Source organism: Drosophila navojoa, chromosome 4 (assembly GCF_054131105.1).
Source record: "Drosophila navojoa isolate 15081-1374.11 chromosome 4, UAZ_NAV_1.0, whole genome shotgun sequence".
Lineage (NCBI taxonomy): Eukaryota > Metazoa > Arthropoda > Insecta > Diptera > Drosophilidae > Drosophila > Drosophila navojoa.
Window position 1 is genome coordinate 8,414,096 of NC_142892.1, and position 121,896 is coordinate 8,535,991.

The 121,896-nt window shown below is 43.3% G+C and overlaps 7 protein-coding genes across 21 annotated transcripts; 2 read left to right on the plus strand and 5 right to left on the minus strand.

Annotated features, from left to right (window-relative positions):
* Window positions 1-1,178: 1,178 nt before the first annotated feature.
* dpr6 (defective proboscis extension response 6) lies at window positions 1,179-92,665 on the minus strand. Of its 2 annotated transcripts, none has more exons than XM_089258940.1 (7): window positions 91,532-92,665; window positions 63,604-64,077; window positions 35,423-35,643; window positions 32,062-32,272; window positions 31,272-31,399; window positions 27,556-27,724; window positions 1,179-3,793 (listed from the first exon to the last, which is right to left on the minus strand). In XM_089258940.1, exons 2-7 carry the CDS (start codon window positions 63,680-63,682, stop codon window positions 3,393-3,395), a joined length of 1,209 nt encoding a protein of 402 aa, XP_089115066.1. In that variant the 5' UTR covers window positions 63,683-64,077; window positions 91,532-92,665; the 3' UTR covers window positions 1,179-3,392. The 2 variants fall into 2 exon arrangements, with proteins under 2 accessions (XP_089115066.1, XP_017956270.3); XM_018100781.3 differs by having other exon boundaries at window positions 2,738-3,775; window positions 91,532-92,663.
* A 368-nt stretch (window positions 92,666-93,033) lies between these two features.
* vnc (GNAT family N-acetyltransferase vnc) lies at window positions 93,034-93,785 on the minus strand. Its single transcript, XM_018100791.2, has one exon. It carries the CDS (start codon window positions 93,783-93,785, stop codon window positions 93,195-93,197), a length of 591 nt encoding a protein of 196 aa, XP_017956280.1. The 3' UTR covers window positions 93,034-93,194.
* On the minus strand, window positions 93,547-94,208 carry LOC108651261 (uncharacterized). The gene is made up of 2 exons (XM_018100795.3): window positions 94,070-94,208; window positions 93,547-93,990 (listed from the first exon to the last, which is right to left on the minus strand). Exons 1-2 carry the CDS (start codon window positions 94,146-94,148, stop codon window positions 93,848-93,850), a joined length of 222 nt encoding a protein of 73 aa, XP_017956284.1. The 5' UTR covers window positions 94,149-94,208; the 3' UTR covers window positions 93,547-93,847.
* A 527-nt stretch (window positions 94,209-94,735) lies between these two features.
* Window positions 94,736-95,607, plus strand: LOC108651253 (uncharacterized). The gene has a single exon (XM_018100784.3). It carries the CDS (start codon window positions 94,736-94,738, stop codon window positions 95,540-95,542), a length of 807 nt encoding a protein of 268 aa, XP_017956273.1. The 3' UTR covers window positions 95,543-95,607.
* Dronc (Death regulator Nedd2-like caspase) lies at window positions 95,568-97,610 on the minus strand. The gene is made up of 2 exons (XM_018100775.3): window positions 96,706-97,610; window positions 95,568-96,648 (listed from the first exon to the last, which is right to left on the minus strand). Exons 1-2 carry the CDS (start codon window positions 97,177-97,179, stop codon window positions 95,770-95,772), a joined length of 1,353 nt encoding a protein of 450 aa, XP_017956264.1. The 5' UTR covers window positions 97,180-97,610; the 3' UTR covers window positions 95,568-95,769.
* A 260-nt stretch (window positions 97,611-97,870) lies between these two features.
* Window positions 97,871-98,818, plus strand: LOC108651256 (uncharacterized). Its single transcript, XM_089260260.1, has 4 exons — window positions 97,871-98,129; window positions 98,193-98,407; window positions 98,461-98,550; window positions 98,604-98,818. Exons 1-4 carry the CDS (start codon window positions 97,949-97,951, stop codon window positions 98,742-98,744), a joined length of 627 nt encoding a protein of 208 aa, XP_089116386.1. The 5' UTR covers window positions 97,871-97,948; the 3' UTR covers window positions 98,745-98,818.
* A 701-nt stretch (window positions 98,819-99,519) lies between these two features.
* bma (SCY1-like protein bma) lies at window positions 99,520-121,259 on the minus strand. Of its 14 annotated transcripts, none has more exons than XR_016196829.1 (20): window positions 120,262-121,259; window positions 120,021-120,146; window positions 119,373-119,471; window positions 117,948-118,100; window positions 117,728-117,848; window positions 117,533-117,628; window positions 117,297-117,442; window positions 116,705-116,835; window positions 114,637-114,751; window positions 114,073-114,218; window positions 112,633-112,786; window positions 111,944-112,120; window positions 111,817-111,889; window positions 110,885-111,021; window positions 110,579-110,792; window positions 108,518-108,771; window positions 107,573-107,632; window positions 105,613-105,630; window positions 103,493-104,923; window positions 99,520-101,148 (listed from the first exon to the last, which is right to left on the minus strand). XR_016196829.1 is itself a non-coding variant. In XM_018100759.3 (20 exons), exons 1-20 carry the CDS (start codon window positions 120,442-120,444, stop codon window positions 101,122-101,124), a joined length of 2,610 nt encoding a protein of 869 aa, XP_017956248.1. In that variant the 5' UTR covers window positions 120,445-121,259; the 3' UTR covers window positions 99,520-101,121. The 14 variants fall into 14 exon arrangements, 6 of the variants coding, with proteins under 6 accessions (XP_017956248.1, XP_017956251.1, XP_017956250.1 ...); XR_016196827.1 differs by having other exon boundaries at window positions 103,493-104,953; XM_018100759.3 differs by having other exon boundaries at window positions 104,774-104,953.
* Window positions 121,260-121,896: the final 637 nt, after the last annotated feature.

Below are 121,896 nucleotides of genomic sequence, written 5' to 3' on the forward strand. Positions count from 1 at the left end.
TTTTTTCCATTTCCATTTCTGTTTGTCGCATGCTGGCACCATCTTTCTCTCTCTGTCTCTCTCTGTAAAGTGTGTGTGTTAATTAATGAGGCTTTTCAGTATGGTATGCGTGTTTTGTTGCAGCCTCTGTCAAAGTTCGCTGTGAATGGAATTACCAGATACTCTTTGCCACATTGGCCCACAATAGCTGCGTAATCAGCTTTAACAGACGCTGTCGTTAAGCAGTGTTAAAGCAGTGCAAACGGATATTGAGCTTATGGCAAGCAGTGCGCAGCGCATTTCCTTTTGTATACTCAGCCAAAGCAGGAATATATATTCCTGCTAAACAGTTAGTTGGTTCACTTAAGCTGGGTGATTTTCAAAATTGAAATTCAATGCGGTCTTGCTCAAATCTTATAAAATAATTTTAACATGTAAATACAGTGAGATTTGATTCAGAAAATTAAGACCTGAAAGAGCATGTAATATTTCGATGTGCCAATATTGATGCCTTAGTTTTCCCAGCCCCCGTTTAAGCCGTTTCGATTTATGCGCTGACCCAGTTTTAAAAAGTGCCCATCTGCCACGTTCGTGCCCCAGTGCCTGGGCAAGGACTCTGCCCATGGCAGCCAGGCTGCCTGACTGCCTGACTGCCTGCCTGCCTGTTGATGTTGCTGTCTATAATCCAGAGATTACATGTGACACACGCATACGTTGCAGCTTATTTTTCATTTCTTTGGCTGTCGTCGAGAACAGGTGGAGGTGCGGGCAGGACAGGCAGGAGTGGCGCAACACAGTTTGCATACACTATAATTGAACAGCTCGTTGCAAAAGAAACGCACGACTTGTTTGCAAAAGCATCCGCTTCATAAGTTATCAAAACACGTAAACTCAGATTTCTCTTCTTTTTTCTTTTCTTTTTTTAAATAAAAAAATGTTTAATTGTTCTTCGTTTTGCACTGTTTAATGTACATAGTTGATGTTGTTGCTGCTGTTGTTGCTATTCTTGTTGCTACAGTGGCACGTGCCACACGCACAGCAGTTTACAATTTCTGTTTTATTTTATCTCCTCTTTTGCAATTCTTTTCTTTTTATTTTGTTCACTCTGCTGACAGCATTTACATATGGCTTTTGTTATTGTTTCTATGAATTCCGTTATTGTTGTAATATGCTCTGCTAAGTCTTCTTATATTATGTCAATGCTTACGCGTGTGCACAGTTGTTTATGCTTATGTTTATGTGTTTGTTGATGCTTATGTTTATGCTTTTGTTATTGATTTCGACTGCCCAGTTATAAATGTTACTATGCTCTATGGCATGCTATTATAATACACACTTTGATCAATTGTTTTTACGTTGGTTTGTTTATTTATCAATTTACTCGTATTCGAATGCAACAGTTAAAAGTATATTATGGTGTATATATACTCGTATATTTATGTATAGTTAGCTTCCATTCACACAATTCAATTGCTTTATTCAGATGCATAATTTTTTGGCTTAAATCTAATAATAATTTAAGTATAGGTAGTTTATATAGCTTATTTTGGGATTACATTCTCACACACGCTCACTCACACACTCGCACACGCGCTCGAAAGTTTCACTAATTAACTTTAATGTACAGGAATTTGTTTTGTCTGATGACCTACAATATAACTGGAATTAATGCCATAATCGTAGCATTTGGGCTAGCGTACAATTATACTATATATATATGTATATATATGTATACTCTATGTGTATATGTATAATTTATTAACATTTTACAGTATGTTTAGACGAGTTTCAATGCTTACAATTGCTGGGAAAAGGAAGAGTTTTTGATTATTTTTATTAATTTGGAAAACTGAAAATTCTTAATCGTATTTCATGCTTGCAATTAGGCAGACATGTTTTGTAATTATTACGTTTATATTATATGCATATGTAGAGTGTACTAACATTAATTTTTACAGCTTATACTGATTGGAATGCAACTAATTGCTTTCATTATTAAGACAATTACTCTGGCGCTTGGCTGCACTGCACAAACAGCAACAATATTGATAACCAATTATAATGAGGCTTTAGATTGAATTTCATTATAATTTCATTGTTGTCCAATATGAATTACAGCGTGCAGCTATTGCCACATTCGCATCCGTATCCGCATCCAGAGGCACAGCTACATCTGTATATCTGCAGCCTGAGCGACATTCAAACAACTTTTAATTACATTACCAATTTTTGATTGCATTGTAGCCAATAATTGAGCCATTTGTAGTGTTTGCACTGAACAAATAGTTCAACATTTTTTCTATGGCCTGTTTTATTTTTTCATTTGTGATTTAGCAATCGGCATTGTCAAATGGAAATGCAAACGTCAAGTGACTTTAAATTAAATTAATTTATTTGAATTTGCATACGCACAGAACATAAAATCAAATTGCCACACAAAAATACAAATATTTTATGTACACATTTATTGAGCAAATATAATTAAAAAATGTAATTCCGTGAGAAATGCAATAATAAGAAATTAAAGCCATAATTTTTTATATTTTTGCGGTAACAGTATTTAATTAATGTGAAAAATAGGCCTCAGTGCAAATATTTAATAACACATTTATGCAGCGCGCATACACTTGAAGAAGCCTCAGAGGGGCAGGGAGGGAGAATGTTTGCCAAATATTTCAGGTTTTTTTTTTGCCACACTCGAATTGCAAAATAATTGTCATTTATTGAATTGAAAAACTGATTTTTCTTTTTTTTTCCACACAAACAAAGAATCACATTTGAGCTGGCATTGCCAATATGAACGCAAATATTTGCATATCATGATATAGCAATTAATTTAAATATTTTATGGCAATTCAATCTGAGTGGTGCAGTTTTTTCTCCATCCGCTCCTGTCATCTTCTTCTGGTATTTGCTGCTGTGGCTGCTGCGTTTTTTATCTAATTATTTAATGCACCTCGCTCTGGCTTCGGGCTCATGTGTTTGTTTAAAGAGCCATTTGCGAAAAATCTCTGTATTTATGTTCGCATTAATTTATATTTGTATTCATATTTATTTGTATTTACTTTAATTTATCTCATACTTTCGTTTTGTTTGTAATGTGATACATTTGATGTTGCAATTACGTTAATAAGTTTGCTATTTGCTATTTGCTATTTACACGCTGCTTAAACTATACAAAATACACATTAAATGTTAGTCCATTCGCCTAGGGTGCCGGGAAAGTTGCGACTTGCTAGTTTAGAACTGGCAAACGGGACTGGGCTTGCTTAACTAAGCCAATATTTAGCTAGCCGTGGCAGTCAGACACACATTCGCGTACACATACAGAGCTAGAGTTACACTTACATACATAGACACACTAACGCATTCGGATGCGTTGTTTAGTTTCCACATTCGATGCCGCTCTGCGATCATCTGTGACAGTAGCGTTTGGTTTCGATGTGGGCGTGGGCGTGGGCGTGGCATGACTGATAATCGTTACTACTATTGCTGCTGCTGTTGCTGTTGCTTCTGCTGTTACTGTGGCTAATAGCAGCTGTTGCCCCATGGCCAGCAGCAGTCCGTGTCGCTGCTGCTCCTGCTGTAGTCGTTGCTCCTGCTGTTCTGCGTCTGTCACTTTCACTGGCCGCGAGCGTGACGCCGTCTCTGTTGCAGGCGGCTGGTGCGGCAAGTGTGGCACAATGCTGCTGCTGCCGCTGACTGTAGCCGAGCACGAGGCCCAGCAGCATGACAATTGTCAGCCAATTGTACTGGCAACCGGATGAGCCAGTTTGCATTGCCTCCGGATGTTCACCTGAAATTATGGCCCGAACTAATTTCAACTTTATTGCATTGTCTTTAGCTTAGATATTAAATTTGTACTTCAACAATAAGCGACTGTATAAGGATGTGTCTATGCGTGTGTGTGTGTGTGTGTGTGTGTGTGTGTGTGTGCAGCAAGTTTGACTGCAAGTCAAGTAGTTGTTGCTGTTTGTCTCTTTATTTGTTGCGCTCTGTTTAGCTCTAGCACATATATGTGTTTATTTGTTTGTGACTGTCTGTGCGTGTGTGTGTGCAGCACACATAAATATTTAATTAATGTGCAGCGCCTGTTTGCGTTGGCCTGGCCATAGTTGGCCCCAAAAGTGCCGGTATTTGATTTGACGTCAGCTCTGCTCTGCTCTGCTGTAGATATTTAAATGCAAATGACGGCACAGCACAAAATAATTAGCTAAACTGGGAGTTGCGAGCTGAGAGTTGGCAAATTGAATCCAATTAAATGCGCTCAACTTTAAGTTTTTTCCCCAAAACCATGTAATATCTGCCGCGCCCTTAAGTATGCAACATAATATAATTAATTGCCGTTATTAAGTGGAGTGTTAACACAGACACACACACACACATGCACACTCGATGCGTGTGATGCACGCGATATGTGCTGGCATGCTCTTGTAATAAAACAGTTGCTCGCGGCAGCCAACGCCTTGGCTGTGCTCCGCCTCACACGCTACCACACATACACACACACACACACACACACATACACGCACACACACATATGCACGTCGCGTGCCCTTGTAATTGATTGAGTTCAATTTTTCAAGCAATTAACTTGTGCACTTGAAACTCAATACAACGTGCAAACAAACATCGGAAGCGCCCTCAGCTCTCAGCTCACAGCTCACAGCTTGGCTTGGCTCAGTCGTGACGATGACGTAACACGCGTTGTATGCGTAATGCCGCAGCTGCTGCGCGTTACGTGAGTCGATCGTGTTAGCTGCAGACGTTTAGCTTGATTGAATTTAATAAATTTAATAAGCTTTAAGCTGTTGTTTCTTCCCCATCTTCGAGCTGTTTTGACCTCCGTGTTGACAAAATGGCATTCGTCATCTGCTGTGTGTTGCTTAAAGCGTGATTTGCGTCACGGCCGTATTTCTTTGCAGATCTCCACGCCTCGCCACGCCTTCCCCTTCCCCACCAGCTGGCTATGGGCCTCAATTTGAAAGCATGCTTTGTTGTTATTCTTTTCGGAGCTGCGCCGCAGCAGCAGCTGCTTAATAAATATCTGGCCGCAGTGTTGAAAATAAACATATTACGCATACGCAATGTGAGCAGAGCCTGCGGCTAGGAAAGGCGTGAAGATTGGTGGACCGTGGGCTGGTGTGTGGGCAAATGTAACAATGTATTTGTTGACAGGACAGGAATTATTAATAACGTACGTGGCGCACATAATTCATCATCAGAGCAGACACAAGGCCACTGAATCCGGATTGCCCTCAACTGTGCATAGCTAAAATATCTTTGGGCTGCGGCTATGAAAACACAAGTCACAAGCCGGCTAAAGCAAATAAAAGCGCATAAAGTGCTGAGCAGGAGAGATGCTTGAGCGGGAGCGAGATAGACAGACAGACGGAGAGACGGACAGAGAGATAGAGCGACGTAGAGTGTGAGATAAAAAAATAAAGTAAAAGTAAAATATGCAAAATTAGCGCTGATGGATTTTCAGGAAGGAAGCCAGGGCATGTAGAGGCGGCAGGAAGTAGCTAAGCAAGTAGCTCCAGACACAGACATAGACCGAAGCGCAGACAAAAGCACGCACACACCGCAAAGGAGGAAGGCCGCAAGGCGACTAAGGACGCAGGACATGGCTGTTGGAGCAGCAGTAGCAGCAACAACAGCAACAGCAGCAGCAGAAGCAGCAGCATCCAACAGTTGCTGCCTGGCTGCAATGCACGTTAGTTTTTGAGTGTTTTTATGAGGAGCTTTGCATACTTTGGCAGTATTTTTACATTTTATAGCGCGTTTTGTTTGTGCAGTCGCCGGATGAAGACGAGTAATGTTTGACGGCTGAGAGAGCGCTCTTTAAGTGCAGCTCAAGTGTGACACAAAGCGCCGATTTGGCCTGATTTGGCTTAAGTGGGCATTCAATTAGCATATATATACAAAAAAATATATATATATATATATAATCGCACTCATTGTTAAGTCCCACTCTAGCTACGCTCTTCTTTCAATGTGTCGATTTTCAATTCCTTTTCACGCTTATAATTGTAAAAACATTACACAGTTCATTAACGCTCCTCTTTCGTGCTTCATCGCACTCTTATTGTTAAATAATTACCATTATCAAGTGCAAGCAAGTGCGAAATAGCAAAAATGTTGATTGCCATTAAATTGTGATTTGACACAAATTTCCCCAGAGCTTTTCCTTGGCTGGCGGCACCGCCCCTCAACCTCCGCTTCCGCTGCTTGCCGTGTTGTGACTCGTAAATTAAGTCAAATACGAGCAAAATGGTCAGTGAAGCGATGTGATGCCCTTTAACACGATTAACACTGGTCAACACAAGTGCTAAACCAGAAAAACTGAATGGCTAATCATTGAACCAGAAGAGCTGTAGGTCTACAGGGTTCGCTTTATAAATGGAGCTCTACAACATTTTAAATAATTTCAATTTGATTTCATATTTCAATCAATATGTTTTATCTGTCTCCTATACCCAAGGGTCGGAAGTGCTTCCATTTGCGTTTGATTTCCTCATTTCGATCATTGTGATTGCCCGCTGTTTTTTCTCTCAGTGTAAACCCTTTTTGCAGTCAGCTTGTGTTTAGTGTGACGGGGCTCCCTGGGCGCTCTATTGTTTAACTTTGCGTGCTTTTCAATTATGCATTAAACTACCGCTTATATTACAGTTGCCGTAAAAACTATTTGCAGCTGCTGCCGCTGCTGCTGCTGCTGCTGCTGCTGCTACCTACTCGTGCAGCTCCTGCTTGCCGCTGTTTGACACTGTGCACATCCGGCTTGAGCTTGATAAGCATTTTACCACTTTTATCGCTGCACATGCAATACCCAAAGGGGGCGGCGGGCCGAGCTCTCGCTGGGCGGGCCGCGAGCTGCCATCCGCTGAGGTGCATAGAGCTCGAAGCTGGACGCTTTTTATTTTCTACTTTGCTGTGAGTTTATAAATAAAATGTGCATATGCGACACTCGCGCACGCAATGGCAGAGCCGTGGCAGAGCGGCGCGGCGGGGCAGGGCACGGCGGAGCACGGAAAATACCAGCGCGCGAACAAAAACCGGAAACCATGCATCGCAGTCGGCAGCGTCCTTCTCAAGTTGCCCGCTCCTGTCTGCAGTCGCGTTCACATTCACATTCACGTTCACGTCCACGCTCACATCCTTGTCCACGTCCTGTTATTGTTTTTGCCACACACACACACGCACACACACACACATACAATTACGTCGCGGTTGGCAAAGTTGCGGCTGGCATTTCGGGCTTGTTTTTCATTCTGCGCTGACATTTACTTCGCTGTCATTAATTTTAAGCTGCATGCTTCTGGCTCTGCCCAAAACAGCGCGCACTTCGACCGCCTCCCAGCCATTTGGCATGCAACAACTTTTTGCGAATGTGCATTAAAATCTACCTATAAAGACTCTACAAATACCTCATACATCTCGTATAGTTTGACTTTTGCCAATGAGTTGTAAAAACCAAAGATAACTTTAGCTCCTCATGAATTCGAATCTTCAAGCTTTCACAACCTTTGTATCTCACTTCTTTCATATTCTTCTTTTCGTGCTTGCAGCGTCGCCTCCCCCGCCTGAAGCTTAATTGAGGCTTAAACTTTAAATGCTTCTATCTTTGTAACTTTCTTGGTTTAAAAGTCGGCCTAAGCTTAAAACAAAGTTGAGCTTCTTCATGCTTAAAGCTGCTTGGCTTGTCCTTGTCTTGGCTGTCGCTCGCTTTTCATCAAATGCAATTGAAAACTTTTTGATTTTCATTTAATTTTAATTTTTTTTTCCCGTTTATTTCTGTTGGATTTTGTTTTGATTTTATTTTCGGCACACAAACTATTTGCCAAGTTTTGCATTTAATGCGCAAATACGCATTATGCCTCTCTTCTTATCCAACTAGCTATCTAACTGTCTGTCTGTCTGTCTGTTTGTCTGTCTCTCTGCCTGCCTGACTGCCTGCCTGTCTCTCTGTTTGTTTCTCTGTCTCTCTGTCGCACTGTCTGACTGTTTGCTCGTGTTTCTGTGTCCTCGGCTATCGCTGCCTCAGTGCCCTACAGTTCTCTAACAATATTGTCGTTGCTCGTTTGTAGCTAAATTTCGTTTTGTTGCAAAACTTTTAGCCCTGCCTGAAATAATAATTGAATGTCACTTGAACGACAAGTTGGGCCCCAATCCAGGCCCCCCAACCAGGCCCAGCCTCCGTCTGGACCGAGCCCCCTGTGTTTAAGCCCCTGTTCGAAAAGTACCAACAATTTTGTCAAAGTGACAAAATGCCGTTTCGAGCTAAAAAATTGAAACTTGCTTTTGCATGGCTTAGCCAACTTTCTAGCAATGTATGTGTGTGTATGTGAGTGTGTGGCTGCTGCTTCTGCTGCTGTCGCATTTTATCAGCGGTTTTGCTGGCTTTTGCCAAGGCTTACAAGAATCTGTGCCGAAAATTTGAATTGAATTCTGAGCAGCTCAAGAGGAATTTTTAATTGAGAGCCACGACTGTAAGCAAGTCTTAGCACTTCGGTGGGCTATGGGCAGACCGCAAAAATAGTTTCGTTTCTGTTTTTTCTCTCCTCTTTGTGGAACAGCTCAAAACCGGAATGCCGAAGACCAGTTACAGCCACATTTTAAGTCCCCGAAAGTAAGTCAAATAAATCACGAATGAATTAAGTGAGGTTATGTTCGTGTTGCTCTAGCTTGCCTATGTGCTATCTCTGTCCATTGTTGCCTATGTGTGTGTATCTATATAACCCCATTCATCTGTACTCTGTTTGCCTTTAGCGCGCTCCATTCTCGCTCCCAGTTTTTCTCATCTTTTTCCTGCCTTTTGATAAACTTGAGACGTGCGGCGACTGAGCTCGTTTAATGTGTGTGGCTAATGTGTGGCATGTGGTGTGTCTCTCTCTCTCTCTCTCTCTCTATCTCTATCTCTGTGGCTTACTGTTTGTATAAGTCAAACCCACACTGAGATTCAGTGTGAACGACAGAGAGCGCTGAGCGGCTCCTCAGCTCAGTCATTGCGGTCAAGGCGCCTTTGACGTTGTTCTGACTTCAATTTGAATGCTTTATTTGCACGTGTTGACGTTGTATGCCCTCTCATTCAACACTAGGGATTAGCTGGCCGACAAGGCCTTGCTGCTCATTCAAGCACAAAGACTTGCCAAATGGGGATTACCAAACAAATTGCGCAGCTAATGTGACGCACTCGGCAAGCAAATTATTTCGCCAAACGAACGAAGGGCGAAAATCGAAAAAGTGTTGCATACTTTTCCGGGCCGGGCTAACAAATGTAAAGTTTCCATTATATGTATAAAGAAATTAATTGACGCCCACACAATTTCGAGAAAAGTGCTTGTCCTTGCCGTCGATTGCTGACAGACGTGTACCATTGATGCACATACTTGGATTTTCTAGCGCATGTCCTTGGCAACGCCTTCGATGGCAAAAGTTTGTCTGTGGCGTCCGACTGTGCTTGCTTGGCTCCAGATGTGTGTGTGTGTCAGTGTGTGTGTGTGTTGACCTATCAGTTTACGTGCCATTTAGCACTCAATTAAATTCGTACGGCACAAACACACAAACATACACACACACAGAAGCAACACATTTAAGTAAATGTGCGCTCATCAGTAAGGAATAAAGTAGAAGAAGCAACAAGGAGCAATCAGCCAGCCAGCAAAGTGCGGACAGAAGTTGCTTTATTCGAGAACCAGTTGCTGCTCCTGCTGCTTGTTGCTATTAATCAAAGCACTAAGCATTTGCCGAAAGCAATTTATTTCGTTATCGAACGGATTTGCTCACCCACAGCCAAAGAATTATGCAAGAAGGGACAAGCCGGACACTCAACTTTTATTTGATACGTCAGCATGAGACTTGGAATATTGGAATATGTTAATAGAAGCATAATTTAAAGTTGGCGTTATTCATACATTTATCGATCCACTCAACTCAAATATTATATTTAAATTAACTGCGCTGCCAGCTGCCGCCTGGCTGACTCGCCTGACTGGCCTGCCTGCCAGCTGCAAAGATTTCAGATTCGGCCAGCAAATAAATGAGTTTTCGTACGGATTTCAATTAGTTTTGCTGGCCTGGCAAGTGCTCAAAGGGTTGCGCCAACACTCTCCACATTTTTCTGCTGATTTATCTAACGAATTTTATCGAAGCACCGCAGATGCGCACTCACTGGCTTCCAAATCGTTGGCTCGCTAAGCCAAATCCTTTTTATTTTACACCAGAATATCACTCATACGCAGTGAGCGGTGCGAGCACCTCGAATTACATTTTTTGATGTCTGACGCCTGATTAAACAGCCGCACAGTGCTCGACAAGATTATATTACTCCGACCAGACGTAACGCTCTGCCAATCGAGCCGATGCTGTTCGGCTTTTCCCATTACGTGGCCGGGCAATTGAATTAGGATTATGTTGCCTGGCCTATGTCAAGCTGATTGATTGACTGATTGACCCACTGAGTGCCTAAATGATTGCCAAATTAGGCAAAAGTGCACTTAGCGTCCACTCAGTTTTCAACTGGAGCAGCCGCAGCCGCAGCCGCAGTCCTAAAGCCGAACATTAAAAAAGCCAAATTATATTACTTTCAGTTACAAATAGTTTTTGCCTTCACAAAAGTTGCAGGCAATTAAAGTCTGGTTGGAATATTTGGGACAATACTCTGTCAGCAAGTTTTATTAGTTGAGTGGGAAAAGTGCTATATAAAATATTACTTATTGCTCCACTTTTCAATCGGCAAAGCTTTCAATAAGAAATAAATTGGGCCTTGAGATGAATTCAAAATATGAAAATAGGAAAAAAATTTCAGTTATATACAAAAAAGTTAAATACAAAAGAGCTAAGACTTTAGCCCAATTTCATTATGTTTTTAACAATTCTGTGAATCTAGAATGTAATTAAATGAATATAACAAAATATAAACAAAAACTTTTAGATTGGCGTTCAGAGCAAAGTATTTTGTGGATAAAAATCTCAATATTTTCACATCAGGAAAAGTTGCTGGCTTAAAGAGCAACTATTTTGCAAACATTTATAACTATTTAATGTGCCAGCGCCTTGGGATGCGGCTGCCCGTTCAAAATGTTAGTTAAAGTTTATGCTGTCAATGTGCTAAACATTGCAACCAAAAACGTTGACAATTTTTGGGGCCAAGAACTTTGGCACAGCCATAACAATATGTTGTGGGTGTCTATATATAGACATGTGTGAGTGTGTGTGGCAAAGTTACGAAACAGAGCCTTTTGTGAAACAAGCTGCAGTTTTACCTGCTGCAGCTGCCTCAAGTGGTCCATAAGTAGTGCTGTACGCTTCGTGTCTGCCTAGCTCTATCTATTTAGCCCGAGTGTGAGAGCGCGTTTAGTTACAGCATTTTGTGGTTAGTAAAACATTGCTTCAGCACCAGCTCAGCTTACACAGACACACCCACACGCATGCACGGAGCCAACTAACCGGCACAAGTTGCATTCTGGGTCAGCTTTTGCTCTTGCGGACCGTTGGCCGTTGGGGCGCTGCTCGAGGTGGCCAATGGCAGGCAGCGTGTAAGTGGCAGACATGCAGGAATTGGAGGAGCCGGGAAAGGGGAAGGGGAAGGGGCAGACGACAGGCGACAGTGTACAGGCTACAGGCTTGTCTAACAGTGAAACGTGCAGTATACATATGCCATTGCAGGCGCCATTGCGGAGCACCTCAAATATTATTACCGGCATTTTCACAGATATTGTCGTGTGCATGAAATGAGACTCGACACTCGGCAGCTACCTTTCAGCTCCGCCCACTCTGGCCACTGGCATGTTAACTGAACATGTATTAAAGCCAACTTCAAGCGAAATGCTGTTAAAAAGTTTGCAGCGCAGCAAATAAAAATCTGAGAGTAGCGCCCAAGCAACTTTAATCCAATTTCAAGTAACCGACTCGCAAAATGAGTTTGCCGCACTTGAATAACGGCAGCGAGGGGGGGGGGGGGGGGGGGGGGGGCGGCCGAACGGGGATGCAGTAACAAATAAAATAAGGGCGAAACAGAAAAGAGTTGTGCGGTTAAAGCGCTTGTAAAGCGATGACATATTTTCGCGCAGTTCTTGTTGTGGCATTAAAAATGCAGCAACATAATAAAATATCACGTATACGCAGCAAAGTACGGCAAAAATGTTGAAATACAATTACGAGCAAGCCAACCAACATGGATACATGTGTGTGTGTGTGTCTGGGTGTGCGTATTGCATGCCACATAAAGAAACATGAGTATTTTTTATTTAATTTTACTGCAATTGCAGTTGTTGTTGTTGTTGTTGTTGTTGCAGCTGCTTTGTTCTGTTTGCAGCGCACTTGAAAGTTGTGCGGCGCATGCAGCCGAGCGCTTAATTTGCAACATTTCTTTTGTTACAAGCAGCAGGCGCAACAACATGTCGCCACCACGCCTCTTCGGGCGGCCCCCAACCACAGCTCGCACATTGTAAATAAGATGTAATAATTTTAAAAACCATCAACAGAACCAAACAAAAACCAAGCTCGAGGAGCTCGAAGTAGACACAAAAAAGAAAAGGAAAAAAAGAAGCCAGCTAGCTGGGTGGTTAGGTGGGCTGGCAGCCCTAACTTGTTGTATGCGCTCGGCTTGCATAAATGTCTGGGTACAACAAAAACCTATTAAGCTGCCTGTGACAGCCAGCTTAAATGGGGGCTGCGGAGGCGTGGGTGTGTCTCCGGCTGGAGGAACTTGTACCCATCATCATTGGCACAAAAAGCGCAACGTCGCATGTTGCAATTGACAGCAGCAAGACGTAGCAGCAGCTGCAGCTGCATGCAACACAAAAGCAACCAGACAAGCGAAATAATGCACACACACTAACACACACACATACACCCACTCACACACACACACACACACACACACAGTGAGATGCTTGCCTAAGGCTTCTGGCAGCTGCTGTTGCTTCTTACGCTCTTGGCCAAAAAACCATTTTGTAATTAAGTGCTGCCGGCAAAGTGTTGCCCCTTCTATATATATATCTATATATATGTGAGTGTGTGAGTGTCTAGTTATTGGTGGCATGTAATGAGCGTAAACTACGCGCTGCCCAGCTAGCAGCTAGCAGCTAGCAGCTAGCAGCTTCCGGGTAGTGCAGTCAGCTTTCCTCATTGGGGCGTGGTCGTGTTGATGGCCCTCAGCCATGTTAGCGCATTTGTTTGTTTACTCAAGTTTGGCCAAAACGTGCGATTTTATGCTGCAGCTGCAATAATTTTTTGCAACTTTAAATTAGAAATTCCTCGAACAGCAACTGCAACAGCAATAGCAACAGAAACAGCAACAGAGAGTAAAAAATAACTTGATATAAGATAGAAAAAGCACGCACTCGTATCATTACGTGTAGAGTAATATCCAAGAGAGCTTAGCGTTTAATTATAAAAGTTTTCTCTAACATTTTCAAAGTTCTTTGAATTTATTTGAGGCAATGGATCCACGCAGCATCGGGCAATATTTTCCGAGCTCATTTTTGTTGGAATTGGCATTGAGCAATAGGTAAATCGATATACGAAATAACAATTTGATACGAAAAGCCAGTTGGAAGAAAACAACAGAGCCGTAAAGTGAAAGAAAAATAAAGAAAAAGAGAGTGGGGCGAGCATTGCATTTGCGTTGCATTTATCAACAGCAATTTCAACTGCAATCAACCAAACGACATTTATGCGAAATGGAGTACAATTCAAGGCGGCAGCAGCAGGAAGAGAGCCATCGGACAGATGAGGACGACAGATGATGCTGCATATATGAAGTTTTGATATGGACAGTGCACGTTATGCTCATATCTGGACGAGGCATCAGTTGCGAGCTCTAGACAATCAACATGGCTTCTCACAGTCGGTGCAGCTGTGATAACTTTTAACTTTGCAATTGCAGCCAAATCGATGCACCATTTGGCATTTGCAATTTCCAAAATAAAGTAACAAGCCATGCAATGCTTTTGTGCTTCACATTCAAGATTTCTTGTGGCCAGTCCTAAAAGTGCTTGCAAATTTAATTTTGCAATAGATTGTAAGCTCAAATTGGTTTTGCTGCGAAACAAAAATATTTAGCTATTGTTTGTGGCTGATGAATGTCTTTAGAGCTATTGAAGCAGAGCTTTGTGGCTTGATCCTAATGCAACATGTAAACTCAGTGCGAACCTTTACAGCTGTGGACTTTCTTGCTACGAATCGTATAGCAACTGATCTTGTTTTTTGTTTTATCTGAAATGTAAAAGGTGTGGAGCCAATCATGAAGTAGATTCAAGATCAACTGTAGCTCGATTCCTTCACTCCTATTTTCGATTACTATAACAAATAAAATTTGGCAATCGAACTAAAATTTATACATACACATGAAACATTCTTTACGTTTTAAAAAAGAGCTAAATTAAATTTAAAAATTTAAAAAAAAAAAAAGAAAAAGCGGGTCAAAGCTTCTAGCAAATTACTGTGAGATATTGGCAAGTAACTTTCTACAGAAACTTTTCGTTTTTTAAGCCAACTGCAAGGGCTTATGGCACAAGCAGGCACACACCTAGATACACACACACACACACACACACACTCACCCATACCCATACACCCACACACATTTAGATAAACGATGTAAAAAGTAGCAGCGCGTTTTTTAGTCAGCGCGAAACGTTTATTTTCAATTTGCTACCGTATTATATTCACACACACACAGACACACACGCTCAGTGAGAGAGAAAGAATGAGACAGAGAGCAAAGCTATTGCTGGGCTAAGGCTAAGCCGTTGTTTTTAGTCTTTGGCTATATTTTAAGGTTATGCTGTAGCCGCCTCGGGCGGAGGCAGATGGTCGTGTCCCTTCGGGTGTTTGGGCCAAATGTTAAGCAGCTTAGCAAAGCGCTGCCAGGCGACATAAATTAAAATGGCCAACGGTTTTTTGCTGCATATGCAATCTCCTACATATTCACACACACACACATACACACTTACCAAAAGGTAACACCTACATTTTTGGCCATTTTGCTTGTTTCTCGTTTTGTTCATTTGCGTGGCAAACAAATCGCTCGAGCGGCAACAAATTGAGTTTCTTTATGATGTCCCATTTGCCGTGTGCAGGTGTGCGGATCACTTTTTATATGTGTGCCTGGGTGTGTGTGTGTGCGTGTGTGTGTGCTGGCTTTTGGGACAGTTTGTGAAATGATTTTTCATCTTGCCTTTTGGCCCGATGCTGCTGCCGCTGTTGCTGGCGTTGCCATCTGTTTTAGCCCGGTCGAGCAACCCGCCAAGCCGCTGGCAACTAATTTCTTCTATCAATCACAATTAATTATGGCCGAGTGTGTGTGTGTGTGTGTGTGTGTGTAGATGTTGCTTTTAAATGATGTACAGGCTGGCACTTTTTCTTATTAAATTAGGCATGCAAAGGTGCACAGCGGGCAGCGGCAGCGGCTGCGGCTGTGGCGGCAGCAACAGCGACGACTACGACGACGGCGACGGCAACAGTGCCGCCGGGCGCAATTTGTAATTTCACGGTGGCAGCAACTGCAATTGTTGTTGTTGCTGTTGCTGTTGCTGCTGCATGTTTTGCTGCTTAAGCAACACTTGAGAATTAATCGCCGAGCAGGCAAGCAGCAGCAGCGGCACAGCCGGAGAAAAAATTTCCTTGAAAAATAGTTGTAACTAGGGGTAGCGCGAAAAAAAAGAAGAAACAGCGGCAGCAGCAGCAGCCCCAGCGTGTAATGAAGTGAAAATTGTCCTTAAGCATCAATTTGCAGCAGCAACAGCCGAAGCAGCAGCAGCAGTAGCAACTGCCTCGCTGAGGTCCTTCGCGCTGCTGCTGCTGCGACTGCCGTTGCCGTTGCCGTTGCGTTCTTATAATTTGATGCTTGGCGATGCGCGATAAATATAATTTGTTGCACGTCATGTGTATTAACTTCTTGCAGACACTGTCTGCGCATCACTGCCAGCCTCGAAGAATGTCAACGAGGCGTGGTCACGCCTCTGGGACACAGCTGCGTATCCATTATGTAGCTATTTACACACGCCCAGGCATGCCCAATGGGTTGCGTGTGTGTGTGTGCTGACCACCACGCCCACAATTTGTAATTAAAATTGCATAGCAAAATTGATTATGTGTAAGAATAAGTATGTGTGTGTGTGTGTGTAAACAATGTTAGTTTTTGTAATTCCCAGTGCGGCGGCAAAGTGCGGCAAGTGGAAATTTTTAATTAAAAGCAAATGCTTTTAAGTTTAAGTAAATTTTTTTAGTGTGGCACGCAGCAGTAGCAGCTATAGCTGCAGCAATAACAGTAGCCGTTGCTTTAAATGGCAGCTCGACTCTTAGCGTGCAGCTTTTATCTACAGTTGGTGGGGCAACCTTCAATTAGCCAGCTGACCGTCAAATCTAGTTTTCACTTTTCAATGGGCCCATGGCCGAGTGGCGTGGCGAGTGCACAAATTCGGGTTTCTCTGCTTTAAAAGGCTCTCTCGGCAACTGACGTTGAAATAAATTCATTTTGCAGCTCGGTGTCCGATATCCAGTCAAAAAAGTAAGATTGCAGGCATCGACGTCCAGCCCCAACGCTCGTCCCGACAGACACAACAAAGTGTTAACAAATACACAGCTTAGTAAGCAAAAACATAAACATTTGTTTATCCAACAATACGTCACGTAAAACAATGAACTATGACCCGCCTACTCCCTAACAAAAAAATGAACTGAACAAAAACTGAGCGAAAGCGCAGCTAAAAAACATTTTGCGATTTTCCATGTTTCAATTTTGAATATGCTCGCGGAAGTTGTTGTTGTTGTTGTTGTTTGGTTGTTGTTTTGGGATTGTGACTACACAACGATAGGGAAAATTGCTGAAAACGGTTGTGCTAGGGTAAAAATGGAAAAAAATTGCAGGAGTAATGGGGACAGGGGTCCCTGGGGTTTTTAATAGACAGCGTACAAACAACAAGTAGGGTCTGGGTTAACTAAATGAAAGGCATTTTCCTGTTTTTGTTTTGTGAATCAACCAACAAATTGGCGTCAAAATTGATTAAAGCCAAACAACACAGCGCAAAGTTAAGTGTGAACATAAAAATGAAACAAAAATACCTAAAAATATCCGTTAAAAAATCATTGTAATACAACCATTTATTTAGAGCGACGTTACACAATCTACGGCGAGATAAGCGCTGTCTTAGCCTCTGTTTACCAAGTGAAATAAATGGAAATTGCGATGATGATACATAGAGTGTGAAAGTGGGCATATCAGGGGTGTACCGAGAATAACTAGAAGATATATTGAATATACATATATGATATAGTGGAAAGGAATCTAGTTGATACACTCATCAGCATTAGGCAATGCCACATGAGCGTAATTTGTAACGCAATGCATAAGCTCTAGTGCATATGCATAATTACGTATACGTAATATTTAGCCAAAGCCTAATTGATTTGGTAGTCCGATTGGTGGTAATAAAATAACAGTTACCCATGCGATAACGCATACTAAATAAGCAATATGTGAATTTATGCGCTGTTGTTGTTGTTGCTGTTGTTGTGGCGCCGCCAACTGCAGCGAAATGGACGCTTGAGAGGGTCGTAATTGAATTGCGACAGCTAAATTGGTGTTTAATTAATAAACGAAATGCAATTTTTGGCAATAACAGCACTCAAAACAGACACACAAGGGCCAAGTCTGCCAGACAAATTACCATTTAGCACACACACACACACACACACATGTCGACTGACAGAAAGAGATAGAGACAGAGAGATAGTGAGAGAGAAGTCTGTAGTTGGCACATGTCAAAATGGCAAATTCTCTAACGGACTCTCGCTCCGCTTGAAATAATCAAAATGTCCAAGAAGTGAATATGTCACCTAGGGTGAATCGTCTCCACGAAACGCCACACAGCAGGTGGGCAACAGAGGCAGAGGAGGACATAAGCTGCTGGCCCCAGGCCAAAGGCAAGGTGACATACGCAAATATTAAACAAACACAGAAAAAGAAGCTGCACAGGAATTTCAAAGAGATCAAGGAGAGTTTATATCAATTATCACACAAAAATTCTAAATATCCAAGAGAAATGAAGATTTCTTTTCTTTATTAAATCAAAGAATATTTCGTGCATCAATTAGGTTTGAACAGGAAATGTTTGGTAAATAATTTCGATTATTTCTTCGAGTGTATCCCTGGGGCTAGGTTTATGTTGTGTAATGTCATGAATTTGTAAAGAAATGTTGTGTGCTTAGTTTTGCATCTTAGTTATAGAGTATAAAAATCCTTTTCTTTTGGCAGAGCACTGAGAGAATGACAAATGGGCAAACGCATCTTTACTTTGTAGTTACACACACACACACACACACACATACACACACCCTTCGTAATGCTACTCAATTTGTAATACGTAGCAAGGGCTAACGCATAAACATAGCTGCTGGCAGCTAGAGATTGAAGCCATTGAGTCGAAGCTGTCATTTGGAGGCGAACGGAAATGCCTGTGCAAACGGAAGTCGAATTGCTCGACTAGCCCGGACACGGTTAGGGCAACCAGTCTCCCGGTCGCCCACAGTCACCCGGCATGCGGCATGCGGCATGTGCTAGGTGGTACGTTGGGCTTTGGCCTTTGGCCATGCCAGTGACATTTACTATACACTTCAGCTCACTTGATGCTTGACTGAATGATTGATACGCTTTATTCGCATTCACAGTAAGCGACAAAAAAGAGAAAACGAAACATAACGGAAAAAAATGCTTGATTTTCAAATCACATTCGTGAATATCTCCCACGGGTACGACGACTGGCTGCCGCGCTGCCGCGCCACGGCATTGACTGACATTAATGCTAAAGCCAACATTATGCCACTGAATGCCATGTAACCAACACCAACAACCGACATCAGTCGCAATCACGCTCGCCCTCGCGTCGCCGCAGTCCAGATACCACAGTTGTTGCTTTTGCCACATGTCAAGTGACAAATTTGGAAATGACAAAATGCTCGTTGGCGACGGACTCCGGCCCGTGCAGAGTGGACGTGGCCTGCGCGATCTATCGCATTGGCGAGCAAACCCAACCGAACCGAACCGAAGATAATTGAATTTTTTGGCATTTTAGTGTGCTGGCTGATGCTATGAGTTGTCATAATTGAGTTTCACTGTATGCCGCGCCTCGCCGCACCGCACCGCATCGCAGTGGTGCAACTGGAATGCGAGTGCATAGAAATGAAGGTGAGCCGCTGCTTAATGCTGCCAATACTGAAAATGCAGAGGCATCGGGCTACGCCCGGGCTCTGGCATCCACAGTTTGCGAGACAAAAATTGCAAAAATGAAATTTTTAATTAAATTTTGAATATCCGCTTTGGCCGTACCGGAATGAGTTCACCTGTGTGTATATTTTTGAATCGTGTTGTTCTCAGTTATCAGCTTGGGGTCAAATGGCTGTGACACATGAACTGCGGCATGGGCGACACACCCACAGACACACACGCCTACCCACACACATTTGTATATGTAACACACTCGTAAGTGCGCACTGTTGGGGGTATATTAAGAGCAGATTTCAATTGAAAATTCAAACTTATAGAGAGAGCTGATTGTAGCAAGTGGAGCAAATGGAGACTGGGCAAGGTAGAGGCAGAATGGGAGAGGGAGAATGGCAGAGAGCGAGGGTGGGCTGTGTGCCAGTGTGCCGGAGAGCTGCTTTACAGCTTATATCCTTTGAGATTAGCTAGGGCAAATTGCAAGCGCTCTGTTTCGCTTTGCTTTGCTTTACTTTACTTTCTTGTTGTTGTTGGCAGCGCAGTGACCTACTGGCTCTCGATTAGTTTGTTCGCCCGTCACGCTGGCTCCAGTCAGCTGCGAGCGTGTTTGAGCTCTCCTGGCAACTGCAACGCTTTAATGGCCGAACTGAACGGCCCACTTGATTAGAGTGAAATATATATTTGAATAATTTAAACTTATGAATGGCAACTTAGCCAACGCACGCACGGATTCCTATAATCCATTTTAATGAACCACTTCGAAAGTAATCCGTGATAGTGGTGCATAATATACGGATTATAATAATTAGGCAGTCGACCGTAAATATATTTTGCCTCACACACACACGCCTACATATACTGATGTATATACACCTGTGTCCATTTATAGAGTGGATAAATTTTATATTGTATCTGGCTGCACATAATAAATCTGTGCAAATTTGATATATTGAACGTCTTTAGAGAGCGATTAACATAAATAATTAGATTCGAGTCAAGTCTCACAGCGGACAGACTGTTTTTAGTTAAACAGCAAACTGCCTTTGTTCGACCTAAAAACATGAGCACACACAGCCAGCCACACCCACACATATATATATACACACACACACTCACATTCATACGCTAGCTGGCAAGAACAATACGTTTTTCCATGAAATTAGCTTTTGGCATAAATCTTTTGTAAATATACGAGCCTGGTCGGCGGTGCGGGCCGTTCGGCCGGAGCTCTGGCTCTGCAAATGCGTCGTCCAGCAGCTAGTTGGCCAGGCTAAGGTCAGTGCTGGCTGTGGCCAGGTGTATACATGTCCCTGCCTGGCCATAGAGCTGCTTGTTTGTAGTTTAAGTAGCCGTAGTTTATCCATTCCCATACGTATGTGGATACGTGTGTGTGTGTGTGGCTGTGCCTCTCTGTATGTTGGGCAGTTGCACTGCTAGAAACTGCCCCGGGGCCAAAATTAATCTCACAAAAAGTGCCAAAGTAAAAAGCCAAAGGAGCCAACCACAACACATACAAACAAGGTATGTGTTTAATAAGCAGTGTGTGTGTGTCAACCAAACACACTCTGCCTTTGTGTGTGTGCTGAAGTAATTTATCAGTAAATTAAGCAATTTATTTTATTTATTCCATTACGTAAATCATGCAATTTGTGCTCGATTCCGTCATAGACCGAAAAAATGTGCCAACGGCAGCGATTTCTGGTCAGGATTTACATGCCATTTGCCACAGTCCATGAACCACCCATCACCCATCACCCATCGCCCACTCGGTTGTATTAGCCAAGTTGTTTTTACCTACCCAGCTACACGCTTTGCCAATTTTATTAAAATCACTTCATACAGAAGCTGGCGCTGAAAGAGGCTCGGCTGCTGTGAAGGCTGGCTGCCAGGAGGTGTTGGTTGCCCCATTGAGGCACGCAGTGCGGCCATAAAAGCAAACATAATGAGTGCCACGCCCCGACCCACTACACCACCCACACTACACGCACGCTTCACACAAGTTGCCTGCAAAATGTATGAATCTAATAAACAAAAGCCGTATATTATTAGCTGCGGATTTATGCCAGTGTGTGCGTGAGGGTATGCGTGTGTCTGTGTGTGTGTGTGCAAGCGTGCGTGTGCTATGAAGGAGTTGGTTAGACTAGCTGCGGCTTTCAGTGGCTCGTTGAACACGGCCCGAATTAAGTTAGACAGCAATCTCCCAGGATTGACTTCATATGAACAGCGGGAGGAAGCGGCGGTGGCCTAGGCAGCTTGACTGTGGCATAGGCGCTCACGGCTATGTTATCATAACTTGTGGCCAAAGTTTTTAGCCAGAGCTTCTGCAGTGCATGATACACTCAAAGAAAACATGATAGCATGCTAAGATAGTATTTACTGTTTACAATAAGTTGGCAGAAGGGAAGCAGAGTCTAAGTTTGGATATGCAAAGCGTAATATGATTAAATTTAAAGCCATAAGCCAGCTCTGCTTTATAATTATCCATATTATTCCAGGAATTCGTGTTTCTTAGCCTCTTTTCCTCAAGTAATTCAATTTCAATTGATTGCTTTAAATTCCTGCATATTTAACCCACGCTTCAACTTAGCTTCCGCCACTGGAATAATCCCCCACTTTTGGGCTCAAGCCTCAGCTCCTTCATTGTAGGTCCATTTGTCGTAATTAATTAATAACTCAACGGGATTTTAAAATACACTGTATGCCATCGTATTTCGCTCGCCATTCGAAATTCCAATGCAGCAATGTAATTAAAATGGATTTCCTCACATTCCACAGTCCACACACTCCTTTGGCTCGGTTCTTATCCCAGTCCCAGAGCCAATTTGCTCAGCTATCAGGTGGCGCACATCTGAATTAAAGTGCAGCTGCTCTCGGGCAGTGTATTTCTTATTTGGCGTCTATCAACACGGAGGCATCTGAGTCATTTAAATATACACGCACACAACGCAATGCGACTCTGATGCTTTGATGCTGATGCTGGAGCTAAGTGCTGAACGAAGTTTAGTTGTCTCTAGATCAGCTAGCTGGAACATGCCGTTATTTGGCCCAGGAGATGTAGCCACGTGAGCTGACACTGGGGCACACACAGGAAGTGTTGAATTTGTACGTGTGTGTGTGTGCGTGCGTGTGTTTATTACCTGTGCATGCATGTATGCCAACTGGAAGTTGTAGTGTAAATACTAATGGAGCCAAAGTTACGTTTGCTGCAGATAAAAGGATGTTGGCCAGTTGGCTCCCAACCGGAGTGGAGCGGAACGGGCCTGAGCTCACACAACGACATTTGTACACGTACACACGATTAGATAGAACGACAACATAGTCGTAGTCGAAGTCGTAGTCGTAGTCATAGTGGCAATCCTTAAGCGTCGCACAGGACATGCACCTTATTTTGGACTGCGACCTCCCCTCCCACACAGCCACTGGCCACTCACACGCTCACCCACACGCCCACACACACTGGGGCAAACAATGAAGCGAAATTTTTGCGCTCTGGCATCCTTAAGGCGAAATGTAATTTCCTGTGACAAAATACAAAGCTAATCCCCACACAGAGAGACACACACACACACACATACCGAGACAAGGTTGCAAGCGAAGCTAAAGTTGGCCAAAGGATTTGTGTGTTTGGCCGTGTGGCTCAAGTGTAGCAGCCAGTGACTTCGATACGTGCAGCGAGCCATGAGAGCTGGACTGACTGCTGTACTCCTCCTGCTGATGCTGCTCCTCCTGCTGAGGCTGCTGCTGCTTGCCGTGAGTCCGTTGTCTTAGTAGGCAGGTCAAGGCTTTGCGGCTCCGATGGCTCCTTGGCATTTGGCATTTGATGAGCGTGGCGAGCCCTTGGTCTTATTGCAGGTGCTGCAGTAGTAGCTGGAGTGGCTCTTAAGCCAGGACACAGGAAACGCTGTGCGACAACAAAAGCGCTACACAAATAGCCAAGGAATTTCAAACTGACAAAAATAAATCGAAAGTTGAACTTTTGTTGTTGCTGGCTGGGGCAGCGGCAGCGGCAGCGGCAGCAGCAGCTGGCAGGACATTTGTTCTGGGTCTGATTGCCATCGAATGTTATATGTATTCGGTCAGGGGCTTTCGTTTGATTTCTCAAGTGTAAACTACGCCCCGGCAAAGACTTTATGCCCTGTCACACAAATATCAATATGAAATCGAGCGAGGATCCCAGCTTACAAATAACCGCAACAGCTGCCACATGCGCCAAACTACTAAAATAGCAAGGACATTAATTGAATGGAGCACGCACTATGCCAACAGGCAGGAGCAGGCAGCAAAAATGCCGTGCTGCAAGTTTTCATTATGCTCAATTTGAAGCCAAATTGAAGAGCCGTCACAGCGATTTAAGCGAGTGAAAGCAAGCGCTAACTGAATTCAACAGTCGATTGCCCGCATACACCCTCACCTGTTGTTGTTTGCGAGCCAGACAGGTGGCCCGACCAACGCACAGTGGTTGGCAACTCCATTTAATCACGCAATTCAAACGGCATTGAAAAACTTTTTGTTTATTTTGCGCTTCATTAAAATGTCGATGTTGTTTTTTGTTTGCGGTTCCAGCTTTAGTTAAAGCCATTTTGGACTAGTTGTGAATCTATTTGCATAGCATTCGCCAAACAAACAACAAACGCAAATAAATCTCATATAATCACTAGAGAAAAGTTTTTGAATTATGCTTAAAAACCCATTAGAAATTAGGCGAACCACTTTATTTTAATGGAAAAAATGTTGCAGCTTGCGAATCCAGTCAAAATCAGATTAAGAACGATTCAATGAACACAAATTAAATATAGTAAGTAAATATGCTGGGAATTTTGAGCAAAAGGCAAAGAAATTGAATCAGAAAATATTTCGCAGGGCAGCCTTGCAACGGTTATTTAAAAATGCGCAAGAAACTCGGTTAAGCTTGATCGATAGTGAATAGAAATGCGCCTGTGTAGCACAGTGTAAGAAGCAACGAGAGACCTTTGCAGCTCACGAGCAGCATTTGAATTCAAACGGCAAAGCTCTACACGCAGATTGACTGCAAATGAAACAGCTGCAGGCTAACTTGGCTGAGCCAGACGGACATGAGAGAGAGAGAGAGAGATAGGTAGGGTGGTTAGCTAGAGAGAGAGAGATAGGTAGTGAGTGACGTAGATAGGTTGTCAGTTGGCCATTTCCATACTATTGATACGCTTGCATGCATTGGCTTTGTGTCAACGGTTCAATACGCTCCACTCCATGCGAACGCTACGCATAACTTTGTGGGTCAATAAGCGTGTAGCATGCCTCACGACTCCCAAAAATGCCATAACGTTCGCTGTCTGTTGGCCCCTTCAATCTATCTCTCTCTCTCTCTCTGTCTCTCCCCTCTGTTTTCCTATCTGTTGCAGTTTGTTATGCCAACTGCGTAGTGACATGAACGGCATGTGTGTATGCGTATGTGTTAGTCATGGCTAACAAGTTAGGCCACGTCCACGTTGCACGTTGGTCAAAGAGAAGGCTCCGTTTTGTTTGCCTGTCACAACTTGTGGGTTGCCCTTGTCGTGCCCCTTCTTCTGCCTTCCCCCATGTTGCTTCTGTTGTTGTTGTTGTTTTTGCTGCTGTCGCTACTGATGCCATTAACGCGTGAATTGTAGTGGCTGTCAGCAATCGCAGCCACATTGTTACCCAAAAATCCATACACCCACACGCACAAAGAGAGAGAGAGAGAGAGGTACAGAGAGAGAGAGAGAGAGTCATCCCCCACTACTGTGGACCAGCTTTTGAGGGTTAGCCAGATTTTGCTGTTGTTAGTCATCGACTTAGCCATGAAATGCCATTGGTTGTGGTGTCAATCAAGAGGACAGCAACAGCAGCAACAGAAGCAGCAACATCAACAGCAACAGCAACAAGAGATAACATCGCACGTTTGGCATACAAAATTTGCATATTTGAATAGAGTATTATTATTTTTTTTTTTATTAGAAAAGTCTTGGCTGGCTCTGCATATATTAATATGAAAATTAAATAAAAATCTTTAAATTACATTTTTCTATTTCATATCTGATGTAGCTGAACGCAAACTTAAAACTGTCTGAAGCTACACAGATATGACTGCAGACGGAATAATTTTAAAATTCTTCTAAAGGAAAATTGTAATGAAATATTTAGACATGAAATACATTTGGCTATCAAGATAGAAATTACATTTTCATTCAAGTTAATTCGAAATAAGCCTAATCCCAACCTTTAGCTGATAGCTCGGGCAGAGTATATTCATTTCCATGTACTGCGAGTGCATCGAGTATTTTTGTGTGGTATTTGCGATTGGAAGAGTGAAAAGTGTGGCCTGTGGGCCAGGTCGTTTGCACTGCCAGCCACTTCATTATTTTGTTACCGCCCAGCTGCACCTGCAGGCGAGTGGGCAGTGGCAGGAGCAGGACCAAAGGTGAGGGGTGTGGTATAAGTGTGACACTACGTATTTCTATGCATTCATGCATAATGGCTGGCAAACGTTTACAATAGCTGCAGCATGGATTTCCGCACGCTGCCATTTGCGGTCCATTTGCGGCCTGCGGCCAGCCAGGCTGAGGGCTGAAGGCGAGCTGGTCGGCTTTGGTCACCCAGGCGCCGTTAGCATGATTGAAAAACGTGCCAGCTGGGCAGACCGGGGCCGGGCCCGTTCTCATGGCATGGAGGGCATCGAGACTCTAACCTCAGGCCAAGCCCATTGCCAGCTGTGTGCACCGGCTTAAATTGCATGCCATTCTGTGTGCTGTCACTGGCATTGTATTGTTCTGTGGTTTTACTCGATGTTGTTGTTGTTGTTGCTGTTGCTGTTTGTATTTGTGTTGACGTTGCTGTTGTTGCTTTCCCTTCACAATTACGTAATTTATTTTAACTGTGTCAAATCCACGCCAATCGACAGCGATTATACTGGCAAATTGCAACAATTCCTTGCCAGCCATTCCAGGTCCCGATTGCAATTTGTTAACGTCGCTCGCATCCGCATACGATCTCGCCCCAAATGGCCACTACGCCATCAGCCCTGCCACTCACTTGGCTGGCCTGTGGCTGCTGCTCGTCTTCGTCTTCGTCTGTTCGCCATCGTCGTCGCCGTCGTCGTCCTCGCCAATTAACCGCACTGTGCTAATTAATTTGCTCATAATTGATGCGATTATGTGTTTCATTTGTGCCCAAAAACAAGCAACAACTGGCGCCTGGGGCAACATCTATATTGCTGCCCCACATCTTGGCTGCCTCGCTCTCTGCTGCTGTTGCTGCTGCTGCTCTTCTCTGGCCATTTATGCGCTGCAGTTCTTTGCGGCCAGTCCGGGTGGAAATCAAACGAATTGAACAGGCGTCTTGCACAATTTATAGATGTGCGGCGAGCTGGCCAGCTGGCTGCCACAAGATGTCGGAACTGTGCCAAATTGAAAGCGGAAGTCGTGTTTTGTGGCAGCACCACCACCAACAACAACAACAACAGCATTCGCATCCGCCCATTCTGCCTTAAGCTGATTTGTATCTATTGTCTTTGGCCGTTTCAATTGCCGCTTGCCGTCTGGCGGCTGGCGCGCTTAACGCTTGGCACGACTTGCCACTTAGCTCGCGGCAACGTCAATCACATGACAAGTGCATGCAACACCGTCGCACGCAATTGTGACTTCATAAAATGACCCACCGTTGCGGTTGCCGCTGTGCTGTCATGGATCTATATGCACCGTTGCCCATGGCCCTGGGCCCAAAAACATTGTGTGTCCATTGCGGCCCCCTCTCGTCCCGGCCCTACGCCTCTGCGCCATTGGAAATTGCGCACAAATTTGCTAAAATGCCAAAAACATCAGCGACAGAGGCATGCAGCATGACAACAGCTGCCTCGGCTGCTACTTCATGCCACTTCATGTAAAGTGTTTACCGCTTTCAATGCGGGCTTCTGAATACCCTCTAATCGAGTAACAAAAAGAAAAATGTTTAAATATGTAAAATATAATGATAACAGAGAGTCTGCAGCTGGGATAGTCTTGTCTTTAAGCCATTCGATAGTTTTCGCTAATAAGCCCCATCTTTGTGCAATCACTGTATCGCATATATGCCAAGGTAATCAATCACTTTGCAGCACTCACACAACGTTTATAGTCAGTCGCACACATCCCACACTGTGCCAGGCTTTGCTGTGCTGTTACGAGCGGCGCCTAGAAGCATGCAACACTTTTTTCTTGCACAGCGCACAGACAGTAGCTGCACGTACATACATTAGCGTTAAAATCTGTGTGAGTGCGTGCGTCTGTGTGTGTGTGTGGGCGGGTGTCGGTGCGTTGGTGTGTGTGAGCTGCACTCACAGCAGTCGTCGTTGTAGTCGGGCTATGTCGGTAGGTACTTACCATTTAGAACATGCACACGCACACTGGCAACATCTGCGTTGGAGGGGGAGCACGAGTATTTGCCGGAATCGGCCAGATCTGCATTCTGTATGAGCAGAAATGAGGTTGTCACATCGCCCTTTTCGGTAATTACCGACACGCCGCCTCTTGATGAATCATAATTAATGACCTGCAAATGGAAGAGCATTACGCCGAGAGGCCCGGTTAGTGAGTGAGTGTAGGCAGAGCAGAGCAGAGCAGGGCAGAGTGGGTGCTCCGCCCGCTCTGAGCAGTCAAACATAATGTGAGAACAATGGCTGAGGAGCAGCAAATGTACTTTTTTTTATGCTGATGGAGAGATGGGTGCTGGCAAATAATAATAAGCGAGTGCCGCTCACTTTGTTTTTTTTTCGAGAGTGTGTTTTTTAACGCGTATGCTTGAATTTCGCATTAAATTTTTGTTGTAATTTTCAAATGCGTGTGACAGCAGTGGGTGGCGGGGCAGCCGACTGTGTGTGTGTGTGGGGAGTGTAGCAACAGCTGCGCTTGACTGACATTACAAATCAGCGACATGTCAGTGAGTCTTGTTTACTGTTCAGTCATCTGCCCCCCTCTGCCCCCTACTTGCTGCTGTCGCCTATCAGATGAAAATGCGTTTAAAATTGCGATTTTAATTGGAATTTGATAACGGCGCGCATGATTAAAGTTGACTTAAAGGCTCTTTAGCTCCCAGGGGAGAGCGAGAGTGACGTGAGCAGACAGCAGACAGCAGACAGAGTGGGCGCCACTTATAGTTAGTTGGCTGCAAAAATTATGCTAATCAAGTGGGCGAGCGCCTGACTCGGGCTCATTTGGACTAAGAGCTCATTATGACGATGGCCTTTTGTGCGACCGATGGCAACCGCCATCAAAGTCAACTTCATTATCGATTAGGGCATAGGGGGTAAACAGCAGGGCAAGAGTCAAATGTCGACTGTCGTCTGTCGACTTCCAGCAGCCAAATCCAGATGCATGTTGAGTCGGCAAGTGGACCAGATGCTCAAAGCGCTGACAAAAACAAATACCAGAATAATTTACCAGTATCAATACCGATACACGGGGCAAGTTCAGAGAGCAAGGCCAGATTGAACAGAGATAGATAGAGAGAGAATTGACGGAAAAGAGCAGAGCAAGTAGCTGACATTAACACATCATGTCGCTGACAGCGACAAGAAAATGGAGCCAACAACAGAGCCAGAGGAAATGAGCAGCTGTAGTATATTAGCAGCGCTCCATTGGCTGACAGAGCGGGCTGGAGGGGCAGTGTGGCATTGTGGACGCGGGGGCGGCGGGCGCATAATTTGCTGTCTAATCTCAACTAATCGACGGCATTTGCAATAATATGAAAAATGAAAGAAAAGTTGGCGTCGCCGATAATGATGACGATAGGGAAACGTACATGCAGCTGTTTCTATGGCCACGGTTAAAGCATACGGCGTATGGCTGTAGGTATGAAACTGTGGATAGACACATAAAAAAAAATAAAAAAAACAATGACAATGCCCGAAACTTTGGCTTAACAACTTTTGCACAGGCAAGTAAAAAGTTTGCCTATCGGCGCGAATCGGGGCAGGGAGCAGATGAAGGGGCCGGGGAGGGTGGCAACTAACAAAAGTCTGGTTGCCATTATAGTCCATTGCTGTCGGCGCTATCAGCATAAATTTCGTATTTGTATTATAATGCCTGTGGTTGTAGTTGTTTTTTTGTTGCTGTTGCTGCTATTGTTCAGCGCAAATTGGTTAATGAAAGCGACGGCTTACCCTGACAGACATGCTGTCAGGCAGACAGACAGACAGACAGACAGACAGACGAGCTGACATACTGGTAAATGCCAAACGGCAACTGACACCGCCCTCCCCACTGTCCACGTGAATTGGAATAATATTTTGCTACAGAAGCGGCTGCATCAAAAATTTACAATTTTACTACCCCATTGGAGAGCTGCAGATGTTTGGAGCACACACACAACAGAACAGAGGCAAATAAAAGTAAAATACTAAAAATGCGCATATATCCGATTTATGTGGCACTTGGCAGCACAATAATCGAGCATAACAAAAAACCAAAGCAGTTAAATGTACATAAAAGTCTGTCCTGCTGTCGGAACAGCAGCTGCCAGTGCACTGGTGCCGAGGCTGACAGCCAGCTAATAGCTGGCTAAGTCCACTCAACAGTTCAGGAAACTTTCGCCGACCGCACACTTAAGCGCTCTGCATATTACAAGTGCTGACAGCGAGGGCCGCTCGAGAAGTTACAGCGTAAGCTGGACTTAAGCTTAGTTTTAATTACTCCATGACCATGTCATAATGCGCAGCCAACTTATGGCCGACCCTCGTTGCGGACGGACATATGCCAGAAGCCAATGCGGAAACGCCAGCGAAGCAAGGGAAGCGAGAGTCAGGCGAGCCAACACCGAGAGAGGAAATATGTAACACGTTAATTACAATTAGCGAGCGGATGTGCGCGAACGAAAAAAGTGTTGCATACATTTAAGCGCAGCGCCTGGCAGCGGCAAGTGCATCAACTAAGTTTATCCATCCATTAAACTAATTAACAGCAAATTTGCATGGATCGTAAATAATCCCTGTGCAGGCTGGGCGAGGACGCTCGACTTGGGCTAAGGTTGTGGCTGCACACACACACCCAACACACATGCCACACCACACACACACACACACTCACACACACTCACATTCTTGTAAGGCCACCTGCCAGAGGCACACAATTGTGGCGCGTGGCTCTGCAAGGATTTTAATTAGAAAATTCCAGAAGTACAAGTGCCAGCCAGAAGTGAGCAGCAGCAGAGGCGGGAGCAGCGGCAGAGGCAGCGGCAGCGGCAGCAGCAGCAACTGCAACAGCAGTTGGCAGCAGGATTTGTGCACTTTTTAACACGTTGCCAGCACAAGCGCCTTCTCTTTGCCTTTGGCCCAAGTCACATTTTCTCTTTTTATTTTTTTTACTCCATTTTTCGTCGCTGTTTCGCTTGGCATTTGCATTGCAATTAGCTGGGCACTATAACGACCACGTCTAGGACTCTCAATCCCTCTCTCTCACTCTCTCTCTGTCTCTCTCTTGCTGTGAGTGACCCTGCTCATGGAGCGCTTTAAGCGCTTTTAATGCCGCGCAATTAGCCAGGCTGTTTATGCTATTTAAATCGCTTGCAACTAACACAACTAATTGTCGGACAACAGGGCGAGGCGACCAAGGATAATGCAACCACCTGGATGAGCAGGCTGTTGTTTTCATGTTTTTCATGTTCAGCTGATATTCGCACTGCAGCGCCATTGACCCACTTTTTGTCCACTTGCCACATGCAACTGTGTTCATTTGCACATTGAAACCACTCGGAAAGTAAAATCAGCGACTGTCACTTTAAATTATGTCATCGGCAGGCAGTGCAGATGCGGTGAAGCGATAACTTTTCTGATTGAAGTTGCAGTGCAGCGATGCCATAGGGCTGAGGCGGGGCAGAAACAAATAATTTATCGGTGAAAATAAATTGTAATTCAATTCTAGCAAGTATGTAATTAAAAATGTGTCTCAGGCATATTTCATTTGTTTTAACAACTAGTTGAACTGTCAGCTAGGCTGACTGTCACATTGGCACATAAAACAGAAAATGATAAAAATAGAATAGGAGAAAAACAAAGAGAAGAAACCAAATTTTCGGTACAATTGTTACAATAAAGTTTAATTACCTCCTCGTGATGGTACCAGAATATGTAGGCCGGCGGCTCGGGGCTGAACTTCACAGTGCAAGTGAGATTTATGGTGCTGCCTTTATCAACATGAAGGTCAGGTCCGCCAAGTATGGTCGCCGTTGGCACTGTCAACAGGAAACACCAATGAAAAACAGCAGACGAGTCACCGAAAAAAATAAAAGTGGAAAGAGAAACGAGATGAGGCTGTGTGTAGAGAGGGGGGTGAGGGGCATAGGAAAAAGAAATGCTGTTAAAACGAGTCAGACACGGGCAAAGCTGACGGGCCGGCCGCATAGGTAGGAGGCTCGAGCTCTGCTAGCCTGGCTGACACTGTAGAATAATAAACTACAAGATAAAATGAAATTATTGTCGTATAAAAAGCAAGTCCTCGACGTTCCATCGCCTTGCCACTCGACATTGTGCCCATTCGCATCCTCATTCTCCGCCTCATCGTCGTGCTCATCCTTATGCTCGGCGTCGTCTTCGTCGCTGCGTCTTTGGGCCGTGCGTGTTGCTCACTCGTTTGCTGTATGTAATTTATTTGCTCAACAACTTTTTTGCTTGCCTTCATGGCGCGAGTGTCCTTTGGCTTTGTTATTTGCGACAAATGGTTGATTTTTTTATTTTATGAAGCCAAAGCGAGAGCCAGAGGCACCGCCGCCGTCCCTGTCGCTGTCCCTGTCGCCGCCAATGTCAATGCCTATGCTGAGCCGATGCTCGCCACACACAAGCGTAATCGTTGTCTTCACCTGCTCAGACTCATGCTCGCACTCGCATTCGTACTCACCGACAACATTTAGACGTACAAAATAACTGCGAACGGGCTGGGTTGATATCTGGCACTCGTACATGCCCGCATCTCGCTTCTGGGCCCATTTTATCTGCAGCGTCCAGTCGTCGGTGTCCTGATGATGTGTGGCCTGAAACCTCTGATCGGACGTGTACGTATAGGAGCCCACTGTCAATATGTGTATGTCCCGATGCCGTATCCAGGATACCTGCATGGAAAAAACGAAAAGCAAGCAAACAAAGATATTGCACGAAATGTCAATCAAATGAAGTACTCGATATCTCAGTGTGGGCAATCCGAGGGGGCAGGAAATGTTTTATGGTCGAAAAGAAACGAAAGCAAAGATAATCGAAACGGGGTGACTTATTTGATCAAGGGGAAATTTTAAATGGATATTGCCCAATGTTTCTCTGCCACTCTGCCATTTCTATAATCGACATACCCCATTCTAGCCGCCAGACAAAAGGCTGGGTATAACAGCCCCAAAATCTTTTTGTTTATGGCCAGAGGTAAAAAGCTGGCATTAAAAATGCAGCAATTGAAAAGCGAATTGCTGTCGCAGTGTAATCAAAATCGAGTGAAATGCGCAAGGGTTTCGCAGGGTTCTTCAATATCCTTTTCTTTTCGGACTGTGTGTGTGTGTGCATGTGTGTGCGTGTGTGAGCCGGATGGATGTCCTTCAGCGATTAATCAGCAGCCATGGCGTATTCTCTCATTGTTAATGGACGCGTATCTCATCCAAGTTGATGGCACACATGACGTATACGCAACGTGAGCTTGTTGTTGCTGCTGCTCCTGCTGCCGCCGTTGTTGTTTGGCTACGGCAAGTTTATGGCCGTGTCGTGGTCCTTGATGAATCTGGGCACGGGCATGCCGAGAGTGCGCTTGAAACAGTTGTTGCTTTTTTGGCTCTTTTGCTGCTGGTGAGTTTTGAGTTGTTTTTAGCTTTGGCTTAATTATAACAAACTTTTTAAGTACTTGCAGCGCTGAGTTACAACTTTGTAAGCTTAATGCTAAACAGCATTGCGCTCTATCTCTCTCTATCTCTCTCTCGCTCTCTCTCTATCTCTGTCTCTGTCGCTGCCTCTGTCTGACACTTGATATGCACAACTTATTAAGTCAAATGCAAATGCAAAATTATCGCAGTTGCCAGTTGCTGTGCTTCAAAAACTTACAAAATGTTGCCTGCAGTTCGCCCCGCACGCGGGGCGTGGCACATTTTGGTGCGTGCGTTTAATTATACGAAATGTTGTTGCACACTAAACAATGACAAGCCTCACACACACATCGAACAAGCCGGAGCCACTTGGCGGACTGTCGCTTCGGCAGCTTTGAGGGACGCATGTGGACCGCAATGAGTGTATAAAAGTGTGAAAAACATGTCGACAAGGGGCTGCCATTAAACAAACATTTTACGCAACAAATTAAAGTGTAATTAACAAGTGCACGCTGTGCTCCATCAGCAACAACAACAACAACAACAACAGCAGCAGCAGCAGCAGCAGCAACTGCAACAAAACACGCATCGCCTGACAATGTCCCAGTGCACGCAGCTCCCCTTTGCCTCAATGCCCAGTCTCTGGCATATTAGCAGCAACACACACACACAGACTTGTTACTCACCCCCCTTTAAGCACACACACACACCCATCAAATCTGCACCCAACATGTCCTGCTGAGCTCGTTTCGGTTTGTTGTTTGGTTTTCTCGGCTCGGACTGCGCCAAGTGCTGTTGACGCGTGTGGCGAGTGCAATTTTCACGAAATTGTTTAAATAATTTCGCGCTTAAATGCAATTGCAAGTGTTTTGTGGCAAGGGGGTGACAGTGGCAGCATGGCAGCGTGATGGCGTGAGTTCCGATGGGCGTGGCCAGCCAAAAAGGGCCAACCGCCCACAGCAGTTAGTCGCTGACGTGTGGCACCCTCCACTCGACGCTTTTGTGTGTTGCCAAGAAATTAAAAGTTGCTGCATGCTGCAACTACTTCTGGGTGCCACAAACTCCTGCTGCCGCTGCCCCTCCAGCTCCCTCGCCACTGCTACTACTCCTACTGCTGGCTGCTCTTGCCGTTGGCGCATTTATGTCAAGTGCTCGGTAGTTCAGCGCGTGTGCTCAAAGTTTGTTGGTTTTTGGCATTTGAAGCCCTGTTTGTTTGCCTTAGCGCCGCGTGCGACGCATTGTTTGTTAATGAGCGTTCGAATCTTTTCGGCAAGCACTTTTTGCCACCCAGCTCCCGGCTCTGCCTGGCCGCGCCACTGCCCCGCTGTGCACCCCGGGCAGCGGGCACGTGCCGCTCTTTGGGGGACTCCAATGATTAATCGCACTGCGCAACACTTTCGTTGCCTAATTATTCATAAACTTGTCTGTTACGCATATTAAAAAAGTTCAGAGAGAAGCGCCGATAAAAAATTGTCACGCACAGATGGCATCTCTGACAGTCAGACATTTCATTCCATTTAATAAGTTACACTTTACTCCAAATATGTATTCCGAAGGAGCAAACGAGGTACTAATTAATATTTTAAAGAAGGCCATTATCATATATCATCGTTATCATCATCAGAAACTAAGTTGAGACCATCAAGAGGCATATCTATTGAACAGCTCTAGCTAGTCCAGCTGAGAGATCCTTTAGCTTTCATAACTGTAACTTACAGTCTCACATATTTGTTGAGCAGTGTAGCTAGCAGTCTTAGTCGATCACAGGCAGCAGCAGGTTGCCTTGGGAGCTACGGCTTGGCAGGCTGTCTCTTAAATGGATGACATAACGTGGCAGGGCGCAATTAAAGCAGATAAACAAAGGAAACAATTGCAATAACAGTCTGCCGCTTACAGCAGAACTGAATGAAACAATTTCTAAATTTCTAAAAAGAAAACAACTTAATACGGACTTAGGACGCAGGACGCGACCTCTCCCACTCTAGGCTGCCATCAAGAAAAGGTCCTTTTGCGCAGCCCCACGCAGCTCGGCACGTCGCAGACAAAACAAAAATAAAAATATAAAAAAACAACAACAACAACAACAAAATGGGGTGGGCGTGTAACTAATTAAAAATTTCGCAGTCATGCTAGGGGAATTACATTTTGGCAACGCGTCTGTCGACCAGGTTGGCAAATCAACGAAGTCAACAATTACGAGCACAGCCAGAGCGAGCTGGGCGAAGCTGAGAATAACCAAACAGTTGGTGGGCGTGATAGCCGGCTGAATGGGCGTCAGCGACACACATCGCCCGGTTGGCGGGGCGGGTAATGTCAAAAAACTTTAAAGGCTGCAGCGGATCGTCACGAACAGGCGAAAAGTTTTAGCCATCTAGCTGCTGCTGCTGCTGCTGCTGCTAGCTGTTAGTTGTTGGCACTCACCGTTTTGTTGGCCAAATTGCGCACGCGGCAACTGAGATACGCGGATTTGCCCATGAGGGCGGTGACATTGCGGGGCGTCGAGGGATCAAAATACGGCTCCATCCATTTGGGATGCGTGTAGGCGGCAGTGGGAATCGTGGCCAGTCCTGACGGCGTCGTTGCCAGCTCATCCAACGAGTTGTAGCCCTCGATGGGTCCATGCACGCCGCCATTTGTCAAATCTGCAACGAGTTGCCAGGGCAAAATCAAATTCAATTAATATCTTGCATCGGCTAATTAGAAATTGATCAAATTTTACTTGTGTGCACACAGTTTATAGGTATTAAGAGCTATGCTGCGCAGCACTTTTAAATATGTAAACAAATATCACGCATACGCCCCGAAGCCTAGTTTTTAATAATTCATTTGACAGTTGGAATTTTTCCCATTTTTTTATGTCATATGCAAAGCTGATGTACAAAAATATTTATGGAAAGCCACATAAATGCACTTTTAACCAATTTTTTTGCGGGCTACACGAAGCATATTAGGTTAAAAACAAATTAAATGGAGAAAAAAATGAAAATATTTCGGAATTTGCCTTTAAGTTCATAAGCCAACAAGTTTTGGGAAATATCATATGTCTCCATTTACAGGAACTCTACTGTTTTTTCGTGCTATTTGCAAGTACGAGTGCGTTTTTGCGCCTTTCGTCAGAAAATATTAAAAACTCGTTGACAAAAGTGCAGAAAAGAGAGCAAAAAAATGTTGTGGCAGCAACTTTTCAGCGTGCGACATTTGCTAGCAGCGAGCGACAGTGAAAAATAAATAAGAAGCACGCATCAGGTGAAAATTCAGAAAAAAATCAAAATGTCACAGCCTCTGCATGGCCACACACTTTATATCTTGACAGCACTCGTCAGCCTCGTCAGGCTGCAGCTTGACTTTTGTCATCGGCTTAGAGAGTGCGACAGAGATAAAGTTTGTTCATTAAGCCAGCTGCCCGCCGACCGTCGGCCGTCGGCCGTCGGCCGTCGACCGTTGAGCGTGGTTGGACGGTGTACAAGTGGCCACAATGGCAGCCACTGGCAACTCTTTAGTTTCAATTTAGAAATGAACCACTGAGCCACTGAACCACTGAAAGGGCATCAGCGAATGCCGGGGCAAATGCATTTCAAAACCGCAAGCAGCTGCAAAAATGAACGCACTGGGAATGAAAATGGGATATGGCGCCCACCCTGGGCAGCGGCAGGAGAAGTCAGGGCAGGGGGCTGTTCGGCTGGCCCAGGCACGGCGAGTGAAGTGTTTGCGGTTGGCAAGTACAAGTGCACACACGCACACACACACATATACACACGCACAAGAAAAATGAAATTGTGTCACTGCTTACATCACGAGGCAGGCAAAAACCTCACACACACACACACACAGACACTCATGTAGGCAAACCGCAAGTGACTGCATGTGTGTGTCTATATGGAAGAGTCGAGCTCATGGTTATGCAAAATATTTGCACTCAAATCATATTTCAAGGATTAAAACTTGCATTCATTCGAAAGCTGTTTTTCCACATGCACGCCTTCACACACACACACACACACATACACGTACACACACGCGCACAGACTTACTTATACAGAGACATCTATGGCCGCTCTCAACTTCGGCTTCATTAAACAAAAGGTTTCCAGCATATGACGCGCATTTGTATGCATGTATTGCCGCCTCCATAGGCGTGGCATGCATACGATAGACGCTTAAGCTTAATACGCTTAATACCCATTGCACAGAAAATTGCACAAATTTTCTGTAAATATTGCATTCACTTTTAATAAAACTGCAGCTGAGCTTCTCATCTCTTCTTCTTTCTTTTTTTGCCGCCCATAAAAGTATGCTACATATTTTGCAAAATCTCCCAGACAAGCATGCAACAGCTTTAAAGCCAAGCCGTCGAGCTGTTGGGCAATATGCGCAGGCAAAAACAGAAGAAAAAAAAAATTCAATTGCCCCAGCTGAATGTGCTTCATTTCAGGCCTCTGTGAGGAAGTGTGTGTGTGTATGTGTGTGTGTGGAATGGCATTGAATGTGCTGTTTGGGAAGGGGTGATTGAGTGTTTGCTTAATCATTACGCAGGCTGTGCACGCCCACTGACTGGCTGATGGGCTGGTGGGCTTTTCATACAATGACTTTGCATACTTGCGTTTAATTTGAGAGGACAACGAACGCAACGGGAACGGACGCAACGACTGCGTGAAGCAATTAAGAAAACTTTTGTAATTTTCATGCCTCTATATTTTTGGCATATTTTGTCTACCCTGCTGAGTAGGAGGCATATTTATGTGTATGATAACGGCATCAGGTTTCGCAGCACTGCTCTGAAGATGCTCTTGAAGGCAATGCCCGAAGAAGATTCATTGACTTTGCATCAAAGGGTATTCCGAAGGCAGTCACTTAATTTGCCAGCCACAAGCAACTTGGGTAATTTTGTGGAATTTGATCCTGTTTCACTAAAATCATGCCTAATGTGTAACACTTTGAACCCGTAGCTCAATGAATTTGGTGCCTACTAATTGCCTGCTTATTGGGGGTGTTTTATGGCATTGAATTTGTAGTCAATTTCGGCACACTTCATTGCCTTTGATATCTTCTGTCTGCATCTGGATGTAGGTGTGCCCATGTGTTTGCCTGTGCGTGTGTGTGTGTGTATGGGTAATTAAAAATCAACATCAGGCGTCAATAGTTGAGCTGCTATTGGGCTCAGGCCGACTCCTCGCACCATTAATTTCCCACTAATGCAACATGACGAGCGCTATTCTGATTGGAATTGGCTTGTCCTGTCGAAGAATGGAGAATGGAAACTGGAGAATCGTGCGGGGATTGCCACTGCTACAGCTACAGCGCACGCTAGCATGAATAATGATGCCTTTTGACATTGTCTAAGTAGTTTTATGCGTGGCAACATGAGTCGACTGGAAATACCGCCAGTGAACAGAGCCAACTGCTCGCAGCTCTGCTCGATGGGCTGTCATTGAAGCTAAACTGGACGGCGCGCTGATTGCCACTCGAGTATGCATGTGGCACGCAGTCGGCACCTTGGCGTTGACGTCGACAGCGACAGCGACAGCGGCGTCGCCGTCGGTGGCTGGCACTGTTGGCAACCACTTAACCACTCAACCACTCAGTTACTTATTTATTTATGTGCTGCGCAATGCATTGCGCGGCTTTTGTTGCCAACATTCTACGCCCTCATTCAGCGAGCGATGCTGCCTTTCGCCGGCTGCGGCTGCGGCTGCCGTCTTAATTAAGCTTAAATGATGCTGCAAAATTTATTTCATTTCGCACTCGAGTCTCAACCTGAACCTGTGCATGAACCTGTTGTGGGAGTGTCTTCTATACGCGCGGCATGCATATAAATTATCCAAGCAAATTACATGGCACACAGCGAAAATTGAAATGTGGCTACTGTGACATGTGTGTGTGTGTATGTATGTGTGTGTGTCCGGGAGTTGTTTCAGTTCGGCTTGACTGCACAGCTGTCATATTTGTTTTATTCACAGCTCAGCGTTGATTAATTTGAATGTCCTTCATTAAATCATTTCAATCGGAATGTGCATCAACTGCTCGCATGATTAATTTCTAAAATAAGACGAAACTGCATTCAGAATTAAATTATACATTTTGAGTTTCTTTAATAATTCTAGAAAATTTAATTGTTCTGTAAATAAATATATTAAGTTTTCTCCATTTCCACTTCAGATACTCCTCGCTGAATACTTAAAGTAAAGTAAACCAGTTAATGCATCATTGATCGAGTTTACAACTATCTTAAATGGCGGCCAAACGCTTAAACGAAACTTGATTAAGAATTTAAGAATATTGGCGTGCATTTTGTGATGGCATTCGAAAACCCTTTGAGCTACGAGCCCTTCGGTATTCGGCTAAATTTCAGCCTTTGTCTTTAGAGTGAGTCTTTGTGTAACTTGTTATCCGTAACGTTGATTGACAACATTTTTGCGCAATGCTTTTGTTGCTGTTGTTGGTCTTCTTCCTCCTCCTGCTGATGCTGCTTGCTGCTGCTGCTGCTGCTCCTGCTGTTGTTGTTTTAGTTTGTTTGTCTTTGCATAGCCACTTCGGCTGACAAAACATGCGATACGATGCGACACGACAAGACAAGAACAACAGCCAGGCAACACAAACACACACACACACACAGAGACGCACACACTCACATACACATAACTCATATATGAAATATTCGTAAAATTTCATACAAAGTACAAGCAAGTGTCATGTGTGTGTGTGTGTGTGTGTGTGTAAGTGCTGTATGAGGCTGCGAAAGCTGAAAACATAAAATTAAGTTTACTCTACAAGAAGTTGCCTGGTTTTGACTGCTTCGCTGGCTGGCTGGCTGGGTAGAAAGGCTGGCTGACTGCCTGCATCTGGCAGGGCTTATCACCTCTGGCCTTACCGCTGAAGCTTATAATGAAGCATTGTTTGTTGCACAAAGTTTGGAACGGAATGAAAACAGCAAGAAACCAGCTAAGAGCCAACAACAAGTCAAAGCATTCATGTCTCGAAGAAAGCCAAGTCTCAGGACATGCCTGTGTGAGAGTGAGTATGTGTGTGTGTGTGTGTGTGTGTGAGGGCATATCTGGTTGGCTGACAAGATATTAAAATAATATTTACAAAGACTGAAGTGGTGCGTATAATGCATAAGATGCCGGGCAGCCATACAAGACCAGGGACTCGACACACTCAAGCAGTCTCAAGCACAGGCCGATGATAATAAGCAGCATCTGCATTCGAATTTGGCCACGTGATAGCCTGATTAGAGCCGGTAGGTCTCTGGCCCTTTCGGTTATTGTTTGGCATTTTCGACAATGTCCACTTGTTTTTATTAATGATCATCATAGATTTTCCAATCAGGAGCAGTAATCCCAGGGCCCTCCAATGGCAACTGGAATGGCAATCTACAGCAAGCACGCAGTTCGTATTTCACTCAGCCTTCTGCTGCCATTTTCCGGCACGCACTTTCCCATCTCAACATTATTATGTTCTTCCCTTTATTTTGTGCTCGGCAGACAGGATTCAATTCAATCGCTTGGAAAAGGGTCACAAATGGCGTTTCAAAATGTCACTTGGCACCGAGACTTTTTTTCTCTCTTTTCTCTCTTTCTTTCTGTCGATGCTGTCGAATTTTAATTGCGTACGTTAATATTTGGGTTCGGGCAGCAGATCGGCATTTCGGCCTGAAAACTTGAATTTATAGTTGTGGCAATGATTTTGGCAAATACAATTTGATACGCATGTGGCACATAAATTCCAGCTTGGGTTTTGGGTCATTTCGACTGACAATTGATGTCTATCGGCCGCCAGGGAGGAGACGTGACCCCGAAATAAATATATCTATATATTTTAAAGTTATCTTCTCGTTAGCTGCTCCTTTGATTGCCAGGTGTCATGTGGTCTTGTATTATTTATTAAACTTAATCAATCACAGCAACAACAACAACAACAACAACGACAACAATCTATGACAAGGACAACATCTTGTTGGCAAACAGTCAAAACCGCATTGTAGGCATTTATAGTTAAACTTTTAATTGCAGGCCATGCAAGTGACATGTCACAACACTCAAAAACAATCACACACACACACGCACACAAATACATATACTAGCTCACACACCCACACTTGCGTATTTGCAGCTGCAGCAAACCGCAGAAGGCAAACTTAATGGCGATTGCGATTGCAATTTCTGATATAGCTGTTGCAGTTGTTGCTCTGATACCCTGCAAACAGCAGCTATATAGGGTATACATCAGCCGAATTGCAGTGCATCCAATTGCATTCCCTTGGCTGGCCATATATTAGTCCACATCAAGCTCTTCTGCCTGCTGCTGCTCCTGTGGGCTGCAGAGCAATATAAAATATTAAATTCAAATGAAAACACAATAGAATTTGTGCTCTGGTTTTTCGCTCTTGCTGCTTGCAAGCGGCCGAGCGGGCGAGTGAGCGAGCGAGCGAGCTATGAAATATTTACAACGGCACACAGCTGCTGCCAAATGCAACCGCATGGCAAAGTGTAAACAAACTTACAATAAATCATTTTTAAATAATTTACAATATGGCAAACGCCTGCACATTCGGAACTAGGCCCGGGACCCGGCTAAGCCCCGAAACCCCCAAAAATAAAATCGATCTGCAGCAGAGAGAGCACAAAAAGCCGAAAAAGATTTCGCACATGTCGCGCTTTTCGCGTCAACGATTTGACGTCTGCCTCAAATGGAGTTTGAAATGTACAAAAAGAACAACAAATTTTTGTTATTTATTTTCGTTTTCCCTTTTTTTTCGAACATTTTCTTTATTTTTTTTTTATTTTTGCGACGCGGCACGAGGCGTGTAATGGCTTAGCAAAAGCTTCACTTTGTCTGTCACGAATTCGCCGGCAAATCCGCAAAACGTGCAATCAGCGCTGATGTGACTGGCTTGCACTTTAAGAGCTGCCCACGCCGTTTGCTGGCACAGACTGAAGAATACCCTGCAAGTGGGGCACTGCTGGGAGTAGCAGTTGCTGGACTAAGTTCTCTTTAAAGAAGCTCAAAAAGGTTTGGCATGGAATTGGAATATAAACTAAAGCAATTATACGCTCTGCATATACTTATTTAACAGTGCTATTGTAACTGTCTGGTATATATAGAGCTACTCAGCAATGCGTTGATCATATACTGTAAGCAAAGATTCCTCTAAAGCTACTTAGAGTCACATTAGTTGAATGTCCTCTATAAATGTGTATAAATCTACTCAATTTCAACTTTTCCTCACACTTAAATACCCTTATCTTATTAACTACCATACGTCATATGACATGCCCACTCTCCAGTTGGGCACGTCCCGGTTGGCAGGCCAATCATATTCACCTGCCCGCTGCCTCTGTCATATGCAGCGTGCTCGCGTTGGTTTGTTTTAAAGAACACAGTCAGAAATGTTTGCTGTACGCGTGCTGCCTGCGCAAACTTGAGGCAAGTGCCGAGGCAAGAGGACACCAGCAGGACTAGTCCTTGTCTAGAAACGGAGCTACATCTGCTGCTTCAGCTGATTCTTTTCTTTAGTTTGATTGAGTGGCCATTCGAGTTGATGGTCGCATTTCGAATTGAGTACGAATTGAGAAAATGACTTAAAAGTGCCAACTACTCGTGTGTGCGAGCTTGACTCATGTGTTTGCCTAAGTGAACGAGTTCACACAGATACATACATATATGTGTAGGTATATACATATACAGTGCTCTGCCGGCAGATGTCGTTGGTCTCTGCTATTCACTTACATAGTGCCACTTAGTTATGGCTTCCACTTTAAGTCTGAGTCGGAGCTGTAACGTGTACAATCATTGCGTCAGTCACGTTTTGAATTGAGCAAATTCATCAGACAATTTCGCTGTGTGGGGCGAAAGTCTCGGCTGCTCCTGCCTGGTGCGAGGACTCGTCGCATTTGTTGCCGTTAGCTTAAGTTGGCAGCGCATGCAATCTGCTATTTGTATTCCAGGATTATCGCAGCTCCCGAGTCACGCAAATACAAATCGATTGAATTAAATTGAGATTTTTATGCGTGCATCAATGCATTAATAAACACTTTCCCTAGCTGCCGCGCAAACACTTTTTATTGCTTCAAATTTCAATTTATAGTTTGCACATTTATTTATTTCTTTCCCCCTTTTCCACTCAACTTCCCCTTTCCCTTTCCTTTGTTCATTAACATTAACATTTTAAAGCCCGCTTTTTAAGGGCAAATGAATTGCAGATGTGAAATTTAATGGTTGCAAATGATTTATATACTCGCTTATTCAATTCCATATTCACAATTATACCCACAGTCATTAAAGTCACAAATGAGAGTGTGCTCCATCAATCTTTTAACAAAAAATTCGGTAACTGGGAAACACATTAAAAGAATTTTTAATTACTTTGGGTTATCCAAACTTATTTTTAATTAAATTATAATTCCATTTTTGATATTTATGTGTTTTCTTTTGTGTTTTGGTTTCACAATTCAGTTGTTATGTTTTCAAATATTTGTTATTCATTTTTTCGGCTTGGATTAAAACTATATAATCTGCATTAATGTTTTACAAAATTCATAAATCTATTTTTTGTACTATTTAATTGTTGTTCTATACATTTTTTATTAACAAATTTCTAATAGAATTTTTTCATTGATTACTCTTCTATAAAGCATTTACTAATTGAAAAACAGGTTTTTATTAAATTATTTATGAATATATAGTTTTAAAAGCCACACAAATTTCTAACTGTTTTTTGTTTTTTTGAGCTGCGTCTAATGGCAAACGAAAGCAACAAGCGTAGAAAATATTTAAACAGCAATTTAATCAAAAGAGCGAGAAGAAAACTAAAACAGTTAAAGCACACAAAACAGAAAAATAAATGTACAGCATGCAGAGGTAATTACAAGTCGACTTGGATTATTTGCTATTTGCGCTGCCCCTGTCGAACCAGATACGAGTCGCTGCCGTGGTCGTTGCCACTGAAGGGCAACAGCTGCAGTGCCAGGCACGTACCTACCTGGCCAGTGTGTGTGTGTGTGTGTGTGTGTGTGTCTGTGCTTGAGTGTGTGCACAACCAGCGCTCGACGGCCAGACTTGAAATCACAACAACTGCGCAGCAGCAGCAGCAGCAGCAGCAGGCACGAGTGCCAGAATTCCCTCAAGGTTTGCCATTTAACTGGCTGGCTGGATGGTTGGCTGGCTGTGTAAGGGCTTGGTCGAGGCTCGGCTGGGCTGCGCAGCGCAGCGCAGTGTATGAAATATTTTCGCGTTATTTGCTCTTGTTAACAATTTTCCTACACCTGGCCGGTGCTGCTGCCTCCTGCCTGCTGCCTGCTGTCTCCTCCCTCCCGCCTACTGCCAGTCCCCATTGTTGCTTGGCGTTATAAATTTTGAAAGTATACTGCAAACACAGACCGGCACGTGTGTGTGTGTTTGTGCATTTGAGGGAGATAGCGAGCAGCCACTGCCGACAGAGTGCGCGTATGTGCGGCTATATGCCTCCTGGGGGCAACTCAAAGTGGAAATGCTTGCCTTATTAGTACATTCAGCAGTAAAAATGTGTTAATCTATAAACGTGCCCGAAAGTATGCAATGCCTTTTTGTGTGTGCTCCTCCGTGCGTGTGGCCTGTGTGTGTGTGTGTGCTTGCGTGTGTGTGTGTGCAAGCACTCGGGTATTTTACGTTGCCCGCGAGACATGTCAGCCAGATTTCAGTTGCTATGCGAGCTCTTTAATGAATTTATCGCGTGTTGGGATTCTGTTACACATACGCCCCGTTTGCCCGCACTGGCCAAGGACACACGGCAACTATTTTAAAGCGCCCAACTGCGCTCGACTGCGACTACACCCGACGCCTTAGGCTCGGGCAAACTATGTGCTCTTAACATACGGTCGGGCCACGGCTAGATAGAGATAGAGTGCTGTCTCCCTGTCCGTCCACGGGTCTGACAGGTGCCCGGAACAGGCGGCTGCGGTTGGGTCTGGGCTTGGGGCTGGGGCTGATTATGTTGTTGCTCGTGTTGGTTTTCGGCTGGCACTTTGAGCCTGCCATGTAAAACATTAAAATTTGACAGCTTTTAATGGGCAGCAAGCGCACAGCCAGCAAAAGTTTTCAACGCCGACCGTCTGCTGTTGTCGGCTTTTAATCGCTGCCCGCATAAGCAGCACAGTGCTTGCAGCCCGGCTAGGTGCTCATAAATCATTCAGCAACAAGCGAGTGGCATGCAACACGCACACACACACACGCATACGTAGAGACATTTGGTTGGCTTGGCAGCTGCCAGTTTTTGGCGCCAGCAGAGACCAAAATTATTGTTTTCCAATTAATAAATGTCAATTACGTTCGAGCATAAAAACAAGGTCAGGATGGGACAGCTCTAAAGCAAATGCCACTCGGCTGGCATTCGTACAGTGGCTGCCATATGTTTGCACACACACTTGACCGCAACTGAATTGTGCTTGGCCCATTGCAATGGGTTAGCTGTTGCTGCTGTTGCTGTTGCTGTCATCTTAAATGGACGACATGCTTGCTGGGGCTTAGCCAGCATCAGTCTGACACCTACAGCTGCCACGCCCCGTCCCAGCAGTCCAGCTGGTATGTGTGTCAAGCGGCGCCTCTACAAATGAAGCATAATGGGCAACGTAATGACCGACTGCAGCTGTGTGCATAAGTGTATGTGTGTGTGTGTATGCTGCCTCCTGCTGCAGCATATGTAAATGCAATTTGTTACATTTTTGTTGGGTTTTATGAATTGACAATGATTTCATTTTCGGTTTGTTTAACAGCCGAGCAAAGTTTACTTTCGTCTACGTCTGTACGTAAACTGCAGCAAGTGACTGTATATGCCTTTATGTGCTAGCAACCATCCAGCCCAATTGTCTCCTGGCCATAATTGCATTCCACACTTTTTTCTGTGCCCAACATTTTTTCTGTTGCTTTGATTACAGTTGGTGTTGCCGTTGCTGTTGTCGTTGCTGTTGCTGTTGCATGTTGCATTGCACTTGTTGTAATTGCAATTTACTGCTGTCGATGTGTGTGTGTGTGTGTGTTGCTCTGTGTACTTTTGCGTCTGTAGGTATATGTCCACATATCTCTTGTTTTAACTATTACGTGCGAGCTCTTTCCTTGAAATTTCCGGCTTAAATTATCAACAACTGTGAGCTGCTTTGCTGAAAATTTGTGGGTGCTGCTTCTCCTGCTGTTGCTGTTGTTACTGTGCAAACTTTTCGAAAGGGATCCATGTGCAGCTGGATGCTGAATACTGGATACAGCACGTAGCCGCAGCAGCTGAACATACATAAGGATTTTTGGTTTCGGTTCGCTTTTGGTTTAGGGGTTTCAACTTGCTTACGAGCAGCTCGCGTGTGACTCTATCGCTCTCTCTCGCTCTCCCCCTCTCTCTCTCTCTTTCTCTTGGTGCATGTGTGCAAATGTTATGCAATCACACTAATGCGCAGTTTACGGTTAGCAAATGCAGCAACCAACATGCAGCCAAAGCAGCACCTAGCGAAGCTCCCTTTATAAATGGTCCCCACAACTGCACGCTGCATCGCGGCAACATCATCAACTGTGGCATGCCCCGCCCTCCCCGAATAAAACACTGGCGAAATACTACAGCCGACATGGCGACCATGCCCACTTCCTAAGCGTTCTTTATTAATTGTTTTGCACCGCAGTCCATTAATAAATAACTTGACAGCTTTGTCAGGGCTTGCGCTGGCAATGCCCGCCCCAGAAAGGTGGGCAACCGTTTTTTACGGCCTCCTCTTGCCATGGGGCATGGCCTCGGCGCCTTTTTTGTTTCAATTATGTTGCTATTTGCATACTGAGCAAATAAATCTTTGGCCATTGCATTGCATGCACCAGCGGCTACTTGGCCCAAAAGGCTGGCCAATTTTTTCGTATGCATATGCATGGGCACAGCAAACTGAATGTCTGTGTATGTGTGTGTGTGTGTGTGTAAGTGTGGGTGTGAGTGCACTGGTAAATCATCATGAATGCTTTAGCATATGCACACTTCATTGCATATGCCATATGGGCGCCGGCAGCCAAGAATTCCATGGTTGTAAAACTTTAAAATGCATGAACCTCTCAAACAAGCGCTGCAAACATTATGGCTATAGCCAGCCCCAGCCACCTGACCTCCGTTTCAGATCTAGCTTCAGTTAAAGCGTAAGTTATATGCACATTAATTTGAGTCGACAGCAGCCCAGGCATTTGTCTTAGCAATGACATCAACAAGACTTTAGCAGCCAGCCACGAGGCACGAGGCACGAACAGCTGCGAAGGGGGCAGGCGGGCAAGCGGAGACTTTCAACTCTCGACTGTCGACTGTCTACTGTCTCTTGTTGCCCCATTAGGAGCACGCACAATGGCGATAATAAATTAAAAACGAAAGCTAATTTCTGTAATTGCCAGCACAGAGCGAATCAACCTCAATGTTCTTGCCACTGTCGCGGTAACTGCCATGCTCCAACTTTCTCTAACCATATGCCCTGTTGCTCCACATGCGATGGGGTATATATATAAAACTTGAAAAGAAACAGCTAGAGCTGACTAAAATTTGAGTAAAGTTAAAGCAATTTTATAATAAGTAAAATACTATAAATCTCACTTTAGTCTATTGATGACACACATAAATTTAATCAACTTTTACAGGGTAGCTCTCAGTCGTGCCTTGGCTTGAGCTGCTTAGTTAAGGAACACAATAATGACGACAAAATGTCATTGTCAATTGGGCTGGGAGCCTTAAAGGCGTCAAGATTTACGCACTATTGCTGTGCTCGTTCCACGTACCCACCCTAACTCTCTCGCTATCTCGCTCTATCTGAGCTGCCGTTGTCTCCTTCTATGCGTCATTTGGCAAGCCATTCGCCACAAAAGACGCACCCTTATGGAGCTTTTCAGCTCTGATTTTTACAGTAATTATATTGTATTAGGGTCCTGACAGACTGCTTCTTGGCATCTTGTCTCTGGCTCGGCTGCTGTGGCCCTGTGCCCTGTCAGAGCTCAAGCAACTTGCACGTAATTAGCTGCATATTTTATGGAAATGGCAAACAAGGACATACAGCTCGACTCTAATTGTAGCAGGAGTTGCGGCTGCTTAAGCTTTGCTCTAAAACTAGTCGCAAAAATTCATAATAAACCAGCTCAAATGGATATTAGCTGAATGTCGAAGCAGTTATCGTCAAATAACGCCCGAAGTGCTCAAATATTTATTAAAGCTGTGACAGTAAACAATTCAATTTGCATTGCTGTCACTCCCAGCCTCAGTCTGGCTGTAAACTGTGAATGCTGCCAAAAACCATTTATTTCGGCTGAAAATCACAATCAACCAATAATAAATTGTATTTATATAGCATTAGCATCAGCCAAACAGCTGTCAAAATACATTTATTTCATTACGGCATAGGCAAATTTTATTTTGCCCGAAATGAGTTTATATTAGATAGACAGCTGCAGGCAGTCAGCTAGTATTTAAGCCAGGCCAATTAACATTGAATCTGTACTCTGAGGGAAGCTGCAGCTATGCCTAATGGGAGCTTAGGCAAGATGCATGAACTGAGCATGGCATTTGGGACATTGAGCGCAAATCGATGGCATAGCAGCAGACGTTTGGCTCATTAGATTACAGGATTACACGCACGCACACGCACACGCACACGCACACGCACACATACTCATGGTAAATTTGACTGGCAATAATGACAGCGCTTTTGAATTATGAAGTTGTAATTGAATATAGTAATTATCTATTGGACAAATGCTTGGATACGGCAACTGCAGATGCTGCTGCAACGGCAACTGGATAATAGCTGAAACCGAAACTGGAATGTGTTAACTGTTAGCTGTTGTACAACATCCAATTACCTGCTACGTATTTAAGCCACACAAATTGGCAGCAGCAATATTTGAGATGCGCAAACAATGCATTGCAGCTATAAGTGGCAGAAGTTCAGGGCAGAGGGCGAAAGCTATTCTAAAAGTTTTCGGAGAGAATCTTGGTTAATTGGGTTGTTGCGGTTAGCAGAGCTACGAAACTGATTGTAAATGCAATTTAATTGCGATCTATATTCAGCCAGTAATGCAAAACCAAAGCCAAAGGCAAAGCATTCCAAGATAAACTCACAATATATATATATATATACAAGCCATGGGGCGCTATGAAAACTAATACACACTAAATATTTATAAAGCGGGCCAAGCCAACTGTTATGCTTGAGTGCCTGGAGTAAATTTATTTGCCAATTTAATGAAAGCTTCAATTATATACATATATATTTGAGAGTGTATATAGTTAATATTAAATATGTGCGGGCTGCATTCCATTGCCAGACTGTAAGACGAAAGAGGCTGGGCGAAAGTATGCATAAGGTATGCCTTTTGGCATTGCATTAAATTGAGTTATGAAATATGCAGCTATACTTAAGCTAGGCAACAATTGCAGCTCCCCAAACCTGCGCTGATTTGTGATCTACGTGGTTTTCGCCGGAATGCACTCTGTGGGATTACACGCCGTTGTGGGAGGGGGACTGAGTGAGAAGGTGAAGGGTGGATTGTTGCAGTCGTGAACTGTGATGCATCTTCATATTTTCTATGGCTGGCGGCAACAAGAGGCGCCCGCGCGTCATCAATTTGAATTGAATGCGTAATCGAAACGTATTGTGAGCGTCGCAATATTCGTGCTCTCGTTTGATATGCAGTCAAACTCATACAGACACCTGCACACACACACACACACACACACAGCCATACACAACCGCACACACAGAGAGACAGGACAAAGAGTCGGCAACACGCATGGCCATGGATATTTGCGCTGCGATTTGTGAAACGTGAAAAAATAATCGCTTGAAATTCAATTGATGACATGATTTGCTAGCGACTGATGCTGCATGTGGTGCCACCAATGCATTGGTTGCTGCCTCCTGCTCCTGCTGGGTGTACGTGAAGGCAGAGTAGTCGACGTTGGCGTTTTTCATCAATCTTAGTGGAAATTGCAATTTTGTGGCGCATTGCATATTTGAGTGTGAATACATAAGTGAGTATAGAACAGCCGCATCAACAGCATCACCAGCAATAGGAGGAGGAGGAGAAACAGCAGCAGGAGCAGCAGGAGCAGCCGCATCAACAAAAATGCTGCGTCAGCTCCAGCATGAGCTGCCATTGCTGTGGCCATCGCTGGCGTAAACAAAAACAGTTTGCTAACCAGCAGGAATTCGCCAAGAGAAGCAGAGACTCTGACAAGTCAGCAAATACCGCGCAGTTGGAAACAATGCGAAAAACAATCTAGATTATCCTTTAACAGGTACAAATTGCCTAGGTAACATAGCTGTCTAAAGAGTTCCAAAGGAGCTTTTTGCCGAATAAACTCTACAAATTTCTTAAAACAATATGCAGATTAGGCTGCCTTTAAATACTTTTCAAGAGCTTCAAGTAGCTTATATACCCTTTAATTGCCCCCCCTACAGGGTAATTGCAGATGGCGAAGCTGTCCTCACATTTAAAGGATTTCTTGGTCAGGCATGTGTGAGTGTATGCGTGCTGCAGAACATGCTAAATGCCCCAAAACACATAAACACGCTCACACACACACTCACAGCTGCGCGCCAGAAGGAAGGCAAACCGCAACGCAACAAGCAAACCAACAGCAAAAAAAAAAGAAAAAAAATCAGAATGGCAGGGAAATTCGTAGAAGCGAACGCTCCAAAATCGACGCTCAAAAATGAAACAAAATGCGAAGCTAGAGTTTCGTGTCTGCCTGTCATGATGAGCGCATGAGATGTGTGTGTGTGTGTGTGTCTGTGTGTGTGGGTGTGTGCAAGGGCTGCATGAATTGCAATTGTTGTTGAAAGCATTTGCATGTCACTCGTTTGCATTGTGCGCACCTGTATTGGCGTTGTCAACGCGCGCTGCAATGCCTCGAACCATAGTTTCATCCAGCCGCACTACGTCTTTTTAACTGCAGCACACACACACACACATATACATGTGTACTAGCACACACACACACCCAGAGGTGGTAGTATTTAATGCTGCCTTTCTATATGCATGAACGTGTGAGCTGTGGGCTGTGGTGGACGGCCCTTGGCTATTGTTCTGGCTGTGTGGTTAAAGTGAAAATGAATTGCCGCCGTCAAGGCAGGTGCAACATATTGCGCATACGCCACATGAGCCCAGGCCGACCCAGGGTAGCATTTTAAATGATGGTCTGCCACCCACAGCAGCCCAGCCCAACCCAATTGATTCCCATAAAGTTTTAAAGGCGCTGTGGGAGGCAATTCAAGCGGAACGCAACCAGAGCCGAACAGCTGTGTGAAGTTTTCGCCTCGAACACAAACAATACGTAATGCTGGTAATAAAATAAAATAAGTACAAGGCACGGCTTGGCAAGGTAAGACAATATGCCAAGGCTCACAAGTCAAACACTGACTGCCTGGGATGTGTGGCAAGCAGCAAGAGGCAAGCGGCAAGGTTCAAGTTGTTGCAACACACACAAAAATTTGCACAATGCATACCATTTGCATTACGCTTGGTTGCCATACGATCTTGCAGCAGCCAGCAGCTAAAGGTGCACGTTGCTGCCAGGACTCTCGACTATACACAGAGCGCGATGTATGTCCTAGAAATCGCTTGAATATTATGTAAGACAAAAACTAAAGCTAGACAAAAACTAGAAAAAGAAGAAGAAAAACTGAGGTAAATATTGCATGCAACATACACCGCAGTCCGTTGCAAGTTATAAATATGTAAATAAGCAGCAAAGTTGCCAGTTGGAAATGATGCACCAAGCAGCAACAGTGGCAGAGCCAGAGGCAGAGGCAGAGGCAGAGCCAGAGGCAGAGGCAGATGATGAGATGAAGGCAAAAAGTTAACAATATGCTCGACATGGCTCATGTTCGGTAAACGCTGTAAAACTTGACGGCTATGCTGCCAGTTGCCACAGCAACATTGTGTCCCGTTAGCTCAGATGACGCGTGCACAGTGATGCCAAATGCATTTGCATTTGCCCAAATTTAAGTAACCCAAAGGTGAATGCACCTTAAGCTCTTTTGGAAGAGGTAAATGCAGAAAACAAATAAAGAGAAATGCTCAATATTTTATATAAATACGCTACTATGCAGTTGGACCAAAAACCTTTTTAGATTATTAAGATTCAGGTAAAGTTAAATAAAATTTTATGTAAAATAATAATTCCATATAAAATCTTTGGCCAGCGACTCCGAAACCACTTCAAAGCCCTCACTCTGCTGCCACTGTAAGTGGAGCCATAGCAGGATGGATGCTTGCTTTTAATGGCAGGTGGTGCATTGTTGCTCCACGCAGCGGTGGCGGCTGCGGCGACTGCAGCGACTGCACCCGGCACAATCAAATTATGTGGCATACAAAAATCAAAAGAGTTGGCAACAGTTGCACAAGATTTCATCGCTAAATTTAGTCCCCTCACCTACATGACAAGCCAGCCACAAGTTGCGGGTGAGAGCGAGGGGGAGCGAGAACGAGAGAGTGAGATGGTGGAATAATGCGCATGCAGCTGCCGCGCATTGAAATTAATTAAAAGGCTGCCTGATGGCTGCTTCAGCTACAACTCTTGCTCATGCTTGCCTCTCCAGCTGCTGCTGCTGCTGCTGTTGCTGCTGCTCTGGCTCTCTTGCTGGATACTCATCGCCACTTCGTTCCATTGCTGCATTCACATCGCGCTCAGCTGGATTTGGTTTTCCAGTTGGCACGCACAAAGACAAAGCCCTGAACACATGTCTGCTGTCAAAGCAAATTAGAGAGCGCTTAAGGGCCTTTCTCCTCGCCCTCGCTCCTCCGCTCGCCCACGCGCTCTGCTTAGCTGCGTTTCGAATTTATGCGGCTTTAAGGATTTCACATGAACATAAAACTCGTTTCCATCGTGTTTTTTCCTCTCTGCTCTGACTAGTTTCTTGAAACAAATATTCATTTGGGTTTTATTCCAGCAGCTGCGTGTTGTATCTGCTTAATCTTAAATGCAAATACCAAAAATAAAAAACACCAGAAAATTGTATTTATTTATCGCTTATTTCGTTGCTTTGGCCAGCATCTAAAAAAAAGGACAAATATTTGGCCAATGCCACAGTGGCACAAAGTATGCAAAACAGCTTCGACCAACACCTTCACAATCATATGTGTGTGTGCTGTGTGTGTGCGTGTGTGAGGGTCATGATGACAATTGTGCAAAAAAGCATTTTACTAAACTGAAACGAGCCAAGCAAAGTGGAAAACCAAAGGACAATAAACGTTGCAGACAAATCTTATCAACTACACGTAAACTGTCTTATTGTTGTTGCTGTAGTTGTTATTATCCTCTTTGCTGTTTGTCCCTTTATAATGTTTCCATGTATGCCATCTCTATCGTCCAACAATGCCCCCAGCTTTAGGCTCTTTGCTTTGCTTGTTTGCACCGGACATGCATCGGGGCTCCCTCACACAGTCACTCATTCGCTCACTCGCTTACTCGATTCAGTGATTCACCCATTCACTCACTCACTCATGCATTTATTTGCACATTTATGTACGATCCATCGTTTTAGCTGGCATTCTTCTATGCTTTTATACTCGCACAGCTGGCCATGTTCATTTGTTAAATGGATGGAAGAAGCTTTTTGCCAGGCACTGTAAGTGCATAAATTACAGAAATAGAATTGTTCACTGTTTCCTACAGTCATATCGAATGCGTATACATATAATATATAGATATTTTAAATGTTGTTTGCCATGGAACATTCTCTTTAAATAAAGTCAGGTTTGTTTAAAAGTTTGTCCTTCATTCTCTGAGCAGCTTTCTAATTTAGTTTTAAAGAGTATTTGGGTTTCGACACTTTTCCCAATAGCATTTGTTTCTTATTTCTATTGTTGTTGTTGCGCCGCTTTTCGGATATTTACGCTCCATTGTTTGTCGCTCAGCCGGAAGCATAAAATTGTTTGCCAGATAAGAGAGCGAGACATATCATCGACTAAAATGCTTTTCCTGTCCCAGCACGCTCCCTATCTAACTCACCTCTCTTTCATTCTCTCTCTCTCACACTCACTCTCCCTCTCTAGGCTAAAACAATGAGTATTTTGTGTGATAGTTTTTTGTTTTTGTTCTTTGGCAATTCTTTTTATTCGGTTTTGTAAAGTGTTGCCCATGAGTCGGCTTATATGAATATCTCCTGTCGCCCTGAGTACGTGCTCGCCTCTGTCTGCCTATGTGTGTGTGTGTGTGCATTAGTTAACTATTGCTACAGCTGCAGGACAATTAGAGAAATGTTTTTGTAAGCGAATGCCAATCCCAGAGCAACTGTGGGCGAGGTGAGTGAACAGTTTTGGCCATGACACGAACTTCAGCCAACTCTTTGCATAACTTTTAAACTATTTCTTGTTGTCCTTGTTGTGATTGTTGTTGTTGTTGTTGCGGTTGTTGTTGTTGGCATTTCAGCTTAGCGACGCCGTCGTGTCTGGCCGCGCGGCACTTTGAAATTTATGGTTCATTGAATGCGCATGAAAAACAGTCAGACAAACCGAACAACAGCCGGGGGAGTGACAGAAGGGGGCCAAATGGAGGCTGTGGCAGCAACAGAGACGCGCACCAATTGTGGCAAATGGCAAAAACAAAAGAATTGAATTTATTTCGCGCAGCAACACGAACAGCGAATGCCAAGTGGCAGTGACACTTTTTGAATTTCTTAACTTATCGAAGTATCAAATGGAACACAGCCCGAGCAACATGCAACGGCAGCTGCAACGGCAGACGTGTAGCTGACGTTGCATAAATGGGAATAGAAATATTTATAGTGCCACGGGCCTTGATGAAACCTTGTTGCACTCGCAAGCATAACACAAATAAATTCAGCCAAAGGGCAAATAATGCAATAAACCAAAACGAAGACGTGGCAAGTATCGCACAGAATATAAAGAGAATAGAGAAAAGTGCTTGATAACACATTTCATGACAACAATATGGCTTGAGTTCAATTCAAACAGTTAGCATATAGTAAAAGTTCAATAAAAACATATGACCATAACGGACTGTTAAATTTGCCTGCAACTATTAAATATATTTTCATGAGTTGTTTCCAGCTGAAGCTGGTTCAGGCTGAGGTTATTTAAGAGGATTCGGAGCTCTGATTTAAACGAGCACAAACGCAGAGCAAGAGGGAAATACTTAGTGGCCTGTAATAAGCTTACAATATATAGTGGGCTATTCCCTGAATGGCTCACACACAAATGCTTGAACTTTGCAGTTATCTCAATGCCAATTCATAACCCAGCTTGAAATTTCCTTGAGAGACTGCAGCGTTCAACTCGCTCGCTTTTGATAGCAATACGAAGCGAAGTGGAGAAGGACTTGGCAATAAATAAATATCCCTAACGAAGCAGTCAAAACTACAATATCAAACAACTTGAAACTCATAACGAAGAGCAACAGCAACAGCAACAGCAATAACAACGCCAATTTCGATTGCTACTGCTACTGGGCAAAATGTCCTTTTGCTAGTTTTGGCAGCTGCAGTTGGAATATCTTTTATGTTTCGGATGAAAACTCTATTTCAGCTTTGCATTTTTGTTTATTTATTTATTTGTGTTATTTGTTATTCATTTATTTGCTTTCACTTTGCGCACTCATTTCGGCAGCTCTCCCTCTCTCTCTCTCTCTCTCTCTCTTTGCTGCGGCAGCCATTTTGTACGCGTCGCCTCAGGTTATGTTTCGCAGCAAGTGTCGCAGCTGCGACGGCAATTAAATAAGGCGAACGTAAATAAATTTAATTATTTTTACAATTTACCGAAGAGCCGCACAGAGCCCGACGCAAGTCAGCAAGGAAAAACAATTCACATTTTCAAACACTTCCTCCAGCATATTTCGCGCTGGCTGTGCGTGCGTGTGTGCGTGTGTGTGTGTGTAAGGGTGTGTGTATGTCTGGGTGTCAAATGAAAAACTACCAATACATATCAAATTAAATGAAATGCGATCGTATCAGCTAACAAGACAGTCGCAAACGTTTCCCAAACTAATTGAATTCCGCTATCAAAAAACACAAAATTGAGAGAAACTCAACTCAGAGCGCTGTTGGCGACATGTGTGTGTGTGTGCGTGTGTGTGTGAAGGAGTGTGCGTGTGTACATAAGCTCGCGGCTAACTGTAAGCCGGTGTGCTTATAGCCATGTCTAGCACGTGTCGGTTCAATTAAATGTGGCAAAAAGCAAACTCTGATCAAAGTCAAAAACAATTCAACTCAAAATGTCAATAAGCATAACGAAATATACGAAGGGCAAATTAAATTCGAGTCGTGAGCTCAATCGAAATTTGCAACAAACAAGGGAAAGAAATACAAAATGAGCATGCCCGGCTAAAAGATACCCTTTACAGAAGTAAAAATGCCAGCAATAAAACAGATAATTACATATACATATAAGTACTAATATACCTGATATACCCTAAAGCTAAAAGGTATTCAAACGCACATTAAAAACAATAAATGCTATTTCATTTTGCAACAACTTTTCAGCTTTATGGCAAACTTCAGCAGCAGGCAAGTTTTTAAGTGGCTAACGAAAAGCAACAACAACAACAAAGACAGAAAAACAACAACAGCAACAGCAAAAATACAAGAAAAACATCAACAAAATTTAACAGCAAAATTAATAAACCGAAACTTTATTCGCAACTGCAAATCAAGTAACTAACTCGACCAAAGCATTATGGCCAAATTACTTTTTATGAGTTCATTTCCTTTTCAATACGAAAAGTCCAACCCAAAAAAAAAAAGAAAGCAAAAAAATAATAATCTATATAAGAAAACAGGGGAAAATGGCAAATAGAAGCAACATAAAGGAGAGAAATATATTTGGTATTTTCTCGCAAATAAAATGCCACTCACATCAATGAATCGACAAAAGTTGAGTGCAGAGCGCAGCTCGCAATTCGAAACAAAACTTGAGCCACGGCCCAAGTGGATGAGCGGACGCTGAGTGGTGGAGTGGGCTGGTCAGTGGCTCAATGGCAGAGTGGCTCAAATGGCGGTGGCTCAGCCCTTCGCCATGGCCAGCAAATTGCGGTCTCCAGGCTGTCAAGTACCTGATGATGTTTAGTTAAGCTGCTGCCGCCGCTGCCGCTGCTGCTGCCGCCGTCTGCGCTGCGTCGTCGCGACGTCGGCGGCGTCCAATGATGAAATTACAACATTAGCAAACTAATCGCAACCACTTTAGATGCCAGCAACGTTTTCACCCATACCTCACTCTATATATACCTTTCTCTCCCTCGCTCGCTCTCCCTCTGTCTCGCTGTCTATCTCCCTCTTGCTGTAGGTGGGTAGCTATATAAATGTCTGGGCTCTCAACCAGCGCGCTGACGAATGAAAAGCAAACAAACAACCCGGCCAAAGTTTCGGAATCGTGTGTTCTAGCTCGGGTTTACAGTTGGAATTGAGAGCAATCGAGTAGAGCTGCAAGCGGGTATAACTGACTAACTAGTACCTGACCTCACATAAAGTCTTAAACCTGAGTCAACTATCAGGCAGATTCCTCTATATTTTTCTTCTGCTACTCATGTGAAATGAATTCCCATTGGCGGTGCTAATATGCCCTTCGACATGTGGCGCACAGAGCATGAAAAGCGACGCAGCTGAAAATAAAGCAATTTCGAGAGGTGCGCGTGAGCCAAATGAAATGAAATGAAATGAAATTCATCAATAAATTTCCGCAGGATCAATGCGTATTGGTTGCCATAAATAGCCTTGAGCAGCCATTACATATTGCCATCTGCTGCTTGGGCAGATTTAGCTGCGGAAATTGTTTGTACACAGTCAACAGTAAACAGTGCAGCGGAAATGCTTTGCTTAATACATATACAAATACATGTACATATATATATGTGTGAATGTGTATGAGTATAAATGAAAGTATGTGCACAGCAGTTGGCTAGTTGAGCAGGGCTCTGAGAGTAGGCCAAGCTGCGTTGCCTCTGCCTCTGCCTCTGCCTCTGTTCGGCTTGACTTGGCAAAAACAATTCACAATCGACAAGCGTTCAAATTCAATGAATCTATACAATCTCTCAACAATTCTCACTATGCCGCTGCTCGAGCGCGGCCCGTGAGGCAACGCATCAAGTGCACTCGAGGGAATTCTCAAACAGGAGGCAGTAAAAACAAAACACCTCCCAAAACCAAATGCTCGCGCGTCTGTGCGTGCGTCTGAGTGCCCTCTGCTCACGTAGTCAGATACTAAACGCCATTCCAATAAACATAGAAATGTGTAATCACTGCTCATCAATTGGTAGCAGGTGCACTGAAAGAAATAATCAGCACTGAATATTTGAATAACAGAATTACTAATATGATTCAATTGAAGAGTGGAGAGTGAAGCAAAAGGAAAACTAAATATAAGGTGAAGGATAGAAGCCGAAGAGGAGAGAGAAATAGAGAGAGAGAGAGGAGATAATGAATGCTGTGTTATTGAATATATATACATATATGATGGAGAGATAGATTAATATCAGGCTAGATAAGCATTTAGCCAGATGAACAGCTACAGAAGGAGAGAGACAGAGAGAGGCATTGATGTAGTTAAAGACAGCAACAAGAGTCCAGTCAATGTATGTTGTCAAATTATCTAAACAATTCGATTGAATTAGCAATTGAGCAATTTCCTTTTCATTGTCAAGACAATCCTTTCAGAGTCTTATGTGCACCAGCTGGCCTTGGCTCTTGATTAGGAGCTGATCAACAGGAGTATGATGCTTAATTGCTGCTCACCGTCGAGTTTGGGCCATAAACATTTTAACTAGGCCCATAAACTGTCTGATAGAGGCCATCAAATCGTTTTGCATGATTTATGGCACATTGCTGCCCACATTTTTCTTGCCATGTAGCATAAAAATGTTGTAAAACTGTGTAGAGAGAAAAATGTTCTCGCATGGGGATATAAAGCGCAGCAGTAATTGGAGGCAGCAGCAGGAGGAGGAGCGGCAGTGGCGGCAGCAGAGGAAACTCCCCATTGACGCTTAATCAATACCCAAATCATATCGCACAGGAACAATGATCAGGGGACAGAGTGAAAGAAGGAGTGAGAGAGGGGGACGAGTGGAAGGGGAACAATGCAATATAAATATTTGACGTGTGAGAACGTTTGGCTTTTATGGCTACCCGAATGGAAGAAGCCGCCTGAGAGGCAGTTGCTCGTTTCTCTCTCCCTGTGTGTGTGTGTGTGTGGCAAAGTGAGTTGTTTAGCAGGCGACATAACAATTGCAGATTTAGTGAAATTGCTTTTACCCCCAGCCTATGCCACGCCCACAACTTGAGCTGTGCGCCGTTCGTGTCATCGTGTTCTAATCAAATGGAACTCGACGCATAATGGCGCAAATTGCGCTTTTATGTAGGCTGTCGAATGGAGCCCCCTCACCCGCGCTCCACAATAGCTTTGTACTCTAGCAAGGTACTTTGTGCAGCGCATCTGTCAGATGGTTAAATACCCGACTGTGCTAGGCCATCTGGAAGTGGATACCACCCACAAATTAGCGCCCAAGCGTAGCTCGATTCGACTTCCCAGTTCGGATCCAAATTGAAAATAAAATGTGGCACGTAGAGAGCATCGCATGCGGTTCATTGGTAATTCATTTATGCGCACATTTGCTTTGGTCCGTCCGTCCGTCTGTCTCTCTGACAGTCAGTCCGTCCGTTGGCCTTGCTGCAGGTGTTTCGCATAAGAAATGGCTGCCATCGATAGGGAGCGCCGCATTACACGTAATTTATACTTTTTGGCAGCCACTTTGGCCCTGAGTCGCTGCTCCGGCCCCGCTGCTCCGGCCCGGCAGCCCCTCCCGGTCCAGCCAGTCACCACGCACGACTTGACGTCATGATAATGTATCGAATTCATTTTCCACTTGTTTTGCTTGCCAACTTGCCACCCACACCCACACACCCACATACACCCACACACACCTACACACACACACATGTTACCTGAAGTCCTCGCTGTGGCGCCGCCTGGCCAGCTTCTCTGGGCCTTTCGCTGGTGTGTGTATATGTTTTGCTGTTGCTTTATTCACGTCTTTCCATGCCAACGTTTTGTTTGGCAAATATCAAAAACGCTTTCGACACATTCCACATTCATACTCAATTACCTACGTGGCAATTTTTTGCTCTGCTGCTGGAGAGTTTCATGCCATCTGGCCGAGGCCCCAAACGCAATTCGTATTCGCCGTGGCTGTTCGCTTGCAGACGGCGTATTTCATTGTAAGGAGTATGTGGCAGGTTTAAGTTGAATGGATCTGGCTGTGCATTAAATATTTATTACAGGGTATTTCGTAAGTCCATTTGCTGTGCTGCAACGCTCACACACACTCGACGTGAATTGTAGAACTTTTGTTTTGTGCTTTCTGTTTGAGTTCGCCAAGCCAACGTTCAATGACTTGGCCAGGCCAAAAAGTTTGTTGCAAATATTTGACCATCGACCGCGCAGAGGCAAGCACTCCATTTCCGCACCAATCCCCACCCCTCAGAGACAGAGAGAGAGAGAGAGAGAGAGCGAGAGAGAGAGGGGTGTGTGTTGGCTTGCTGCCGACTCGTTTGGTACGTTTGCTTTACGCTATTCGCCGAATTTCATTCCAATGCATTTATTTATTTGACTTCTTTTTGGACTTTTGCGTTGGCTGGACAAATAAAACAAGTTTTACACAAAAATATCTGCAATTTCTATGCTGCACAACAACGTGTGCGAGTGTGTGTGCGCTTGTGTGTGTGTTTGTATATAGCTGACCAACTTTAAATTATTAATATTAAAATTGCTTTTATGGAGCTTCGCACAACTCGTAAATTTAACTTTGAATAATTTGCCGTGCACGGCATTCGCAATCGCATGCAGCCAGTCGAACAATATATGCACTCGTGCCCATTGCCATAAAAATAATATGCTGCTTTGCCGGCTCACTAAATCAATCATAATCAATATTGAAATTTCTATGAATATATTGAAAAATATGGCCAACGAGCGCTAATATAAATTTCACATTGATTAAGGCCGGCAGAGTAAGCCAGCATGGCCAAGTCTAATAACTATCATAAAAGGATTGCACACACATGCATATATGAATAACTAATATATAGATAGCTTGTGTATGTGTGTGTGTGTGTCTGTGGAGCTTAAGATATTTTCCTTATATATACATGTATGCATTTACATATATGAATTGAGTGCAAGCTGAATTTATATAGCAGAAGATGTGAGACTGTTTTATGCAGCGAAGCGTGACTGCAGAGCATTGGAGCTTGGAGCATGTGTGGCGCAGGAATTTGACATAAGTTATCAATAAATAGCGTGTAAAGGTTAAGTTTTGTATATTCTGTTCCTTCAGGGCCGATATAGACTGGTTCATACCCACATCGAAAATATCTACTTCAAGGAATCATCAATCTCACTTTCAGCTTGCTTTCTACGTTTCCAGCAAAACTCATTAGCCTGTTTAATCATTCTCAAGGCCCTTCAAGCCAAGGTATATACTTTATGCTACCGTTATTTATATCTTCAGCTCGGCTCCGACCTTTTCCAATTGTCCTTCTGCACACTTAAAGGGTATTCGCTTGTGAATTAGTTTCCATCGCATTTGCTTTGCCTTTTTTTAGCCAGTTTTTTCTTTGCCCTTTTTGCACGCCACAAAACACAAAACACACAAATTCACTCAGCAAAATTGTCGGCTGCGTTCGCTGATTGATATATTGACCGACTGATTGATTGATTGATTGATGGCTGCGCTCTCTGCGATTAGTTGCGCTAAAAGCGTCGAATGTGCTAATTAAATTGGCATTCGCCTGGTGGCGCAGAGCCCAGAGACTGCCCGCAAGCAGCTGCCCGCTATCAGTCAATTGAGTATACCTACACAAACACACACACACAGACACCCACACACACAAATACACCTTTGGCTTTCTAAACGTTTTGTGCCTTTTAGTTGTTTATGTATATTTCAAATGGAGTTTGTAATGCAATCGGACGCGAAAGCCAAAACAGAAACTGAAACAAAAACAACCACAACAACAACAACAATTGTCGACATTGAGCGGAAGCTGCCGTCGCTTGTTGTCAATATTTGTTTTTGTTGCGCTTTAATTATTTTTACGCCCACCTGGGCACGCCCTTGAACGGAAATTGCATAGTGTCGTTGCATCAGCAGGAGCCGCAGGAGCAGCGGGAGCAGCAGCAGCAGTCCGTTTTCGTTTCATTGCATTTTTGTTTTATTTTAATTGAATTTTGAAATATGTGTGGGCCATTTTGTAGTTTTTGTTGTCGTAAATGCAATTAATTCGAGCATTTTTTGAATTGTTCCATCGAACCGAGTGCGGCGCTATTTGTTGCTGTAGCTGCAATAAATTTACCACACGTTAAGCATAAATCAAATGCATTAAGAATCAGCCGTCTGCTGCTCCGGAAATTGTTAATTAAATGAGTTGCTGTTGTTGTTGTTGTTGTTGCTGGTGTTGTATTGTTGCGTGTCGCATTTTTATAGCAGCTATCAGTAGGCAGACCTAGCCTGGCCGGGCAGACCTAAATCATGTTCCAACTTTTTATTGGGCCTTTTAATCGTGGCCTAGCTAAAACGTTTTGTTAATTTGTTGCAATCAAGCTGGCGCACGTGGCGTATGCGCAATTTGCATGCCGTTTTATTGATATGCCCGCACGCCATTTACTAAATATACGCATACAAATGCGCATACATACAAACACATATAGATTCGAAGCAAGCTTCGGGTCGAATATTCACATGGTCAATTTCATTCAATTTATATTGGTCGAGAGAGATTTTAAAATAATTGCCCAACAAGCAAAAGTTTTTTGTTGAAATTTGCGCAAGAGTTTTAATTGCTTTAGTCCAGTGGTCGAGTGTAAATACAATTATTTGATTTTTCCAATATATATTTACGTTTTTTCACAGTTACTTAGATGTGGGCGCTTCCTTTTAGCTGAAGCTGCTATCAAATATTTACAGCCATGATTCTTTAATTTGAGGCTGTTGCCTTGACTAGCTGATATATAATTGGCTTTTAAATATTATAGTACCTCCAGCTGGAAGGCAAGCAAGCATGCCAAACTTTGCCTTCACTCTTGCCTCTGTACATACATATATGTATTTAATTTCTGACTGCAACTTTATCAGATTTGCTTCATTCTACATGCATGCAATTTGCGAGCCGTCTGCTGCTCTGGCTGCAACTGTATTTCTCGGATGCATGCAGTTATTTTAGCTGCCTTCAGCATTTAAGTTTTTGCTTTTGACTAGGCGACGACCCATGGCCATGGGGCGTATACGCAATATTATTTCATTTGATGGAATATGGCAAACGAGGGGCTCTTGCGGCAACTTTGGTTGGCCAAATAAAAGAGAAATAAAAATAAAGGATTGTACAGAAAAACTTTTGTGCAAACTAATTGTTAATTGAAACAAAATCCCGTCCATTTGTTGGCGCTGCAGTTGCCAGCCTTTCAATGGCTGCGGGCAGAGCGAGGCACTTGCCGTCAAACAAATGCCAACAATTAACTCGGCCAACAATGGGAGCGAAACTGAACTTAACTAAATGCTTTGGCCATGCCAGCCGCTGGCATAAATATGAATACAGAACAAGATTGGTGGGGGGCGTGGTACTTACCGCTGAGCACAATCACAATCACAGCGAGCAGGAGCGGCCAGGCCATGCCGCTGCTCTCGGCCATGTGGAGTGGCGGCATGGTGACAGCGGCGACAGGAACAACAACCGGAAATGCAGTAAGCCGGCTCCTGGCTCCTGGCCTGTGGTACTCGGTCAGCAGCGAGTCGCCGTGGGCAGTGGGGGCGAGCTGAGCGAATGTCTTTGTTTTATTTAAGGTCTGCCTTTGGCTCGGTCTGGGTATCTGACAATTTTCTATGCTGGCAGCAGCAATAACCAAGTTAGCGACGTCTTCATCAACATCAGGAGCAGCTGCTGCAGCAGCAACGTCATTATTGGCGTCTGCTCACGCTCTCTATTAACTTGGCCAATTGCCAAGCCGGGGCACAAAAGGCAACTCTGTTTTGGCCCAGAAGCAGAGCCGTACGCTGTCTGCTTTTTCTATTGCCCAGCCACTGTTTTATGCGCGATGCTTGCCTGTAAATAGAGAGAGAGAGAGAGGGAGAGCTAGAGTGAGAGAGAGTTGCTGAGTGAGTGGGAGCAGCAGTTAAGTTCTGTTTGTGGACTGACATGAAAGTTATTGCTGTGACAAAAATACTTAAAATGTAGGTGAATAGCAGCAGCAGCAGCAGCAGCAGCAGCTGGCGGAGGGAAGTGGGGAGTGAAAGCAGATGCACTCATTGCCACGCCTCCGCAGCGCTTCCTGTTAAATGAACAAAAAAATAAAAATAATGAATGCCGAAAAACGAAAACGGAAATGAGAGCAAAACGATAATGGCGCACGCCGCCTGCATAATGATATAGCCAATGGCCAGTGGTGGTGGTGGTGGTGCCATTGTGGCACCACTTGCTTTTTATTTTTCTATTACAGGATTGTGGGCAAGCGACTCGCGACCAGCTATGCAATTGAATTTGCCAAAAATAGTTACTAACATTCACTTATCTGGCTGTCGCCCCTCCCCCAACGCCACCCATCAATCACGTTTGCAGCGTAATGGGGATAATTGGCAAATCCTCCCGACTTTCAGCTCTGATTATTATGCAGCATAATTACTGTGAATGTGCAGCGCGCCTGACTGCCTGATCGATTCATTCGCATTTATTGTCAAATAATGAGAGGCGGCCATATTTATTACGCATACGCCATGTGCACATTCGGCAGACACAATTTCGCCCCGCCGCCCGCAACATCGGAGCATTTTCGAATTTTTTCGCATTTATCTAGTAAATTTATCCGGCACTGGCTGCCATTATTCGCCATTTGGCATGGCAATGGGCATAATTCTAATGCACGGATATTATGTGCTCGTCGTCTGTTCATGCAAATTACACCATAACCTCACCCCGCATGCCTCATCTCTGCTTCCCCCCATCCTCCATTCTGCCCAAGCAGTCTGTGCACTCTGCTTATTGTTGGGAAACGGAAACGGCGCAGCCAAAGGCCCCCCCGAAAAAAAGGAATTTTTATTATTGTTAGCAATTGGTTTATGCTTGTATCTGTCTGTATTTGTGTGTGGGCTGTCTGTGAGTGTGGGTGTGGGTGCGGGAGTGGGTGTATGTGCAAGGCCTCTGCATGTGTGTGCGTGTGTGTGTGTGTGTGGGCCAGACTTTAGACTTCGGAAAGCAATTTGCCACGCACTGTCAGTGAAGTTGAACGCGATGGAACATTTCTAATTTTCAGCTACGAAAAATTTACACAATAAAAAAAACGGCATAGCCCAAAGGCAAAGTTAGTAAAAGCGGCAAAAGCGCACGCTGAACGAAATACAATAACACAAAAATAAAATAGCATAAAAATAATATTAGAAGAGCAGAAAAATCAGCCATTCAGAAATTTACATAAAGCTCAACTCGTATGCATGTAATTTGTAGCAGACATAGAATTGCTTTTACTCTCAGCTTGCCCTTGCTGCCAAATTCGCATTTAGCGAGCATTAATCAAAAGCCAAAAAAAAAAGTGCCTAACCTTGCTCTGAATATGTATAAATAGAGTTTAGCTAACTTGTTCATAGTTTTACTTTAACATGAAATTTAAATGTTTTCTTTTTTTTTTTTAATATATATGTATTTAAACATGAGTGTGCTAATGTCATATATTTATGTTAGCCCAAGTGAGCGTGAAGCTGTTGATGGGCATCCCAGAACGAACGTGGCGTATACTTAATCTGTCCTGAGTTCAAAGTGCATTTGGCGTGCGTCTAAGCCATTTGGTTGTCTGACATTTTTGCTTCTTTTATAATTATTCAAAAGCAGGCAACACCAAACACCAACAACACAACACCAACAACAACAACTGAGCAACAACAAGAAAATTTATATAACATTATAAAGCAATTTGCAGTAAATCACCAAAGTGCGGCGCGCGTGTTTATAAATCACAAGCAGCTCTGTTAGTCGCAACCCGTGCGGATTCCCAGCACCATGGCCCCGCCCCCCGATTGCCAAGCAACGCCCACAGCCCAGTCGGGGCCTCTGCATGCTTTGGCTTGAAGCAGTTGGCAGACCAAAAATCGAAATGAATAATTAATATGTCGCGCCTGCGGACGAACCGGACGGAGACGGACGGAGACGCGGCTCCACATGCTCTGCCAGCCGAGGGCAGCATCAAAAATGAAAACCAACCAAAACACAAAAAAAAAAAAACGTTGGCAATTTGCTGGTTTGCAGCAATGTAAACAAAACAGCGCCAAAATCCAAAAGAGAGAAAAGAAAAACAAAGCCAGCGCTCATGTGAGGGCCCAACGGCGTCAACTGAGCCAGGCCAGGCCCAAGCTAGCATCCAGTGTCCCAGCCAGTGGCCCGGCCTGCTGCCAAGTGTAGGCAAAAAAGGCTCGACGAGATTGACAAATTTGCTAGAGCGACAGCAAATGAAAACCGGAGACGAAGGGCGTAGGCAACGGCGGCGGCTGGATGAATTTTTCATTTATGACAATGTTTACGTAATTTGACAGCCAAAACAATTTTCGTACTCTATTTGCTGTGGCGCACGCTGATCTTCCGCATGGGCGTACGCAAATGGACTGCCATTTATTGTTCTAGCCCGGCAGCAGAGCACCACACACACTTTTGCCCAATCAAGCAAAGCATCCAGTTGGTTCTGCCTAATCAAATGTATGTGTTTCCCTTTCCCTCTATCTTCTCTGTGTGTATGTGTGTGTTGCCTTTAAGCCATTTTAAATGGCCAACAATTTGCTTGAATGTCGTGACATAAAAGTGCAATATATAGTCCATTTAGTGGCCACCGGATTAGCAGACTTAGCCAGCAGGACTATGTAGCCACAGCTAGTTGCAACAAGCCGTTCATTGTGTTCAATTTAAATTGCTTTGCCACGTCTAAGCTGATGAAAAACTGCCTGCTGAATGGCAGCTTAAGAGTCTGCCCAAAGGCAACAGAGATAGAGAGTGTGCGAGAGAGAGAGGGGGAGAGAGATAGGCTTATTCACGCAATTCAATTTGTTAGACATTTGAGCAGCTAAGCATAGGCGAGACAGCTTTGCTACAGTCTGTAAAAACTGAAGTAATTATGAACCTCACTAACTTGGCTTAGCACATTTCTATTTCAGGCCATGAAAACTCTACCTCCATCGAAATTCCTTTTGCTCTCACAATTTGGCCACAGTATCCATGACCCTCCCCTCAGCCAGCTAGATTGATGGACAGATTCCAGTTGAGCCATTCACTCATCAAGGCTAAAGCCCATTTCAGTGCTTTGATCCCATAACTTTTTGGGCGTCGTTTGTCAAACTTTATGTTAATTTGGCCAAATTGAGCGCTGTTGGTAATTGAAAGGCAGCTAGAACAATAATCGTGACAATGATCCGGCTGACCTTGACATCGAATCATTAGTCAAACCATTGCAGCCAAACGACAAACAAGCGGAATTGAAACATGGGCACATACAGAGAGAGAGGAAGAGAGGGAGAGGGAGTGCGATTGGAATGAAAATAGATTCATTCTAGTTTGTAGGAGAGAAAATTATTGTTTTGCTCAATTTGGAGGCGCTTTGTTTGGAGTCTGTCGCTTCACGGCATATTAAACCACATGAATAAATTACAATTGCAAATAGGCAATTTCCTACACTTCCTTCCCATTGACATTGCCACACTGTGCACTAACCGCAAATGGGGCGTGGCCAGTGGGTCGGTTCGGTTGGTCTGTTGGTCGGCTGGTCGGCTGGTCTCTTGGTTGGCCGATTTCTTGTTGTTAACTGTGGAGTCGGTTTGTTGGTCTATATAACGTCTAATTTGCAATTTTGTTTAATTGTTTGTGGCTTTGGATTCTGACATAATTCGATGTTTGCTGCTGCTAGTTGGTGTTGTGATCTGGCCACGCCCACCGCGCCTCTCTGACTCACTTGCTGTTCGGCATTCCGTGCAGACAGAAGTTGTTTTTGTAATTGTTGTAGCTGTTTGTGTTTTGCGTTATTTGCGGTTTTAGTTCGGGTCAACATCAATGAGCATTGGCACGCACCCGCAGCGACCCATTGGGGTCTCGTTCGGTTAGTGGTTTCCGCTCGAGCAACGTCAGCTCTTTAACTCACCCCAGTTGGCGCAGCTCCCCCGCTGGCCAGCCGCGTGCCTTGCCTGAATTATAATAAAAGGTTTCATTGCGGCCAGCTCAAAATATGAGCCAGCTCGCTGCTGTGCCATTCTTTGCTTTGCCCTGCTTTGCCTTGCTTTGCTTTCAGCAATTAAATGAATGCCAGCGAGTAGACAAAGGCTCGGCTCAACTCGACTGCCAGCTGCCCCCACCACCAAACACCACCCACTGCCAATCAATTGGTGTTTCGGGCGGGTAGACGCACGCCTCTGTCCGGCTGTCACAATAGTTGTTCTTTGCCGTGGACTTTTTGGCCGACTCTGAAAGCCACTCAAGCGCAACGTCAATGGCATTGTCAACGTGCTTGCCAGCCCTGGGGCACTTCGCAAATTAGCTGTACGATTGCCTTGCACTTAGTACACTTCCTTTTCTCTCTGTGTATACTTTTCAAAATTGGCTTTCACACGCCATTAGCATTTAATTGCAACTGCAGCTGCAACTGCTGCTGCTGCTGCTGCTGCTGCTGCCTGCTGTTCCCATGTTGACCTTGTTAACAAGCGCATTTGGCTTAAACAGCGTACACAGCACGACTTTAACAAAGCTGCTGCGCCACCAGGGGCAGGCAGCAGCATGGGGCGTAGTCATTTGAGAAATCAAATATTATTCTTATTACTGCAATTTAAACTACGCGCATTTACTGAGAGCTGGGCGCGTGCCATTCCAGCCATTCCAGCCATTCGATAAGCGAACGCTCAACTGAAATTTACCAATTAAATTTGCCCCTTTTTCCACAGATGGCGCTTAAGTGGGGTCCCCGAAATAAACTCATATATAAACTGTGAATTTACATATAAACGAGTTAAAGTGCTCACTGAATGCCTTCTAAATGTCTGTCGACATTCGGCTGATGGATGTATATATATGTGTGTATAAATGTATATATATGCTGACAATTGAATTGGAAAAGGCGTCCCCTCAGCCACTTCAATTGAAAATTGTGTGCGTGGCTTAAGGAAAATGTTGCCACAGAAAGCAGTACACAATCGAATTCCGATGCCGGCGAAACGCATTCGGCATAGAGAAGCCCTGAATAGGAATAGGAACAGGAACGGGAACGGGATCGGGAATAGGAATAGCTGAAGGAATACGAATCGGGATCGGAATCGTAGCGACGTTTCTAGTGATTGTTAGATGACGATGCCTCAATATCTTCATCGGCATCGTTGATGCCGTGTCCCATTCCCAGTGCCACAAAGCCCAGCGCTTGTTGCCATTGATGCTTTGCTGTGCACTCGAGTGTGTTTTCTTTGGTAATGGAATTTATTAATATTTCATTGTGTGGCAAGCGAGCCCAGGGCGGGTGAGGCGGCCGAGGGGCGCCGTGTAAGCGACAAGTGTATTTGAGATTGCTGCTGCGAGGAATGTCAACAATTGCCGCAGGCATTTTCTATTTCGATTGAAACCACCAAGCAGCCACTCATTCAGCATATTTTATTTGCGAAATTCAATTAGAAACTAAACAATTGACTTAAAGTGCGGATCACCTAATTGATATTTAATTGATAAGTTCGCCAGATTTAAGGAATCGAAATTAAATTAAGTGCCAAGGAAACATTATTTTGAATTGAGGCCAGCACTTAAAGGGAAAAGTTTCAGAGTTTCAGCTTGACAGACTAGCAAATACTCTACAAATATATAATTGCACGCTTGTTATTGAACTCAATTTAGAGGGTATTTGTTATTCAATATTTCTGCATCGAATTGATTTTCATTTGCAATTAGTGCAAATTCAAATTGACTGCTGAAAATATTTGAAAATTATCGTTTTAGCCAAGACTTAAACGATTTGCCAAATATTTTACGCCTGATTTGCTTTAACTGCAAAATTGTGAATTGCATTAATAACTGCTAAATGGATGCCGAGTGGTTTTTGCTGAAAATTAAGCTCGAGATTGTTATTGTTGCTGTTGCTGTTGTTGTTGATGTTGCTGCTGCCAGCCAGCATGAATGCATTATTCATATGGGTGCCGTTTTTGGCCAAAAAGTTTCAGCAGCAAGGAATTCTTGTTGACCAGCAAAGCGCATAATGCAAGTTTTGCCGAATGGAGGAGATGGGGAAGGCCGTTGCGCAAAGCTCCATAATCATTTCAAATTCCACAACAGCAAAAATCAAATTTGAGAACTTGTAAGAAATATCGTACACGACATGCTCCACAGTGCACCAGCTCTTGGCAACTCTCTCTCTCTCCCTCCCTCCCTCTCCCTCTCTCTCATCCTCCCGCTCTCTAATCTGTAGGAAAGTTTGCTGGCATGGCCAACAGAATGGAATACGAATTTCTGGTGCAAAGCACAAAAAACCGATGTAGCAACTGAATATGAAGCATGGTATGAAGATGCCCTGGTGGCAGAACATGAGGAACGCTGCGGAACGTGGAGCGGTGCGGGGGTAAGGCGAGAGAAAAAAGCACTTGTGATTTCAGAAATCAGAGCTGGCCGGGCGTGGGAGTGGGAGTGCGGCTGGCGTCTTGCTTAGACCGCCCGCTGCTCGAACAATATGAAAATAATAAAAACAGTTTCATAAATCAAGAACATGATAACGAAAAACTCTGCATAAAACTTGAGCAAGGCTAAAGTCGAACACTGAAAAATGCAAGAGACGTAAGGAATGCCTCCAGCCTGCTCCCGATGCAATTCCACCTCCTCCTTCTCCCCTGCTCCTCGCCAGTCTGTGCGCTTGGCACAAAACAAAATCGAAAGTTAAGCTCATGCAAAGACGGAAATCAACTCGAACAACAGGAACTGTCTACACATCCCAAGATCCTTCAATGCCTCGCGTGGAAAATGCACAAAAATACGTTGAATTTCTGTCGAGCTGACATCGGCACGTGCTCCAAATACAATGCCACTCCAAAGGTGGGCCGGTGAGCATAACTGGAACTGCTTGTATTTCCCTGCGTATAATAATTAAATTAAAGGCCATCAATCACATCCATCTATGATTTATCCAATATCGTATGCAGCGTGAATTGCACTCGCAGCTTACTCATTCAGCTCTCTAACGATTTCGCTTGCCATTGTTGTCGATGGACTGCACAGTCCGATGCATTATCATGTCTTTTGCCAGCCACGCCCCCTCGCCGACAAGCGCCCGCAATGCAATTTCGCGCCAACAAACTGCAATCGTCTGTCGATCTATCAACGAGCCGTAGCACAACTGTTTATTTATCTGGTGTTGGGCTAGCTGACTGCCTGACGTCCTGGCTGGCCAGCGGATCCTGCTGTGCAGTGAGATAGTGATTTGTTGTCCTGCCTGAGCTGACTGTGCATATAAAATTACTGACAAGGACGTCGACGACGCGGCCAGTTAATGTGAAAAATGTACGCAGAAAGTGGCGTGCATGCATAGATTTACATTGGAATGGGACTGGGACTGGGGCAGGAGCTGGGGCCGGCATTCGTTTGCACCCAATCGCATATGCCCCATTGATTTACTTCCCAGCGGACGTGGGGCGTGGCACACTGCTCTGGACTGGGCTGTGCTGGTCTGCGCTTGACGTTGGCAAAACAAATCAACGCTGGCTGCCTGACTTTAAGCCGACGCAAAGCCGCTCAGTAATGCAATTAAGCTAACGCCTCGAAAAGCCGCTGCCCTGTAATAGAGACAAATGGGTAGCATAGACGCTGGACTTGCTAAGCTGCAGCTGTTAACATTTTTAATCTGTGCTCTCTTTCTCTATTCACTGATTGAGGGACTCTCGTTGTCATCCCACCCAGACTCTATCTGGGCATCGATTAGCTCTAGTTTCGTGAGTGGCCAGCCTCTGGCCAAATATTTGCACAGCCCCCGTTTACGGGCAATCAGCAGCAGAAGTCAGTGCAACAATTGCCCAGCCCCGGGCGCTGTTCATTTGCCTGGGAGACTGGCGAGACTGTTAATGGACCACATTAGACACAAAATGCGAGCCCATTTATAAGGCCCTGCCCGAGTAAGGTAAACACACACTCACACACACACGCCCACAAATCTCTGGCCGTATGTGGGGCTCATAAATGCGCAATTTATGGATAATAATTGGCAATAAGCGGCACACAGCTGTCGTCGAGACGTCCGGGCCCATTTGCACAGCCAGGCATAATCAAATATGCTACTTCTTCCAAGAAGGCAAGGAGGGACATGCCCAACGAGTTGTGTATTTGCAGACTCGGCTTTAATTTGCAGCCTAAGTGGCCTAGCCGTAGCCCGCCTCCGGCAACACCATCCACACTGCAGAAGCTGCTGCAGCAGCCAGGCTACGTCGAAACTTCGAAAAGAGATGAGCAGCGAGAGGAAAACTCTGTGAAAGCTGTTGCCTAATTTATTGTTGCTTCAATTTGTATTAAATTGCAAATTGGACAGTTTGCAAATCATTCCATGTAATTTCACACTGATTGCCAGAGTGGGCGAGTGTTTGCTTACTTGACAAACAGCCTCTGCATGTACGAATATATATGTATCCAATTCCAGTCGGTTTTTGATGAATGGCCCACAACGAACTCATGTTTCACTGCATATCAGAATTTGTTGCCTACTTTTCAGCGCAAGTGAGAATCTCAAAAATTGTTGCCTACTTTTCAGCGCAAGTCAGAAAATCATTTTCAACTCCCGTTAACACGCTTCAATTAGGCAGAAGGAGGAGAATCAATGTTGTTATTAAATTTTTAACCATTTACAAATGGTCGTCGACCGCAACCGCAGCGCAGAGCACAGCGCCTTTGTTACGTGTGTGTGTGTGTGTGTGTGTGTGTGTGTGTGTGAGAGCGATTGCTGGCAGCGCTTTAAATGCAATTTAAAACGGCGGAAAGCCGCAAATTTCCGCCATTCATACAAAATTAAACGCAAATACAACGCGCTGCAAAAGCTTTTCTCCACTCAGACTAAGTAAATAGCATCATTGAGTAACTGCACGCATATCCTTGTGTATGCCCGTGAGTGTGAGCGGGCCGCAAGGAAATTAATTTCCGACAGAAGTCACACAGAATACCATCGAGCCGCGACCGAGGCGCCAGCTCGCGGCAGTGATAATTAAGCTCAGTCACACGGCGACAGACATTGAGCTGGGCCCACTCGCAGGACACTCATGCGGGCTGACCGCACACAAACACTCGCCTGTCCGCTGGCTGCCTGGGTTGGCTGTGTTTGCCTTGAAGACGGCCGACACGCTGAAAAAGGATATCAGCCAGTGGCCCAGTTGCGAAAAAGGCCACTCGCACCCAGGACACGGCTGTCGGCAGCCAGGACAACATTGGCTGCGACCGTGGCTCTGACTTGGACGCGGCTATCATCGAGCCGCTGCTGCGGCTGCTTCGGCTGCTGCGATAAATTTGAGGCCAATGTCGCTGTGCGACATAAATCAGGCAAAAGATTTATGGCGTATCGCGTAACTTGGCGGCGATAAGGAGCAGAGCTGGCCAGGACTCGGGCTGCCGGTAGTGCAGCGCTGCAAATGATAAACTGAACCGACTTTTAATATACCCAAGCCAAATGAGTTTCTGCTCCAGATTGAGCCGAATTCGCAGTCATGTCGCACGCACACGCTAATCAACCCTTTTCAGGACCGACTGGCACGGGTATCGGAGACTGAAGATAGCACAAAGCTAACAAGGGCCCGGGGCGGAGCTTGGCTGACCACATCCGAATGTCGCCTCGCCCTGTGATTATCACAGTGGGACGCGTTTAATTGTACATATCAGCAAATTGAAAAGGGTAGCATGTCCTGTGCACAGAGTAGTTGGCCTCACTCAGCGCCGCTGATAAGGCGCCCCATGTCTGTGTCCTGTGCGGCCCAGCGACTTGGCTCTCTATGTGGGTCAGGCATTGACAAATTCATTAGGCGCCGGAAATGTTTGTGGTCCGAGCTGCGCAAGGTTCTCAAGGTCCGGCCGGTCATAAAACCAGTCCGAAAAGCCCCAGCGAATGCCCCAATTTACATTCGAAACATATTTTCATTAGCGCCGCACAGATATCTCATAAAGCGTCCAGTCATTTCATTTCACTTAAGCGGAAAAGCCTTCAGGAAAACATCAAAAAAAGCGAAAAAGAAAGAAAAATAAACGAAACAAAAGCTCGAAGAGAAAATATAATATATATAAGTATAAGTATATATCTCTGTATATATATTATGTTAAGCAAAGGAAAATTTCTTAATATTAAACAAAATGTGAATGCGAATGGCGTACGCGGAGGCAATGCGAACGTTCGCGGCCAATATTAAAATAAAGTCCATCACTTACATTTGCTTTCTTATTTATGCGACCGCCCGTCGCTCCCCTTCGCCTGCCAACCACCACCCACCACCCACCACCCTTCCAATACTATGCCCCTCTGCACTTAATAGGCAACCCCTGGGCCCATCTGCGACCATGGCGCGGCATTGTAATCGCAACATGGTGGCTTCGTCTTGGGCTGCTCGCCATAAAACTTAAGCGTGGTCCAAGTGCAGAATGAGGACAGCTCGCGTCAGGCATTCAGTCATTGGGCCATTCGGCCATTCGGCCATTCAGTCAGTCGAGTCGAGTCGCCGGGCTACAGTGGAGCACACAACAGAGATGAAAGTGAAAGTTAAGAGCCCTTTACAACTTTTCTTTTTATGACTTATTGCTCTGTCGTCTACGACAGCCAAGCCAGGAGCAGCAACAACAGCAATAATAGTCTCAGCACTGCGTGAGGTGTTTTCTGTTGTTGCTCGGCTTCATTGTTGCTGTTTGCTGTGCTCGCGCATAAATATAAACAACAGCGCGAAAATTTTCAAGCGTGCGTCTTTTCAAAAGCTTGTTTACCCTTCACACGACGGGGCGTATGAGTAATGTGGCTGCAGCAGCCAAGCTGGCAGCCCGAAGCGAAGCCAACACCTGTCGCCCTGCCACAGATAATTGCCCCATAGCAGAGCTGCGCAACTGACAGAACTCGACGAAAGTTTTATTGCCATTGAAGACGAGTGAATGGAAAACAATCATGGAATGGATGGCAGTGAAACAGACTGACTCTAGCTCGCCTATTTAATGGCTGATGCTCAAGGGCTGAACTCTTTGGCATCTCATTTCCATTATTCCTCGCTATCAATGCGGGCTCCCTTCAGCCCAATTTCCGATATTAGTAAATATAGTCGCTTCGTCTTGACATCTTGCTTACTCGGATGCCCGCTTAATAAGAATATCTTTTAATAATTCGCATCTTAATAATTCTTATCTTTCACATCCGCATCTTTCAATTCCAGCACGTGCCGTGTGCCGCAGACCTCACTTATATCCGACCAGAAATGCATCCGGCTAAAGGCGTTTACTTAATGTCTACCCACAAAATGCCTTAGTGTGTGAGTGTCTATGTGTGTGTGTGTGTGTTCGGGGAGCAGCGCCACCATAAATGCTGATATGTGTGACACTCTGGCAGCATGAGGAGCAGCCTTGCTCGCCGTCTGCTGCTCCGCGGAGCAGTTCTGATGACTCGTAAATCAAGGACGCCTAGAGCTGGGGGGAGCTGCCGGGTGGGCAGAGCGAATATCTTTTCACAATATTTGCTGACATGACAACCGAAAAGCATAACACGCGCCAGAAGGTGATAATGACAGTTTAGGCATTCATTACACGTGTTGCTGATAAGGCGGCAGGTGGGCGGACGCTGGAGGCGTGGCAACGCGGCGCGACGCGGCGTTGACATTGACATGCCCGCGCATCGGCCCGCTGCTGATAACAGTCAACAATGTAAATTAATAAAGCTGCCAAGCGGAGACGCCCCCCAGGGTCCCTGCTCAATGTCCTGGCTGTCCTGCGTGTTTGCCATAACAATATATTTCATTTGAATCAACAAGCCAGGCACAGGAGACACAACAACAACAACAACCAGAATAGCAACAACTAACAGAAAGAAAGAAATCCCAGCAGCCACAGCAAAAAACACAGAAGCCAAAAAATAAAATAAAGAAAAACAAGACCAAAGACATTCACATATTTTAAAATATGCACATTATGAGTAAAGTAATCTGATTTTTATGTTAATGAAGCTGGCGAGCGGGCCATAAATCCTCGCCAGGTCTCTGGCAAGCGCCACTTTAAGCAATTACTATAATTGCTATCTCGCACACATACGCACACACAGGCAAACACGTGCACACACACACACACACTGATACATATATCAATATTCATGCAAAGCTCGGACAAACTTTGTTTCTGTTTGACTTTTGTTGGCCAAGGGATGCCAGCGCTGGCTGCGGCAGGCACAGGGGTAGGGGTAGGAGCAGAGGTACGTAACGGGCCCGGGCCCTGTCGTTTAGCTGCCAAGGACCTGAAACTTTTGCTCATCAAATATCAAAGCAACACGTGTTCTGATCTCTGCTTGATTTGTTACCACTGCCAAACAAACAAGACGTGAAGCTTCCACCAGGCCTGCAGGTCTTCAAAGGCACACACACACACACACATAACGACACACAGTCACATGGACGGAGGGAGCTCCACACACGTGCGCTATTTTGTTGCCAAAGTTAATGAGCTCAAGCTGCTGCCAAAGACCATTGAAAGTTACAGTTGCCAGCCAAATCAACAGTCGTCAGTCATTAAATTTGCTTATTTGCACGCCAATTGTTATGAATTGAATAATTTGCATCGAGAATATAGGGTATGACAAGTTGATAAGTTGGACTACGTTACGCAACTCTGGGTAAGTCGAGTAGTGCAGCATCTCTATATATAGTGATGTGGAGATGGCAGGCAGAAGTCAGCAGCAACTTGGTATTCAAGTGCTTTGACCTCTGACAAGTTCTACAGGGTATTCCTAAACGTGTAGGGTATCATGGGTAGGGTCACAGAGGAAAGCAACTCAAAGAGTATCCATCTATTGTGAGTCAAAGTAAACCCTACAGGGTATTCCAATTCATTTAGGGTATCATGAGTAGGGTCACAGAGATAAGTCGCGTATCTCAAGATGTATCTATTGTGGTGCATAACTGCAAAGTGGGCGTGGAGTAGCAGCAGTTTGTGCTTGACAAGCTCTACAGGGTATTCTTAACCAAATCCTTTCATTATTTCGCCGTCTGCATCTGGCAGCTACAATTAAGCGGTTGATTCTTGGATTTTGCATTTCTGGCAGCTCTTTTTTGTGCTTTGTTGATTGCGGCCAGAAGCCAACAAGGCGTTAAAATTAAGCCAAGGCTTAGACCATGCAATGCGAATGTAAATGTAGATGTAGCTGTAGAACTGACTGTGTATGTCTATGTGTCTGCGATGTGTGTCTGTGTGTGTTTATGTGAATGTAGCCGCATCTGAGTGCAAAAGCAAATCAGCGTAAAGTAAACTTAATCAGCATTTCAATATTTTCATTTTTTCTCCATTTTGATTTTCTGGTTCTCTGGTTAACTTTTCTTGGCGCTGCTCCTTCGCCTTTCCTGTGTATTATTTATTCAGATTGTGCGCCTGTTGCTGTCATTGCGCTTCATTTTCATCATTTTCGCAGCGTTCTCTTTCTGTTTGCCTGCGCCCTCGTCGCGCTGTGCTTTTTCAATTTCGCGCACTTCACTTTGGCGCATTCATTAGGCGAATGACTTGAGCTCTCCACCTCTCTCTCTATCTCTGCCACGCCTACGCAGAAACCCACTCGAGAGGCCCCTCAGGGCTGCCTCCCAGCCTGCGCCTTGCATTAAGTTTTTTATTTCATTCGTGGCATTTAAAGAGCCATCGCAAATCGTGGGGCGGTGGGGGGGTAGCTGCCCCAGCGGAGCGAGCCCAACTGCGCTTCGAACAGGTGCAGGCATTTTAATTCTCATGAAGAACTAAACGCAAATGTTTGCACATTCAGTCGTAAAAATACGTGAAGAGAGTAGCTCACATTTTATTTGCCGCATTTGTTAGATTTCAGCTGCTTCAGCCCCGCTTCCCCCCGTACACATGCACTGTCCAACGGGGCGTTGAAGACCTGCCAATACGTAGGCAACCGAGCCAAGGTGCTGCACAAGTTTTGTTCAAGTTTGTTGAGGGAAACTTGTTATGACTTGTTATTAAATACTTTTTACTTAGTGAATTTGAGGGCCACGAGTTTGTTGAGCTAAGCTCAAAATATGGCTAAGATTAATAATCAAGTTAATTATTTAAAGAGAAGAGGCGCAAAGGTTGATCAGATTAAATGAAAATAATTTACAAATTCATACAAGTTTAAGGATTGCAGATTATGAATATGAATGTTGATCCACATGGCAGCCGGTATTACGGTTAGAGTACAAGTTAGTCAGTGCTTACGTTACGGGCTTATTTAAAATGCGTGCACAATTAAAGCGTAATTCATGGCCGACAGCAGTTTAGTGCTCTTTATGCTTTTAACGGTGCACTGGGGAGCATTTGTAGCAGTAGCAACACAATAACAAATAACGGCCAAAAAAAGAAAAGAGAGAACGGTAACATGCAGTCAGACACGGCCCAAAGACAATGCGGGACCCATTTCAATTCGATGAGCGATGGCCGTTGGCCGATTCGAGTCAAGGCGAGTTTATGTGGCCCGCTTTTAATTCATTTCAACCATTCGGCGAGCTGATGCGATGTCTGCCAGCCAGAATGCCGACACAATTCGTGGCCAGCAGCCGGTTGGCTTCTTCGCATGTTTCTTTGCCCAAGCCCCACGGCGCAGGCTTCGTTATATTTGTGGCCATATAAAAACCATCATAACTATGTGCTGCCATTTATGCGCATTGAAAAACTGTGCCCTGGCCGGAGCAAAAATGTAAACAATTTCACGCTGCTGCCACGAGACACACCCACACAGACACACGCTTGTAGGGCTTTTTATGAAGCCTTGACTAAAAGCGGACCAAAGGCCACAGCAGCATGAATAAAAAAATGAATTGTGCTAATATATCAAATGTATACGACTTGTGAATACCTCGTCTTATATGCTTACAAATCAAAAGAACAAATAAATAGTTTTTAGAGTGGGTAGGGAAGACAGAGATAGGGAACATAAGCGAATATTTAATGGAAAGCAAATGAAAGAAATAAGTGAAATCAACGGAATGAATGAAAAGGCATATTAAAAAGCGCAATAAATGAAAAGAAATGAAATGACGATGAGAGAGAGAGAGAGAGAGAGAGAGAGAGAGACAAATTAAGTGTATTAAAAAACAAACAACCAGAGCAAATCTTAAAAGAATTTATCATTTATATAAATAAACAGAAAATAACACGATTCAGAGTGAGTGAGGAAGCGAAAATATGAAACAAATAAGTCCTTAGTTAGAGAGAAAGCAAACAGCAATAGATTGATAAGGAGCTTAACTGCAAGAAATAAAAAAATAAAAACAAATTACACCCAAGGTGGCAAATATAAACAATAGACACGAGAGCTGTGCAACAACATGAATTCATATATTTCATTCAAGTTGAATGCAAAAAGTGTCGAAACGAAGTGCAAGCTAAGAAGCTTAACTAGAATTTCTACAGCGGGAGTAAATATTCCATTGCAGGAGTGTGAAGCATATGCAAAAAGTTGATGGACACAATTTAAAACTAAATAGTTAGTTTAGGTATAGTTTTTAATTATAAACGAGAGAGGATGAGAGAGAGAGAGAAGGAAGAAACGGTAGTCAGAGGAAGCATAAGTCCAAGAGCAATAGAGCAACATAAGATGCTTAACTATAAAAGCAACCTAAGCTACTAAGACGAGAGACAGCAGAGCTAATGCAGGAAATGAAAGATTTCAAGTTAAATGCAGGACAATAGTCATTGATGATTCTCCAAATAGAAAGAAAGAGAGAGAGAGAGAGAGACACTGAGCAGCGGAGGAATATAAGAAGCTTAAGTGCCATAGATGCAACTCAGCCAGAGCCATAACAGTAGAGCTAATGCTAATGAGATGAGACAGATTCTAAGTTGCACTCAAAACAATGAACAAGAGCGAGAAAGAGAGAGTGAGCGAGAGCTATAAAGAGACTTCAAGCCTCCATCCTCCATTCAAATTGAAACTTTAATCCATCTTCCATGGATACATTTCATTGCAATGTAAGCAATCTACCTGAAGCACATCTATGCTCGTCTTTGCTCATATTTTACAGGGTATTTTTGATAAATAAATGGCCTCAATCCGGGCCGACAGACGCCAGCAGACAAATGCACTGCAGTGCCACAAACAGACGAAACGAAAGTGGCACTGGCTGGCTGGCTGGCTGGCTGGCTGTCTGGCTGTCTGGCTGTCTGACTGGTTGGCTGGTTGGCCAGCTGGGCTGACCCTGCCTGCAGACAACAGCAAACAGGCAACGAGCCGCATGCAACATGCACCACCGACGCCAACGTCAGCGTCAGCGCCAAGTGAGCAGCGCAATGCAGAGCATAACGAGCGCTTAAATAATTAATATATAACTCATACGCAGCGTACTGCCGGGCTGCTCGCTTACAGTTTACTCTTTTGCTTTATTGTTTTTTGCCTTTGCTTGATTTCATTTTGTTGTTTTGCTTGTTGCCTGTTGTGCGGAGACTATATACTACACTATACATCATAAACGTGCACTCTGCGCGCATATTAAATCAGCCACTGATTGATGAAGCTGTCCCAGTTGCCTTTGACCCCACTCTCTCCTCTCTCTCACACCCTCTCTCCCTTTGGCTGAATTTTTATTATTATTTGTATCTGTTGAGCGAGTGTAACTGTGCAACTGCTTCAGTAACTGCTTCAGTAAGTGCTACTGTTTGCGCTCACAACTTCAATTAATTACAAAGGAGAGTGAAAAGTTTCGCAACGGCTTTGGTGCGCTGTCATTAACATTTTGCATTCGCATTCATTAGTCGGAGCAAAAGTTTGCGATGATAAATTGCATATTTAAGAACTTGGATCGTAGCGCTGCAAATCAAACTGCTGCCCGAGGTGAGGCGGAGGCAGCATTTTTGACTAATGCTCGTAGATATTCATTTGCTTACACAAATGAAAAAATATTAACCCACTCCTTGTGAAAGGGGGCGGGACGCACTGAACGACGTTGGCATCTAATCAAGATAAACAACGAAAGGTCTGCAGGCACATTACGTATACGACAAGGGGGCGCAAGGCGGGTTGGCCATTGGATGCCTGGCTGCTTGGATGCTTGGATGCTTGGGACAACAGCACATTATTTGAATTATTAATTAGCGCATAATTAGTTGGGTTGTTGTCTTGTCTTAAGCGAATTTTACTTTTGTTTTCTTCTCTGCCTCTGCTTCGTTGTCGTCTTTCGACCACGTCCTGCGGCCATAATTTGGCCCCAAAGCCATGGCCAAGCCTTTGATCTTGTCCAGCGTCCTACGCCTTTTGATTACGTAATTCATTTACCTCGCAAAAATTGCAGCACAGCGCTAGTTCATCGGCAAGGACACAAGACAACAACAGCAGAAAATATAAAAAACCAAAACAAAAACAAAAACAACAACAACAAAATGGAAAATGGAATAAGCAAGAGCAGAGAAGAAAGGCGCAACTTATTATGTGTCAAAAGCAAAGCGTGCCTGCACTGCCCTGACCCTGCACACACCAGCCCCTATCTCGGCCGCATTGACCCAATTAATTTGAACTGTAATGCAAAGTTTTGCTTTATGTTTCGTTTCGCTTCACCCTCCCACACACACACACACATACAGAACTGTCCACGCAATTAAAGCAACTGTGCAGTGGCTTATCAAGTGAAGCTTAAGCCCGAGTTTGGCTCCAAAAGTATATCCAGAGGGTGGCCGAGAGGCGAGAGGCGTGGCTGGGCTTGTTGAGCGTGTATCCACTCATAAACTCAAACAAAATAAAATAAAATGTCATTTTTGAGCGCAACGCTTAAAATAGTCCAAAGTTTTAATGACTTTATTCAGCTAAAAACGACGACACAACCAGCAGCCCCCAGCCACCCCACTACTTACCCCCCGCCTACAGCGCACAGATTCAACCCCACAGCAAAACTCAAATTAAGCGACAATCTTAGACATAAAAAATGAGAGCCAAAGCGCCAAAAATTGTATACAAATTAAATGTAAATATGTATACAAGGCAAGTCGTTAAAAGTCAATTCAAATTTTGCATAGAATTTTGATAAGCACCAACCAAATAGGAGGAAGGAACACAAAAAAAAAAAAGAAAAAAAATGAAAGGGGCAACAGCGACGCCCTGCCACGCCCCAGCTGAGCCAGCTGAAGCAGCTAGCTAGTTTTTGGTTGGCATAAAATTACGTCAATAAAAAAAGGTACGCTCTGTAGGAGCGTGTGTGTATGAGTCGCCTTTTATGGCATGCCGTGTGGGGGCAGTGCATGGCTGCGACTCTCTCTCTCTTTTTATCGAGCAAACTTTTAGCACATATGTATATACATATACATTTATATATATATACATATACATTTGTATGCGTGTGTGTGTGTACATATACATATATAATGCACAGCAGCTGCTAATTTAAGCGCTCAAATTAATGACCCAGGCATACGAGTACTATAGAAATTTCGAGTTTAGACTCAAGAAACTGTCGTAAAACCCTGCTCGCTGATATATGTGAGCGAGTTAGAATGTTAACTGGAGGTCATCAGCTGCGGCAGCTGCCGAAACTCGTTGCGGGATCCAACAACAATTTTAAGAGCTGAGCTAAAACCGAGCTTGGCCCGTGAATGTATTATGGCGCATCTCTTGTTTGAATTGAGAGTAATTAAGCTAATGCAACTTGATGGACACTTAACTAACAAGCCAATTCTAGTTTGGCGAAACGGCATTGGCATGCTCAATTTTTAATGGAAGCGTGGCGCTTCATGTGCAAACTTTTTATTGAAATTGCAAGTTTTTTAACTGGAAATAATAGAACTGCTAACTGTAGATTAAATTATATATTATAACTATGTCTCTGTCTATCTCTCCCCGTCAGTCTGCCTTTCTTTCACTCAGTCTGTCTCCCTCTCTCTCTCTCACTCTCTCTCTCTCTCTCTCCCTCTGTTAGTCTGTCTCTCTCTCACTCTGTCTTTATCTCCCTCTCTCTCTCTCTCTCTGTTAGTTTGTCTCTCTCTCTCACTCTGTCTTTATCTCCCTCTCTCTCTCTCTCTCTCACTCTCTGTCAATCTGCCTATCTCTCACTCTGTCTCTCTCTATATTCCTCTCTATCTCTCTCTTCCTCTCTCTCTCAAACCTCTGCTCTATTCCACTATCTCACAGCTAATTTTATGCAACAAAATAAAATCTAGGCATAAACATTTTACTTAACTTTCTATTGAGGCAGGTCCACTAATCTCTAAGGCACTTTACCCTATTTATCAGCCCGAGCTGTTCCATTTGTGATTTCATTTACCTATCTGCCATCAATTTTGGACATGCCGAAAACTCATCCTCCTCCTCCCCTTTTGGGGCCGCTCCTCTCCACAGTGCACGCCCACAACTTGGAATTGGCATAAAGCACGCCTAAAATGCGTTCAATTAACTGTTCAATTATAAACGGCTTTAAAAAGTGCTTACTTAACTGCCATTTAGAAGCTTTTGGCCAAGAGCAACAACAATAAAGGGCCACTGTTTCATTCCGGGGCAAGCATTTGGGCACAGTTTATGGCATTTTGAAGGCACGGAGCATGCAATGAAAAGTTTTTACTAAACGAATTTGTGTTGCACGCCCAACAGGCAGCATGCGGCTGGCGGCTGGCGGCAGGAGGCGGGTGGCGTGAGGCGGGAGGGGGCAGTCACCACTATATGGCTCGAACAGAGCCAATTTGCTGCGGGCACCCTTCGCGGCCAAAATACAACGCCCCCAAAGTGGCCACCACGCCCCCGCCGCAAAAATGTAGCAACTTTTGACGTTTGGTCCGTCAAAGTTTTTGGAAAAGTGCGCAGCTACAAACAAGTGACAACAAGCTTTGTCAAAATGTATATATATATATATATATATGTGTGTGTAGGGGAGGTGAATGTGTGTGTGTATATGTGATTAAATCAGTGCCAAACAAGTGCATTAAAAAAGTTATAAAAAACATATATACGCATATAAGCAGCAACAGAAATTGCATTAATTTCAGTGCCTTGTTTGCATTTAGTTTTAGGTGTTTATTTTCTTGTGACACCCACACACATGCAAACACACACACACACGCACATGTAATGCCAATTTATTACAGTTGAGTGTGTCAACGTTTCGGGTAACGAGAGCGCAAACAAAATGCAAATGAATTTTGAGCTAATAAAATGCAGTTACAAAACTTTTGCCCAATTCGAATTTCGAACAGAATAAAAATTTACCACAGGCAGCGCTCGCATCAAAAGACAAGCCTGAAACGGCTATGTTTACAGTATAAACTTTATACGGCGACACACACACACACACACATACGCTGGGCTGTTTGTATGTGTGTGGGTCAGCCGTGCCGCATAAATTAAGGCGCTCGCGTTGATATTTGCCGCGCTCTTGCGATGCAATGAAATTCGTCGCTTGCATTTCCAGCTGGTTTTTCCCAGTTTCCACTAAGGCTTTTCGGCTTTATTTACGTTCTTCTTTTTTTCTTCTCTTGTATGTTTTTTTGATGATGCTGCTGTTGTTTGCTCTGCAGCTGACTGCTGGAAAATGTTGCGGTTAATTAAGTGTATCACAGCAGTCGGTGCCGAGCTGAAGAGTTTTGTGAAAATTGTTTTTACGTTTTAATAAATTGAATCAAGCATGTGGCAAGAAAACACAGAGTTGCATGCGGCACTCCCAAGGAATCTAGCTGGAAAAGTTTGTTCAAGTTGTTATTACGATGTAGTTGAGGAAGTGTAGATAAGCTTACGGAATGTTGATGAAGGTGAATCTGTATTTATTTAAATCTGTGATACTGCGAATGGGATTTATAAGCCTTGAGCATAGATATTGTTGGCCTCAGCGTAGTTTTGCATTTGAAGAAGCTGAACTTAGTTGAAGAACTATAGAAAAGTTTTACGCAGTGATTAAGGTATTAAGAGGGTTACTTGAAAATGATAAATTAATGAGATCATGTTAGATAGAGGTATAATATAATTTTATACAATATGCAACACATTTGTCATTTACTAGGCCAGATCCGTTAGCTATATAAAGAGCTATATGTATTTAAGGTATAAATAGAACCTTCTCTTTTAATGCCGGCCGACTGCCAAGCAGGCGCTGATATGGCCTAATTAAATCCAACGGGATAATTATATCAACTGGCCTAGAGTGCGCTCGCTCACGTTAGGCGCCCGCATCAGAGATTCAGATCGGCTGAAAATAACAAGATTAGGCATACTTTATGCATACTTGAAGCAGCGAGGCTTCTAGCTTGACCCATTTATTGGCAGCTCGGGCATGGTGAACGGCCTCGAGCCTCGAGCGCTATTATGTTCATCTACATGTCCAAGTTGTTGTCGTTGTCATTCTCATTGTTGTTGTTGCTGCTGCTGTTGTCAATTGTGGGCTGGGCTGGCAGTCTCTACTTATTCCGAGATTCATCTCGAATCTGGCCATTAATTCACGCTCATTGTGCGCCTACTTCGACAGCTACACGGCGGCATTTGTTTTGTTTGCTTCTATTTTGCATTGTCAGGCAAAGTGTTGCTTGGCTCTGTGTAAAGTCAGGACCCTTGTCGATGTTATCGGCATGACACTCCCTATGAGTGTTCGCCCCTCTCTCTCTCTTCCCTTTGTCACTCCCCCTCAAATATCTCGCACTAAGACAAAGCATGTTCTAGCAAAGATGCGCCCGCTCCTCGAGCATTTGCACCCAGCTTGACTTTTTTAATATGCTAGATATTTGCGCCTGTTATCATTCGATGCGGGCTCACACCCATCGCCCATTTCCCCCATCCCACCGCCCAGGCCACCTCTCCAGTTGTTGCTGTTGTTATTCATGTCGTCATTTCCTATTGTCGCCCGTTGCTGTAATTGTTGTTGCCATTCTGGTTTGGCCCCGTCGCTCTACATGCGCGCCCAGCAACTTGTTTTCATTTTACGCTTCCCTGAAGCTTTTCACTACCAGCTCACTCTGAATGTGTCCTGCTACGGCTGCTCTCTGGCACTGGCTGCGGCTCCTGTCTCTGTCATTTTGTACAATTTTGCGCTCTGATTTTTAAACATAATCCAAAGCTGCTGCTGCTGCTGCTGCCGCCGCTGCCGCTGCCTCTGCGGCCCGCCAAGTCACGCGATATCACGAAATCCGCTTTAGCGGAAATCTAATTGCGCATCGTGGCGTCTATGCCAGCTATCCCGCCAGTGAGCCACCAGAACACCAGCCACCAGGCACGCCCCCCGACACGCCTGCTCCCTGGAGCTGCTGGAGCTGCTGGAGGTGCTCCACCCCGCTGACTATGACCGTAGGCAGATTTTAACATAATGCTTTTTTAAATGCAAAGTTACAAATGCGCCTCCACTTTTCCTGTGTATTAGCACATTTTATGGCAGCAGGCGACATTAGCATAAAGCCCGAGCGCACACACAAAAGCGCAAAGATGAAATAAAAATACATTATGAAAGAATATATTTATATATGCACACACACACACACATACAAACATATACAGACAATATACATGCATATACATATATATCTTTGATATTTAAATAAATATAAATTTGTGGTCATATTGACATTTGACTTTGGTCCGTGTGGCTGGCCGCTGTTGGGTAAAGTGCTTTCTTTTAATTATAATCAATATTTTGGCAGCACAACAAAGTCACACACGCACACCCATACAGACACCCACACTAATGCGTATTGGCTGAATGCATTTTGGCCAATATTTAACCATAATCAAATAGACGTCAATATTGGTCAACACTCAAGCCGCAGTGACAGTGCCTGTCACACACACACACGCACACCTGTTCCTACTCTAATCATCCACATTCAGTTATTTACATTAGCACAAAGTTCTGCTAGCCAAAACCATAAAACCAAAATGAAAACTAAATTTTAATTAACTGCTGCAACGCGCAAACAGTTTCAGCCGTCGCCTAATTGAAATTGTTGACCCACCGTGGCCCAGTGGGCGTGGCCATGCGGTTCACACTGTTTGTCCAACAAATTGAGGCAAAAGACCGAAACGAATTGATGTCCCCGCCGTTGGAGCTGAACGAGATTACTTTATAAAAAAAAAAAAAAATAACTGTTGTCGCCGCACACTTTGTTCAACATATTCATTCGTTTCCCAGTCTCAGACAGGCGGCTCTTTGGCTCTATTTCTTGATTTTTGGTTTTTACACGCAGCGCACGCGGCGTATGCGCAATATCGCAAATTGGACATTTGATTTGGCTGCCATGGCGCCGATTGCCTTTGACAGCGCCAGCCGCAGAGCCCGCAAATAGTTTTGCCGCTCGACTTGGTGCCAGAGACTCCTTCGACTGCGCTTGCCACCATTTGCCCCTTTGCGAAATTGTTGAAAAGCAAAAGGGAACAGCAGGAGCTCAGGCTGCACAAAAAATGAGAAAAGGTTCAGTGCGGCGTATGCGTGATATTTTTTTGCTTTCTCTTCAGCACCGATTCCATTTACGTTGTTTAAATTTGCGAAAGGCGCGCTTTTTGTTGTTGCTGTCTGTGCGCTTGTCGTTGTTGTTGTTGTTTTTGTTGTAGGGCACTGCCAAAAGGCAAACGGCAGCCGGCTTGATGATATGCGGGTCATATGATGTTCCACCATATGCAGTGCCTAGACACCTAGGGGCTGTGTACACTGAACGAAATTGTTGACACAAAGCAATCAAAAGGTTTTTAGACTAGCAAATTTTACATGTATAGAAAGGGATATGGAATTCATAAGAATTACTTTATAATTATATATCGTATATTAACTTATTAATATCATATATATAGGGAGTTGGACTGAGATTGAATGAGATTTTTCAACTGGGAGACTTGAGGGCATAAAATCAGAAAGAAAACTCTGAGAGAGAGAGAGAGTGAGAGAGAGAGAGAGAGAGAAATAATTTCTAGTGCAGATCAGCTATATATATGTAGATATTCTATATAAATAAACTACAATGCAGTAGATATACTTCATTGAATTATCATAAGCCTTAATTTCATCTTCATGTTAATCTTTTTGTCTTGATCCACTAATACACATTTACATTAACTAAATGGCCAACAGTTTTTATTTTAGTTATACACGATACCAATCTCAACGATTTCTTGCAGTGTCTTTTGGGATAACGGTAACTATAACGGCAGCGATAAGCAAAAGGGCTCAGCGAGCGGCAAGCGACAAGCGGCTTGTTTATTTTTGCGCCCATTTTTTGTCACACTTTCGTCTCGCTCTAAGTGTCTGTGAACGTGTGTGCGTGCGTGTGAGAGTGGGTGTGTCTATTAAAGAAACATCTGGCAGCAGCAGCAACTCTCTAAGCCACGCCCCAGGGCAACAGCTTCCATTTTAAGGCAGCAGCAACAATTGTTGCGACTCTCTGCCTGGAACACATTTCATTTTTTTCCTTTCGCAAAGACAAATGCAAACAAATGTTGCCGTCTTATTAATGGGCGTGGCCAGCTGCATTGGGGCAACATCAAAAATTAGCGTGCCTAAGCCTTAATTTTGCCAAAGAATGGACCCCAGCAAGCAGAGAGTGCTCCATTGTTCCCTTGTCCCATTTCCTTCTCCTCTTTCTTTTTTTGCGTTTCGTATTCATTCTGGAGTTGGCCACTTGAACCCGGTCGAGGCTTTGTTCAAACAAACCGTAAGTCACCGCCGCAAAGGCAGCCGGAAGCGGGTCCACTAAGGGCTGCTAGCGAGCAGAGGGAAGGCAAAGGATTGGGCGGCAGGACCTACTTGAAAATTCGGTTAAGTGAAGCTTGGCCAAATGCGGCTCCCTTTTGCGCCTTTGTTGCCCTCTGTGTGCATTGCGTTGAATGCGTTTAAACACTTTCGACAGTTTCTTCTCAATATTTTCGGGTGAACCTTCACTTTAAATTAACATAATTTGTATTTCACTTGACTTTCCTTTGTGTCCGTGTGTGTGTGTGTGTGTGTGTGTGTGTGTGTGTGTGAGAGCTGAACCTCTTTCGATTTTAATAGAATGTAACGCGCTTTTGTTTGCTGATTATTACAAGTTTTCTTATTTTATTATTTTCTTATTTTTTGCCGTATTTTTATTTCTTGGCCCTTTTTATTGGCAGCAATTCAATGGTGAACCTGGGTCCGCGCATTAACCCAAATGGCTGCAATTCAAAGTAATTGGAGGAGCAGGATCAGCCGGCTGCCATGGATGACACTTGAAAACTTCAACTCCCCAAGCGACGTGGCTTTCATTATGTGTGTGCGTGTGTGTGTGTGTGTGCGTGTGCGTGTCTGTGTGTGTTCTGGGGCAACATTTTTGGATTTATTCATTTGAAACTTACACAAAACTCGAAATCATAAATCTTTTTAATTTCATTGATCAACTTTTGGTGTGTTTTTTGCTCGGGCCGAGTAAACTTTTGCCTGGGCGCAAAGTTTTCACACTTCGATTCCCGCAGGACTAATTCAGCTTGACATTTAAATCGATTGGTAGATAAATATTGGACGTAAAGTCCAATTCATTGCTGCGAAATTATGTTGCTAAACTTATCGCAAAACTTCAACTTCAGCTGCTGTCCTCCGCCCCTTCATTTTCTATACATTTAATGAATAAGCACTTTCTACTTTCCCCTAAAACTAATCGCCTCATAAACAAGCCGCAACTTGCAATAAAAAGCGAACGCTTTTTAATGGACATTTCATGTCGTTGTCTATTTATTGTTTCTTTTTTTTCGTCTTCTACTTCTTCTCTTTTGCTGTGTCCACAAACAACACAGGCGAAAAGTTCTAATTCATAAATACACGTCCTTCGATAAAAAAAAAATCCAGCAACAGCATCAACAGCAAATAGTGTGGGTTCAGCAATTTAATGCGGTCTGTTGCTTCCGGGCGCCGATTTTGATTTCGATTTTGAGTTCGAACAACGAAAATTGACATGAGCGCTTGTCAGGGATTGACTTCTAAATAAATGTACGAAACATTTTCCACTTCCTGATATTATTTTCTGCCCAAGCCTGGAAAAACTTTTGCGTTGTTTTATTTTTACAATAGTAGAGCTCATCGGCTTAAGCTCTTCTTATGGCAGCTATCAGTTGCTGTGGTTGAATCTATATACATAAGTACATATATATTCATTATCTATGGCTAGTACAGCTTGAAGCTGAATTCGTAATGCTCAGTCATCAGTTGGATCTACCTCGATCACTTGAGAGTCTTATCTGTCTGGGTAACATTTCCTCCTGCAGATCTAAAAACATATCTTAGACAAGAGTTCATCTGCACAATAACTTTCTCAGACTATTCTATAATCTACACCTAATAATCTTTTAATTTCCTGCATTTCCTTGCATTCTGAATAGCGTTTGTTGATCCTAATAGTCTTTCCCATAAATCATTTTTAATGCGCTATATCTGTGTAATTAAGATGACTTTGGACTATATTAGCATGCATTATATATTCAGCCGCTGGCATTTCATCAATTTAATTCCGACTCGCGCTTTTAAAATATGCAATTTTCACACAAAAGGGAATATGTGTGGGATTTTCTTTTTTTTTTTTATTATTTTTCCCCTCGGCTCGGCTAGCTGAATGCATTGACTGGAAATTAATTATGCGGCAAGCTGATTTTTGCCAGCCAGTCGAAGAACTAGAGGCTGATCCTAGCCATTGCCAATACGGCCGCAGCTGACCCAGTTGTTTAATTGAATTGAAGCCATAAACACTCAAAGCGAGCAGGGCAGGACAGGGCGGGGTAGGACAGACCAAGACCGAGACCAAGTCCGAGTGGAAAATGAAAAATTGCAGCGCCAGGATGACGACGTAGAGGACGAAGCTGATGATGATGCCGACTAGCTAAATAACTTTAATTAGAGTTGCGCGTGCGATGGGCATCAATTAGTCGTGCAGGCGGCGCTCAATGAAATCGGAGGCGGTAGCGGTATCCGCCTGGCCGGCCGTTTTCCCCAAAGAGTTTTGGACTGCTTTGCCAGCCCTGGAAATTTGATCAACATGACAGAAACAAACGGGCAAACATACGCTTGCCAAGTAAAAGTTGTTGACATCCTCTCTAGGCCAACACGTACTACTAGGCCAACAGAGAGTACTAAACACTTGAAGCAGCACAGGAGGTAGAGGAAGGGGAAGGGAAGAAGGAGGTGGCAAGCAAATGTTTGCTTAAAAATGATGCGATGGCTGACGCTGCGCCTGACAGACGCAGCTAAACTCCTGTTGACAGTGACAAAGACCATAATGAGGACAATCATCATCATAATGATGATGGCGATGGCGCTGACGATGATGATGATTATGACTATGAGCTGTGGGGGCGTGGCATAGTGCGAGGCAGTGTCAGCATTCGGCATTATGCCGTTGACAAATGTCATTACACTCGCTGCTGAAGTTTGCTTTGAAGTGAAGGCGGCTTCTGACTTACCTAGAGAGCGACCCAGAGACCGAGAGAGCGGGACAGCAGTCGGTTATTGTTATGCCTCGAGTCACGCGAGTCGTTGGCCTCAGTCATTGACAAATGTGGCAGAAGTTTTCTTTTTGCCTTTTTCCTTCTTTATTTTTTATTTTTTGCTACTTTTTGTTGCACTTTCCTTTTGGCTTTTTGTCTCACTCGCGAATTGGCCTAGTTTGTCTTTACGTTGCCACACATATATAAATACATATGAAGATCTAAGCATAAGTGTGCGTGTGTGTGTGTGTGTGTGTGTGCAACTGTGTTTTTACACCACTCTCAGTTGAATGTGTGTGTGTGTGTGTGCGTCTATCCGTAGGCTATTTTGGCGCACTTGTCTGACGCTTTTGTCTGGCCAGCGTCTTCTCTCTCCCTCTCTCACTCTCTCCCCCGGACTTTCACACACCAACAGTCAGTCAGTCACACACACGCGAGCACTTGAGAGCTTTTAACAAGTATTAGTGCTGTTAGTTAGTGGATGCGGCGAAATTAGGCAGACAGTGTCGGGGGCTCACTTACACACGAACTTTTGACCCCGTTTGTGCAACAGCAACAACAATAACAATAACAGCTGCTTTCGAGTCCCTTTTTTGTCTCACAACATCTCCTCACTTTGGCGTTTCACACTGCACTTTGCCGCAAAGTGGGCGCCGCTTCACTGATACACACATATACAAGTGCGTGTGGCTGTGTGTGTGTGTTGCGTCTTTGAAGTTAGCATACTTTACATATTTTGCCGCCTGCTGATAGCTTATTGATTAAAGCGTATTCCACATTAAATTCACATCAGTTCAATTTAATATTCGCACGCTCAGAGAATCTAAATATTTACATTCGCAGCACTTTTCAATACTTTTATTCAAGCAGCGGGGCTGGCAAATTATAATTTGTTTGATAAATGCTTTATAAACACTTTTGCAACGCACGTTCTGTTCGACGTTAGGAATGGATACGGTTGTCTCAAAGGTACCGTTACCCGTGACCGTGACGTTACTGCTCAGCCAGCGCCTCACGAACTAACGTCGCTTACGTCGAGCGCTTGAAGCCGAAGCAATGGCAGCGGCAGCAGCAACAGCAGCAGCGCAAGCAGCAGCATCACTTTGACGTTTGACAACACACAGCTGTGATTGGATGGGAACAGCTCTCGCAGCGGCAAGGAAATTCTCTCACTTGTTTTGCTTTGGCGCCAAGCCTGTGCACGTGCCAGGCCCCAAACAGCTGTTGCGGCTGGCCGACTCTGCGCTGCGCTGATGCCTCTCACTTCCACAAAGTACCACAATATGGGGATATTTGAAAGCTTCGCGCATTATTATAGCACTGGAAACCACTGGGAACAGTTGCAAATAAGCCCAACAAATGTAGGAAGAATTGCAGCCCATATAGTTTTGGCGCGAAAGTCGCCGCCGCTAGGGAGAGTCCAAGAAAGGTGATGGGATTTTCCACCAGACGATTAGTGGTAAGACATAGATATAATATATGTTTTGTCATTTCCGTTTAATTTAACTGCGCTTTATGTGTTATTTATTACATAAATACAAAAACCTAATCGCACAAAAATGCACAACTATAAAAACGCATCCTACACGCACATCCTTAGTCCTTTCTACGTAAGTATTTCATTTGTATCTTCATTCATTCAGCAGCAATGACCATCATGTCCGCTGTGATTGTGTGCGCCTCTGTGTAAGTGTTTGCTGTGATCGTGCGCCGACACCTCGTCGCCTCCGTCCTTGCTCTTGGGCTTGCCGTCGTCTTCCGCCAGCTCGCGCAGGTCGCGGCGCATAGCGTAGGCATCCTCTCCATCTGCGTAGTATTTTGGCTCAACCTCGATGATCTTGAACTTAAGCGAGTTTGTGTAGAGATTGAGAGCGGCGCGATTGCTTTTGCGAACGTGCAACGAAACGTACTGAGCATTGAAGCACTCGACCATGGCCTGTGAGGCCTGGTTCATTAGTTTCTGGGCAAGGCCGAGACGGCGATAGGAACGCTTAACCGCCAACGAGGTAATATGTCCGTGTTTACTCTCCTCTCCGGGCTCCGGCTCCTCCATCTTGGCCAGCACATAGCCAACAATGTTGCCCTTGTCGTCCTCCGCAACGTAGCTCAACTGGGGCCACGTCAAGCCATGGTAGAAATAGTATTTCATTTGATAGTTCTCCGGCAAGCAAAGCAGATTGCAATGCTGCATGGTCATGAGGTCGTCAGGCTTGGCGCATCGGATGTTCATTTTGGATCCAAACTATGTACGCTTATGTATGTAAATGGAAATGCGCGTATGTGTATGTGTGCTTAGTCACGTCGCGCTTTACGTGCTCGAACGTTTTGATTTTGCTCTCCACCAACCAACTGCGGTTCCTCCAGTTCCTCTTGTCCCAGCAGTTCACGCACCAACCGAAATTTGGATAGAAATGCCTTCCAAATCAAAAACCAGCCTGAAATATAAAACAATTAATTCAAAAATATAATGTAAGCACAATGTTTAATCCCAGAGTTCAGTTTCCGCCGCCTTACCCAACAAAATAATGGCAGCTACAATACTAACGGAAGCTAATATTGTGAATATAAACGCCAGGCCCGTTTGAATGGACATGCTAAATATCACAAATAATCACAGTCTTTGACTTTGGAAATTGCTTTCGCACATTTAGTCTGCTGGCATATAAATAAAAACAGAATTTGTTCACGTTTCCGTTTCGATTGAATGAAATAAATACATGCTTCCAAATACACAACAGCTGTGACGCAGCTGTCAGTTTTTGTTTTCCAACACTGCACCCAGAGTTGCCTCACGCTGACTCCTCAAACAGTATTGAAATTCCCATTGGAATATACAAATGTGAAATATCTAAACATGTACGAATTACAAATAAAACTTCACTCAATTATCCTAAATTATGAGATAATTGGTTTACTATAATATTGAGTTAAGTGTGATTGTGTGTGCAGCACACTTAATTTGCGGCGAGTCACATGGAATAGCCTGAGTACGTACTCGCTAACGCAACATCTACTTAACGGTGCTGCTGACAATGAATACACACTTTCAAATGCAGCTACTACAATATTATGTTAATTTATAAATATAATCACCTTGATATTGTTGATATACTATACTTTTCGCGGAGCACGCACACTTTTCGCCACTTGCTATACACCGGCACTAATTAGTGTTGGGAAATGCCCCATTCGCAATCGAGAAACAGCTGTTCACTGAAAATAAGTTGGCAGCACGTTTTACAAATATACACAATATCAAGAAATAAACAAAGCGAAATGCAGGAATTTAGTGCGAAACGCGATGCACTCTTTGCCTGTCTCGATGATGCCAGCAAAGAGTTAAAGGGCACGGCCCTAGATCAAAGCAAATCGAAGTACACAGTCGTAGCACTGGAGGAGGAAAAGAATAGGAACCCGGTAATGAAATATCGGCAGGGTCGCAGCATTGAAGCTGGCAATGAAGTCGAGGATGGGAAGCTGCGCCGCATGCGAGGCAAGGAGAGCATTTTCAAGAAGCCAGAGTTACCTATTGGGCGATGTCTGAAGCCGCGCAAGACGCCAGACTATCAAATCAATCCACACAAATGGAAGAAATATTCACTCTCCGATGTAGACATATCCGATCAGACTAACGCAGCGGCCGCATTGTCCTTTCTAAGGCAGATGGATGCACAGCGAGATGCCGACTCGGATGGCACTGACGACATGGATGAGGCAGGCACACGAACAACTTCTAAGATTGAGTTCAAAAAGACCAGCAAATTGAATCGCAATCTCAAGCAGCTGAGGGAAAGCGAGGTGGATGATGTAGAGCTGGACAAGCCACAGCTGCGCGGCTCCAAGCTGGTGATGCCTGAATATGTGATTGGCCAGAAGTCCACTAAGAAGCCAAAGAAACAACACAGCCCAAGTCAAACAAATCTACGGGCTGCCGGCAAACTACAGTTGTCCCATTTAGAAGAACTTGATGAATTTGACGAAACTTAGAAGTATTAATAGAAACTAGATATAGTTATACAAAATATAGTTTGTATTTATAAAAAATAAAACAATACATGGAGTATATAGTACTGGCAAACATGGAGGGGACAATAGAACATTAATATACAATTTAAAATATAATTACATATACAAAATGAGACGACAAGTATAAATGCAATTCAGTCGAATGGGAACGCTTCCATTTGTGCTCGTCAATTGATATAGAGAGTAATCTAGTCGGTGAAGCCCGGATTGAAGTAGAGCTTCTTATTGAAGCCCAGGTTGTCGTAGGCGCCCATCTGCAAGTGGCCATGCCTGGTACGCATGTTGCCCACCAACGCCTGCGTCTTTTTCAGAATGTCCTCCAACGAGGTGTCGTGTGCATGCTCGGCCATTGTATCACAGAACTTTTGAATGTACCAGCTGCCTTCATCGGGATCCCGATGGGTCTGGAAGCCGGGCATTGTGGCATAGCATACCAAAATATCCGATAGTGTTGGCACATTGTCAAAAGGCATGCCGTCGGTTTGAATGCGCAAGCTCGTCATCCTCATGTTCAATGAGTGGGTTAAATACTTTCCATGATCTGGAGTCTCGCCACGACAAAATGGAAATATAAGCACCTTGGGCTTGTGTAGCAAATGGGGACAACTTCCAGGCTGGAAGTGATTGATGATTGTCTTCACATTGATCACAGAGTTATCGCTAAAGATCACTTTGTCCACTTCCTCGATGCGCTCGCCGTGCGTCATCAGCACCATGACAAAGCACTCTGTATCGCGCACATAATCCGAGTTAGTTAGTTCGTGGAGCGTCTTGAAGAACTCCGTTTGATTGAGATTCTTGTAATAGAACGTCGTGAATCCAATTTCACGGAAGATGTGTATCAACGATTCACTGTCTATATCTGCACCATTTCGTTTTTTTCCGGGATCCGGGAAGTCAATGATGTTCACAATGAAGAGAACGCCGCGATTGTGCTTCGACTTCATGGTGTATGCGCCCAGCACATTGTCAGTGTGAATCCGAGTAGACTTGATAACCTGCCGATTTTGGCCACTCAATTCCCCAACGAAGGGCTTTAAAGGACCATCTGCATCATTATGCAAGACCTGCAAGGGACATATAGTTTACTTACAAATCCGAGGGCTTAAAGTGGATCTACTTACGATTTTCCTACTAACACTTGGCTGATCGTCGGGCGGTTCACTGACACGATTGTCAACAATATCCGTGGATTTATTGGAATGCGCACGGCTCAACGATACGAACTCATTGTTCGGTGGGTCGATCTCTTCTAGTATACGCAATGCTTCAATGTACTTCAAACTCCTAAGAATAGCCTTCAGCTCTGCATAGGCAGTGGGTCCACGCTTTGTAATCTTTTCAAAGTACTTTCGGCTCCGATCTAGCTGCACCTCCTCCTCATTCTGATATTGTCCCATAAACTGCAGAACCTCAATGTTGCGGCGCATCACGGGCGACAGCAGACCTCTGCGTACGGTTTCCGTCATTATAACATTGTAGTCGGTGATTCTGATAAGCTTCTCTATGTTTTTGTAAATGTGTTGGCGGTGCTTCTGCTGCATGCCAATCTCCCGCTCTTGCACTTGAGCGACCTCTTGCTCTCTCACTTCCTCCATGCTGTGCAACGATCTCTCTATATATGGAGCCTCGAGTTCGAGGACGTTAATTCTATTTTCAGTTCGTTTCGTTTCGTTTGTTGAACGCAATGCGGACGCAGCGCAACAGGCAGTGACAATGGCAATGACAATGACAATGGCAATATCAATGGAAATGGAAGTCGAATTGGAAATTACTGACGAAATGAGTCACTGGCTTCGTTGACTTCTTTTGTTCTCTTGCAAAAGTTGATCCTTATTTTTTCAAAAGCAAATTATTATTGCACTTAGTGGTTAAACTATAAAATTAGCTAAGTCTTATGCTTTTTGATAAGATTTCATTTGAAACAAAGGGAGTTAATCATCCAACTTTGCTGGCAGTGGCTGCGGGCAGTGTAATTGCGCGTCCGTTCAATCTCGCTCGTATTCTAACACTGTTCGATGCTTGCAAACACTAACCATATCTATGTGCTGCAACCATATGATTAGTGCTGCAAATCACACCGTGCAACAAAACGCTTAAGCAAATGCGAGTAATTCATTGTGGATCTGGACATCATTTGCAACCGTATGCCTATTGGCAATCCTATAATAATTATTTTAAATTTAAAAATAATTAGGTATATATACAACAAACATAATCGGCGTTAATTATGCACAAAATTTATTGGAAAATCTTTATTTAGCACTACTGTGATGCAGCGACCAGGGCTGCATAAACGAGTGGGCAGTTCCAATGCGCAACAGCTGTTCGGCGTGCAAACAGAAGTGAATTTTGTAATTCAACAAGATGGATCAGAATATACCCATTAAAACGGACAGTGACGATTTAATCAAAAACAAATCGGACATTATGATACCAAACTATCTGAAACGCCTCGTACTGGAGTATTTACAGAAACATGGCTGTACGCATGCCAATTTGGAGACCGTCGTGAGGTCAAGGCGAAAAAATCAGGAGAAGGCCATAAGTAAACAATCTAGCATTTGCTTCTTGTTCAGCTAAGTAATGAAATTATTATATGGATATATAGAGTACATATGCCAAGCCTACAAGGATGCTGAGGTGCGTGGGAATCAGGAATGCGAGTCGGTTTGCCTAAGACACATAAATCAGTGGCTAGAGCTGTTAAACAATGCGGAATTGTCGAATCTGTGTGAATACGAAGCAGCAGCCGTAATAAATAGCATAGTGCGCACGGAGGTGCAACCAAAGCCGGAACAGCTGGGAGGCATCGACTTGAGGCAAGTTGCATAGCCAGTTTAAGGGTACATAGATATTTATGTTGTGATTTCAGTGAGGTATACGGCTTTCTTGAGAATGCCTTAACTGGACAGGCGCAGAAGAGGTTAAGCGACGCCAGCGAAGCATTTCTTGCACGGGAAATTGAGGTAAAGAAACTTCTATGCACTTTCGTTTCATATTAGTAATGCCTTGTTTTCAGCTGCTCATTGAAGAGGCCAACAATGATCATTCCGATAAAGTGGTACGGAGCATGGGAGAGAAGCTGTACGAGCGGAATGAGTATAACTATGAGGCGGAACCAAACAAATGCAGCTTGGATCCATTGTTTTTAGATGAATAGCTTAAGGACTGTACATAAAAATGATACTCAAGCATATTTATATCCACACATATTTATTAAACATTTAAATTCAATTGTTTGTCGAGTTAAATTGTACGCGTACATTTTGTCACAATCCTTAAAACTGTTAAAGTTGCTCAATCTCAATCTCAATCCTACTTAGGTGTATAGGCTGCCTGCATCTTGTATATGTCTTTTCCCATAGTACGTATTTGTAAGATAATTAATACATACATACATAATTTAAGTACATTTCTATGTATAAATAGTTGTTAGCACATTTAAAATCTAAGTAAGGGGCTTACGAAATTTCACACAATTTACTTGAAGTAGTCTATATGATAGAATATGTATATATATAAGTATTTAAATTTGGCTTTTAATTTATAGTTTCATCTTCGGTTTTTTTTTTATTTATTGTGCATGATTGTTTTCAAGAGTTGTTCTCGCAAGAGTAATGCCAAAATGTATTGCATAGTCTAAGTATAGAATAGAGTGTAGAGTATTGTTTAAAACGTTAACAGGCATAAAAAGAGTTGAGTGCTATTTGCATCTCTCATAGCATCACAAATAGATCACAAGAGACAGAGTTGATTTGATACGCCATTGGTTTTGGTTTTTCTTTTCTTTTACAATAGGTGTTACACATATATAAAAACAGAAGTGTTCATACATACATACAATCAGAGATACATACATATATAAATACTCATTTAATATTACTATTTAGTTTCTTTGTTTTTTTCTTTTTTTCTTTTTTATTTTCTTTCGTTAATAATACAATATAATAATAATATAATTCTTAAATGTTCAGTCCAGTTTGAGCTTTTTGGTTTTCCCCTCTTTTATTTTTTGTTGTTTACATAAGTTTTAATTAAAATTAATTTAATCTATAATATATTTTTACACTAGAAAATAATATCAGATATGCTTGTTATAGAACCCCAAATAAATTGAATATAAATCAAAGAGAAAACAAATTTGATGCATGTTTGATTGTTTGCTGGAGTCAATTATAAACCTATTTGATTTGAGAATCATTTCATTAAATTTAACAAATTAACAAAAAACAACAACAACAACAACATAAATTTGTCATATATGTATATATTTTCAATCAACTTTCATACATAAAGTAAGAGCGTCAATAGAATTTTGATTGTCCCGTTCGTGTTGTTCTGCTGGATGACAGATCATATATATATATATATGTATATATATTTGCTAAAACACTACTACAACAATAATAATTATTTTCATTTCATTATGGCTTTTTAATATTGTGTTTAGTGCTCGTTTTTCAAATTATATATGTGTATATATATCTATACATACATATATATACTATACAAATTGACTTCCAGAATTCTCATGTAATACGAGTTAAAACTTATTTTCTTTTGGTTACATGTCTGTGTATTTACCTTAGTAGTAGTTTTCTAAACATTTTTTTAGGGTTAAATATGGATGATACTTGGTCTAGTATTTAAAATTTGTTTTATGATTATCTGGTTAATGTATTCATTTTGCCATCAAAAATATGAAATTTAACAGGGCGATAATATGATATATCGATTTATGTATATGTTAATTATTTTGTGTCAGAGTGTTTAGTATTATCTGCTCTTAAGTAGGTACGCTATAGGTACATGATTCCTTTTATATATGTAGGTAAATAGTGATGTGTATATATATAAATATGCAACTCTTTTCACGAAAAGTAAAATGGTTTTTGACCGACTCGGTCAGGATTTATAGTTGGATTAGTTAAGAAATGACACTCCCGATATTCTAATGGAGTTCACATAGAAATATGTTAGCCATGAGTAGATATGTATATGTAATATGAACGTTAAATAATTCTAAAAATATTGGTATATGATTCTGTTGGTATATGATATTTATCGTTTATATATTTAGTTAATGTATTAAGTAGTCGACATGTAGCTAGATGTTGATATTATATATTTTTGTTGCGTTCAGATTGATTGCATTTAGCACTTGTGTTAGTAGTGTGTTGTTTTTGTATTTGTATTTTTCTGTTGTTGTGTTTGTTGTTGTGATTTTGGAATGTGTTCAACACATTTGTGGGTTCATCTAAATACACAAAAATTATTTATATATGCTTTGTAGTTGTTTCTTGTTTGCTCTCTAATAACATTTAAATTCATTTCAAATATAGATAATTATGAATTTTTTTTTTTTTTTTTCTTTTTTGTGACTGATGCTTACAATGTTTGTTTAATGTGTAAATATTGTATACATATATAGCGCTAATATAAGCTGATTATTGGTGTTTCTAATGGACCGAAATTGCTTTAAAAATATATACTCAATATATATATTTAGATTAAGTAATTTTATTTCTTGTATCTTTTTAGTTACGTCCGGAGAATAGTTGATACTGTAATAAAGTTAATTAGTCCATCAATTTTAAGGTTTTCACACGATCTTCAATATAAACTATAGAGATGTTTCTACGATATCAAATGGAAGGAAATATATTGGTTGGCTATTGCTCGATAACTACGAAATACGGCTGGGTTTTTACAGGTTTAGCTGACATCGATACGAAAAAATTCATAAATATGTATCTAGGGATTCAGAATTATTTGGATGGAATAGAAAACTTGGCGGATACACACGATAAACATGTATATATCAATATATAGTACATAGCATAAAAAAAGGACAACGACTAACGAATTTAGGATCTTTACTTGGCACTCGATTGTTTTTGGAGGATGTTTTTAGAGGATTTTACTGGGAACAGAGTTCATGCACACATACGACTACGGAACGCAAGGTTCCCAGGGTTTTTGGGATCTGCTTTAGATATATGTATATGTATAAATGTAGATCGCTTACAATTCAAAACTACACATCGAATATTTTAATATATGTTTAAATGTTACATTTTTATAGGTTTCCACGTGTTGGGTGGGAAGGCTTGAATGGTTGAGTGTGTCAGTCGAGAGTAGATGTCAATGGAAAAATGGGGAGTGTAGTGTAGCATGAGTATGTGTGTCTAAAAAACCACTACTAAGGTACAATTGTTGGGTAGGAGACGGGCGTAGTGTGACTTGGTTTTGGATTTGGTTTGCTACCCTGGACTTAAAGAATACTTAACATTTATTCATAAATAAATAAATATATATATTTAAATATTTTAATAAAACGTATTCATATTCTTCCAATCATATATATATATATATGTATATATATATTATATATATATATGTACATAGAGTTCCCGCACAGAATGCAAAAACGTTCAACTCTTAAGGCACATTTCGAAGTAGTTTAAATATATATCTTATACTGACAATAGATGTGTACAAAATAAACAGAAACAAAAGAAATCAATTCGAATAGCTAAACAAACATACGAATGCACACAGAGAGTATTGAATGGGGGCGTGGATGCTGCGGGGCTTCACAACAACAAAAATCAAGCACAAAGGCAATCAAAGCAATATTCTAAACATTAAGTATATATATAGTATATATACGATGGTACACGACTAAAGTTACAAGTACAATAAATTCGCAGAGACTTAAATGTAAATTGAGTTCGGTTAGAAATACAAATGCATATCATATCATCGTTAGTCAGTTTATAGATTTAATTTTAATTTTAGTTTCAGCTAAGGAGTTTAGCTTTTAAGTTTAAATTATAGTTTAGCAGCGCCTTCAGTTTTGGCTATACGCCTCCAGTGTCAGTCATTCAAAAACGAGTGTAGACAGTTCCAGTACTTAGATTTCATAATCTCTACTCCTATTCACATCGTTTCTCTTATTAACATTGCATTAGTTGTATTTCCAAATATTTACATACAAATATATATATATACATATATACTTATATATATCCGTATATATATATACTATATATATTCTTGTGCAATCAGATGGGCAGAAAGTAAAACGGCAAGTCAAGTTAGATAGTTTTTAGATATACAATAACAATTCATTTCAATTCATATATACAAATACGAGTATTACGAGTGCATTCAGACAATCACAATAGATGCATGAATATACATATATGTATGTATGTATTTTTAACACCGAAACTGAGCATGCTTTAAATATGTTGCTGAAGTCGCTTAACAGGAACTCGTTCTTGGAATTGAATAATACCCTTCCCAAGTTTACCTAATTGGTGTGGCCAACACTACCACATGATACACTTTTATCACAGTGCTATGTATTCCCAATTTTGAGCATTTTCCTGAAAAATATTAAGAACTCTCTTTGTGTAGTTTCAAGAAATTCATATTACAATTCTTGAACATTTGTTAAATTTTTCAGGTATTTAGAATCTCTTGTTGTTAAGTAAAATCTATCATGTATCATATATATATATATTTATATATTTTTATATTTTTAGCAAAGTGAAGAAAAATGTTTAAATTCTCCTATTAAAATCTATCGTATATCGAATATACATATATGTATTTTTCACACATACGCAAAGTATTGAGAATCTTCTTAAGATGCTCTCTCTCTCTCTTAATGACATCTATCTATATAATTCTTGAAGTGTTGTCTATCACTTTGCTTCAATTCCAAGACGAAAGTTTCACTTACTAAACCGACTTCAATTTTGAGTTTGAAAACTCTTCGATATGTAATTTATATACTTTAGATGTTAGCAAAAAAACACATGCGATTCGAAGCAAACAAGTAAATTTGTAAATCAAATTAAAATTAAGCATTTAAGTCATATTTCCATTTATATTTACATTCAATTATGGAGCATAACCATCCAAGTTATATAAAACCACTTTCTGGAGGGGCGAAGGAGAAATCAATCAAATGTTGCGATTGTCACAAATGTCAGCTTAAGCTTAGATTATGTCAACTTTTAGTGCATGTGCTTAACTAACTGTAAGTCAGTTGGCCTAAGTACAATCTAGGTCTTAAGAGCAATCGATTTGACGACAATAAGAAGTAGAAATAAAACTAACATCACGTTTCGAACATTAAAAACTACTTTAAACTACGGTTTGGGATGTTGAGTATATATATATATACAGATATATATATATATATATATATGTGTGTGTGTGTGTATGGGTGTCTGAGTAAAAAATCTGTCAATTGTAATGAATAATTTAGTTCAACATAGAAACGCGCAGCATTTTTTTTATGACATATAATTTCTTGAATGAGAAATATTTTATTCAAATTTCGATGTGAGTGTGTGTGTGTGTCTGTGTGTTGGAATGGATATTACGCAGCAACAAATAATAACTAGGTACAATTATAATAATAATAATAATAATAATGATAATATATAGCTACCAATTACTAATAATATGTATGTTATATAAACATATATGTCAATATATATGTATTTAAATATATATTCGTTACGATTTATCAGATATGTTTTTATAATGCGACATTAATATTTATTGTACATAGATAAGAATGCGTTTTAATCTATAATTAATTTCAATAATAATAATAATACAAAAAAACAACATTTCTTACACAATTGTCAAATATGTTTTAGTTAGTAGTTAATTTTAATTAATAATTAAACTAAACTAGATATATATGTATATAATATATATATATAGTATATTGTAAATTATAAGTATACATATAGAAATATATTTGGATTTTGCTTCATTTTACCCTCTGCCCCTTTTTGCATACAACTTTTCAAGAATTTCTCTCATTTTCATTTGCATTTTCATTTCAATTTTCGCTTTTCAGTTTCTGTTTTGTCGAATCTTTCAATATTTTGGCGCATTCAAGTTCAAATTGAGGTTTCGTTGCTGTGCTCTGTAGCGCACATTTCTGTTGTTGTAGTTGTTGTAATTGTAATTGTTATTGTAATTGTGAAAATCAGCCGAGGGCTGCGCCTCGCCGATTTCGTTCAGATTATATTATTGACTGAATGTTATATTGAGTGACGGACACTTTCGGACGCTGCTGTTGTTGCTGCGCGTACCATTGACCCGCAACAGCGGCACAGGACTAACCGTACCGGATACGGAAGTTAATTGTCTTACCATTCCAGATCCCAACTGCTGCAGCAAGCCAGATCCAGACCCGAGCGGACCCGATGACAAGACCGTCGAGGTGCGACGCGAGCGTATCGACTGCATGCTGGACGACAATAAGAACGGGACGCTGCTCGAGGTGTTGGGCATGGAGCCACCCTGTTTTTGAGAGTACAATAAAGGAGATTTCTTTGGAAGATTAGTTAAAGCTTATCACCATGGCCGCTTCATTATCTGCGAGCTGTGCGGAGTACATATACATATATATGTCTATATATATATATATATATTTTAGATGTGCCATATATACAAGTACTATATGTACAATGATGTGAATGTGGCTTATGCTTATGTGTGTGTGTGTGTGTGTGAGTGTGTGTGTGCCTATGCATAGCAGCTGGGCTGATTGAATGAGCTGTTAACGATAGCTGATACATATACAAACAACCAAACGAAATTATACAGAGAGTGACAGAGCGGCAGCGAGAAGAAGCTACCCAATAGAGCAAAAGCCATGAAAACATAGCGCAAACATCTTATACAAATATATATATAGAGAGAGAGAGAGAGACAGCTAGAGTATGAATATTATGTGAATATATTTGATATACGTCTATGAATCAATCAAGTATTCGCATGTACATCAAATCCAATTAGAACGCGAACAGCGAACAGAAATGTCTCCTTTATTTGTAAATAAAAATACAAATTACATTAACATAAAGAAATTAACATCAGCAGAGTATATGTGTGTGTGAGTGTGTGAGTAGGTAAAAGCGGAAGGCAGAGAGTTCAAAATTCAAATAAAATCAATTGAAAAATTCCGAAATAAGATAACGTGTACTCACGATCATGCTCCGTGCAAGCTGCAAATTGTATTAATTTATTCGTTTTTTTTTTTTTTTGTTTTTTTAATTTTCATATATATATAGTTTATATATAATATTTGTTGTTCGCACATGAAATGGAGAAACGGAAAATACACACATGATATAAATACAGCATATATGCACAGTAATGTATGAGTGTGTGTAACGTATGTATATGTATGTGTGAAACAGCTCTATATGAATCGTAGCGTGAGATGCGCGCTTAACGAGAATTTCAGTAACAAATATAAGCACAAACATTCGAAAATACACTCAACGCATATGTGTAGTAGTATGTGTATATATGTAAGTGTGTGTGTATTTTTGCTTTTGTTTTTTTAGACACCGTTCAAAGAGGACAGGAAAAGAAGAAATTGATAACTCAAAATTGAAATCAACAACTGAGAACGATCGGGATATATAATGAATAATTTTTGTGGAATTTACATGTTTTTCTCTTTTTGCAGAATACATATCAATGACAGATGTTTAGAGGCTGTGTGAGATGTACTATATCAATTGTGTGTCAGGTGTGTGTGTGTTCAACATTCCTAAATTGAACGTCAGTTAGCTTAAAAATTGAGCAGTTGAGAAACAACAAATATACATATGGAAACTCGAGCTTGCCGTAGCGAATACAAATAAAAACCACTCAAATAAATATGTATATATAGTTAATTATCACAAATAGATATTCGTGAAGTAATACAAAGTTGTAGAGACCAGCGATGTTGTTGAACAGCAATCGAAGCACTTGCTCTGACCTTTACTTACAGCTCTTATACAGCTCTTACACAACTCTTATAGCAATGCTCAGGCACATCTATGTATATATACAAATAATTCAGAATATATTCACAATGTATACACAAACGGAAAAATGGAAGTTAAAATTAAACAAAGTTAAGTTTCGAATTTACACAAATAATTGATAGACGTAAAAGGTTTCAATATACACTGAATTAGCATAAGCATCCAGCTTGATGGACAGCCACGCCCATGCCCACGCCCGCGCTTTAACAACAGCCTGCTCGTTACAGAGAGTACAGAAAGTAAGTGAGAAACCAAAACAACAACAACCATCAACGAAATGACTGTACAAAAATGTAAATCAACACAGTTGCAAATTAGTTAAAGTTTCAGTACCGAGACAGAGACAGAGACGAATATATATGTATGTATATAAACGAAAATAAGAAAACAATGGAATGAAAGACAAAAAAAAAAAAACAAAATACAGATAAGTTTTTTGTTGTTTTGTTTTTGTTCCATTCAGGCAGCACGTCAAATGTAAATACAGAGAGTATCAGAACGAGACAGGCAATATACGGAGTAGATTCAATTTATTAAGGCAACAATTCAAATGCAACTTTCAATTCAAACTCAAGCTCAAACGCAGATCCAAAACTGACTTGCAAGTTGCGGTATGCAAAATATACAGAGAGATTCAGACAGAGACAGAGACAGTCAGAGAGTGAGAGAGTGAGAATACCAGAAACAAGTTTCGAACGAACGAGCGAGCGAGCGAGCAACTTCCGGTCGCCATATTTGCGCCCCACATACAAAAATCGTAGCATACATTTCGGAGCCAACTAAATACTTTTGGCAACAGCCGTTTAGATATACGTATGTGTGTTTGCATGTGTGTGTGTGTGCAAGTGTTGACTGCTTGTGGGCGAGAACAACAACAACAACAGCAATAAGAACAATATTGTAAACAAGAACGGTTAACAAAAACAGCACAAGACACAATTGTTTTATCAACATGGCAAAAGATCGTTGCTCTCTCTTTTTGATGGATATGAATATTGACTATTGAGACCCAAGCACAGCGTGCAGCGTGTTGTTGTTGTTGTTGTTGTTATTACAATTGTTATTATATTATTAATGTGTTCAATATGTTGCCAGTGGCAAGCACTTCTTTGTTTTTTAGACTTACAACATAGGCTGAAGTTGAGGGCACCGATAGGCTCGATCCGGAGCTACCTCGAGCGCCATACTAATATATGTGATATATGTATTTAATTTGTGTATAGGAAAAGCGAAGCAAAGACCCAACGATGACGACGACGAGGACGACGACGACGTTTGTTTTTGTGTTTTGTTATTGTTTTTTTTTTTTATAAATATATTTACATTGTTTTGAGACGTTCAAATGTTTTGTTTTTTTTTTTATTTTATTTTTTGGTGGGGCGGGAAAGTGAAGATAAGATAAAAGAGCGTGTGTTAGAGCGTTTGTTAATTGATTTTCTCTTATCTTTCATTGCAGGAAATGAGCTGATCATAAGTATTTATAAATATGTAGACAAAAGCCGATATCAGGGCAAATCATAAAAGTAAGGTAAACGTAATCGTATAATATTATATAATAGTAGTTCTGCATGTTTCTCATGTTCATGTTAAGCGGCTGTTGTTCTTGTTGATGACAACTGTACTTTGTTGTTAACTGTAAATTAACGCTAAATGCTACTCGCTAGGCGCTAAAGTTAAACACAATTCCTTTAAAGTAAGCCTCATATGAGGGCCCATATGGAAACAAAAAACAGTTTATAATAGGTAAAGACGAATTGAAATCAAATAAAAATTAACCGTAAGCCTTTGTGACTGTCAGCGGTCAAGCAAACAATAGCGAGCCAAAGGTGAGTGCAGCAGCACAAACAAATACGAAGGACAACAAAATATGAAATCGAAATGAAAAGAGGAGAAAAGAAAAGCGAATCACAAAGGAAAACCCAACTGAATGCTAAATGAAGCAACCACAACAAACAGAATTGCGCTCGCGACACAAACAAATATATAAATAAATAAATAAATTATCAAAATAATAAAAAGGAACCCAAAATGGGCAACGTGCCACGTCGCGTGGCAGACACAAACAACTTACAGTTGGCGGTGACAAATTGATGGTGGAGCCGCGTCGCTCCTGGGGTCCGATGCTCGAATGGCGACGGGTGGGCAAGCCGCTGCCCGGCGTGCCGCCCGGCGAAGAGGCGCACGACGGAGCGATTCGTATCTTTGGTGTCATCAGCGTATTGTCCGAGAGCCGTCGATTGGGAAACACGTTGCCGACGCGCAGGAAATTGCTATCCGGCGACGAAGGCGAGCAGCCAAACCACCAGCCGCCCAGCATGCCAGAGCCTGGGGCGGGGACAAAAACAGTTGCATATATAGAGAATTACTATGAAAATTGCATAAACAGTGGCCAGCTAATTGGGTTTCATAATGAGAGACCTCAAACATTTTAGCACCACACACTGCATGCATGTGTGTGTGTGTGTGTGTGTGGCTAAGTGTGGCCCTGTCAGATGTGCTTTCTACCGCTGTCATTGTCAAGGACACAAACGCAACAATCTGCGGTTACAGCTGTGGCTGCTGCATGTGACTCGACCCTCGCCATACCACCCAAAGGCCTCCACTCTGCTTCTAACCTTCTCTCCCGCTCCTACTCCTGCTGCAGCCCAGGTAATTCACGTCAAACGTTATTTACTCACATGCTTGTACACTGCACCACGGCAATCCATATTTCAATCCGTTTCGCATACTGATTTTACTTAATTTCACGGCATACGACATGCATGCATGTTGTTAAAAAAATTCACGTTCAACTCAATTAATGCCGCTCAAAAATTTCGTAAATGCGTTAAATGTAAAAATTACTCTTTGCAGTCGTCGTCTGCAGCTTTTTACAGTTCATCAACTGCATGAGCAATGGGTTTATTTGATTATGTGACAGTTTTGCATATAAATATGCGAATTGCGGGCATGCAGAGTTGCCTTTGATTCGCTGCACATGACGAGTGAATTCCTGCCTGATTTTCCACTTGATTTCGCCTCGCCTTAGTCTGCATTTGTGCTTTCACCTCCACATTATATACTCTTTGTGCACTCTTTAATTGAAATTCGCTGGGCACAGACAAACTTTTAGCTCTCGATTCACCTGAGGGCGACCAACCATGTGTATACTTAATATTGCTAAGCATATGCAATGAAGCGCAAATATTGAGTGTGTTTTCATTGGCTGTTGAACTACAGTTAATATGCAGCGCACAGCTAGGCACATCCACCCTCTCTCTCCCTCTATATTTCTATGTTTGTCTACTGTTAACCACAAAAACCACAGCGTAGCCGCAGTGTAGCCTCATGGCCTCTGGCCGCTTCCTGCCCAGCCCATTTCTTTGCACTTGACTGGAAAGTGAGGCAACAACATGTCAATTTCGCAATATATAGTTGCCTCTCTTAATTTAGAGAGAGAGAGAGAGAGAGAGAGGAAACCACAGAGCCACACGCACACATTTGTTTTCAGCTGACATTGCAGCAGGCCATGAAATGTGCGACAGGTGCGAACAGCTCGGCCCACCTTTTGACTTGCATTTGCGACAAATTAAAAGTTTGCCCGCACACAGAGACGCCCAAAGGGCGTGACATTGTATTTACAAGCGATTAAGTACTCATAATAAATCATCGTTAAGGTGGAAAGTTCATCAAGTGCTGCAGCGACAAGTGGCACGTGCCACACGTAACTCAATCTCCTGCCGACAGTTGCTGGCGGCTCTGATTATACAATTTTCATTTTCATTTTCATTTTCATTTTTCGCTTTAATTTCGATTCGGTTTTTTTTTTTTTTTTGTTTTTAATTTGCATAATACAATTAAATGCCACAGCTCACGGCTCATTTTCGGTTTGACAAATTAGTGAGCGCTGCCGGACACAGGATCCTGATTAGGCGTCCCACAATGCTAAACTGTCACGTACCATGGATATCAAATGGAAACTCCGATGCTAATGCCAATGAAAATGTTCAATTAAGCTGCTCTAAGCTCATTATTCATTATGCAAGCTACTGCCAGACCCCTGCCAATCCCACTCCCCCCCACGTCCACGCCCACTTTCCCGCAGGACATTTGGTGACACCAGCTGCACATTCGTTGGAAATCATTTACTTACCACCGGAATTCTTGCGCGCCATATCCTCGGCACTGGAGGTCTTGCGCTGATCAATACGCAAATTGGGTATATTGAATGGCGGCGCATTCATGTTATCCGTGGAGAACTGATGCCGCAACGTGCGATGCCGCTCCGGCGACGCCATCGACAGATTGTCCAGCTTCAATTTGTTGCGCTGCTGCCGATCGATGGCCTCCAGCATCTGCTGCAGCACCTGAAACGACATACCACAAGCGGAAAATGTTTTGCAATTTACCGTAGCATATTCTGCGGTCGGCCGATCGGCCCATCGGCCCATCGTCATACCTCAAGCAAATAGCAATATTGCTCGAAATTGAGCGACGGATTGACAGTGTGCGGTATCAGCAGCGGCAGCACATTGGTGGCCATCGTCTCCACGGTTAAGCCATAGGATTTGTCGGCAAACATCTTGTGGTAGATGCCTGTAAAATGGTATGCCATATCATTAATACTAAGCAACTGTCATGTTATTATTGTCAGCGTAATTCTAATCAAAGACAAACAAAAGTACACACACATACATATATAATAAGCCAAATTTACAGTGGCAGCAACTGCTTGGGCAAGATGTAAGATATTCATGCCACAAGAGCGTACTCAATTAATGCTAATGGGAATCAATTGAAATATATTACATGATTATGATGAGATAGAATCATGTCATAAACAATGTTACAATGTTATGTTATACAAGTATAGTTGAGAGTGGAGTACAGAATATTAGAATATATTATAAGGTCAGTTGTCGAAATAAAATCCCTTGAATTGGCTTTAGAATTGTGGGCTAAGATGATAGGAATTTATGTTAGCCTCATATAGACCTGTGTAGCAGCTCTTCTGAGCAGAAAACTCAATATAGACTGCATAGACTGCATAAAAGCAATTAAACTTGGTTAACAGAGTGTGTCCCTAACCAAGCCATCCACACAGTGGATTTTTAAAGTAATTTTAGCCATTTCAGATTGCTTAACCGCAAGCCGTTGCCCATTCGCACAGTTGGCAGAGATTCAATTTTATGGTATTTAATTAGTTTTTATTGGCACAATGGCAAAGCTCGTTGATTGTATGTTCGTATGTCTGACTCGCTCCCTCATTCACTATCTCTCTCTCTCTCTCTCACTCTGTCTGTGTTTGTAAAATTCTATTAACTTTTTGTGTGCAGTTAGTATCAATTGAATTTATCTTAGGGCACGTTTTTTTTTTTTTTTTGTACTTACGCACAGTCCGCATGATAATATCTGGATCGGGTATGCGCACGTTGGCCAGCAGGGGCAGCACCTCCTCCATGACCTGCCGAGTTGTTGTTAGTCCAGCTTAAGGCTTAGCTTAGTGGCTAATACGCACCTGAGCCCGCTCCATGCGATCCATGACACGCTCAATGCATATCAGCACATTCTGCACAATCTTGGGGTCCGTTATGTTCTTCTCGAACACCATCTTCACCTTGGGCAAGACCATGCGGCGTATGGAGAGCTCGGCGATGCTATCGAATACGTTGCCCACAGCCACCACGGCTGCACTCTGTGCGAAATAGAAAACGTTGTTTAGAGGGGGGTGAGGAGGGAATTGGCTAAAATCTATAGTACACAAATTGGGGAAATTCTTGTTCGATTTAAGTACTGTCTGGCATGCCGCAGAAGTGGTTTCCATTTCAATTTACAAACGACTTTAAATGCTCGAGTTTCGAGTGCCCGGCCTGGGTCTGGGCTGGCCTTGTCTTTAGTGCTCGGAGGTGCTCAGGCGCAAAAGGTAAAATTACTTTCGTTGGCAATAAATTTGAAGTGGCAACCGAGCTGCTTAGAAGAGGAAGAGCTATCTCTGTGCCGCAGTTAATTAAGAAATTTCTGCTGTAATTACGCAATCAACGCTAAGGCAAATGCCAACTCTGTTGACTTGTCAACCCCTTCTACACCTCCCACCCCGACTCACACTCTCTCACTCACTCTGTGTGTGACTGGCTCCTGCTCGAACTAATTTGCATATCTATAGCGGTGGCAGGTGAATCGGAGGCAACGTCTGCGGATTGTGCTTACCTGCACTTGTATTGTGGATCCGTCAAATGAAAAGAATAGCATCGGCATTATATCTGTGGTGACATCCTCCGGTTTCGTCTTCTCAATTATCAAGTGCAAGTTCTCGAGTATCGTGACGCTGGCCTGAATGGATTTTGGCGTATTGTAGACAATCCTATTTATAGCCAGACAAAGCAAACACACAAATCATTGTATACTCATCTCAATACAACGTACATATATCTTCTTAATCTGATGGGGCACAAAAGTTTGCCGACTGTTTCATTTAATATTTGTATAAAAAATGAACCCAAATAAATGCTTCATTATTGTTGCACACTAGCTGGACCTTTGCTTGATCCTTAAGTGTGTGTGTGAGTGCGTGTGTGTGTGTGTGGGTGAAAAGTTGTTATTTGCAACTTTTTTGGCAGTGTCAATAAGCGTCTTACAACAGTCGAAAAACAACTTTGTTTGCCCATCGCCTTAGGCAAATGTTTGAGTGGGCCGAGGGCCGTTTGGCGTGTTTTAAGTGTTGGTGCATATATGTAAAATGATTTTGCGTGACTAAATATCGAATAGACAGCTTCACTCATACAGGATTGGCTGACTAATAAGCAGAATGCCTGACTAGCTTCAACTCCATGACCTAGTTGAGTGACTAACTGTTACCTTGTTTAGCTGACTGAATGACTGCCTGATGTGCACTGTGCGGCTCACATGCTAACTTAGCTTAACTTGTTAGTGAAGCTTAACTTTAACAAGTCGAACAGCAAGATCTCGTCTTCAAAATCCGTTTCACTCTATTTGCCTTTCCAATTTATATTTTAGCGCCATCCACTTCAACTTTCTCGACAACATCTCGCACTGCCCAGCAGCAGCAGCAGCAGCAGCAGGAGCAGGAGCAGCAGCAGATGTGCTCATGCGGTTTACTAATTTATGTATGCCGCGCCAGCGGCGTTGAGGGCACAAAAGGTGCGCATTGTCCTGACATAGTTGGCCCCGACACAAAACTTTGCGTGGCAGAAACTTTAACTACAACTTGTGGTCTATAAATTACAATATGAGTCGTCCGCTTGTCCATACGATGTGTCGTGTCTATCGCTCTCTCTCTCTCTCTCTCTGCAAGTGGGCGCGTGCAATAAAACGCCGTGAAAATTAAATAAAAAGTGTCACAAAAGTTTTTCAATTGTTCAGCAGCGAGACAAAAGCCGAACTCCATTGTTTGGCTGCCCAGCAGCTATCGATGGTGGCCACAGCAGCAGCCACAGCTTACAGTGGAGCCACAGCTCTGCAGCACACAAACAATAACAGAAGGTCAGCGCAACTTTACAGTTAAATGGTAGGCGGTAAGCCTTCGCCTAAGTAGTACAGGCGAGTCTAAAAATATGCATGAGTGAGTGTATATTTATAGCTGTGTGTGCGTGTGGATGTGTGGGCGCCTAATGAGCACGTGGCACTCACTTCATTGTGGACGACATTAGGGCATCGTACTCGGCGTGCGTCGCCTCCTGGACGAAGAGCATGACGGGCTGCAGAACAGCAGCGAGCACCTCGCCATTGTTTATCTCCGACTTGAGCATGGGCCAGAGGTTCTGCCACCAAAGTTTCTGCAAAGAGAAATAGAGAGAAAACAATAAGCAATCGCTACAACTACGACTAGCCACTAGCAACTGGTCGATGGCTTCTCAATTGCCTCTGCTGCTGCCACAAAAGGGAGACAGATAGATAGACAAAGGGATCGCTGGCTCGTTCGGGTGACAGTTTTGCAGCTGTCATAAAAGCGCTCGTAATTTGCGAATTGTTGCTGCTGCTATTGCTCGTAAAGCGCTCAACTTGTCGCTATAAATGATGAATGCATTCACGGACAGTGCAGACAGCGAGCTGTCACCAGTCAGCAGACAGCAGACAGCAGTCAGCAGTCAGCACAAAATGGCTGACGCGTCCGCAAGCTGGCCAACATCCGTTTCCGCTTCCGTTTCGTAGCGCAGGCTGCTTTCTTTTTTGGCACAATTTATGGGTACTTACGCGCGGTATCAGCGGCATGGCCTCTATCAAGGTGGTCTTGTAGAACTGTGACTTCTGCTGCGTGTCCTTCATGTTGACCACGTCCAGGAATTTCAGCGCATTTATTGCCGGATCGCTGCCAACAAGAAAAGCCCATACAAATTAAATACGGAATGTGGCAAATTTTATTAGCACTCGCTCAACTTTTATTGGAGCCCAACTGAACGAATGTACTGCCAGTCTATATAGATACCCTGCCTATACACTGTAACTATTGCAGCAGCTGCAAGACTTTTTTCGTATTCCGCACAAATATTATCAAAGAATTTAGTTTTTTTAATTTCGCAAATTCCTAGTATTTGACAGTTAAATAAAAAAAACCGTGCAATTGTTTGGCATTTTATTTCTTTGCGGTCAACTTATTTCCAGTTTAATCCCTCGCACATTTGTGGTTTATGAACACTCACACACACATATATATATACATGTATAAATAAATAACTATACAGCGTTTATCTGTTTATCTATGCTGGAATACAGAGAGCTTTAGTTGTTGCCTGTGCAAAAGTTTTGCCTCCGCTGAAGTGTGAAATATTTATCTGAAACGTTTTCATGGTGGCCTAAAACTAATTGGCCAAAGTGTAATTAGCAAAAGATTAGCAAAATACAATTGCAATTTTTGCACTTATATTGCGATCAGCCAGCATTAGTTCGCAGCGCTGAGGCGTGGCCGTTGCGGGTAATTGTATAATGGCCATAAAAGTCAAAACCAGTTAAATTATGTACACTGGCAATCGCAATGAGAAACTTGCGGCATGCGCTTGGCTAAGTAGGAGTGCGGCCTTAAATCACATTGCGTATGCGCCCCGTTGCACACGAAGCGCCATTAAAAGAATTGCCCACTGCCCGCTGTCCGCCTGGCTGCCCAGCTGATTAGCCATGGGCCACATAATCAGCATAAAGACTCTCCTGCTGCGGCTGCCGCTGCTGCTGCTGCTGCTGGCTTAGCCCACGCAGACAGCCCTGGCAAACTGGTTGTCGCGTCCCACTTGAGTTATTTGCAAACGCAGCTAAAAAAACGAAGAATACGCTGATAACATATAAATGAACTTCAAAGTGCCGCCAACGAGCGACTAACTGACTGCCAACGCAGCACACTGACAGACACTGATGGGCGGCAATGGGGCGTGCACCACTCATTTTTGCCAAGCAACCGATTTTGCCAGCCCAGCAGCCGTCGCAACAGCCGTGACTTTCAGTTTATCTAAACACAGCACAGTGGTGCAAACTATATGAATTTCTGAAGAATATTAGAACTACGAATGAATACCCTTATAAACCCTTGAGCCTTTATAACATGGTCACAAAACATTCCATACTCAACAGTTATCAACTCCCCCAACTATCGTCCATTTACTTATTTCTGCTTGGCTCTCACACATCTCTGGCTTGACCCACTGTGGTTTAATCTGCGAGTTTGTTCTCGGCTGCCGCGTTTTTCGCTCAGGGCAGGTGCGCGGCCCTTGGCTGTCTGCCTAGCAGCTGCTGTCGTCATAAATCCAAAGGAGGTTAGAGCGGGGCGAGTGCGGCGACTCCTACGCTTGCCACTACTCACAATCAGCTCAAGAGATTCGCATTGTGTCTTTCAAGCCTGATTACCGTTTTCATTTACCAAACAGACGTAATTAAGGTATATGTGTGTGTATATATCCCCCTCTCTCTCTCTGTGTGTGTGTGTTCCTTGATGAGACCTTGGTGTGGTAAAAGCAAAAGCTTCAATTCAATTTTTGCTACATGTACAAATTGGCTTAGAGATTGCGTGTCTTGTTTACGTTTGCATGTGTGTGCGTGTTTGTGTATCTATGTGTGTGTGTGTGAGTGGCTGTTTTTAACAGGTGTCAATTTCATTTGAAACTCAAACAAAAAACTTTTGCTAAAACTGCGCAAATTGCTGTCGCTTTCTCTTTTTCTTTTGCTTGCTCTGCGTTTAGTTAAAAGTTAATTAATTTGCTGAAGAGGCAACAGTATTGAGTGCTGGAGACCCGAAGCGCTGGGAATGGGTTGCTAATTTAGCTAGTTGTCTACTCACATAAAGTATTTGATCAGCTGCAGCAGCTGAGCGGTGGGTCGCGCTGTCGGATCCCGGCTGGCCATGCGAGATGTCGCCTCCTGTAGAGCGATGGGCAGACGCGGCATTAGCTTGTGCACATTGTCATCCAGCTGGAAGCAGAATGGAGCAAGGTGTATGATAAATGACAAGTCCAGACAGATGACCAAATAGCAAAAACAAAAACAATATCAAACAGAAAAGGGAAGGTACATATATATAATAATACTGTTTGGCCGCAACTTGAAGTCTGACTGACTGGGGCCAAAACTTTTAATGACATGGCCCGAGGCAGCTGCAGCATCAGCATCAGCATCAGCAGCAGCAGCAGCATCAGCATCAGCTTCAGCTTCAGCACCTGGCTGAACAATTAGAGTTTCAAGTGGACTTTTGATTACATTTGCATTTGACAAAGCGCCGAATCTAATTACGGCTGGCAAACACAAGCGGCGCAAAACTTTTGCCAGCCACAGCAATTGCCACTTGGCTTCAGATCTGGCCGCGGGCAGCGGCAGCAAATTAATTTGGCCTGAGCGCGCCCAGTGGAAGCTGAGCGAATGAATCACTCTCTTACCGTTTCCAGTTGCTTGGCATAGTTGGATGTAGAGTTGCCCGCCTGTATGAGTGGCCGTCCATTGTTGTACACCGCACAGATGACCATGCCCAGCGAGAACATGTCGCTCAGCAGGCTGCACTTCGAGCTGGTCTGCGTTTCGGGTGCTAAACGAAAGAGAGAGAGAGAGAAAGAGATGGAGTTAGAGAGTGACGAAAGGATTTGTTGCAGCTTTGAAGTGGCCACGTTTTGTTTACCCATAAAGTCGAGATTGGGCTGGGCCATCTTTGATACCCTGTTGCTCCACGGCGGGCAAGGAATTGAGCTATTCAAATCAGTCTCATTCATTCTTTCTGCAAGGCAAGAATAACATATCAACAATGGGCATTATGAATACAAATCGAGTGGCCAGAGTGGCATTCGTTTCGATTGGAATGTGCTGCGAAACTCACCCACATACTCCATGCCCGCCAGCTTCCAGATGCCCCGCTTGGTTATTAGTATAGAGGATGGACACACATTTCGATGAATTACGTGACCGGAATAGTGCAAATAGGACAAAGCCTCTGTTAGCTGCAAACGAGAAGCCACAGTGAAACACTCTCTTATAGAGTCAACTGCACACAAACACACACACACATGCACGTTGGCATTGCTAGTTGTTTGGTTTACCTGCAAGAATCCATATTTCAGCTCCATATCCAAGAAATTGTATTCCTTTGCATGCGCCGGCCGTTGCGGCTGGGCCCCAGCAGCTGGCTGTGCCTGCGCCGGCCCGCCACCTGCTGCGGGTGCCACGCTGGCATTCTCGTACGTTTTCGACTCCTGCAAGACAGCGCGGCGCATAAGAATTGCCAGACACGTGAGCTCAGTCCACCCGAAAAATAAAATCACCAAAGACAAAAAACAAGAATGGAGCAAGAAAGCTCTGTTTGCATTTTATGGCAATTGCTTTTTCAATTTTTCTCGCATTTTTCTTTTCACTTTGCTCGCCGCCTCCCAGCGGGAAAACTAACTATGTCATGAAGCCATAAACTTTGCAGACAATAAAGACATTAAGGAGTAGCAAAAACAAAAACCAAAACCCAAAAAAAAAAAACGTCTAGTATATCTACTCTGACTGCCGAACAGAGACTAAATAAAGAATTTGTGCTGAGTTCTAATTTCAATAGACATGGCTTTAAAAGGTCGCCTCGTGCTCTCCTTTGTTCTCCGTTTGCCATGCTCCACAAGATCGTTCAGAGTCGCAGAGTACAAACAGTTCCATAAACTGTAACTTTTCTGCTTTCCTTTCATTATTCCAGCACATATTGTTTATTCTGTAAAACAATTTGGCTTTGTACCCATGCAATTTTCAATGTAATTTAACTCGATTCGAATTTTGTTTCTCTTTCGATTGTTGTTGCCCTTGCCGTGTGCACCTCAATAAACTAAAATATTGTCTGGAGCTTTGTTGGCTTCTTCCAGCTAAAAACAAAGCACTTTACTCTTGCTACCACCTGTGTGTGTGAGTGTGTATTTGGGTGTGGGTGTGGTTGTGTTTGTGTGTGTGTATCAATTTCTGAACTACGCTAGCGAAACGAATCATTTTATTGACTCAATCTCCACAGCGTAAACTTTGCTAGCACGCACTGTAATTCGATTTAGTTGTATTGGTGACTTAGTATATATGTATGTGTGTGTGTGTGTGTGTATTGGGTGTGTTATGCATAGCTCACATTGCTGTGCTGCCTTGGCACTTGAACCAAAAGCCAAACTATGCAGTTGACTGGCTGCCATACGAAACTTTAAACGTACGCAAAAAGAACAACAACAACAAACTTGTTGCTACCAACAACAGCAACAACAACAACAAGCATTGATTGAAGCAGCTGGCAGTAGGCAGTAAAAGGCAGAGAGCCCAAAACACAATGGAGCAGCGGGCGACAACGCAAATTGCATATCCTGTTGGCCAGCTACCGAAAAGAGAGAGCGCCTAACCCTGCCTCACCTGACCGAACTTCACTGAATCGAACTGAAAACTGTGAACCGAACCAAAAATGAAACCAAAAAAAAAGAAAAGCCAAAAAAAAAAAAAGAAGAGAAAAACCAACTCACATGAAAGGCCAGCACATTTGAAAGGCTGGCGAAAATGGGCTCAGCAGCAAAGGCCAGCGTGTCCGCACTTTCCTCTACAGTGTGATAGATTTGAAGTATCTGGGGAAAAGAGAGTTTAATGTGAGATACATAGGAGAGACAGATAGGCAGGTTGGGGTGGCTTAAATGGCACAAGTTTGAATATCTTTAAGCTGTGACTAATGAGAGTGACTTTAATATGATATATAAACTACGTTTATTAGCTTTAATTATCAAATTTACTGTTGAGTCTGTTTAGCTGTCTATACTGTCTATACAATTCCAAATTGGTCTATCCTCACATTTCAATTTCAAATACATGAAGTTCTACTATTCAAGTCCATCTCCACAGATCTGTCTCGATTTACAATAGCTCATCAGCACACAGCTGCTCAATGAGTGTTTCCCGTAGTCCCTCAACCTCTACTAGAGTCCTTTTACTTGTTTTCTGATGCCTTGTAATTTATGAGCTGCAAATATTTTGCCAAATTCCTCGCACATATTTTGGATAGTTTCCTTAAACTGAATAAAAGCTTTGGCCATACCAATTCTTAGTGAGGAAAGTTAAATATATTTAGCTATTTACTCGAAGGAAGTTACATTAATAATCTAAATGAAGGGCATACTCACCCGGGGATGACGAAAGCGTTCCAATGTCTTTACCGAGCTTTTTAGCAGCTCTGTAATGGTCTCCTTGCGACGCGGCTTGTGCAGTTTCTCTGCCACTTTTTTCTCAAATATAAAAATCGAACATTCCTACACAGACAGAGACAGATGAAGAGAGACAGAGAGAGAGAGAGAGAGAAAGTGAGATAGATGGTGTGAGAGCTGGCAGTCAGCTTCGCTACAGTTTTTTGTTTGAAGCGCTCACCTTGTTGTCACTCTTGCGATATCCATCGTGTATGCGCCAGACGAGCTCTGGGCCGGCACAGGCCACCGGCTTGCCAATCTCGAAGTACTGCGTAATGGGATTGCCATCGGCGACATTCTGCACGGATGTGGAGGCCGCCACGTTGGCGCTTTTGAACTTGGCGAACATTGTGCCAGCGGGCATACCATCGATTAGCTTTGAGAATACATTCGAGAAGCTGCCCTGTCGCTTGCAATGTGGCACACTTGTATTGCTGCTGCCGCCTATTGTTGGCGCTGAGCCACCAGCTCCGCCGCCCGCACTAGCCGCAACGCCCGACTCGTTACCCGATGATGCGCCACTGATGGACAAACGTTCGCGCAGAGTTATTCCCAAGCTGCTGACTGTTGTGACTGGCACATTGACTGATCCGAGTGAGCTTCTATCCTGCGGTGCCGCTCTACTGGCCGCACCGGCCGCTCCACTGACACCGACACCGACACCTGAGCCGCCAGCAACACCTGCACCAGCAGCTACACCTGCACCAGCACCTGCACTCGCTCCAACGCCATTAAATGTGTCGCATTTCGCAGTTGACGCGTTGTCTCCGTATCCATTCACATCGCCAGCGAGAAGTGCTGCGCCGCCGCCGCTCGAATACTTGCGCGTGTGCGCTCCTAGTTGGCTCTGACTGAGCTCGAGTATTGTGCTGGCGCTGCGATTACGCGCTCCTGCCGCATTGCCCAAGCCCGCGCCCACTCCCCCACCGCCGGTTCTGGCTGGTGAACCCGCTGCCACCGCTGCCGCTGCCGCTGCCACTGCACCACCGCCGGGCGTTATTCCAACAGCGCTGCCACTGCGACCGCGTTGCACCTCCTCGACACTATCCAAACGTGAAAAAATTCTGGCCGCCGTTGTTGCCGTGTTGCTGCTGCCCGCACTATGCACCGCCAGCCAACTATGAGCACTTCCGCTTCCGGATCCAATGCCCCAAACAGCCAGCTGTGTTATAACCAAAGCTCAAGCCGCCGTCACCGCTCTACTGCTACCGATGTGCTGCAAATAAAGAGAGTGGGAGAAACGCAAAATACGCTTTTAATTGCGGTCACTTCACATGCCCCACAATTTCCACGCACCACGCGCCCAGCGGCAAACACAAAGCACCGCTGGGCCAGCGACGCGCGCTCACCCGTCAGCGCAGCTGCTCGACAACCAATTGAAATACCCTGTTGCATTTGTATACAGCCGGGTATATTATTAAATCAACTCATAGCAATGTAAATATCGTTGTAAAATATTTAGTTTAAGCCTTTGCCAGCACTCAAATGCGAGCGATAGCTGTGCTATCGATACTTTTGCTTAAGCGATATCGATATTCGTTTCAATTTAAATGAAGCCAAGTTTTAGCATTTAGTTTACCCTGTATTTTGACCTATATTAAGTGCGACTTACTTTAATATTCCCCTTTATGGTAATGAATCTTTTTAAATGTGGGCCTTTCCTTAAATATATGCGCCAGGTATTTGATAGGCCTCGCCGCGGCTGTTTTGCAGCACTGGCCACTTTATTTTGCACTGGCAATTAATACGCTTATTGCCGGTCTGACTTTTATCTTACATTTATTTTCGTTTTTCATCTCATTCTTCCGCCAGCTTC

Excerpts from the sequence above, each read along its gene's own strand:
- dpr6 (XM_089258940.1), bottom strand. The coding sequence starts at position 63,682 with ATGCCGCCACTCCACATGGCCGAGAGCAGCGGCATGGCCTGGCCGCTC. Across the intron at positions 32,273-35,422 it reads GCAATTTGGCCAACAAAACG|GTATCCTGGATACGGCATCG; the intron begins GTGAGTGCCAAC and ends TTTTCCATGCAG. Across the intron at positions 3,794-27,555 it reads GCGTGTGCATGTTCTAAATG|TTCGGGCCATAATTTCAGGT; the intron begins GTAAGTACCTAC and ends AGTTGAAATTAG.
- vnc (XM_018100791.2), bottom strand. The coding sequence starts at position 93,785 with ATGAACATCCGATGCGCCAAGCCTGACGACCTCATGACCATGCAGCAT.
- LOC108651261 (XM_018100795.3), bottom strand. The coding sequence starts at position 94,148 with ATGTCCATTCAAACGGGCCTGGCGTTTATATTCACAATATTAGCTTCC. Across the intron at positions 93,991-94,069 it reads AGCTGCCATTATTTTGTTGG|GCTGGTTTTTGATTTGGAAG; the intron begins GTAAGGCGGCGG and ends TTTATATTTCAG.
- LOC108651253 (XM_018100784.3), top strand. The coding sequence starts at position 94,736 with ATGCCCCATTCGCAATCGAGAAACAGCTGTTCACTGAAAATAAGTTGG.
- Dronc (XM_018100775.3), bottom strand. The coding sequence starts at position 97,179 with ATGGAGGAAGTGAGAGAGCAAGAGGTCGCTCAAGTGCAAGAGCGGGAG. Across the intron at positions 96,649-96,705 it reads CAAGTGTTAGTAGGAAAATC|GTCTTGCATAATGATGCAGA; the intron begins GTAAGTAGATCC and ends TGTCCCTTGCAG.
- LOC108651256 (XM_089260260.1), top strand. The coding sequence starts at position 97,949 with ATGGATCAGAATATACCCATTAAAACGGACAGTGACGATTTAATCAAA. Across the intron at positions 98,130-98,192 it reads AAATCAGGAGAAGGCCATAA|AGTACATATGCCAAGCCTAC; the intron begins GTAAACAATCTA and ends ATGGATATATAG. Across the intron at positions 98,408-98,460 it reads GAGGCATCGACTTGAGGCAA|GTATACGGCTTTCTTGAGAA; the intron begins GTTGCATAGCCA and ends GATTTCAGTGAG.
- bma (XM_018100759.3), bottom strand. The coding sequence starts at position 120,444 with ATGCCCGCTGGCACAATGTTCGCCAAGTTCAAAAGCGCCAACGTGGCG. Across the intron at positions 111,022-111,816 it reads TATTATCATGCGGACTGTGC|GCATCTACCACAAGATGTTT; the intron begins GTAAGTACAAAA and ends ACCATTTTACAG. Across the intron at positions 101,149-104,773 it reads AGCAGTTGGGATCTGGAATG|TATCAACTATTCTCCGGACG; the intron begins GTAAGACAATTA and ends ACTTTATTACAG.